The sequence below is a fragment of the Myotis nattereri genome, assembly GCF_964212035.1.
Source record: "Myotis nattereri genome assembly, chromosome: 18".
In the NCBI taxonomy this organism is placed as follows: Eukaryota; Metazoa; Chordata; class Mammalia; order Chiroptera; family Vespertilionidae; genus Myotis; species Myotis nattereri.
Genome location: NC_138093.1, coordinates 22,116,982 through 22,226,572, shown reverse-complemented (window position 1 = coordinate 22,226,572; position 109,591 = coordinate 22,116,982). Strand labels below are relative to the sequence as shown.

The 109,591-nt window shown below is 39.5% G+C and overlaps 1 protein-coding gene and 1 long non-coding RNA gene across 2 annotated transcripts; both read left to right on the top strand.

The window, feature by feature from the left end:
• The first annotated feature begins 22,441 nt into the window (after nt 1–22,441).
• LOC308533801 lies at nt 22,442–26,122 on the top strand. Its single transcript, XR_013997119.1, has 4 exons — nt 22,442–22,654; nt 24,255–24,304; nt 25,548–25,658; nt 25,876–26,122. It is a non-coding gene; the product is annotated as an uncharacterized lncRNA (long non-coding RNA).
• Nucleotides 26,123–28,407: 2,285 nt separating this feature from the next.
• ABL2 (ABL proto-oncogene 2, non-receptor tyrosine kinase) lies at nt 28,408–109,375 on the top strand (the record flags this gene model as incomplete). The annotated part of the gene is made up of 13 exons (XM_081113286.1): nt 28,408–28,564; nt 85,619–85,681; nt 86,829–86,999; nt 91,820–92,115; nt 96,019–96,291; nt 97,728–97,812; nt 99,665–99,842; nt 100,773–100,957; nt 102,195–102,347; nt 103,433–103,522; nt 106,828–107,001; nt 107,545–107,778; nt 108,088–109,375. 13 exons carry the CDS (start codon nt 28,408–28,410, stop codon nt 109,266–109,268), a joined length of 3,240 nt encoding a protein of 1,079 aa, XP_080969412.1. The 3' UTR covers nt 109,269–109,375.
• Nucleotides 109,376–109,591: the final 216 nt, after the last annotated feature.

Sequence of the window (109,591 nt, the reverse complement as noted above, 5' to 3'; positions counted from 1 at the left end):
TAATGAAATAGCCTGGACTTGAATACCGAGACTCTTGACTCTTAAGTGCTTTCTATAGTAAGATATTCTAGTTTGAAAAACCCAGGTTAAAAGGGTCTGAAAGGCTTCATGTTTTAATTGTATTAAGCATTTTTGTGCTTCATAATCTTGTACTTAATTGGTCAACTAATTTTGGCTAATTTCCATATATTTGTTTGTTTTTACTTTTTATCTGTCCTTTATTTTCTTTCTGTCTTCCTCCCTCACTTCCTCCCTCCCTCTCTCCCTTCTTTTATTTCTTCCTTTCTTGTTTACAAATCCTGTGTCAAGGGCTCCATTTTTTTTTTATAATGGGGTCCATTTTCATTTCAAGGAGACCCATGCAATTTATTATCTATAAGGCCCAACCTTATATAAATCCATTTATTTTCTGAACATATTCCAGGTATCACCAAGAGCCCTCCTTTTGATAAAACAATACAACTTACTCTCCAAGCCTGAAAGTAAGTTGGGTTTTCTTCTGAAATTCCTCCACTACTGTACACATACTTCATGTCTGGATTTGGATAGCCAGAGGCAGATGTGAAAAAAAGTTACGGCCAAATGAGATAAACCTGACCGACTTCACTCCACCTACCAGCCTAGCCTACTTGGCCTGACACACCTTCCAGCGTCTGGAAGGTAAATATTGAACAAATGAAAGGTAATACTCTTTTACCATGCAGGCTGTAAAGCAGTAACATCTATCACCAGAAGTGGCACAGACTACTTGTTACCTTCCTAGGCTCCATCTTCCCACTTATTAAAGAAAGCATTATGATCACAGACTCCAAGGCAAATGTTCACTCAACTCATTGCCATTTTCTAAAACACTTTGAATCTTATGCCTCCCTCAGTGCTACGCTAAGTAGGGGTGCCAAAAGGTCAAGGTCTTCAGTCGTTAGCCTTCCCCATTGCTGGCGATGGGAAAGAGCAAGAGAGCATTGTTTTAGAAGACAAGCTTTGTGGAACCCCAGAGATCACACTGGGTAGAGAACAGATTATTCTGACATTACAATTATAGTGTCATAGAAATCTTAAAAAGACTTGTCACTTCATGGAAGATTTGTCACTTGGTGTCTCTTACGAAGATTCATCACTTCTTGTCTCTCTTTGATTAGCTTCCTCCCTTTAATTAGCTTTTGGAGCGAGCTTATGGTTCTGAGGGCGCAATCCCCAGGAATCCCACGCTTCAGACACAGAACTCAAAACGAAGAAGTAAAATGCAGTGTTCTTGCCCATTTCTCGGTAAACTTCCAGTTTTGCTTTCCAGGTACAATGCTTAGGGGTATAGTTTACGCTGATTAAAGCAGTTAGATTTATAATAAAGCTTTTCTGGAATAATTTATGAGGGAAAAAAACAGAGATGCTAATCTCTAGAGATTATTTTCTCTTTCATTGATCAAATCCAAATGTAGCAAACTAATTTGCACTCCCCAACTGCAGTAGATGGTTATAATAATAGCTCCCAACATACCAGAGTCCCTGGTTTCATGGTTCTGTGCGAGATGTTGTTGCCTCTTCTTAAAAGGTGGAGTCTATTGTTCTATCCCCTAGAATCTGGATGGGCCTTATGACTTGCTTTGACCGACAGAGTGTGGTGGAAGTGATATAATGTGAGTTCTGGATCCGGTGCCTTAAGATGCTCGAAGCTTCTACCCTGACTCTTTTGGAGCAGAGCTGCCAAGTAAAGAAGCTTAAGCTGGTTACCAAATGATGAGAAACTACTGGGAGAGGAAGGTCCCAGCCTCCAGCTACCCCCACCAAGGTCAAGGGACAAATCTTACGAGCCATGATGATGATCTTTACATTTCATGCTTAATGTGGAATAAACATATTGTAGAATACAGCAGTCCCTCCTTATCCACAGTTTCGCTTTTCGTGGTTTTAGTGACTGCAAACCGAGGTCCGAAAATATTACATGAAAAATCCCAGGAATAAACAATTGATACATTTTAAATTGCACATTGTTCTGAGTGGTGTGATTTACTCCTCCCCACCCCGGGTATGAGTGATCCTTTCATCCAGCATCTCCATGTTGTAATCTCCTCTCCTGTTAGTCATTTAGTAGCCTTCTGGGTTATTAGCTTGACTGTGGTGGTATCACAGTGCTTGTGTTCAGGCAAACCTTATTTTACGTAATAATGGCCCCAGTTGCAGGAGTGGTGATGCTGGCCATGTGGATATACCAAAGAGAAGCCGTGAAGGTGAAAAGGTGAAAATTATCGACTTTAATAAGGAAAGAAAAGCCAGGCCTCCTACACTTCAGACACAGAACTCAAAGGAAACATCTACAGTAAAGAATGAATCTTCTAGCCATGAAATTGTGAAGAAGGAAACAGTTTTGCTGTCCCACCTCAAACAGCCACAGTGCATGATAAATGCTTACTTAACACGGAAAAGGCTTTCAATTTGTGGGTGGAAGACATGAACTGAAAATGACAGCAGTGTGTTGCACCAGAAAGCATGGAGCCTGTAGGAAGACTTCGGTAAGGGGTCCCTGAAACAAGTGACGCCAAGCCATTTACTGCAAGTCAGGGAAGCTTACACAGATTCTGAAATAGGTTTGGTCTTTTATCATCTCACATCATGACAAGAAGAAAGGCGAGTACAACACAGTAAGGTATTTTGAGAGAGACCACGTAACTTTTATTATAGTATGTTGCTGTAATTGTTGTATTTTATTGTTGTTGATCTCTTACGTGCCTAACTTATAAGTTAAATTATAGGCATGTATGTATAGGGAAAAAGGCATACTATATAGAGGGTTTGATACTATTTGCAGCTCCGGGCATCCACTGGGGTTCTTGGAACATATCCCCTGTGGATAAGGGGGACTACTATACTACATATATAAATAGAAAGGATGCTAGAAGAGAATGTCCATAGGATGTGAATAAGCCTGGGGGTTATACTGTAAAATGAACAGAGAGTGAAGGCCAATATTGTAGCCTTAAAATCCCTTAGTTTAATACAAATGAGGTATGGCCAGGCATTAAATAACTACTGATCTTTAACAATTCCCCCAAAAGACCAGAAAAGCCAGTTAGAAAGATGGGGTCACAATCGTGCATATAATGGATATAAAAAGGTGGTTTGGAAATAACTCCTCAGCCTAAGAATCCCAGTAAACAGATAAGATAGGAAATAATAATTTTTTAAGCTACAGTATTTGTTTTCTGGCTGGCTTTTCATTATCTTGTTTATCTGTTTATGAAACAGTTATGTGGCCAGTGGCTAGCATAACCTAAACACATAGTGAGAGATTGATAACTAATTAAGACTCTTGCCCTGATTTATTTTTTTAATGTATTTTTATTGATTTCAGAGAGGAAGGGAGAGGGAGAGAGAGATAGAAACATCAATGATGACAGAGAATCATTGATTGGCTGCCTCCTGCACGCCCCCTACTGGGGATCGAGCCCACAATCTGGGCATGTACCCTTGACCGGAATCAAACCTGGGACCCTTCAGTCCGCAGGCTGACACTCTATCCATTGAGCCAAACCAGCTAGGGCTCCTGCCCTGATTTAGAAAGATGACTTGAACATGGAGAAGAGGAGCTCTTTGAAAAGAAATATGATAGGAAACTGTAACGGTTGGGATTAGGACCTAAATCACTTTACACATAAAATCTTTGTATTTTTTTTGGCTTGAGGACCACAATGAAAGACTACCAGTCTCCAAAGCAAGGATGTCAAACTCGCGGCCGGCGGGCCGCATGCCTCGTGTAAGTGTCTCCTACGAATTGGAAGGCACATCCTGTGTTCAGTTTGCACTTTAAAAAAACCACATCCCGATGACCCTGGGAGGCAGATGGACTGCACTTCAGTGGTTAAGAGCATGATCTCTCTAGCTATAGCATCTGGGTGCAAATCCAGCCTCAACTACTGCTAGCTTTGGAGCTTGGGCAAATTCTTCTTCATGCCTAAAGTTCTTCACCTGAAAGTTCAGGCCAGTGATAGTAATTATTTCCTAGGGTTGTGGGGGGAAAGATTGTTACGAAAACATGATTGCCAAAACTTTTTGGCAATGGTTATTTGGCGGGGAAAAATTAAGAGAGAAAAATGTATTTCCCATTCACTCAAATTCCTTACAGACCAGGAAAAAAAATCAACCCATGTTTAAAATGCTGCTCATTGCAAGAAAGAATATTAATCATAGTAATTCTTAGTACACTTTACATAGAGCCCTCGTACTTCCTTCAGTAATGAAGCAGCCCAAAAACAGATTGTGAAGTAGATGTAATTTATCTTTACCGTCGCCCCCTTCGTCTTTCGATGCCTCCCCCTGATAAGAAAAAGCTTCCCCAAAAGCCCTTCATTTTCCTGCCCTGTCCTTTAGAGATATTTAATTGTCTTATAAATTGGCCCGACAAACTAATCACTGCTAATGCTTCAACAGGTATGAACTTATCAATGAGTTCCCACATAGAATTGCACTTTGGGAACTTTTTGAAATAGCATCTCATCCAAAGCCAGCATTCAACTGGGAGTGATTCCAAGGACATTGGTAGCTCTGTGATCAGAATATTTTGGAGCAGACAGTTTCTAAAGAAATCTTACCACATGGACACCGAGTTGGCAGCCCCGTCTCCAACACAAGCATAACTAGACTTGGCCCTATAAAAATTCTCCCCAAAATTATCCAGGTTAATGAGAAGTCCCCTTTCTAATAGCATATGTGAAACCTTTAAGTTGATCAAGGATGAAATAGTAACAAATGAATGCCTTTAATGTGAGAGCCACACAATAGTGTGTTAAAATCTATGCTTTATTTTTTTATGCTTTACTTTTTAAAATAACCAGCAAGTATCCCTGTAATACATTTTGTGTGCCAGAATATCTTCAAATATAATCATTTTATACATGAACGAATATTTACTGAGCACTTACTAGGTGTCAGATACTGTGCTATGTGGTTTCAAATGTGTATGAGCACTTTTTTTATTCTTACTATACTGGATTCTCCCTTTTTTAAAGTCAATTCAGTGTTTGCAGTATTTAGAATCAAACCTCTAGATTTCATATATGTATGAATGAATATAATGGATGTATGATAAATATCCATTAGACGTATTCTTGAGGTGAAAAACTACCCATTTACTTTTCTATCCTCTAAGTCTGAGCCTTGCCAATGCCTTAGTAAATAGACTCTCATTCATTAAATTTTTTTGAATAATTCTTGAAGAAATTATGGAATGGTTTGTGGGACACAGTATTGTGATTAGTACTTCATACCTGTGTCTACTGAGAGTATTAGTGTTTTGAGTTACTAGGGCAGAGGAGATTAATATATGAGCTTGACCTTCATAATACTGCTTTGTACATCATAGGCACTCAATAAAGATTCAATTGAATGAGAAATTAAAGAAAGCATTGTGAGGGGTGCAGAGCTATAAATGACAGCTACACTAATAAAAGAGAAACATACAAATTGGTGTCACTCTGCTACGCCCACCAGCCAATCAGGATGAGTATGCAAATTAACCCAACAAAGATGGTGGTTAATTTGCATATGCAGGCAAGGAGCGAAGACTGAAGACTGAAGAGGCTTGGCTTCTCCACTGCAGCAGAGCGAAGGACTGGGTCCCGGGTTCTGGAGGAAAACTAGTGTCGGCAGCCAGGGGAAGGAAGGCCTATTGCACGAATCTCTTCATGCAGCGGGCCTCTAGTGTTTTATAAAAGTATAATCAGACAGTTCCTTCTCTGGTCCCCAAGCTTGGGGTTTACTCATGCCCTAGTTTTTTCTGAATGTGGATACTGGAGCCCTGTCATCTAAGATTCTTGCAGTATCCAGGGTAACCAGTGCATAGAATTTCTTGCTGCTATCATGAGGTGGAATGCTGACAACAAAATGGCAGCTTGCCTGCACAGGGAGCTGGGCTGGCTCTGTTCCAGCTGCTGCCAAGGCACTGGCAGGATGCTCTTTCATACCATTCTCCTCCATTGCATGTACTACGGGCTTATGGACCATCAGCTGGCCTCGGACTCAGAATCAGGATGTGCTCAGGTATGTGCCACCTCATGGATCCAAAACTGTGGCTGATTTCTCCCTTTTCCTCTTTGGGAGCCTGGCAGGCTACTCTCAAAATGAGCTCCAAACAGAAAGATACTTGGATTTTCTGAAAACCCAGCCAAACCTTCTTCCTCCTCAGAGTTACGATCATCCCCTAAGTCTCTAGACCCCAAAGAGGGAAGAAACAGCTCCTTGTTTGTATTTATGGGCCACCCTTCCCATACTTTCCTTCATTCTTGCCATGGGATTCAAAGAATGGGCAGTAACTACCTTTTAGGAAGCCAAGTAGGAGAGGATCTAGCTTGGAGGTGGCCAGTCCCATACTGTCTGTTTTCTGTTATTTTGCTCCATCTTTAATCCTTTGCTACCTATGAAGGGAGAGCTGGTAGCAGCCTTGGGATCCTTCTTTCTCTGGGTTCACCCTTGTTTCCTGAAAATTCCAAAACGTTCCTTAGTGTCCATGGTTCTCCTTTGTAAATATCCATCTTCCTCAGAGCAAATGAAAGCATGGCCATAGCTGGACAGTTCCTTCTGGCCTTAAGTCTTTGATGATTACTCCCAGAGTTCTGAGCTGTAGCTAACCTATCCAATTGGCTGCTAAGACCCATGGTGGGTCTTGATGGCTCTTTCAAAAGGATTAAGTCTTCCTTTCCTCTTTTAGAATTAGTCTCTTTAATTCTAGAAATCTTAGAGGCAGTTTTCAAGCTTTAGCCTATATCTCTGCCCCTCATTAAGAGCAGTGTTTCTGATGACTTGGTTTTCCTATGGCATCCGTTGGGGATAAGTTTTTGGAGCAAAATCTCTGTATGTTGTCTTAATTTTTTTTTTTTTTGTTTGAAGATTCTCATTTCTCTGGAATTTAATCTTAACATTTTTTTATCAGAGAGGTCTGATGATTCTCTATATTCTAAAAAAGAAAAAAAAATTAACTTAAGGTCTGTCCCAAATCCTAATACATGCAACAACATGGATGAATCACAAAAGTATTATCATCAAGTGACATCAGTAGACTTAACAAAGTTACCTAGTATCTGATTTATATGACATTCTGGAAAAGGCAAAACTATAGGGATAGACAGCAGATTAGTGAATTCCAGGGACTGGGATGGGAGAGGGTTTGATTACAAAGGGACAGGACAATTTTTTGAGAAGATGAACCTGTACTTTTAGTGTAAAGTTTTAGTAAAGAGTGAGTTTCACTATATAAAATTATACTTTTTTACAATGTAGGAACTGTTTTGCCCCAATCCTCTTAAGGACCTACAAATACTTCATCACATTCATTAAAGGCTTTTTCTACCCAGAGATCATCAATAACTTTTAGGGCACCAGCACTGCAGTACTACATTGATATCTAGTTATCTCTTTCTAATAACTTTCTCTTTTGTGTAGGACTTCAGCAATTTGTTCTTACCAAAATTTTATTTTTTATTTCCTGGGGGTGGAAAGGTCATTCCAGATAATACCCTCAGATTCTGGAAATCATTATTTTCTTACAGGCTGCATGGCCTTTCCCACAGACTATTGCAACATAACCCGTTAGGCATGTGTTGGGTGACTTGTCCAGGCTTGGGGAAATTAGGGCTTTCTTGTACATTAAGACTTGCCACAGTCCATGCTTCAAAAAGGGTGCTGCTGTTTTTAGACATTTTATAGAGTCTGAGTTAGAAACTAGAAACTATCTTCTGTATATCTACCTTATAGAAATTTCTCCAGGGATGGGGATCACTAAAATAAATTAATATCGTCATGTCTTTTTTCCCCTGCATGTTCTGCCAACCACTCTATATCTGTCTGGTTTTAAAGCATCATGTAGCATCCTTTCAAGCTCAGGCTCAACACAGACCACAAGTCTCTATTCCCACATCAGCAGAGACTTATAAGTATCTACATCCACCCACGTGCTCTAGTTTGTCAGCAGCATCATAACCACTGTCTGAAAAATGTTGTCTACTCCCCACTTCAGTCCATGACACAAGGATGTGCTAGATGGGAATTCATAAATATCCTGGGATAAGGCCCCTGATAATGTAACTTATTGCCCCTATGAACCACGATACAAATATTGTCCCTTTATCTTCCAAATAAATTGCACTAGTCCCATTCTCACTTACCAGGAAGTCTAGAATCTTCCTCTTCAGGCTCCCTTCTCCCCTTGAATTTTCAAGTAACTCAAAGCCTTAAGCAGTTCAAAAGGGTCAGTCTGACATCCTTTCTGTGACAGAGACTGTTTGCTGATCACCAAACTAATTTGTGTAGCATTATATGCTAGATTTAGCATACAAAGCTACAGGATACCCAAATATTACCTGGGACATACTTATACTTAGAAAATTATTTGTTGTTTATCTGAAATTTAAATTTATTTGGATATCCTATATTTTATCTGGTAACCCTACACCAAACCCATTTCTTCCCTCTGGGCATAAAGCTCTATACTACATTTCCTGGCTTCTCTTTTACAGTTAGGTGGGGTTATGTAGCTGAGTTCCAGCCATAAGAACCTCTGGCGCACAATCCTCCTTGCAGTTTTTCTCTCCAGCTGGCTAAGGATAACATGGAAGGAACCTGGGTAACTAGATCACCACTTGAGTGGGAGCTGCCCAGGGGAGTCATGCAGGGGAGCCATGTACCATGAACACGGCATGAACTGTGAAATAATTTTTTATTGTGTTAACCCACTGAGATCAAGGGCTTATTTACTGCACAGATAGCTTTATCTTAACCAATACGGAACATTAGTATCTCGAAATGGAGTGTTGCTGTCTTAATCTGTTCGGCTGCTAGAACAGAATACCATAGACTCGGTGGCTTATAAACAACAGAGATTCATTTCTTACAGTTTGGAGGCTGGGAAGTCTAAGATCAAGGCGCTGGCAGATGCAGGGTCTGGTAAGAACCTGCTTCCTGGTTCTTAGATGGCCATCTTTTTGCCGTGGCCTCGCGTCGTAGAAGGGACAGGGATTTCTCTGGGGTTGTTGGGGGCCAGATGTAAGCTGGAAAGGTCCTTGCACCTGCAGGGGCTAGCAAGGCTGGGACCCTTACCCACACAGTTTTCCCAGACTTGTGTGGATGGCGATTATCAGTAGAATGGGAGTAACATTTGTAGAATGAGAACAGCCTTTCATAGCTTGCCAAGAAGTCTATAACTATTTACTGAGATATGCTGTACTGAGAACTTGTCCTTCTGCTGTATCTCTCCCTTAGAGATTAAGAGGATCAAAGAATACATTCCTCTCGACAGACCTCTGATTCAGTGTGTTGTGTATAAATAGGATTGTATAGCTAATAAACTCGCTTCAGTTCATCGAGAGAACTGGGGTCCTCCCGACCCCGCTTTCCTGTCTTTCTTTCTTTTCTCAATTCCCACCTCCCTGCCTCAGCCCGGCTCAACCCTGTCAGGCTGGCCCTGACAGATCTGGCGCCCGAACAGGGACTGAGGAACTGGGAAAAAGACGGTGAGGAACTCCGTCGGCCTGGAGAGACGACGTGAGGATCTCCTCCGGATAAAGAGTGCACTCGTTAAGGTAACGGAGGAGCAATTTTTTGATAATCGGGAGTAAAGCATGGGGCAATTAGAATCTAGAGAAAATGCCTTTTATGGGCAAATGTTAAAGTTTATGTTCAATAGTAGAAGAACTAAGGTTAATGACAAGCAAGTAGAAAATTTTTTAAAATTCATTCAGGAGGTCTGCATTTCCTTATCGAATTTAATACGGGATTGTTTAGATCCCAGGCATGACCATAATCAACCATCTCTTAAGCCAGAAGAAAAAAAGAAGCAGTGTGATAGCACAAAACAGGAGTCTAAAAGAGACAGTATATTAAAAAGAAATAATGTAACTTTTAAAGACAATTTAACTCCTCAAGATGAGGAGGATTTTGAGGAAGCTGCTGCTCTCTGTCATGATAATACAGGTATTGTTCAGGCAAAAGAGGAGGAAGAATGTTTTTCTGCTGGAACTGAAGAGGGTAGTGATATAGAAGATGTGTTGGAATGCTTTTTAGAAACATTAAAGCTTGTTGGCAAGAAAAAGAGAAGCCGCGGGGGCCGTTCCCGCCGCTCTCCGCTGCCTTGTGCAGCACCAGTTCCACTTTCCCCTCTTCAGATGGCCTTGCAGGAGGCACGAAAGTGTGGTGAGGAATTGGGCATTCATGCCTTCCCTGTTATGGAACGGGTGAATCCTCACATGGGCCAGCGTGAGCGTGCTTATGACCCGCTTCCTTTTAAAACCTTAAAAGAGTTAAAAACAGCCTGTGCTCAGTATGGGCCCACTTCCCCTTATACTTTAACCATCTTGGAAACGATGGCCTCAGAGGCTCTCCCACCTAATGATTGGAGAGCTATTGCCAAGGCTTGTTTATCAGGAGGGGATTATCTCTTGTGGAAATCAGAATATGATGAAAAGGCTAAGGAACAAGCTTCTCGTAATCGAGCGGCCCAGATTAATATTTCTTATGAAATGCTGGTAGGGGAAGGAGTCTATGCTGATACCCACAATCAAATCCAATACCCCCAGGAAGCTTATGGACAGATTAATGGAGCTGGGGTCAGAGCCTGGAAAAAGTGACCCACCTCTGGTCAGAAAACAGAGGAGCTCTCAAAAATTATTCAAGGGCCAGATGAAAAGTACCAGGATTTTGTCTCTCGGCTATTACAGGCTGTTGGCCGAGTCGTGGTGGATGGAGAGGCTGGCATGTTGATAGTTAAACAGTTGGCATATGAAAACGCCAACACTGCCTGCCAAGCTGCACTGCGGCCCTATCAAAGACAGGGGACTCTCTCAGATTATACCCGCATCTGCGCAGATATTGGTCCCTAATATACAAGGAGTTGCCATTGCGGCTGCATTAAAGGGAACCACCATTGAAGGAATTCTTCAGCAACAATTTAGCACAGGGAAAAGTCAAACACACAAGTGTTACACTTGTGGAGGAACAGGACACATGGCAAAACAGTGTCCTTCTAATAAAGGGGTTAATAAAGGAAATGGCAAAGGTCCCAAACAACCTGGACTATGCCCTAAATGTAAAAAAGGAAAACATTGGGCAAATGAGTGTAAATCTAAGACAGATATCCAGGGAAATTCTTTGCCTCAACACCAGTCGGGAAACTACCAAAAGGGGCCAGCCCAGCCACGGCAAATAACAGGGGCATTGTCTATTTACCCTCCTGTCCCTATGCTGTCTCAAGGCCAGCAGGCTACACAGCACCCAGTCTGCCCCAGAGAGCAAAATAGATACAAGAGCTATTCCGAGCAACCCCCGGGAGTGCTGGGCTGGACCTTGGATCCATAGGAATAAGACATTCTGTCTGCCCTGGGTGCTGCCCTTGCCTACTGAAATAAACAAAATATCATTAGATTTAAAACCTCCCACATAGAGAAGAAATGATGATTTCCTTGCATTTCTGATACAGCTACAGCAAATGCCACCAGATCTGAAATTTAAAAATACGTCTGGGATTTCTGTACACGTGTAAAGAGAAAACTGGCTTGGAACTAAGGCGCGCAACGTCCAATTTTGGACACTTAGATAGAGTTTCAAGCTAAAATCTCTTTACAAATATACAAAATAAAACCCAAGACTGATTATTTCCTAAGAAAGATGGCAAAATTTAACCCAAAGGAAAAAAAGATGCTGGCTAGATTCTAGCAGCAGGATTGGCATTTCCATAATAAAGAACAGTTTTTAAATACTAATAAAGAATATTAAAAGGTTAATTTCAAGGCCAAAAAGGAAAGTCAGTAAAATTGTCTCTGTTAAAAGAATTTGCTAAAGAATATGCCTTAAAATAATAAATTGAATTTAAATCTCAAGAATTATTAAAATATACTAATTATAAAAATCTAAGTAGCCCAGGTAAAAGATGGCTACGCCCTTTAATTAAGGCTGGCTTCCCAAAGCAATTTCTAATAGAGGAAGGGCTCTATTAGAAACAGAGCAGGTAGGCCAAAAATTTCCTGCCAGTGACAACTTTAAAAAAGAGGCTTGCTTCTCAGTTTCCCATCCTTAATAGAAAGAATGTAACTAATTTGCATTTTAATGGTTACCTGTTTTCAGTGACTGGCACCCCAAGGCTTAGGAGTTTACTAAATTAAATTAGATATTCTGAAATAACAAAATGCTAAAATATTAATCTAAATGTCCCTCATGAAAAATCTAGAGGACAGAATTAAATCTATTGATTATGTCATGTATTTTTGAAGTTTATTCTTAAAAATGTTACTGATTAAGAAATACTAAATATTTAACTTGCCAGCTAAGAGTATAAAGTTCTGGTTACATAAATTGGGAGAAATCATATAATTATAATAAAATTTCAACATTTATCTAATTGAAAAAAGAGGATAAATTCTATAATCCCAACCAAAATTTTTAAATACAAAGATCAGTTTTAATTTAATTGTTATCTCTTAATAATTATAAAAGGTATATAATCTTTAAATTATATATACACATATATATTTAATAGTTTTTTAAGTTAGATTTCAAAAATATAATCAAGGAATGACTTTAGGACATTTCATGGGCCCTGAAATGTTTTCAAAAGTTTATTCTCTTTTCTTAAATGATTTTTTAATAAAGCCAATTTAATATACTTGAAATCACATAGAAAGCTTTATCAGATAAATATTAATAAATATATATTTTAAGTTTTTGCCTCTAAGAAAGGGCAAAACAAGTTATCTTATTTAATATTTCTTAAAATACAGCAGAATTTTAAGATATAATTTAAAATAACAAAAGTTCATTAATAATTATTAATATTTTACAACAGCATATTAACATTTATTCCAAACAAGCTTACAAACTAATTGTTTGGCAGGAATTTAATGAAAACATAAAAGGCTTTTATCCCTTCCACTGTGTGGAAGGCCGCCTGGGAAGGCACTTAAGCATTCTATATTGACCTCTCTTGCCCTTTTTGCCAAGGGGGTCTCTCTTCCAATTGCCCACAGCTGTTACCTAAACTCTCTGTTCATACTGAGGTTGAAGCCTCATAGTGGCTAGTACCATAGATCTGTCTCTTGCCCAATGGCATAAGCTGGGCCCTCTCTAGAGAAGAAATCTGGGTTCCCCATGATCAATGCCGGGGCCCCGCCAGCAGGCGAGGGGATCCAAAGGCAGTTACTGGGCATGGAGGCCACAGGGGCATACGCTACCAAGGAGACAAAACTAAACCTCACATCACCCTGCTTGGCCCCGGAGGATGGCTGGTTAGTCAACGACGGGTAAGACCCCTCTGGGAGGGGCAACCTAAGACAGGCACAGTCGCAGGGGGCCTCAGGGGAGAACTTGGGGGTCAACAGAGGTGGGGCAGAGATCCTCACCACCCCAACTATGCAGGGGCTTGAACACTTGCCCCTTCTGAGGGAGGTTTCCTGCCCCCATGGCTGCTGCGCTTCCCATGCCCAGCTCAGATCGGGACCCAGATAACAGAAAGAGACTTAAACCAGCCGAAATCAGTACCCAGATAACAGAGACTTGGCTAACAGCAACTACCCTATATCTAAATCCAGCTTAACACCAGGAATGCTCAGGGCCTTCTCAAGGATGCAAAATAATCCTTTCCATTAATATTTACAGTATAAACTAAGATTGTTATTAAAGTATTAAATTTAACAGTAAAATAATAGTCAAGTTTTCAGATTAATTAAATTTTACTAACTAATATAAGTAATTATTCATAAAGTATTAGCCAAAATTTTCATTTCATGGACAAATTGCTTAACATACTATAAACCTAAAGCAGTCATATTTATATACAAAAATTAAAATTTAAAGTTATCTAGATTGCATTATATAATTTCCAAAAACCTCCTAATATTAAAAAATAAAAAAGGGGGGATAGTGGAATAATAACCTGTTAAGTAAATGATACCCTGTTAAGTAAATGCCTTAATTGCTTTAATATTTTTACTTGAAAATTAATTTTTTCATTTATAATGCTAATAGAGAGACACCCATGAAAATATACGTGGTGTCAAAATAAGCCAAAGGAAAATCGTTTGGACAAAAATTAAAAGAATCCCAAGTCTAAATTATAGATATGATTCCTTTATTAACCTTTGGTCGAGAATACATTTGTATATTTTCAGAAAACAACTCCAAGACCATGTGGATTCCTGCAACAGAGAGGAATTATCAGGACTGCTCCAGCCACAGAATAGCAGTGGCACCATGAGACAACAAGAAGAGAAGCAGTCCAAAAATGAAGACGGTGAAGACGCCTTATCATGCTAGCAGTCAGCAGCTGTGCATCGCTGCAAGTTGCCCAGGACCAAACCAGAGAGGGTCGGACCTGCATTGCCACCATTTGTCCACCATCCAGAACTGAAATATTACTGCTGACATGTACACATAAAAAACTGTCAGACACTGAAACATGAACTTCGCCTAAAAAACAAAGAAGGGGGATCTGTTGGGGGCCAGATGTAAGCTGGAAAGGTCCTTGCACCTGCAGGGGCTAGCAAGGCTGGGACCCTTACCCACACAGTTTTCCCAGACTTGTGTGGATGGCGATTATCAGTAGAATGGGAGTAACATTTGTAGAATGAGAACAGCCTTTCATAGCTTGCCAAGAAGTCTATAACTATTTACTGAGATATGCTGTACTGAGAACTTGTCCTTCTGCTGTATCTCTCCCTTAGAGATTAAGAGGATCAAAGAATACATTCCTCTCGACAGACCTCCGATTCAGTGTGTTGTATATAAATAGGATTGTATAGCTAATAAACTCGCTTCAGTTCATCGAGAGAACTGGGGTCCTCCCGACCCCGCTTTCCTGTCTTTCTTTCTTTTCTCAATTCCCACCTCCCTGCCTCAGCCCGGCTCAACCCTGTCAGGCTGGCCCTGACATGGGGTCCCTTTTATAAGGGCCCTAAGTCAGTTCACGATGGCTCCACTTTCATGACCTAATGATCACCTCTCAAAGGCCCCACCTCCAAACACCATAAAACACAAACATTCAGTCTATAGCAGCTGCCATAACAAAAACCCAAAATGTGTGACATCACCTCAGTGGATCAGCTGTGAGGAGTTAGGAAACAGATAGCCAAGCCTAGGAAAATGGAGATGCATATTGTGTACTGACAAAACATTTTGATAAATGTCACTTAAAATAACTTAGAAGGCCGAAACCGGTTTGGCTCAGTGGATAGACCGTCGGCCTGCGGACTGAGGGGTCCCAGGTTCGATTCCGGTCAAGGGCATGTACCTGGGTTGCGGGCACATCCCCAGTAGGAGATGTGCAGGAGGCGGCTGATCGATGTTTCTAACTATCTCTCTCTCTCTCCCCCTTCCTCTCTGTAAAAAAATCAATAAAATATATTAAAAAAAAATAACTTAGAAGGATGATGGTGTGCCTAAACGAACTTCCAGTAATAGGGCAGTTTCCTTCCTTCCTCCCTCCCTCCCTCCTTCCCTTCCTTCCTCCCTTCCTCCCTCTTTCCCTCCCTCTTTCCCTCCCTCCCTCTCTCCCTCCCTCCTTTCTTCCCTTCCTTCCTTCCTTCCTTCCTTCCTTCCTTCCTTCCTTCCTTCCTTCCTTCCTTCTTTCCACCCTCCTGTCTTTTTGGTGCCATGTACCCCTTTGGCAGTTTGGTGAAATTTATGGATCCCATTTCAGAATAATGTTCATAAATGTACAAAGTAAAATATATAAGACTACAGGGAAACCAATTGTATTGACAAATGCTTAGCAAAATACTTTTAAAAAGCAAATATGTTTTACATCTTTTTTAATGCATTATATAGCAAGATCTAGGAGCATGTGATGGCTAATTGTATTTATTAATTTAATTGGGCTGCCCAGATATTTGGTTAAACATGGTGTTTCTGGGGGTGTCTGTGAGGACTTTATTGGATGAGATTAGCATTTGATTCCATAGACTGAGTGAAGAGGATTGCGCTCCCCAGTATGGGTGGGCCTTGTTCAATCTGTTGAAGGGCGAATAGACAAAAATGCTGAGTAAGGGAGAATCTATTCACTCTTTGCCTGACTGTCTTCAAGCTGGGACATCAGTCTTCTCCTGACTTGGGACTCAGCCTCAGACTGAAACTTACATCATCAGCTCTCCTGGCGCTCAGGCCTTTAGACTCAGACTAGAACTATCCCACCAGCTAATTTGGGTCTCCAGTTTACTGACTGCTGATCTTGAGACTATCATGAGTTCATTGTAGTGATGAGTGTATAAGAGTAAACAATATCTTGAGATATGTTGCAACATGTGTGCCATAACTATAATATGATATGAAATACCTGCGACTTATAGTTCACAGGAGCCAATACCAGCACTATGGTTTGTTGCCTACATTCATAAGTGAATGAAGGAAATGCTAAATTTCAGGTGGAGGTTAGTGAAGATAAAAAATTTAATTTATTCCCCATGTTGGTGAACTCTGTTGGTTCTGTGCCTGATAACAGCTTCTATTATTATCTTTGCATTACCAGCTCTTACCTGAGCCTTATTTCAGAGTACTATTCCTGGGCTACTGCAGACCTTTGTCTACTGATGCAGAAAAGTAAAAATGCATGGGTGTTTAAGTCCTTCAAAGGCAGCCCATAGCCAATGACTGACTGGTGAGGATGTATGAAAAGTCAGCTTTTTTGCTCTGAGATGGCACAAAACTGAAGTGTAATTGATGTTCCAGAGTTCCCCTGTAGGATCAAGCTGAGGTTGGGCCTTTGCCTAAAATTTCATCATATTATTATTCTGCTTTTCCCTCAGTCCCAGTTACTCTTTAATAAATCACTTGCACATGAATCCTCATTTCAAGGTCTGCTTCCAGATAACTTGATTTAATATACTCACCATCCGATTTACAGAACCCCTGGGTCACAGATCCCTGCTCTAGGGGAAGTGGTGGAACGAGTTTGAATGCAATTGTATTTCAGGTTGAACTTGCTGCTCTCAGCAAGTTATTGTTATGAAGAGACAGGTGAACCTAGACTAGAACAGAGCTGGACTAAATTCAAGCAGGGATCAAAGAGAATGAAGAAAACCTAGAGATCATGAGATTTATAGAAACTCCCTCCACTTCCACACTCCATATATTTAGGGATAAGATAGAAAAAACAGTGAGTGACAAAGGCTTAGTAAGATTTCTAAGTAAACAAAACGACAGCTGTGTGTGGCAACTGGATTAGGATATTCTCTTCTCTGCCGAGCCCAAAGGTAAACCACCTTTTAGGTGAAAGAGCAAACCATGGAGGAAAGAAACAAAGAAGTCAGACAGTCTTGAGAACTGGATCTAGATATGGCTGACAAATTTAGCAAGTGAAAATACAGGACACCCAATATTTTTTTTCTGGCAACCTTAGGTCTAGAAAATGACTTTGGGAGTAGTCACTGACACCTGAGTCTTTCCAAAAGCAAATAGATCAGAAATATCTAAGTCGTAGAGGGAATTGTATTGATAAAGAAATGAGAAGCCTGGTCTAAGAAAACTTTGGCCTATCCAGAGAACTTAAAAACAACCCTCAAGTCTCCGAATTTGCATGGGCAGGAAGCCCATGATGCAAGCCCCAAAGATGCCAGGCTCTCCACTGCCTACTTCAGACGTGGCTGGGAAGTGTAATGTAAAAAGGAGAGCCTCTCAGGGACTACAGAGAAAAATGCTAACAAAAGATCTTCCCAAAAGGTAGGACTAGTCTAATCAAAGAACTCCTCCCACCCCGAGATAGAGGTCTTCACAGTGCCCGCCCAGCTCTTTTTCACCAGTTGCTAAGGGCTAGTAACTGTGTGTATCTCCTGAATGGGTGTGTGTATGTGTTCGTTTGTTATATTGTGGATTGTTTGCCCTCGCTCCACTATTGTATGCAGAGGAGGGGAAAAGAATAGTTTACAGAAAACTTGTTTTTCCAAAAGTTATTAGACCATGAGGAGCCATATCCAGACCTAATGGAGAAGACTGTGTCTCCCACAGATATTGGATTTTGAGCTTGGTTCAATGACTGTAAGACACTTTGGGTTGTTTTGGAGAAAGGTTTCTTTTCTTTTTTTTTTTTTTTAAATATATTTTATTGATTTTTTACAGAGAGGAAGGGAGAGGGAGAGAGATAGTTAGAAACATCGATGAGAGAGGAACATCGATTCAGCTGCCTCTTGCACACCCCCCAACTGGGGATGTGCCCGCAACCTGGGTACATGCCCTTGACTGGAATCGAACCTGGGACCTCCCAGTCCGCAGGCCGACGCTCTATCCACTGAGTCAAACCGGTTTCGGCATGACACTTTATTTATGGTCTTCAAACTCTCTAGCTCCCAACCTTGTTCATGTGTACCAAGTGTTTGAAGAGCCATATACCTTGAGCTTACTTGTGTTCTGTTTAGAATTTTGTACACTTATTAGATTCTTTGTTCTATGTTGATTAGAGAGAGAAAAAAGTCTCTCTTCAAATAATGACTGTTCTGGACAAGTCCTGGGAGCAGCTACAGATTTCCTCTATCCAAGGAGGACACCTAGAGGCTACTTGTGATGTGGTAGCCTATCCTGAAACCTTTTCCAAATCGTTTTCTTCACAGACCCAATTATCATTCATAAATCATAGATCCAATAAGTCCAACTAAAATAAATATTAATGTACAGTTAATCTTTAAGCGGAGGAAACACACCTAAGGAGGCTGCATTTATTTCCCAGGCCCAGTAGAAGTACATTGCAGGGTAGAGAAGAACTTGTGAATGTGAGAGGTGGACAATTGGGGAAATTTGAATGCGGACTGAATGTTGGTTGATGTCATTGAGTTAATGTTGATTTTCTTAAGCCTCGTTAGAGCAGTGGTTCTCAACGTTGGCTGCACATTAGAATCACCTGGGAATCTTTTTAAAATCCTGATTTCTGGGCCTCATCCTCCGGAAATTCGAAAAAAGATTCCCAGGTGATTCTAATGTGCAGCCAAGGTTGAGAACCACTGAGTTAGAGCATTATGCGTGTGCGGAGGAATGTTTTCTGTTCTTTGGAGATGCAGGCTGACATTTAAGGGTAAGGTTGGAAGATGTCTGAAACCTACTTTCAGATGTTTTGGCAAAAGGGAAGAGTGTGTTTACAAACAGAGAGAGCTGTAGCAAGATGTTGACAGTTGGTGAAGCTAGGTGGAAAGAATACATTCATTACGCTGTTCTTTTAACTTTTCTGCACAAATTCTTTTCAAAATAAACAAATTGGAATGTAAAAGCTTTGAGCTGCCACTTAAAATGTTAACTGAATTTGTGTCTCAGCAGTTGTGACAGCTCTTGTAATCACACACAGTTATCTGCTGGTTTTAGTGTCTTTCACAGGGAACACAGCAAACACCCACAACTATCAGCTGATTGCTTTAGAAGTGCTTGCTTTTCTCATCCTGGATTTGTGAGATCCTCAATGTCACTGCTTTCACTTCCCCTTCACTATGTTCAATCCCCAGTTCTCTTTTACAAATTGTGCAGTCTGGTTTGTTTTGGTTATTTACTTATCACCCTCTCATGAAAATAACACAGTTGTTTAGCTTTCTTTTTCAATGATATGTAGGTCATACTGGTGTAGGTATTGTAATTGTTCTTTTTCATTATCTGTATTCTTAGGAAATACGGTCACAATATTCACAATGTTAAAAATTAAACTAGCGCTATCTTGATGCAAAGCACAATAATTAACCCACAGACAAATCCAAAACACTGGTTGTTACAAGGCACCTAAATTGCTCACTTCAATGTGTGCAATGGACAATTCATTTCTGTGAACTGACAATCAAGGTTGTCAACATCAACCTCAGGGGGGAAAAACGGTAACCAAAAGGTGGATAATTTGTGTCCGCGCCATTTAAAACTAAAAAGAGTGTTGCTTTCAGCCGCTATTTTTGTGAGCTGCCACATGGCGTTTGCGCCTTTCCCCTGACCTATGGCACAGTGCAGAAACTGGGACTTCTCACGTTCAGGTGAGGGATTTCCCAGTGCCCAAACAGGAGCAGTCTCTGGCAAACTGGGAAGGCTGGTCACTCTAGCACTGGTGGTGACCCCTAAAATAACAGAGACATATGAGCAAAGAGACTGGCAATGATCCATTTTCAGAAATATGTCCCTTTGAGACTGCAAGATCAATCTCTAACCTAAAGCTAATTAGTAGATCACTTGTCAGCATATATCCAAAAAAGCAGTCACCACTTAAGACAGGCGACCAGTGTTAATTTAAAAAAAAATCATTCTAACCTGGACAGTGTGGCTCAGTTGGTTGAGCATCGTCCCATGCACCCCAGAGGTCCCTGGTTTGATTCCTGGGTTACAGTTTGATCCTCAGTAGGGGGTGTGTGGGAGGCAACCAATCAATGTTTCTATCTCTCCCTCTCCCTTTCCCCCTCTCTCTCTAAAAATCAATAAAAATGTATTTTTTTAAAAAAAATAAAAATAAGTCATTCTAAAGTAGCCTTGTTTCATTTCTTGATAGGATTATAAGATTATCAATGAGGGGAATATCATAGACCTGTTTACTTGACTTTTTTGGTGAGGTATTTGAACTATTTGAGAATAAGTTGCCAATATGATGCGCCATTATTCCTTAGTAAGTTAGTGTGCGTTCTCTATAAACATGCTCCTGTATAATCACAATACAATCATTACAATAAGAACCAGCACTCATACATTGGTGCCTTCTACTTCAGGCTCTGCTCAAGTTTTACAAAATGTCCAGGACCTGATTAAACAGATCTGTCCAGGACTCTATGTTGTCTTTGGTTGTCATAACTATTTAATCCCTTTCACTCTGAAATGGTTCCCAGTCTTTCCTTGACGTTAAGAGAACAAAATAGTTATTTTGTGGAATGTCTCTCATTTTGGGTTTCCAGTTCTTCCTAATGATTAGTTCCAGTTACTCCTTTTTTGGTAAGGAATCCATGTTTTTTTCATTGCAACCAATCAGCTAGAGCTCAATTTTGATTAGTCCCATGGTGATTTTGATCACTTGATTAAAATGGTATCTGTCAGTCTTCTCCATTGTACAGTACTGATTAATAAGTATTTAGGGGAGTACATTGTAATATGTGCACAACTCGTAACTTAACAAACCTTCAGATTATTTACATATTAATTTATATCAGTATGGACTCATGGTTTCCTATTTTATTAGATAATTTTCTCCTTTGCTGTATCTGTAACAGAAACCTGGATCATCTTGAATACACAGGGGTAAGTAAAAGTTTACAGTGATTTGTATGAAAAATAATGCAATAATAATAACATAAGAATAAGCTGTTTCATGTACTCACAACTGTAAACCTACTTTTATTTGCTTTTCTCATATTTGCTTATTTATTTTCTTATAGTTTTGGTTTTTTTTTTATAATCCTCATCCAAGGATATCTTCCCATTGATTTTCAGAGAGATTGGAAGGGAGAGGAAAGACAGAGAGAGAGAGAAACATCAATTTGAGAGAGACATCCATTGGTTGCCTCCTGCATGCACCCCTTCTTCTTCTAAGAATCTGTGCTTTTATGATTAGCCCAAGGCCGTATACTAGTTAATTCTTATAATAAAGGATCAGATCCTGTGGAAGATTGAAAACATGATCATAAAAAAATATTAAAAACACACACATATGATTATAATATTTTCCTGGTTCTTCTATTAAGAGGTGGAGTCTATTTCCTCACCCTTTATTTTTTATTTTTAAATAGATATTTTTATTGATTTCAGAGAGGAAGGGAGAGAGAGATAGAAACATCAATGATGAGAGAGAATCACTGATAGGCTGCCTCCTGCATACCCTCTACTGGGGGTCAAGCCTGCAACCCAGGCATGTGCCCTTGACTGGAATCAAACCTGGGACCTTTCAGTCTGCAGGCCAACACTCTATCCACTGAGCCAAACCAGGCAGAGCTATTTCTCTATCCTTTAAATCTGGGCTGGCCTTGTGACTTGCTTTGATTAATAGCATGTAATAGAAATGATGTTGTGAGAGTCTTGGATCTTAGGCCTGAATAGGTCTTGCAGCTTCTACTCTTGCTCTCTTAGAATCCTGAGACCTGCCAGTGTGTGGCTCAGTGGTTGAGCACCGGCCTGTGAACCAGGAAGTCACAGTTTGATTCCTGGTCAGGCCACATGCCTGGGTTGCAGACTCTATCCTCCAGTGCAAGGCGTGCAGGAGGCAGCTGATCCATGATTCTCTCTCATCATTGATATTTCTCTCTCTTCTCTTCCTTTCTGAAATAAATAAAAATTTATTATTTAAAAAAGAATACAGAGATCACCATGCCATAAGAAAGCTCAGTTTTATGGGCTGAATTTGTTTCCCCAAATTCGTATGTTGAAGTCTTAACTCCTAGTACTTCATAATATGACTTTGTTTAGCAACATGACCTTTACAGGGTAATTAGGTTAAAATCAGCTCATCAGGCAGACCCTAATCCAATATGACTGATGTCCTTATAAAAAGAGGAAATTTAGACAGAGTCACACACACACTGGGAGGACACCATGTGAAGATGAAGGCAGAGGTAGGAGTGATGCATCTACGCACCAGAGAACACCAAACATTATCAGCCAACACCAGAAGCTAGGAGAGGCAAAGGTCAGTTCCTTCCTCACAGCCCTCAGAAGGAATCAGTCCTGCTGACACCATGATCTTGGAGTTCTAGCCTCCAGAACTGTGAGTAAATACGTTTCTATTGTTTAAGTCTCCCTAACATACCAATCAACTAATATACCTGCTCATTCTGCAGTAGGTTAGATTGTTTGCATTAGTTTACTAGTGCTGCCATAACAAAGTACCACAGACTGGGTAAGTTAGACAACAGAGATTTATTTTCTCAGAGTTCTTGAGGTTGAACTCTGAGATCAAGGTGTTGGCAGGGTTAGTTTCTTCTGAGACCTCTCTTTGGTCTGTAGATGGCTTGCTTCTGTGTCTTCACGTGATCTTCCTTCTGTGTGTGTTGGTGTCCAAACTTCCTCTTCTTCTAAGGACACCGGTCACATTGGTTCAGGACTCATCCTCATTTTAATCTAATCACATCTTCAAATAGAGTCATATTGTGAGGTAGTAGGGGCTAGAGCTTTGACATAAGAATTGGAAGAGATGGAGTGCGCACAATTCAGCCCATAACAAGAGGCCACATGGAGGAGAGCCAAGATGCTAACTTACAGCAGCACCAACTGCCTGATAGGAGGCCATTGTGAACCTTCCATCCAGCTCAGCTGACCCTCCAGCTGACTGCTGTTACATGAGGGAGCTTAGGTGAGCTCAGCAGAATTGGCTGGCCAACCCATAGAATTGCAAGAAGTCATACATCACTGTTGTTTTAAGCCACTATGTTTTGGGGTACGTAGTTTGTTATGCAGCAATAGATAACAGAAACAACCCCATTTCACATAAATTCTAAACCAGGCCCATTTCCATTACACTGTAGTGATGGGCTACATGTTAAATGGGTTGTTTAATCGGTTGTTTCATTATTACCATAGGAAAGGGATGAGTACTAATTTATTAACTTAAAATGAATAGATGTTATTATCGCTACTAGTGACATTTATGTAGCACTTTGCCAATTTGAAGCAGTCTCTTAATAATTTATAAAGGTTTTAATCGAAGAAATATTGAATCATAGACCCATGGGAGGTAAGAGGAACAATAAGAGGTCATTTAATCCATCTCCTTATCTTCAAAGAGAATGACTTATTCTATCCCAGCCAGCTAAGAGTCATCTTCCTCCTCCTGATTGTCATCCAAAAAAACTTTTAAAGTGTGTTTCTGTAAAGGGAACTGTATTTAGCACTCTATAGGCCTTGAAATATTTAATGCAACAACAATGCAGAGACCAACCACACATAAACAAGATTCAAAGTACTGCACGCACAAACAGCTTAAAAGAATGAATAAAGAAGATGTGGTACATATATATATACCATGGAATATTATTCAGCCATGAGAAGGGAGGCAGTTCTGCCATTTGTGAGAAAATGATGGTTAGCAGGGGCTGGGGGTGAAAGAAATGGGGAGATATTGTTCAAGGATACAACCTTCCAGTTATAAGCTGAATAAGTTCCGGGGATCTGTTGTACAGCATGATGATAGAGCTAATAATATTATATTATATACTTGAGATTTGCTAAGAGTAGCTCTTAAATGCTCTCACCACAAAAAAGAAACAGGGGGTGGGGACAGGGGTCAATGAGAAAAACAAACAAACAAACAAAGGGGATATCTGTAATACTTTCAACGATAAAGATAAGTTAAAAAAATGTTTTTGTAGGGGCAGAAGAACCATGGTCCTGTAAAAAAACCTACTTTGGAATAAAAAATGTGAGTATTGTTTACTGTTAAAAAAATAGCAATTATGTGAGGTAATTGTAGATATTAGCTAAGGATATGGTGATAATCACTGTGTAATATATAAGTGTATCAAATCAACACCTTAAACAGTGCTGTATTTCAACTATAGCTCAATAAAGCTGGAAAAGGGAGGAAGAAAACTACATATACAATGACTGTTTTTAGTTTCAATTGTCGACATAAACATTTTAGCCCATGTAGATAATACAGACAGACATAAACATAATCATACAAAAACATGCATGTATGCAAGTAAAAGAAAAGGTTTAGGGAAATATGACAACTCTCAGATATTTGAAGGGCTGTTGTGTAGAAGAAAGGTTAGGTTTGCTTTGTGTAGCTACTGGGGACAACCAGGACCAGGGGTGAAACAGGTGGAAATTTCAGGGAGGCATGTGTCAGTGTATCTTTAGGAAGAACTTTTTAAGAATTAGAATGTTTTAAAATAAATGGGCTCCCTCACTGGAGTTATTATAGAGGGAATTCCAGGAGATTTGCCTAGATGACCTCTAAAATTCTTTCTAACCCTATGACTCTGAGCCACCTGTCAAAATTAAACACATTTGGGGGATGTAGAGGAAGGTAACTGAATTTTATAGGCAAAGAATTGTTATCAGCTGTGCTTGTTGTAGGTATGAACAGAATAGAGACCAGGGAAAATTGTTATATCTCTATGTATAAATCTGAGATTTTCTTATGAAGGAGGCAGGATCTGAGTAGAATCCTAAGTACCATTAAGGGGAATCACTCAGGAGCCATACTGGGGATAATGTGATTATTGTGAAAGTCATAGCTAAAAAAGAAGACATCCCAGAAAGAGGGGTATGGGTTTGAGGAACAGGAGATGATGAACACTAGGCAATTATAATCCAGGGTGTCCTGGAAAATAATTTTGAGACATTAGATGAAAAACTTAGACATTGTACATAATGGAGGGGAGGGGAGCATGGTCAAAGCAATGAGAGGAAGAAATATTTCTGTTTTAATACATTGCTGGTGCTAAAGGTTTGGAACCTGGGAGGAAAAGGCTAGTAGCAGGCGAATCCAGCAGAGAGATGACTTGAGTCCAAATGAACACTGTGTCCATACAGATGCAGGGAAAGAAGTAGATATGGGAGATAATGTAAGACTGTAGCAAGAGCCTGGAAATGCAGGCTGGTGAAGACAAGGATCAGTGAAGCATGGCTCACACTCTTCTTGCTTCTGGAAATAGTGGCATTGCTTCTGGAGAAGATCGAGATGATGAGCATCTGTGTCTTCAGTGTGCCTGTTAGTGTTGGTGCTGTGTCTGATCTTCCATGCCATTTCCCTGGCCATCATACAGGTGAGGCTGGCTGTCCCTGCACTACTGTGCACCATCCCTGCTACTCTCCCCACCACCCCCCCCCCCCACACACACACACGCTTTCTGCCCCCATGGAAGCTCACAGCTGCCCTCAATTAAGTTTATGTTTTGAATGTTAAAGTGTAATTCTCCGGCAATTCATTTTGGCTTGGTTATGTTGAGATGAAATAGTTTCCCTAACTTTGTTTCTCCCCAGCTCCCTTTCTGAAAGTTCCCATCTCGCGCTGAAAAGGAAAGAATGGAAAACATCTACAAGATAGTGCATGCATTCTAAGTCTCTGCTTACAAGATATTCTTGTTTTAGCCTAGATAGGATCTTAAGGATCAGTGACAGAGGAATTTTTCACATGAAAAACAAAGGTCTTATGTAATTGTTCACATGTGCAGGTAGCTGGTGATAACCAGGTAGGAATGACTAATAAAGTGACATATGATTCCACATGTTTTTATTGGTTGACGGGTGTTTTTGTTTTTAGTTAAATGCAAAGTGGTAGGTGGTGGTGGTGGTGGTGGTGGTGGTGGTGGTGGCTCACCTGAATAAATACTGTAGAATTTGTTCCATGATCGAAGTTTATATCACTTGAAGAAATTAGACTTGGAAAAGTTGATGGACTTCTGAAAACATTACATTTTTTTTTTTGGTATGAATAGTTAAGTGCTTGTATGACACATGCCCAATATTGTTTTAAGTGCTTTAAATATATTAACTAATTTAATTCTCACAAGAGCACTATAAGGTAAGTACTATTGTTAATATCATCACCTCAAAGATGAGGAACTGATAGCTAATAAGTTATTTGCCCAAGAACAAATAGCTAATAAGTATAAACACACTTTTGAACTCAAGCAGTCTAAGCGTCAGAGTTCCTACCCTAACCACTGTGCATACTATATGCATATTACATTGTATAACATTAGCAGAGAAGCCAGACTGATACCCCCAAATTGAATTTTCTAAGATAATACAAATGAAACAAAAACCCCAACATTTTGCTCTGTGACCACTTTTATTCCTCGTGAATGATTTTTTTTTTCCAGCGGTTGCAAACACTTTGAGGATTAAAAAGGGGCGTGTGTGTGGTATTTTAAACACAGGAAAACTTCGATCCAAATAGAAAATTCATATTCTATTCAGTGCTAAAGCATAGTGGTTTTGTTCCCGTTTTTTGGGGCAGTTTCTGTTATTTCTGGCCACAGCCTGGATGGCAATGGAATAATTTCATAGTGCTCTTATAATAGTATCAATGTCAGAGATGGTTCATCTAAGGTCAGGCTTTTAAGACATGTAAAGACATGTAAAGACACGTAAAGGAGACCAGCAGTTCCCTCTTTCTCCTAAACCTATCGTCCCAGTGATTGTTTTGTTGCTTCTTTACCATGGCATCCATCCTCTCTGCTTTCATTTTAAGCAAATTTTCAGTGGGATACCCTCAAAAACTGATACTTTTTATAAAGGAAATAGAAAAGCCAAAGGAAGATAATTATCCAATTCTTTGACAATTTAAAAAGCTGGATCAATATTAAGATGCAAGAATGTGTAGTGGGGGGATAAGTGAATATTTGCACACATAAATATGTATTGTGTGTGCGTATAAACACACTTTTCTGCTTGACTCACCCTCTTCAGATAATATAAATTAAGGGTGAGTAAGTCCTGACTCAGAAAACAGAGTTAAAGATAGATTTTTGTCCCCCTTTGTCATCAAAAGAAGACCTGACCACGTGCCAGGTTTATAAAGCACGCCAGTGGGAAGATTAGCTTGACTGCCAAGCATTGTGAGGGTAACAGAAACACACATGTGGTTAGGTGGTAAAGGAGTTCAAGAGGAATTCATGGTAACATCATACGAGGACTGGGGCCACAACTGCTTCTCCCCTGAGTCTGTAGAGTGCAGACAACCGAGCCTGCCGAGTGCAATTTACCATCATGAAATAATTTCCAAAAAAAAAAAAAAATCACAATGAAACAATAGTGTACCTCTTTACTATCTTCATGCACATTTTGGCTGATCTGGACCCTAGGCCTGCTGCTGACAAGCGTGTGTACAGAGATCCTCCCGAGCACTTTAGGGATCCTCACCTGGACGGCAACCACCTCCTGCCCTGTGCTTGTCTCTCCCAGCTGTGCCTGCTAAGGCGCGGTGCACCCGGGGCGCATCGCTGGGCGGATTCATGTGGCAGGTGGAGGTGGGACAGGGAGGGCTTGACACCCACCGACCACCAAAGGCGGTCGCGTGTGAAGCGGAACGTGGGAGTCCGAGATGCGGGGAAGGGACCGAAGGTCCGAAAGACCTTGACGGGGCAGCGGACGTGCTAGCGAGGTGGGCACTGGGGCTCCCACCGGGGGCGGGGCCTGCGCAGGGGGGTGGGGCCTGCGCAGGGGGCGGGGCCGGCGCGAAGTCGGCCCTCGGAGTAGCGGAGGTGACTGGTTGGGTGGGGGGGCGGGAGACGCTCTGCTCCATGCTTTCCCAGAGCTCGGTGGTTTAAAGATGGCGGCGGCGGCGGCGCTGGGGACGCGGAGCCGCGGGAGGAGGAGGGGGAAGAAGGGTCTGTGAGTCGCCGAGAGGCAGCGTGAGGAGTGCGGGTGCGGAGCCGCCGGCCACCCGGCTCCCCAGGGCCGGGGCCAGGACTGGCACGGAGGCCGAAGCAACCCCAGGAGTCCGAGGCCGGAGCCGAGGAGGAATGTGACCGGGGGTCGGCGGGGGCGCGGGAGTTGGCGAGCGCCGGGATGGGGCAGCAGGTGGGCCGCGTCGGGGAGGCTCCCGGGCTTCAGCAGACGCAGCCCCGCGGGAGCCGGGGCAGCAGTGCGGCCAGGCCCTCCGGCCGCCGGCGGGACCTGGCGGGGCGCACCACGGAGGCCGGCTTCAATATCTTCACCCAGCACGGTGAGTGCGCCCGGGGGCCGGCGCGAGGGCGCCGGGAGGCCGCGGGCGGGCTTGGGGCGGGGTGGGCGGCGGACGGGCAGCCTGAGGGGGTCGCGCGGTGGAAGGGTGCCCGGGCGTGGGGGCGGAATCGGCTGCCATCTGGGCCCGTCACGGGAGGCGAGGCACACCCCTCCCCCTCCCGTCTCCAGCCCGGCTGGCAGCGCCGGGGGCGGGGGCGAGAGCCGTGGTCTCGGGGACCGCGGTCGGGCTGCCCCTCCGTCCTGGGACCCGGCTGCGCGGCTCGGGGAGGAGGGCGCGGTGGGTAGTGCCGCCAGGGGAGGGGAGGCGTGAGCTCCATCCTGGGGGTGTTGGTATCAATCGATCGTTAGCGAAGAGAACGGGAGTTGTGTCTTAAAGGGATGGGGAAAGAGCCACGGAATCTCGGGAGCCAGTGGCGTCGAAAGTCTGTTCGTAAGTCAGGCGATGTGCAGTGCCAGGACAGTGGGCAGTGCCCGCCCATGGGAGAGATAAGGGGTGTATCTTAGCACTTTTTGATTACCGCCCCCCCCAAAAAAAACCCAAAAAACAAACTGGAAATGAAGGGTTTACCTCTCTTCTGCTGTTTTAAGTAGGATAGAGTCCTGAGATGGGGGGTAGGGGTTAGAGGAGGTTGGTGGGCATGGTTAGGATTTCGGATACGAACAAGTTTTTCTTTCTACCGGGTGTGCATGTATTCATACGTATTTCCTCTCTGTAATCTGGAACCTATTACTCTGGTTACCAAGGTATTTTTAGAATAGTTGTCTCCTGATCATACACTTTTATCAGTAAAAGAGCATAAACCTCAGGTATTAATGTATCTTTTAAATTTTATATTTGTCCGAACTGTGTTCATATGTATGCAACTTATAATGTACCCAGAAATAGAATTTAAGAAAGCATGAAATGAACAATAAGTATAATAAATTAAGTTCTAATATGTATCTTTTCCTGCAGCCCAGTGGATTCTTTGGCACTTCCTCTGAGCTGCTCCCACCCACCCCACTTTTGAGACTGATTTTTTAGAGGAAGGGAGAGTGGAGGAGGGAGGAAAAGAAAAAACAAAGTTGACCTTCATGAGGTTTAGATAACCTGAGACCTGAGAGAAGCTGAAGACACAGATATGACCTCTGTATAAAGGAGGGGATAGTTGAGGTTGGATGAGAGGTAGCAAACTGGACTCTTCCTGAAGAGGCCTGTAGAAAATAATAAAGGATAAAAGATGTTCTGTACTGCACAGAGTAGGGAATGGGGGTGGGGGCAGAAAAGGAAGTGTGAACTGTTCCTTAGAACTGGAGTTTTGGAGGAAGTAAAGCAAAGAAAAAGATGAACTCAGGAAGCTGTGGCTGCTAGGTGAGTTGTATTCAGAGAATTCTGGGTTTGGACTTTGTGAACAAGCTGAGTTGTTCCTTAGTGGAGGAGATATAAGGGATTTGGGGCCATTCAAGAATTACATGTCTACTATTAAAGACAGGGGTCCTCAAACTTTTTAAACAGGGGGCCAAGTTCACTGTCCCTCATACTGCTGGGGGGCCGGACTATAGTTTAAAGAAAACCTATGGCCCAAACCAGTTTGGCTCAGTGGATAGAGCGTCGGCCTGCGGACTGAAGGGTCCCGGGTTCGATTCCGGTCAAGAGCATGTGCCTGGGTTGCGGGCATATCCCCAGTAGGAGATGTGCAGGAGGCAGCTGATCGATGTTTCTCTCTCGTCGATGTTTCTAGTTCTCTATCTCTCTCCCTTCCTCTCTGTAAAAAATCAATAAAATATATTTAAAAAAAAACACACAAAAAAACTATGAACAAATTTCTGTGCACACTGCACATTTCTTATTTTGAAGTAAAAAAACAAAACGGGAACAAATACAATATTTGTATCTGCATGTGGCCCGCGGGCCGAAGTTTGAGGACCCCTGATTAAAGATGTGAGTTTTTCTTCCAGGGATGTGAGTGAACATGTTACGAAGGTGTTATATGGCTTATTCTTTATTGAAATCACTTCCTAAAACACAGGCAGCCCTAGCTGGTTTGGTCCAGTGGATAGAGTGTCGGCCTGCATACTGATGGGTCCTGAGTTCGATTCTGGTCTAGGGCACATGTCCAGGTTGTAGGCTGGATCCCTAGTTGGGGGCATGCAGGAGGCAACCGATCAATGATTCTCATCATTGGTGTTTCTGTCTCCCTCTCCCTGTCCTTTTCTCTCTGAAATCAATAATTATATATATATATATTTATATACAGTATATATATATTTATATACTATATATATATTTATATACTATATATATATAAAATAAAACACAGGAGGCAAGAGTGGGTGAATAGTCTTCAGGGAAGAAATCCACGTAGCTTTGCTTTGTGGAAAGTGTTAATGTGGGTTAAACTTGGCCCAGTAGGCAACAGTAATCCTCTGCCTCTAGCACAGAGGTTCTCAACCTGTGGGTCGCGACCCCTTTGGCGGTTGAACGACCCTTTCACAGGGGTCGCCTAAGACCATCCTTCGTATCAGATATTTACATTACGATTCATAACAGTAGCAACATTACTGTTATGAAGTAGCAATGAAAGTAATTTTATGGTTGGATCACAACATGAGGAACTGTATTTAAAGGGCCAGAAGGTTGAGAACCACTGCTCTAGCATCTTATTCAGGACGTAAGATTTTCAGAGAATGAGGAAGTCATGAAGAATGGAATAGAAGAGATTTTGAAGGATGGATGGGAGTTGGACTTACGGAGCAAGAAGATGAGGGCAGGCTGGTCAGGAGAAACAAATTAAGCTTGGACAATGGAAACAAACATAATTTGTTGATGGGATAGTGAGGACACAACTGTCAGGAGTTAAGCAAATACTCCAGGAGTGATAGTAGAGCAGAAATGGCAAGAATCAAGTCGTCGTCCTCGCTACACCTGGTTAGGTGATTTAGTCAATTACCGTCTTTGGTTTTTTAATCTTTAAAATGTTGGACCGGATGATTGCTAAGGTACCTTCTGACTCTTAAGATTTTATTATTTTAATTGAAAAGCAGTGGGAAGAAAACTTGGAATACGTTGGATGGGCTCTGGTTATGGAAAATGTGGGAAAGGAATTTATATCAGTTTACCTGATTGGCTGTTTTATAGGATACCGCAACAAACCCAAGTATGAAATGCTCAAAGACTGGCCTTGAGTGGAGGCAGAGGAAATAGGAGGGGTAAGGTCAAGGGATATTTCATTCATTTAACAAACAAAATTTTTTTGAGCATCTGTTATGTACTGGGCCCTGGGGATGTTGCTGTGAATATGAGTCCCTGTCCTTGTGGAACTTAAATAACTTAATGATTTGACATAGAGGGGGAAATAGGAGAGATCACTTTGGAATATTTATTAAGGGCATGAATTCTGGAGCCATGCTGCCTGGATTTGAAACTTGGCTCAGCTGCTTATTATCTGTGTGACCTTGGGCAAAGTATTTAACCTTTTGTGCCTTGGATTCTCCATTTGTAAAATGGGCCTAATAAGAGTACTTAGTACTTAAACCTAGATTTAATGAGTTAATATATATGAGGCACGTAGAATAGTGCCTTGCACACAGTGAAGAGCTCAGTATGTGTTAGCTGCTACCATTTCTACCATTATTAAAAATAGAGATGAGTCAAAGATGATAAGGTTTTGACATTGGCTGAGATGGTGATTTTTTGTTGACAGGTTTGGAAGTTAGACTCTGATTGAAAGGATGGGAATAGGGTAAGCTTGTTGCCAAAGACTAGTATGAAAATAAGGAAATTAGCAAATAATATAGTAAACAGAGGTGAAATGAGTATTATTCTTAGACAGATGGGTGTTTACAAACTTTTACATAGATGAGTTTCTCAACCTTGGCAGTATTGACATTTTGGGGTAGATAATTCTTTGTTGTGGGGGCTGGCCTGTGCTTTTTATAAGATGTTTAGCCACATCCCTGGCCTCTACTTAATAGATGTCTGTAGCATACCTTTCTGGCAACAACTTCCTCTCCCCTCCAATTGTGACAACCAGAAACATTTTCAGGCATTGCCAAATCCCCCCTGGGGGGCACAGTTGCCCCCAGTTGAGAACCACTGCTTAAAAATATGTAGTAGATTCGGTATTGAATGAATAAATGAATTAGATTTAAAAATTCCTCAGTGGATGTATCATTTGATATTTACACACAAAAATCTAGATCTAGAACTAGTATACAAATCACTGTCTTGAGTTTCAGTATTGAGGTATTTGCACACAATTTTATATATGAAAGTTAAGTCTGACAAGCTATCGAGTTTACGTATAGGTTTAAAGTGGATCAAATATTGTATGTAGTTAATCAGTAAACATGTACATGTTATAGAAATGTTTTATCAGAGTCCATGATTTTTCTTCTGTAGAAAGAAATGGTATTTTCTTATTGAAAATGAGAATGGTATTTTTTAAAAATATATTTTATTGATTTTTTACAGAGAGGAAGGGAGAGGGATAGAGAGAAACATCGATGAGAGAGAAACATCGATTCAGCTGCCTCTTGCACGCCCCCTACTGGGGATGTGCCGAACCTGGGACCCTTCAGTCCGCAGGCTGACGCTCCGCTGAGCCAAACCAGTTAGGGCGAGAATGGTATTTTTTATTGTTAATATATATAAGTTGTTAAAATAATTTGCCTTGCAATTTTTGTGAATTTTGTGAATGCAGTTTAGAAGGAATAAAAATAATAGGGCTGTTTTTGGTATGAAAGAGTTGAGTACTGTGTGGCTTTTCTGATCTCTGTTATTGAACCTTTTTGGTGAGCTGATGTTTTGTGACTAGTAAGTAATCTAGGGTTAAATACTTTTCTTTTTAATATCTGACATACCTTACAACAGTTGAATGGTTTCATTTAAACTTCTTCTCTCATTTACTGAAAATACTATTAAAAGTTAACCTTAAGTTGTGAAGTTTTGAATAATAGAAAATTTCCCTTAAATCAACTTACCATTTTGAGTGGTCTGGTTTATTTATTTTGGATCTATAGTTCATGTTTTAATCTTTGCGTCATGAAAGATATGGGCATCCCAGGTTCAACCTGATACTGTAGAAAAGAACAGGAAGGCTAAATTGCATGGGAATCTTAATTATGGTGACCTTGTATTGTGGTCACTTATTCTTATGAAAGTGACTTTATTTTTAAAAATGAAGTTAGCTGTTAGATTTTTATCAACCTCCAAATCTGTATAAATTGCAGGTATATAGATAGCTGTGTCTGTTTTTAGCAAAATGGCAATATAAATTGTGGTACAGATTTATTAAACCAATTGCCAGTAAGTTCCAGGAAAATTATGAAGTCTGAAGTTTCTCCTTCAGTATGCTTTAAAAAGAAAACAAAAGAAAAAACGGCATCTTTCCCATTCTATCCCCCATTCTATGTTGTTTTTCCTGTTCATTCTCTTTAACAAAATTGGGAATGATGATGATAAATTTTTATTTGTGTAGTTTTTTTAGAGTTTATGAAGACCTTTTATGGCTTTTACTTAATTTGATCTTTACTGTTACTCTGAAATAGGTGGGGACAGGTATTAATCTTCTCATTTTAATTAAAAAAAGTTAAGAGAACTGACTTTTCAAGGTCACCTAGCTGTTAAGTTATCGGACTGAAACTAAGCCCTTTTCTCCAAATCTTGCCATACTGTGGATATTTAGAGAACATAGATTCAAATCCTGCCTTGTATCTGACATTAGTAAATGGTTTACAACTCCAACCTCAGCAGATTGTTGAATTAAATAATAAAATTATGTAAGGCTCTTAACGGAAGTGCCAGGCACTAAGTACTCAATAAACAGTTTTGTTGTTGTCGTTACTTTCCTCAAGACGGTTGTGAAGATTGAGTCATATATGAAAATGTTTTGTATTCTATCTACGATACTGCTATTATCAACACGATGGTATGCTAAAGTGTAGAATTGTCTTAGCATTTACTTTTAAAGTATGTTTTCTATCTCTAAATCTTTTTCTCTCAAGTGACTCTTCGTTATTAAAGGACTTCCAGAAGCAAAAAGGTAGGGAAATTTTGGGAATCTGGAATCATAGGAGAATCTGAAATTACATTAGTACTACATTCCTCTGAAGGTAAATATTTTCCTCTTACCATGACTTGTCTTAGGGGTTTGGGTGTCAATTAGAGCAGCGGTTGCCAACCTTTTGGACCTCACGGACCGCTGAATTAGAGGATAGTCCGTAGTTCTTTTTCATTCACTCTTTTCATAGGATGTTTTTTCTTCATTCAGAGAAGTTGAATCAGAGACACAGGCCAATGCAAATATAAAGTTTAGAGATTTCATTCTAATCTGGCACATTTGTTTGCTAGTTAATATTTAATGACTTTGTATGTTGTTACCTCCTTCATCTGACATCCTTTAGACTTTTTGTGCCTCCCTGTATTATTTTTAACTCTGATTATAGTTTTTGTTAAAAGCATGTTTTAGTGGGACTTTTTATGCTCATGATTTTGTAAATCAAATGAGCTTTTTCTCATATTGTGGAAATGAGATTTCAAAATACTTAAGAATGTTAACCTCATCAATTTTAACATTTCTTCTGGAATAAGTAAATTTGGAGTTTTCACTGTAGATACTTCACCAAATCATGTAGAAGAACTGCTTTAAAACGTTAGCATAGAGAGCTTGTTAAGACAGATTGCTGGGTCTCACTCCCAGAGTTTGATTCGGGTTTCAGGGGATCAAAAATTTGCGTTTCTGACAAATTTCCAGAATAGCTGATGCAGCTGTTTGGGGGGGTCACACTTTGAGAACCATTGGTGATGTGCGATTAAGATGAGTAATGGGTCAAACGGATTCAGAGACTCTGTTGTCTGAAAACATTATGTATTAACTCTCTTCTACCTAAAACTGGTTGAAGTCCATGTGTCCCATGTCTAGTGTACACATATACTAGTGTCACTGTTTTACCTCATATTTTGGTGGTAGGAAGAGATGATGTGTCTTTGCTTTGGCCTCAACATTTCTTTTTATCTCTAAAGGTTCATATGTTGAAAGTCTATTGAGAGATGCACTTTTGAAAGAATCTTGAAATCAGGGAAAAGTGAGGTAGGGCACATAGGGTTCTGTTGACACACTTAGGGTGGGCCTCAGTTCGTGGAAGAAGTGGTGAAGAAAAAAATGGCACCTATTGGGTACTGTGTCAGGCATGTTCTAAGTCAGGGGTGGGCAAACTTTTTGACTCGAGGGCCACAATGGGTTCTTAAACTGGACCGGAGGGCCGGAACAAAAGCATGGATGGAGTGTTTGTGTGAACTAATATAAATTCAAAGTAAACATCATTACATAAAAGGGTACGGTCTTTTTTTTTTTTAGTTTTATTCATTTCAAACGGGCTGGATGCGGCCCGCGGGCTGTAGTTTGCCCACGGCTGTTCTAAGTACTTAATTTCTGTTTTGTTTTTGTTTTTTAAACCACATAAAACCCTACTTGCCCAAATTGATACAGATTTGATAGAGACCAAAAGAATTAGGGTACCTTCTTGTGATTCTATAGTTTTGGTGTATGATGGTGCCTAACCTTTTGGGGTGTGTGTGCAAAAATACTTAGGCTCCCCCCCCCCCCATCTCTCTTGAGACTGTATTGAAGTTTTCAAAATGGTAGGTCAGGGTTAGGTGTGTATATTCTGTGGCTACAGAGTCAGACTTAGATATTACTAGAAACCTGGTGCACGAAATTCATGCACAGGTACAGTCCCTAGGCCTGGCCCCACCCCCCGCTGCCACCACTCCTGGTTCCCCATTCGCGGGTGGTCGGTGTCTGACAGCCGGGGAAGGGACTGAGAGGTCAGCTGTTCCCACCCGCTCGCCGTCCCTGCCTCTGCCGCAGGTCACCCTCCATGTGGGGGCGAAGGAGGGGATGGGGGCCTTGACCTGGTGCCGCCCGCATACCCTGCCACCCAACCCTGGTTCCCTATTTGCTATCAAGTGATCGGAGCCTGCCAGCCAGGTAAAGGGACCGAAAGGTGGTCACTGCGCCTCATAGTGACTGGTCCAATGGTTGTTCTGATTATTCTGCCATTAGGGTCAATTTACATATTACCCTTTTATTATATAGGATGGTCTAATGAAGGGAGCAGTAGGCACTAACAAGGCTATTTGGAATCTCATGGTAACATTGAACTGCTGTCTTAATCTAGGTTTACTGTCACTAATATTTCTTATTTGAAGGCTTTTATATCCTCCCCCCTTTGTTGTAGATTACAACTTTTACTCTCTTTGCTTCTTAGAAATTAAGATTTAACAGATATTAGTGATAGTATATTGTGCTACTATGATAAAAAAATGAATATAATAAATCCATGTTTCTCTATGAATGTGTAAGAAAGTATAAAATATTATCTATATATATCCTCTAATGTTTGTAGTTGATTTATTAGACCATACTGGTAGAGGGTCTTTAGAAAATTACTAACTGATGATATTGTGTACCAATTGCACAAATATTTGTGTAAATGACTCTTGGATTCTAAGATACTAGGTTGTAAGAATTGATTTCTTTACCTTGTGTCCTTTAGACACGGTATATGCCACATAGTAAGTGTGAATAATTGTGGAACAATTTTTTTTATTCTATATGTTTTCATATATTTCTGAAATAGTCATTGATTAAAAACATCTTAAATGACGATATGTCTGATTGTTAACAGTTTTACTTGATAAAACTGTGTAGGTGACTATTTTTTCTCTATATCCAGATGTGCACACAGATCTATAAAATATCCATATATAGCAGCTTGCATGCTATGGTGTTTGAGACTAAACATAAATAATTTTAGGATGGCACTATTTTATAGAATGTTAGTGTTAAAAATGAAGTACTTCAGTGATCCTGTGTTGAAATCTATGTAGCTACTTAAAGTGGTATATTTAGTTTATTATTGTAATATGCAACTTAAAAGACTTTTTTTTTCCTCTTGAAGTAATATGGCAGAATTAAAAAAAATTTGCTTAACTCTCCGGAGTACTTTCTATGTTCTTTATTCATTTATTTTATAGTAATTGACTATGTAGATGTCTCTGAGAGAATTTTTAGGTATGATAGAACTGCTGTCCAAAAGAATGATGCTGCTTAGATGTTGATGAACATCCTCATGAGACAGTTAAAAAAACTAGTCTTGTTTTGTGTGTCTGTGAGTATGATATTTTGTACAATGACTCTTGGTTAATAATCTTTGCCCTTTTGGTTTGAGTGCATAATTTTAGTATGTAAATTGTGGTCATTATACTAATTATAATTAGAAAACTTCCTCAGTATTCCACTTAAATATAATACTATGCTAAATTTAATTTTGGTTGCTTAAAAAATAAGAACTATACTGAGCGTTTTTCCCCATTCTTCGCTTGGTGCAGTAAATGTGCTGACTCTGTGGTGGTGGTACTGCCGGCTCCTCCATAGTGAGCTCTGCCGGTGCTGGCTTTTGATCCAGCACAACACAAAGCTCCGCAGGCCCGGGCAATTTATATTCCCTGGTTTGCTTTCTAAGGAGAGGAGGGGGTAGAAACCTTTCACTTGATGCGGTCAATGTCAAAGAAATGTTCTGTGGCTTAATGTGATACGTAGTATGTACAATTTTGTTAACATGTTCCTCTGTCTATTCTGATTCCAGCGAATTAAAATAACAATACTTAGCACTGAAGATTGCCACTTAACTTAGCATTTTGTGGATCCAGATTATTACTAAGAAAACATTTTCCTAAAACTAGCAGCACCAACAGGCACAATTAGTATCATACATCTGTTTCTTACAGGAAAGAAAGGTTGATATATGAATGTTTTTGTTACAGTAACTTTTATTATTTTCAAAATTTGCATTTTTTAATTGTATAAAAATATCTGAAGGGGTATCTAAGTGTAAAAGAAAAATCAGTACAGAAGCATATGGAATAGACATGAACGTCCCCTTGGTATTCCTACCCTCATTCTATATTCCCTTATTAGAGGAAACTGTTCATGGCTTGATGTGCATTTCCTCAGAACTGTGTGTGTGTGTGTGTGTGTGTGTGTGTGTGTACACACACATTTAATACTTCTCTTTTTATTTCATAAATGGCATTATATTTATACATTTTTCCTCCCAAATTTGTTTTTTGTACTTATATGTCTGAAAGACCTTCCTGTGGTAGTATGTAATAGGTTTTTCATTCTTTCAACAGCTTTATAGTGTTTCATGCTCTAGATATATATTTTAACCATGTTGTTTAGATAGTAATCATTTTTTATTGATGAATATTTGCTTATAAGATTATTTTAAAAGTATTTTTTGTCTTGTATTTTCTATATTATCATCTTGAACCCATCTGAAGTTTTTATTTCAGATAAAATATATATAATTTGAGGTTGGAAGAAACTTAAATGCTTTTCCATTGCACTAATTAGTGAGTAGTTCATTAATTCCCACAGCTTTGAAGAATCATATTTTTCATATGTTAAATTCTCAAATTTTTACAGATCTTTAAAAAACTCTCTCCATGGGTACATTGATCTTTATTGCTTCCTGCACTTGGTTAACATATTATTTTAATTATATAGTAATTATAAGCTTAAAATGTATGTTTATCTAGTTAGCTCCCCATTATTGTGTTCTTGTTCAAAATTTATTTGGATGTTATTGCATATTATATCTTCTAAAAATTCTTAGGATTGGGTTGTTAAGATTTAGAAATATTTTATTTTAATTTATTTTATTGATTTTAGAGTGAGGAAGGTGGGGAGAGAGAGACATAGACACTGATACATTGTTCCACTTATTTATGCATTCATTGGTTGATATGTGCCCTGATGAGGGAATGAACCCACAATCTTGTCATGATGGTGCTCTAACCAACTGAGCTACTTGGCCAGGGCAAGATTTAGAAATGTTAATGGAATTTTCGTAGTGATTGTATTGAATTATAGGTTAATTTTGGGGGTGAATTAACACTGTTGCATTATTGTGTCCTTACATCCAAGATCATGGTGTCCCTTTGCCAATCTCAATAAATCTTTTATGTCCGTAAGTAAAAGATTTTTCATTTGCTTCATATTGTTTTTGGATAAATTTTTTTCTTTTTTGACATCTCTGGTTAAACTTATTTGTGGGCACTTTATAATTTTTGTAATAATTGTAAGTGTAATCTTACATTTCCCATCGATAGGAGTCATTGTACTGCTTGGCCTCATTGATGTTTCTGTCTCTAAAATCAATAAAGACATACTAAAAAAATCTGGTGTATATTCTTTTAAATCCTCTTTTATGCATATGATTTGTATTAACCAAAATGTAAACAAAGAAAACATACAATTTTTTGTTAATCTTTTTTTTTTTTTTACTTTATGTAGTTTGAATCTTGGTAATCTTAAAGGAGAAAGGTTTTTTTTTTTGGACCCTCTTTTTAGAACTATTTTTGCATTTACTCCTCCTCACACTACTTAATATCTATATACTTTAGTCTTACAATTTTTGTTATTCCTGTTTAAGTTCTTGAAGACTTCTGTATTCTTCATTCTGCTTAGCTCATACTAAATTTACTTAAGGGTAGGGCATACAGTAATGCAAGTAATTGTAGGGGAAAAGAAGACATTTCAGCAATTATTTCAGGGTACAGATCAATCACTAATTCACTTATAGTCCAGTATTGCTTAATTTGCTGATATAACAAAACTAAGAAAATACATATTTGTATAATTTATTTAAAGCCATCTTTTTTAAAAGTTAAACTAAAATATTCCTAGGATGTTAAATTTTTATGATCTTTTTTACACAGAACATACTCTGAGGCATTAACTCTTTTTTTTTAAAACATATTTTATTACAGAGAGGAAGGGAGAGGGAGAGTTAGAAACATCGATGAGAGAGAAACATTGATCAGCTGCCTCCTGCACACCCCCAACTGGGGATGTGCCTGCAACCAAGGTACATGCCCTTGACCGGAATCGAACCTGGGACCGTTCAGTCCGCAGACTGATGCTCTATCCACTAAGCCAAACTGGTTAGGGCTGAGGCATTAACTCTTGAAAATAAAAATGTGGAGGAGGACAGCAAGGTTATATTCTATTCCTTTTAAAATGTCATGAGTTGTTTAATTTCTTTCAAGAAGAAGGAAACGTGGGTTTACTGTCTAGTTTTTAGGTGGTGATGTATAAAAGAACTAGAAGCCCGGTGCACAAAAATTTGTGCACTCAGGGGGTCCCTCAGCTTGGCTTACTGTGCCTAAACTGTACAAACCATGTGGCTTATGCTGACCACCTGCTTTCTTCCTGGGAACCTGGTATATTGGTACATGGTAGGCAGAGGATGCCTCTATGACCAGCTCCTAAGAAAAACCTTGGGTACTGAATCTCTAATGAGCTTACTCTGTAAACAAAACATTTTACATGTCTTATAACTCATTGCTGGGGGAGTTAAGTGTCCTGTGCGACTCTCCTGGGAGAAGACACTTGGAAGCTTGCACCTGGTTTCCTCCAGACTTTGTCCCATCTGCATCTTCCCTTTGTTGATTTTGCTTTGTATCTTTTTGCTTTAATAAATCACTATGAGTATGACTATGTGCTGACTCCTCTGAGTACCCCTAGGGCAGTGATCGGAAAACTGCGGCTCGTGAGCCACATGCGGCTCTTTGGCCCCTTGAGTGTGGCTTTTCCACAAAATACCACGTGCGGGCGCGCATGTACAGTGCGATTGAAACTTCGTGGCCCATGTGCAGAAGTTGGTATTTTGTGGAAGAGCCACACTCGAGGGGCCAAAGAGCTGCATGTGGCTCATGAGCCACAGTTTGCCGACCACTGCCCTAGAGAATCATAGAATCTGGGAATGGTCTTGGGGGTCCCAACAAAACAGTGGATCAGATAAATTGATAAGTGGAATCCACCATGCTCATGTAAAGCCTCTACATGGAAACATTCAATGGGTTGGTGTTATTTTTTTGTTTAAGTTTGTCTTAATAGGGTAGTAGATAGAATAACTGAAATTAGAAGTTAGTTTGGGAGCTGTAGGAGAGAAGAAAAAAAAGCTCTTTATTTGTGATGAGAAACTTCTAAGGTCCTAATTTTATGAAATTAGATCTTACTGTCAGGCTATCTGGTAAGGTTCTGTACTTTAGAAAATATATTATTCTGAATGGTGAACCAAAAATGAGACAACAAATAATGACTTAAGAAAGCACTATGATGTAGGAAGTACAGGGTTTTTAGAGCCAGGCAGATTTGGGTTAGAATTCTGGTTAATTATGTGATTGAACTTACCTATATACTAGAGACCCAGTGCACGAATTCGTGCACTGGTGGGGTCCGGCCGGCCTACCCCAATGGGGGCCAATTGGGGCTGGGCCAGTGAGGGGGAGGGGCCACGGACGGTTGGCCGGCTGGCAATGACCCCAGTCGGGGGAGGGGGCAATTGGGGGCCTGGCCAGCCTGGGGGAGTAGCTGTGGGAGGCCCTATCAGGGCCCTGATCAGGCCAGTTGGCCACTGCAGTGTATGTAGTAGTGACCAGCGACTGAATCGTTTTGTCATTTCAGTTGCTTGGCATACACACACACACACACACACACACACATGATATAAATGCCAAGCGACTGGATACCTGGCTGGTAGCTATGACATGCACTGACCACCAGTGGGCAGATGCTCAACGCAGGAACTCCCTGCTGATGGTCAGTGTGCTCCCACAGTGGGAGTGCTGCTCAGCTGACAGGTGGGTGCCAGACACTGGGCTCAGGGCTGGCGAGTGCAGCTGTGGTGGCAGGAGTCTCTCCCGCCTCCGCAGCAGCGCTATCAAGAGCAGTGTCGGCAGGCGCAGTGTGGTGCCCGGCCCCGACTTGGGCTGCTCCCCGGCCGCCTGCCGCTTCACGCATTGCTACACCCCCCGGGGGATGTTGGACTGCTGGTTTCGGCCTGAAGGCCTGCGGGGATTGGGGTCCTGGATTGCTAGAGGGCTCAGGCCAGTCTGAGGGACCCCCCCACTGGTGCACGAATTCATGCACCGGGCCTCTAGTTTCTTTATAAAATGAGGATAATACCTACTTTACAGGGTGGCTTGAGAAATAAATAAGATACAGTGATATATATGAAGCTTCTACCATTATGTCTTGCACATAATGACTCAGAAATTGTTAGTATACTTTTTTTTTTTTGCCTTTGAAGATGTAGAGAGATTGGAGAAATTTAAAGGTGAAAAAGGTGAAGGTTGTGTTTCTCTTATTGATCTGATGTGAAGTTGCTTAGGAAGGTTAGTGAGGAGACAAGAAAACGGAATTTTAAATTTATCTTCAGAATCACCCAGTGGATGTTTTCATAGTTTATTTTAATGGAATTTTACCAAGCCAAGGAGGTCAGTGTTGATTTAGTTGAGAATTGAAGGATGGGTAGGAATTAAATAGTTCAGTGGCTAGGAGAGGGAAAGAGTGTTTCAAAAAGAGGGGACAGAAAATGCACAGACTGGATGGAGGAAGCCTGGTAGCATTACTTACAAAGTCTTTGTATTCTTTGTATTCTTCAGTAGATTTTGCTTGATTATTTGCAACAATATGAAATAGTCATTGTTTAGTTTTTATTTTGTGTAGGGTGTTGATGCCTTAAAAAATAGTTCTTAGTCATTCTTATTCCACAAAACCAGAAATTATATATGGTATATAAACAAATCATTTCTTTTGTTGTGTTTTTGTTAGTCCTCACCTGAAGATATTTTTCCCATTGCTTTTCAGAGTGGGAGGGAGGAGGGAGAGAGAAACATTGATGTGAGAGAGACACATCACTTCATCAACTGGTTGCCTCCCGCATGTGCCCCGATTGGGGAGGGCAGGGAGCGCGAACCTGAAACCCCAGGTACATGCCCTTTACCTGGAATCGAACCCTCAACCCTTTGGTATGTGGGTCAATTTTGTAACCACTGAACCACACCGGCCAGGGCCTAACCAAAGCATTTCTAAGCCTCTATCAGTTTATTGAATTATTTTAAATTCTTTTTTGGTAACCACAGGCTCTTTAGAAAGCACTCTGCTTAATCATAATTTGAATAATGATTGACATTTAGATCAGTGAGGTACTTTGAGTAATTTTTATAATAACTTTCTTTGATTTAAATTATATTATTAGGAAACTGTTAAATAAGATTGATTTTAAATTCACAATTATCCTATATAACAAAATTTTTGAAAGAGATTATATTAAGAAACTAACAATATTTATGAAGAAATGGATTTGTTTCTTGCAGGGCCCCCATTGAATTCAAAATTATGAAATTTATACTGTTAATAATACTTTGACCAAGGAAAAAAAGATACTCTTTGGGTAGTATTGTTATTGAATTTGTTATGATCAAAGACTTATAAGGTTCAATTTAATAAGCAAAAGAACTGTTCCTCACCAGTCCACTAGGGGATACTCCAGCACTTAGGAAGAAAATCCAGTTACTAGTATAGTTTAAAAATTATCTCCCATTTAATAAAGTTACTCCTTTCCTGTTTGCTTACATGAAAAAAAAATAAGTTTTAGATCTAATTTGGGCTATAAATTTGACAGTATTCACTTGTGGAAGAATTTGCAGCCTTTTTTCAGTTTTATTAAGTTATAATTAATAGATAAGAATTGTCTGTATTAAAACATCAAGTTGTATGTTTGATGTATTTTGATGTATGTTCATACAATATACGTGATGTTTTTGATATATGCATACATTAGGAAATGCACACCACAATCAAGCTAATTAACATATTCATCAACTCACATACTTACCATTTTCTTTTCTTTTTTCCTTATGGTGAGAACACTTAAAATGTACACTATTAGCAAATTTCAAGTATACAATACATTATTAACGATAATCACCATGTTGTATATTAGATCTCTAGAATTTATTCATCTTATAACTCAAACTTTGTACCCTTTCACCAACATCTCTTCATTCCCTCCATCTCCCTGGCATAACTGACATTCTACTGTCTGCTTCTGAGTTTGACTGTTTTAGACTTCACAATAAGTGAGATCCTGGAATTTTAAGGTGGAAATTCATAGTGTGATTCGTTGGTCACTTTTTCTGGTGGTTGCCTCAAAGTTCTTTGAATTCGGAAAAACTGTTGTTATTTTCCTTCTTGGCACATTTATTTTGTAAGTTGTGCTTTGTTGGAAGGTCAGAAAAACTGCTATTTGGTTTGCATTTGTTATAATTTTCTCCATTTTATCATTTATGTTATTCTTACCATTTACCTTAGGAAGTATGAAAGATTACCTTAGGTATACATAACAAAGATGGTAATTCATTCTGCTATTCAACAGAGTTTAATATTATCTAGACTTCTTTCTAATAATTTAAGTAGACACAGTTCGATTACTTGGTGCTCCAATGAAAAATGTGTAAAAAGTTGAGTTCCATTTAAAAAAATGTACATTTTATTGATTTTTTACAGAGAGGAAGGGAGAGGGATAGAGAGTTAGAAACATCGATGAGAGAGAAACATCGATCAGCTGCTTCCTGCACATCCCCTATTGGGGATGTGCCCACAACCAAAGTACATGCCCTTGACCAGAATCGAACCTGGGACCTTTCAGTCCGCAGGCCGATGCTCTATCCACTGAGCCAAACCGGTTACGGCTTGAGTTCTATTTTTAAAAGAGCAAAGTTTCAAGGAAAGAATTGAGGCTCTTGTATTAAGAAAAGATCAGACTTATTGTTTCAGAAAATACTTCGTTTAACAAAACATAATTTTTTTCTAACCTATTTTTTATTTTACTTATGATTTTGGTTTATATCAGGGGTGGGCAAACTTATGATTTTGGTTTATATCAGGGGTGGTTTATATCAGGGGAGGGCCACAATGGGTTCTTAAACTGGACCGGAGGGCCGGAACAAAAGCATGGATGGAGTGTTTGTGTGAACTAATATAAATTCATAGTAAACATCATTACATAAAAGGGTACGGTCTTTTTTTTTTTTTTAGTTTTATTCATTTCAAACGGGCTGGATCCGGCCTGCGGGCCATAGTTTGCCCACGGCTGGTTTATATTATAATGAATTTTCTGTGTATTTCATTCTTCTGTGCCTGGCACATAGGTACTTAAATATTAAGTGACTTGTCAGACTTAACTCATCAATTCACCTGATTTCTGTTGTTTATAAATACGACTGGGTGAAATCACATGCTACGTGATAACGTGATTTTGAAAATGGAAAATCAGGTAGTCTGGGTTGTGAAGAAGTATATTTGTCCATTGAAAATAAAGGTGGTAAGGAATTACTGAGTTTAAGTAGAGTTGGGTGATCATTTTGTAGGATGTTATAGAGGTAGCATCTCTATCTTGGTAGAAGGATTGCATTTGACATTCTCATATTGTATTTTTTTTTATCTCCCTCTCCCTAGCAAAATGGGGAAAGCGCTAGAGAGTGTTGGGATAATTAGGTCTTATGGTTGTGCATCTGCATAGGTTGACTAGCATGACCAAGACCAGCTGTCTGTACCTGTGGTAGAGTATTCCTGTGGACCATTTTTCATAACTAGTTCTATAATTATTGAGTATGGTTAAATTCCCTGCTGTATTCAATGGACTAATCAATGAATGAAATATGTCTGCTTCATGTTTTGTTATATTGTGTTTATAGAGGAAAGGTAAAATGTTATTGTCACAAGTTACCCTTTTGTTTTTATACTTTTTTTGTTTATTTGTAATAAAATGCATTTTTTTTTTTTACAAGAAAGGAAACACAAAAAAATGACTATATAATGCTTTTGCTTAGGTCCAGATTAATTTTATATGACAGATTCCAATTCATTGTCCCAGTTTTTCTCTAATTTCAGTTGAGGGAGTAATTGTTCCATTTTTCATATAAAGATGTTTTGCAGTACTTTTTGGGGGACAGCTCTTGTAATTTTTTTTCTGTCTTAGATTATTTAAATGATGGTGAATATGTGTATATAAAGTGATTTTATACAGAAAAAATAAACTTGCATACTATCATATGACACCCAACATTTTAATATGCAAGAGTTGGAAAAGTATACAGCATTATCTGAATTTGAAAGTTAAGAAGTACATGTCTGTTGCCTTATAGCTGCAGAACTCAGTGCTTATTCTTTTAAGTTATGCTTTTATAATTCTTATCCTATGTGATATAATACAAGTATAATGTACTGGGAAGACCCTTAGAACTAGAATGGGTTTGTAAAGGATTTCATTACTATCACCATGGGTTTCCTCTTCTGAAATGGACCTTCATGTGGCCTCATGTCAGTTGAGAAGAGCGCTATTTTCAAGAAAACTGGGAGTGACTTCCTGTCTAAATAAGGGAATAACTTTGATTAGAAGGGATAAAAAGAAGTGACTAAATAGCTGCTTCTATTTTTCTATCCCAATCCTCTTCCCACGCAGTGCCATTACCAGGTCTAGGGCTCAATTTCTGGATATACTAGAATATATCCTGGATGTTCTTTGTTACTGCTATCTTTGGTGATAGAGTTTCTGGTAAGTGTTCTTGGCATACAATCCCAAAATTAGTTAGTAAATGCATTATCATACCTGCTGTTTGATGGCTCTTTGAACTAGTGAATGCAGCTACCAACTTCCTCATGACAAGGTGATCGCTAGTTAATGTGAGAGTAAGGGAACATTTAAGAAGGGACCATATAACTTTTTGTGCTGAGAAATTTCTGCAGAATCTTATTGAAACATCCCAGAACAACATGAAGAATGGGGTAAGGGATAAAATTGAACTTATAATGAATATTTACATTTTTAAATGGTAATATTTTTGCCATTAGTGTTCCACATCTTGAAAATGCAAAATTGAACTGAAAAGTTTATGTAATTTGAGCATTGATATTATTATTAAACTAGAGGCCAGGTGCACAGATTCATGCACTGGTGGTGTCGCTTGGCTTGGCCTGTGCCCTCTGGCAATCTGGGACCCCTTGGGGGATGTTGGCGAGCCGGTTTCGACCTGATCCCCGCAGGCCAGGCCAAGGGACCCCACTGGTGCACGAATCTGTGTTCTGGGCCTCTAGTATGCATATGAGATCTTTGGTTAATCTTTTCCCGCCCTCCCTCCCCCTTTCCCTGTGAGATACATGAGTCTGTTCCATGTTTCCATGCCTGCGGTTTCTGCTCCTGTGTTGAGCGTCTGCCCCCTGGTGGTCAGTGTGCGTAATAGTGGCCGGTTGTTCAGTTGCTTTGGCTTTTATATATTAAAATTTAAAACTTTATTAAAATTAATAAATAGTTAACAATATTGTATTACATGTTAATGTAGTTTAAGATGTAAGAAGTATACCTTTAATTCCTCTATATCTCTCTCCCTTCAGCCACCGAGTTCTCTTCCCTAGAGGCAATCAATAGTCCCAGTTTAAATATACACTTAACATTTATTATTTAAAGGACTTCTTTGGTATGCATGAATGACTAAAGTGGACAGCATGGATTATAGAATCACTCATTTAAATTTTTTCATTTATTTAACAGTTTTTGGCACCTATCAGGCATTTTCTTGGCACTGGGAATATGGTAGTGAACAAATGAAACTGCCTTCATGGACATTGCATTGTAGTGGGTGGAGATGGGTGCTAAATATTTATTTATTTATTTACTATATCATGTGGTGATCAGTTCTAGGAGAAAAATAAGGCTGGGTAAAAGGACTGAGTGATAGAGGAGGGTGTTGTTTGGGATAGGATCGTCAGAGAAAGCCTCTGGGAGGGTGAGATTTAGCAGAGAATGAAATGATCTGAAGGAGTGAGACTTGAATGACTTTCAGGAGGAAAGCATTTCCAGGCCGAGGACAAAAGGGCAAAATTCTGAAGCATATTTTTACAGCAGAGGTATTTATTCTTCCAGAATGGTAGTGAAGGCTAGACTGGCTAGAGAGGACTGACCCTGGGGAAGGTTGCTAGGAGATAATAATATAGGAGAAAGAAAGTAAAAGTTGTGCGTGTGATGAAGGGGATTGCTGAGGGCCAGCTTATAGAAGGTTCGTATAACATCATAAGGAATTAGGATTTTATTTTGAATACGATGGGAATCTGCAATTGGGGGAGGCGAGTAGATTTAAAAGGTTGACTCTTGGGGGCAAGGGTGAAAGCAAAGAGATAAGTTATGAATCTAAAATAGCTATAAAATATACAGCTCTGGCCCTAACCAGTTTGGCTCAGTGGATAGAGCATCGGCCTGTGGACTGAAGGGTCCCAGGTTCGAGTCCGGTCAAGGGCATATACCTTGGTTGCGGGCACATCCCCAGTAGGAGATGTGCAGAAGGCAGCTGATCGATGTTTCTCTCTCATCGATGTTTCTAACTCTCTATCCCTCTCCCTTCCTCTCTGTAAAAAAAATCAATAAAGTATATTTTAAAAAAATAGACAGCTCTGTACTAGATACAGTCAGCTTTATCAAATTTATTTGGGTCTAATTTCTGTCTGGGATTTGACTTATATTGAAGAATGAGGTAAGAGATAAAATTGAACTCATAATGAATATTTACATTTTTAAATGGTAACTTTAGGAATTACAGTTAAACTCTGTAATGATTTAAGTTTGTATAGATCCCCAAGTATCACTGGCATTTTGAAGAAATATGGTAATAATTCCCAAAAGCATTCCAATTCCTTTTATAATTATATTATAGCATGCAATAAATATTTTCTTAGGCCTTCCTAAAGGCCTGTGTTACAAAGTTTTGACAAATTAAATATTGGGTGTTCTTTTTTCCTCTCCAGTTTAAGTAGGTGGCATTCTGAGTTTGAAACTGCTTCGGTTTCTCCAGCATATATCAGTATGCTAAAAAGTATTTAAAAATCAAAATTCCTAGAGAGACTTTAAGTAAGCAGGTCACTAGTGATAAAATAAATGGAATACAAAAATTTCAAAATGTGAAATTTAAACTTTCAAGTGACTGAATAATATGTTTGAACTTTCTAGAAAACCTTTTATATCAGATATTGTGGAAAGGAGTTACATCATGGGAAATAAATCTGAAATTGAGGATCTCAGAGCTCTTAATGTCTAACTATAAGTGAGTAAAAAATGAAATAATGGATAAGGGAAATAGAAAAGCAAAATGGACACTGAAGCATTCTAAAATATAGTGTTGGAAGGAGAAAAGGAATAGAAAATGAAAGTTAAAGGGAAAGCCTAGCATATTGAGAATTTAAGAAAACTTTTAAATAAGGAATTGCTGGATCCATTCAGGGTTAGGGAGTGCATTGAAATAACTAACATAGTTACACACACACACACTCACTCACTCACTCAAAAAGAACTCTGAAAATTAATTCCAAAACTATTATCTTACACATTATGTAATTCTAGCCTAGAAGAGCATTGTTAATTTTCATTACTCTTAATTTCTATTAATTTGATCTTGTCTGGTGTTCCTAAAATATGACTTACAAAGTAGTGATTAAGAGTTTCAAGCTGATAGTTTAGAAGATACTTTTCCTTTTAAAAAATATATTTATTGTTGATAGTATTACAGATATCTCCCATTCTCCTTCCTTAACCCTCCTCCTCCCAAAGAAGATACTTTTCAAAAAAATTTTTAAAGTGTTTGCAGAAAGAACTTTATCTATGGAAAGTAGTATGTTTTTATTAATACATTCTCATACCTTCATAGCAGCACAATTCACCATAGCTAAGATTTGGAAACAGCCTAAGTGCCCATCAGCAGATGAGTGGATTAGAAAACTGTGGGACATATACACAATGGAATACTATGCTGCAGTAAAAAAAAAAAAGGGAACTTTTGCCTTTTGCAACAGCATGGATGGAACTGGAGAGCATTATGCTAAGTGAAATAAGCCAGTCAGAGAAAGATAAATACCACATGATCTCGCTCATTTGTGGATTATAGAGAACAACATAGACTGATGAAAAGGGACGGACCCAAAGACTGAGAAACAGCGATCAGGCTATCAATCCCCAGAAGGAAAGTAGGGGAGGGCGGGGGTAAGGGGAAGAGATCAACCGAAGGACTTGTATACATGTATATAAGCCAAACCAATGGACATGGACAACAGGGGGATGGGAGCATGAGTTTGTGTGTGGGGGGGAGGTTGGGGGTTAATGGGGGGGATGAGGAAACATTTGTAATACCTTAACTAATAATAATAATAAAAAAAAGTGTTTGCAGAAAGAACTTTATCTATGGAAAGTAGTATGTTTTTATTAATACATTCTCATACCTTTTCATGGGTTTTTATTCTTGCCATAGTCTTTATCCTACAGCTGCTACCTTTTAATCAAAGTAGTAGTAATGTTACCTTTAACTCCAACTTATGTAATAATTATTTTTATTTCTATTTGAAATATAAAAGTAAAAGATGACATACCTTAGTTTCCTTCTCGGAATTATAAGATTTTTAAGCTGAAAATAACCTTAGAGGGGTCTGTCTCTTCCTCTGCTCCTTAATTTTACAGATGGGGAAATGGAACACGGCGGTGAATTCTCATACCTAGTTATGGAGATTAGAATTTAGGTTTCCTGACTTCCAGTTAAGTGCTCTTTTACATTATCTTATGTTTTGTAATATAATTCTTTGACTATTTCATTTGTACATTAGCAAAGGCAGGAGTTACCTTGTTGTTAACTTGCCACTTGTGATTATTCAGCTTGACTGCTTTGCGTATACATATAAAGATACTCTCTTTGTAATGAGAAGGTAACAGCCTTGTGGTTCTCTTCCCCCAAGTGAAAGTCAACCTGTAATTTCTAGGAATATATTTTCTAAACCTTTTACTCTTAAATGCCAGCTTCATGGTTGTGTTTATTGCTTTCCTATTTTGATTTGAATTAACATTTTGCATAAATTTACTTACAAGGGTCAAGTATGCAAAGTGTAAGTGGAAATATTTCTTTTAAAAGCTTGTAGAACCTTATTAATTTTAATAAGGACCACTTTAGCTTTGTAGGATATTTTATTTATGGGATATATTAATACATTAATTGGTATTTTTGAGGTACAAGTAACTGGAAGTATATTGTCTTTGTTTTGCTGGAAAGAATCAGCAGGACATCTGATTTAACAAGTAGCTAAGTATATTTTTAGTAGCATTTTAATTTGCTACTAAATGGAGAAAGTAGCTTTACAATTAATTTAAAAATTTTAAATAACTTTAACCCTAAAGCCTTGTTGACATCATTATTTAGCAAGCCGAATTTTTACAAACTTAAGAAACAAACTTTATTAATTCCTACAAAATATTGATGGTTTCAAAATTTTGAGGTAATAAAGCTGTTAAAATACCAGTAAGTGTTGAACTCTAAAGCAACCTGTTGGTATATAAATTGGCATACACAGTGATTCCAGCCAAAAGTGGAAGAAAAAAATGAAAGGTGTTTATAACCAAAGTGTGCTGTTTGTAGAAGAGTTGTGAAAGAAATTGCTTTTTTTGTTTGTTAATTTTCACCTGAAGATAGTTTTCCTTTTTTTTTTTTTTAAAAGAGAGAAAGTGGATGGGGGGTGCGGGGGGAGACAGAGTGAGAGAAACATCAATGTGAGAGAGATACATCGATTGGCTGCCTCCCACATGTGCCCCAACCAGGGCTGGGGATTGAGCCTGGAATTGAGGTGCATGCCCTTGACCCGAATCGAACTCAGGACCCTCAGTCCATAGGCTGATGCTCTCTCCACTGAGCCAAACTGGCTAGGGCAGAAATTGCTTTCTTTAGTGGTGTTTGATGCTAATCACAGGCAAACATAGCCAGCTATACTGACAATTAGTTATAAAATAAATAATTGGCAGGAAAGTCACAACTATCAATGGCAAAGGAAATAACAGCTCTTTCCTTAAATAACAAGCATCTGTGTCTTTAATGTGATGCACACATAGTGTGCCTCATGAATTTTAACCAATAGCATTTCATGTAATATATATTGTTTCTTGGTTAGTCCTATCCAATTTGAGTTTTGAGAACTTAGAACTTATTGTAGGAGAAACAGCTGTGCTCCCCTCAGTTTCTTGGGAGATTTTTAACTGGAAAGCAGTTTCCAGTAAAACTGAATATTTTCCAGTAAACATAACATCTAACAAATAAACAATCAAAAAAGCAATTCCTGGAACCGAGAAAGGATTGTTAGTTGTAATAGTAAATACATTTAATGCAAGAGTGGTCAGTACATACCCATTATTAGACTTAAGCCAGTAGTTTTAATGGTTCAATAATTTAGACATTCGACTATTTTCTTATTTTTGAGACATATTCCTGTTTCTTACTTAAAATTCTTGATGCAGTAATTTTCTTGTAATAGCATAATTAAGGAAATTATTAAATGTAATATATATCCTGTTTATCTTTTTAGTTTGTAAATTTTAATCTCAATTCTGAATATAGTATAGATGTTTTAAAAATACAATTTTTTGTAGATATGTTTTAAGTCCCAATCTAGCTAAGCTTCAGTTTCATTTTTTATGTTTTATAAATGAAAACCTGAAGCTGAGAGAGGTTGGACAGTTCAAGATCGCAAAGCTATCAAGTTGATTGCCTAGGACTCAGACTCTGTTACTCTGTCAGTACTTACTCCTCTACCATCCTATATTAATTTTTTGTAAGTTAGTGACTTACTGTCCTCTTTTTGAACTTAAATGGCTCAAGTCAGACTTTTGAGAAATATACACATTTCTCAAATAAAATTATTTTCCTTTTCAGGGATCCTCAGAGACCTCTTTGGGGTAAAGGTGGTATTAGAGAAGTTCATTGCTACTATTATTACCTAACTGATCATATTCAAAACACACACACACACATACACCATACTTACGTACATACATTAGAGGCTTAAATATGACAGTTTTGTTTAAATTCCCATTTGTAAGGGTGCTTAAAGTGTCTGGGGGACAGGACAAGTAGGGATGTACTATTCTTTCAGCAGCATGCCTGGGCAGACAGCTGTTAGAATGTGTCTGTCCAAATCTGTGTGTATTCTTTATGGTGGCAGTTTCCATCATTGAAAATCTCCAAGAAAGGATAGTTTGGCTATTGGATGATACCCACTTGGGATATGATTCTCTTCTCTTCCCCAATAAGATAGTAATTACCATGTTTTTTTTTGGTGTGTGTGTGGTCTTATACATTTAGTTTGTGGTTGGGGATAGACTTTGAAGATTTCTTTAAATGTGAAGGAAGAATGAGAGAATTATAATTAAATATAATATGAAGTAATAGTTATCATTTTAAATGTTTGCCAGAGTAGAAAAATAGTATGCTTAGATTTTATATATATATATATATGTATATATATATATATATATACACATATATATATATTTATTTATTTTAAATTGTTTTTAATTGTGGTAAAATACACATACTTAAAATTTAACATTCTATCAGATGTTTTAATGTACTTGTTTTATTTTGCTCATATAATAGTCTGTTTAAAAAATGAATAGTTCCTGGTGATGACCCTTAGGCACTTTGTCCAGAGGAACTCTTCTTTTCTATATGTTATCACTGTTCCATCTCTTACCTGCTACTGAAACTTTTTACCTCACTTAGAATGCATTCCAGCGACAGAACAGGAAAATAGAGAAGTGCTAGACCTGCTGTTCCCTCATCCCTTGTACAATACAGTGCGGCCTTGACTTACGAGTTTAATTCGTTCCGAGACTGAGCTCATTAGGACCGCCTTAAGGAGTTCCTTAACTCAAATTACTCTGTCAACTCAGTGCAAAAAATCAGCCGAGAGACAGCTGTTATCTCAAAAAACTCGTTAGTCGGAACACTCGTAAGTCAAGGCCCCACTGTATCTGTGAAGCCTGAGTCATGTCGGCTCTTTCCTTCCTTTTTCTCTGGAGCCTTCATGTCAGGTCCTCAGGGGGAATGTGTAGGAAAGCCAGAGGCTGAGTGTATTCAACTCTGATTCTGTTACTTCTCTAACAGCTTTCATTGATTTCTTAACCATCTTCAGGCCTAAACTGCTTTTAAGAACATCCAATGAAGGCTTTCATAATCTGGTGCCTGCTAGTTTCATACATGCTCTTTAGGCTCCAGCCATGGTAAAATACATGTAGTTCTCTAAACATGGACTGTAGTAGATGATCCAGAATTATTTCTTGAAGGAGTGAATATATATATTTCAGTTGTATTTTTTTTTACATACTAACACTAGCTTTTATTCCATCACCAACTTGTGACTTTCCTTTAAGACTCAGGCCAAGGATTCTCTTTCAACTGGCCTTTTCTGCTTTTGTCTATATTAGTAGTCACTTTTGCTCTATAATGCCAAAATATTCAGGCTACATTTCTGTTTATAATAGCTGACTTACTTTTTTGTTCTTTCATTAGTATGTGAGATTCTTTTATTTTTTTTAAATATATTTTTATTGATTTCAGAGAGGAAGGGAGAGAGAGAGAGATAGAAACATCAGTGATGAGACAGAATCATTGATCCGCTGCCTCCTGTACTCCCCACACTGGGGAGCGAGTCTGCAACCCAGGCATGTGTCCTGACTGGGAATTGAACCCTGACCTCCTAGTTCATAGGTTGACACTCAACCACTGAGCCATGCCAGCTGGGCAGTATGTGAGGTTTTTGAGGGCCAGGGGCCATGTCTTACTTACCTTAGTACCCCCTAGCCTTGACCTACTCTATAGGCACTTTGTATTACAGAAAGCCTTTAAGGTAGCTGTTGCTCTTGTTTCTTAATGTTACATAATGAAATATTTATATATTGAATATTCCTGGCTTTTAAAATTTCAATTCTTTTTCTCCCCTAGGTGAAAATTGCTCAGATGCTTGATTTGTGAAATAATCAGTATTTCAATGAGTATATATGTCATGATTAGTATATGATTGCTTATTATGGGATTGGGATATTGGGTAGGAAGATTAGAATTGCAGACTCCATCCCCATGTGGATGAGTCCCTTGAATAGTTGGACAAGATTATGTAAGCCTAATCCTTCTAGATAAATACATCTGAGCAGATTTTAAATTGATGACTCATTAAATTGTTCCTACTTAATATGTATGTGTTATTAATATATTAATAACACAAAAGTTCTGTCATCTTGGTATTCCCTAGAATTAATGACTTAGTGGGTGATACATTATTTGTTCCTATGAGAAGACTTTATTTTAGATGTTTTGACTCTTCCTAATTTTAGTTGTGAAATCTCTTAGGTGAAACAATAGTCAAGGAAATTGTAAGCATACTAAAAACGTCTTTTTTGTTATGAATCTAAGTACTGTAAAGATTTATTATATAAACAGCAATTGTGTGAAAACCAAAATTTATTTAAATACATTTTAAAAGTTAAAATTAGGGTGTGGTATCCAATATATTTCTGATCACTTTTTTTTTGAAGTGTAGGCCAGCTCTTCCATGTCAAAGCTTCCTGTGTACAGTAGATCAGCTTTTGTGGGATTTACTTGAAAAAAATTTTGCGTTGTTTTTTAAAAAAATAACAGAATTGGCATTTTAACTATTTTTAACTGTACAAATCAGTGGCATTAATTATGTTCACAGTGTAATGTCCCCAGTAAGCAATAACTCCTCTTTCCTCCCTCATGATCTCTGATAACCTCAATTCTACTTTCTGTTTCTATGAATTTGCCTATTCTAGATATTTCATGTAAGTGGAACTATACAATATTTGTCTTTTTATACCTGTTTTCTTTCATTTAGCATAATGTTTTCAAGGTTCATCATGTAGCCAGAACTTCATTCCTTTTTATGGCTGCATAATATTCTATCGTAGGTTTATACCACATTTGATCTGTTCATTTCTTGGTAGATTTTTGGGGTGTTTCTACCTAGGGGTTATTGGGAATAATACTGCAGTGAACATTGCATATAAGTATCTCTTTGAATCCTTGTTTTTCATTCTATTGAGTATATACTTGGGAGTAAAATTGCTGAGTTATATGATAATTTTATGTTTATATTTTTGAAGAACCACCAAATTATTTTATGCAGGGGCTGTACCATTTCACATCCCCCACCTAAAATATACTGGGATTCATTCATAGGAGACAATTCTACCTACAAGATCTTAAGTTAAACATATATTACCTTGGATGAGTCTCTTAACCTCTCTTTGTATTACAGTTATCTCATCCTTAAAAATGGAGCTTAAATTAGATAATAAAGTTTCTCCTGTCTCTAAAATTATATGACTGACATTACAATGAATTGCCATGATGTTTACATTTGCAGTTCTTTTGTCCTCCTCTTTTTTATAAGAGCAATTTGACTACACAGTGGGAGGCAGAACCCCTGTATGCCTGGTGATGTGAGAATATTCCAGTCTCCAAATACTTTCTAAATCATATTTGCTAGATATGAGCCACTTTACAAAAGTTAATTACAGAATTTTCAGGTACATCTACATTGAGATATTATGATCTTTTATTAATTTGTACTCTGTGGCTATAAAAATCATAACGGGGGAAGTTTTAAAATAAAAGTCTATTTAATTGACATATGAGCAAGAACTTAAGTTGGTATAAGCTTTAATACAGTTGTTACTTTCAGTAAAATTTTGATATGTTGGAACTTGAATGTTTTATTGCCAAAATTTGTTTATTACTTTCTATGTAATTATATCCCTGATGATACATACGTGTGTATGTACACACAAGTATAATGTATTATACGTGCAATGAGCAGGGAGGCCAGAAGTCTTGGATCTTGTGTTATGGACATTCTTTTTATTTTAAATATATTTTTACTGATTTCAGAGAGGAAGGGAGAGGAGAGAGAGAAACATCAATGAGAGAGAGAATCATTGATCGGCTGCCTCCTGCACAGCCCCCACTGGGGTTTGAGCACGCAACCCAGGCATGTGCTCTTGACCGGAATCGAACCCAGGACCCTTCAGTCCGCAGGTGGACGCTCGATTCACTGAGCCAAACCAGCTAGGGCGACATTCTTTTTTAAAAAATATATTTTATTGATTTTTTACAGAGAGGAAGGGAGAGGGATAGAGAGTTAGAAACATCGATGAGAGAGAAACATAGACCAGCTGCCTCCTGCACGCCCCCTACTGGGGATGTGCATGCAACCTAGGTACATGCCCTTGACCGGAATCAAACCTGGGACCGTTCAGTCCGCAGGCCAACGCTGTATCCACTGAGCTAAACCGGTTAGGGCACGACATTCTTTTTTAAAAACATATTTTTTTATTTCAGAGAGGAAGGGAGAGGAGAGAGAGAAACATCAATGATGAGAGAGAATCAGTGATCTGCTGCCTCATGCACGCCTCCAACTGGGGATTGAGCTCAAAACCCAGGCATGTGTCCTGACCAAGAATCGAACCTTGACTTCCTGGTTCATAGATTGACGCTCAACCACTGAGCCACGCCGGCTGGATGTGGACATTCTATTAGAAGGTCATGATACCCCAATAGGCCATAATGGGTTAAGGAAAAGAAGTTTTAGTAGGAATTCTTCCCTTGGCTACAGATGACTGAACAGAGAGAGCTGAGTAGTCCTTATTCCCTGACCAAAACCCACTTTTAAGCTGGTTATGTAACCAGCCCAACTTTGCAAGAAATGGGCCACCGTATATACTTAAGTATTTTAAAAGTTGATTTTAGCACCTACCTACTGTTTTCCTGAAAATAAGATTTATGAAAGAGGTAACAGTTTTGGCCTATTGTTACCAACCTCAATGAATTACATGATGCAAAAATTAAGTCAATTAATTGCTCTTAAATTCAGGGTTTCTTATTCTGTTTATTGGGTTTCAATGGATAAAGAAGTACAGTAGTAATAACTGATTGCCCTTTTGAATTATGTCTTTAGTCCCAGGGCAAGATACTCCCAAAGACCGACAGTCTCCTTGAGGATGACTGTAGTTGGAAGGGGATGGTATGTCATGACTATTCTTGGAACTTGACTTGGCTGTTTCTGTGCTGCTTTGGCAAGAGCCAGAGGGGTTGGGTTGGATCTGCGGGCATCTTTGGAATAATCAAGATGCTTAGTAGCAGTCCAGCTTGCAACTAGGGCTCATTCCTCTTACAGGTTTTGTTTTTTAATCTCTTACAGGGTTTTAATCTTACTTTTCTTGTCAGTAACAGAAACCTACTCTTCGTTAGTTTATCTCTTCCTCTAGCTTGGGTGTTAAAGCTTATTTTTTTTCTGTTGATATACTTACTAGTAACTTTGATCATCAAAGTCAGAGTATACTTCTAAAAAATACTCAACCGCTTATATTTTTCATAGCATAGGAAATTGTAGCAACACTAAAAACTAAAACTGACTGCTGTTAATAACAACAACCTTACTACTTTTGTTTCCTTGAATAGCACTTGTCGAATCAAGATATTTGCCTATATCTCCCAATGTGACATAGTCTTAGAATGTTAAGAACTCTTTTATGCATATAGTTTAAAAGGAGTGATAATTTATTTGAATCAATTTTTATAACCTCTTTTGATTGTAGAGACTGTGGTAAGAATTTGTCTAGCTTGTAATCTCCTTTATTAATTTGCTTCATCATTCCCTTTCATCAGCCTTTATGTTTTACTGCCTAGGGCATGAGCTCACATTCCCATTTATTAGCTGGTGGCATGCCAGACAGTAGTAAAACTTCCTAGGATATCTGTCTGCTAGGAGACTAAAATTAAGAGCTAGATGTTTATTCCTTAAGTACTTCCATTTAAGGAGAATAGTTCCCCTCTCCCATCCCACTCCTCAAATAGCTAATTTATTTTCTTTAGGTAATTTCAAACTTGTCTTTTCTAATATTCTGCATAAACTACCAGATATTTACTAAGCTTTTACTATTGTGAAACATTCTTGGCAGTGGAAGTTTGGTCTCTACAGCTCCAAGGAACTGGTGGTGGTTTTTCTTTTATGAGTTGACAAGGAACAGAAGACAAAATCAAGGGGTCCAGTGTAAGGAGCTAGTTGAACATCTGTTAGCCTGCTCTAACTTCCTCCTTACATTTTCTCTGTGCCAAAAACCAAAACAAAACAATCTCTCCCCCTCCTCCCAATAAAACACTGTCTCTTATTCTTGAAATAAAAAGTGCTCTAAAAAATTTCACAGGGTGTAACAAAAGGTAAAGGCACTAAGAAGAGATCAGGGATAATATCCCTTTTATATTTTTCCACCATCTCCTTTTTGCTTAAAACCAATAGAAAAATTGAGGGGTATAAAAGGACAGTTGTTAGAAGGTTTTAAGACCACACAGTGTGTCCTGGCTGGTGTTGCTCAGTTGTTGGAGCATTGGCCTGCTCACCAAAGGGTCTCTGGTTTGATTCCTGGTCAAGGGCACATACCTGGGTTGCAGGTTCTCAGGGTGCGTGGAGGAGGCAACCAAGTGATGTGTCTCTCGCACATCAATGCCCGTCCTCCCCTCCACCAATCCCTCCCGTCCACTGTCTTCAAAAATCAATGGAAAAAATATCCTTGGGTGAGGATGAAAAAAAAAAAAAAGACTATACTGTGGACTGAATGAAGTAAATATATGTAATATATTTATTTCAAAGTATTTCAAACTGATTCTCAGGTAAACATCAAGTGCAGGGAATTTCAGTGAGGAATATCAAAGAGGAACTAACTATCATACTGGAAAAGCTTTAGGTTCATCATGTGTAAGTGCAGGGGGTGGTAAGCTTATTTCTTGTGAGGAGGTAGGAATAGGGGAGTACTATGTTCCCAGAGTATGCAGGGAAAGGAAAGTCAAAGGGAGATAAAGGAAGTGAACCTGTTGGAAGTGGAGGGAGGTTCTGCATAGGTCAGTATGTAAAAAAACAGGGATTGTTTTCTTTTTCACATAGAATTTCACATGAACATACACATTAAAGGGAAACTGTAATTAAAATGCTGGTTTACCAATACATATGAAATTTTTCCCCCTTGCTTTAGTATTGTTTTTGTTTCAAAAAGAGCCTTAAGTGTCATTGTAATTTTTTTTGTAATTTATTTTGTCAAATAAAAAAAACAAGAACACACATTTATTTGTTTTGCTTTTATATAGTCACATATCCAGTTGGTGTTTAGATGTTATTCCTTTTCAGTTTGTTTGAATTAGTATCCAGATAAGACCTATTTGTCACAATGATAATCTAATAATTGATATACTATTTAATAATATGTAATATTTAGTAATATATCTATTGACATTGATATATACCTTAAATCTCTGTTGATCTGTAAGTTTTCTGCCTTCACATACTGTTTTGTGCAAAGGAAAGTGTTATTTCTAAAAAGCCTTTGGCCCTTTGTAGTTTAAAAAATTTTTTGCTATGCTATTCTAATTATATCAGCTATTTCTTAGAACATGCTTTCAAAATATTTGACCGTTTTGGAAGACTGCATATGGAAGTTATTTTTAATTGGAAAATTTCTTTATAACTTAAGATTTTTAATAGTTTTATAATGTCCAGATGGGGTTGTTATATCCATTATTATTACAATGCAAACTTCCCCATAATATTCTGGGTGGACATGTGTCTGACCCTGTTAATTCAGTATCTTCAGAAGAAATATGCTTGCTTTTTGGCCAAAGTTAAAATAGAGCTAGTCCAAATTTATATCTAATAGGGATAGATAGAATAGGCTTTATGGCTTGATTTCAGGAACACCAGCGGTGCCCCTCTGCCTACTAGCTAATGCCTAAAATTCCTTGGGGGAATTTTTTAACTGTGTAACCTGTTAAGATGTAAACATTATTCTGATGTTGGGGGTGGAATTATTTATACATTAGCTTTTCTACATTTACCTCTTTGTAGAAGTTACAAATCAGATTATCTTTAAATTTTATAGATTATATTTAAATCTAAAGCTCTAGATGATAATTGTGTTAGAGACCTTACCTGGAGAAGTAAACATCCTTAGGTCCTGTTTAGTTAAAATAAGTGGACTCTGTTCTCTTCCTCCTATTACTATCCTCTAATCCAGGGGTCCTCAAACTTTTTAAACAAGGGTCCAGTTCACTGTCCCTCAGACCGTTGGAGGGCCGGACTATAGTTTAAAAAAAAAACTATGAACAAATTCCTATGCACACTGCACATATCTTATTTTGAAGTAAAAAAACAAAACGGGAACAAATACAATATTTGTATTTGCATGTGGCCCGCGGGCCGTAGTTTGAGGACCCCTGCTCTAATCAAAGATAAAATTACTTCAGATAAGAAAATACTGACTTGGGATAGTCTGCATGTGCAGGTATGTGTGCATACAGAGTCATTGGAGTATCATAAGGGGTTAAAGTCCTTGAGATAGATGAGGACAGATTCACAAGAGAGGCCAGGAAGGAGGATGTACGAGTCCATCAAGGCCCACTTCCGGCCCACTTCTGTAGGACCAGACCTAATTAAGGAGATACCTTTCCTTGAATTGTAGCATGTACCAACTTTCAATTCTCTTTGTTTTTTGACAGTGCTGATAACCTATTTATTATTTCTAATAAATATGAATTAATTTGCTGTTCTACTTTGCTGTGAATTATTTTGGGCTCCAGCTCTATGAATAGCTTAGTGAGGAGAAAGGTATTTATTTGTGGTCTCTATCAGGATTCTTTTCTTTTCCTTGGAAATATAACAACTAGTAAGGAACATCTGTAACCAATGGTAGTTACATTTGATGATTTTATTGTTTTTGTTCAGAAAAGAGAAAATAAATTATGCAAGACTTTTCTGGGTACATGAAACATGAACATGAAAACTAATTCTTTCAAGTTGCATGGAGTTCCTTACAGTATTTTATTTTTATTTCTTTGTATTTAAGTGTAGCATAATTAAGTACCTGTTGTACTTTATGATAGTGTAAAATGAACTTATTCTAACCAAATCTATAATTTAGATACTAAGCTCCTAAGCAGTCTCTGTATCTTTTATCTTTTTGGGTTTTTTTTGTCCCCATAGTATCTAGCTAACAGTAAAATCATCCTTTTAGTACTGTCCAAAATGGGGTGTGGTATTAAAAGGTTAGTAAAATTGTCTGTGATTCTGCACAAATATTATAATATTTGTAATATTATAATATTGGCCATTAATTATAAAGCCATTCACTAATCATATCAGAACTATAATTCCTTAGATTCATAGGTACAGAAAACAGACTGACAGCTGTCAGAGGGGAGGGGATTTGGGGGGCTGAGTGAAAAAGATGAAGGGATTAAGAGAAGAAACATCATGGACACAGACAACAGTATGAAGATTACAAGAGGGAAAGGAAGCATGGGGTGGGGGAGAAGGTAGAAGAAGGTAACAGGCATAAATGGTGACGGAAAGATACCTGACTTTGGATGGTGAGCACAATACAATATACAGATGATATACGTATTATAGAATTGTATACTTGAAACCTAAGTACTTTTATTAACCAATGTTACCCCAATTCAATCATTTTTAAAAAATATATATTTTATTGATTTTTTTTACAGAGAGGAAGGGAAAGGGGTAGAGAGTTAGAAACATCGATGAGAGAGAAACATTGATCAGCTGCCTCCTGCACACCCCCCACTGGGGATGTGCCCGAATCCAAGGTACATGCCATTGACCGGAATTGAACCCAGGACCCTTCAGTCTGCAGGCTGACTCTGTATCCACTGAGCCACACCGGCCACGGCTTTAACAGATGTATAGTCCCTTAAACAGAGTAGTTGTTCAAAATTTTTGACTGATTGATGGTTTCTGTTTTTATTCATACTAATATAGATGATTTTAGTTCCCACTTTTTATTTCTTTGTTATTCTCAATAATAATTATGTTAAGAATTTGTATTGTGGTTTTTTGTTTTTTTAGAGAAAGGCATTATTTAATGTTTGGTCTTCATGACTAATGTTAAGTAAAAAATAATATTGACTAGGTGTTTTGTCACCTAAAAGGATTTGGGAAAAAGAAAGGGTTGCAACCCAGTGCGTGCAAATGTGGCAAGCCACATCCACACCCTGGCCTGCATGCCAAGATGGAGGGGTATTTATGAATGGGAAAATGAAGTTCAGGGAAGGAGAAGCTAGAACCATCGAGCTTTATGATAAACACTGGAGGCCCAGTGCACGAAATGTGTGCACGGGTACGGTCCCTAGGCCTGGCTGGCGATCAGGGCTGATCGGGGCCTCCCTTAGTTCCGCGCCGTCCCCTGGTGGTCAGCACATGTCATAGTGAGCGATCGAACTCTCGGTCTCCCGGTCAAACTCCCAAGGGGACACTTTGCATATTAGCCTATATATATATATATATATATATATATATATATATATATATATATATATATATATAGATAGAGTTCTTCCTGTAGGGTTCTTGGGTGTAGAGTTCTTAACACATTGTATGCGGGAAACGTATTTATATGTTTTACGTATTTATACGTTCTACCAGTGTAGTAGAGCGCGGGGCATGTATTAATATGTTTTTTATAGACTAGCGGTAGAATGCGGGTAACGTATAAATACGTAAACTAAAGTTATCGTAATTTTACTGAACGTTGCCATTTGCGCAAAAAATTAGCAAAAATGGCCCGCGTCACCTGTTAGCACGTGATAAAAACTACCCGCAAACAATGTGTTAACAGTTAAGCCCTGGCTCCTCTCATAGGAATGTTATCTTAAAAGTTCCACCAATCTTTATCACTAAAATCATCCACTTTTTTTTTTTACCAGGGTTTTCTATAGGGTTGGATAGGATTAAAACTGTGTTCTTGAATAATTCAATGAGAACCACTTTACGTTATTTTCTATATTTGACTTTCCTTCCCTATCTTTTTCATAACTTTATTTAAATCCCTTGTTTTTGACTTTTGATGCCTCTCCTAGTGGTGGTAAGCTTGGTGTTTTGAGAAAGACTGGTTAAAATCTTTTTGTGTGCAAAGGAGTTTATGCTTTTTGTATTATACTTTGATGATTTTCATTTGGAATTGCTCTTTAGAAGTGATATTTATCTAAGTCAACTTTCTGAATAATTAAGGCAAGCAGAATACGGGAGAAATTTTAACTCGGAGATTTTTTAATAGATTTGCCAGTATAACCAAGCAAATCTATTTAAAGACAGTTTTCAGATGAAATTAGCCTATATCATCCTCTATGAGTATTGTGGAGAAACAGAGTCTTGTCTGAAAGGACTCTGAGTCAATAAGTACATTAACCAACTCAGTGTTGATTGACTTGAGTATATTACTTGGCCCACAATAGATTTTACCATTGCTTATTGGGTATTTTTGGCACTATTCATATTATTGAATGAACTAAAATTTGGCTGAACATTTGAAGCCTCAACTGAAATAGTAAGTCATGATAGTTAATGTAATATAACAGTGTTTTTCCAACTTCTTTGTTCACATATTTTTTAAAAGAACTTCTAAAAGACCTAGGTGAGACGAAAATGGAGGATGTTACTATAAAGAGGATAGCATGAGGGAGATTTATCATTTTTGTATCTTTTACAAACAGGTGATGATTATATGCATCTATACATGTATTAAAATTCATAGAACTTATACACTAAGAGAAAACGGCTGTCTATTCTCTTGCATATGTTTTGGGTGATATCTGAAAACTTTCTCATCACAAGTTTAAATCATTGTGAATTATATATTTTTGGTATGTTAATAATGACATTTCTAAGTTAAAGTGTTATATCATTTAACAAAATGTGTCCAGGAATTTAAATACCACAGTGATTTATCACCCCATTATCCATTTTAAAATTACATGAACAGGCTCTTTGTTAACAGCTGGAAGTTGTAAATTATTCTTATTTTTCTTTGGATTTATATTTCTATTTTACTTCCCTCATAGAATTTATCCTAATATTGTATTTTATTGATTACTCAAATGCCATAAGAAGCATGAGAAACAAACACACACAAAGCCTGTTAACTCTCCAATTCAAAATTGGCATATTGTCCACACTGTTAGACAGAGAAAGTCACATGGCCAAGAGCAACATCAATGGGGCAGGAAAATATACTTGCCCAATCTAGGGGTAAGTAACTCCAGAGTCTTTTGGTCAAGCATGTGGATCTATAAGCTATAACAGGGAGGAACTAAAAAATTGGGAACAATAATTCAACCTATCCTGTCCATCTTTTAATGAGACATTTAATGATATATAATATAAATGATATGTAGTAGAATGAGACAGCAAAATAGAGATCTGAGGCAGTAGGAGTTAGCCAGGCAAAGTGGGGGTGGGGACAGTGGGCAGAAAATACTTGGGGCTGGGAGAATAATGTTTGTGAAAATAAAAGGGTTTGGGGAACTATAGGGTTGAGAATGTCCAAAGTATAGGGTGAGAGGTCAGGTGTTTACTAAAAGAGAATTGGAAGGAGATTATGCCAAGTTCACTGCAAAAGAACCTTTTATGCCATGTGAGGGATATGAGATTTTAACTTCAGTGCACTGGGAAAATAATTGGAATGTTTTAACCAGAATAGGGATATAGTTAGGTTTTCTTGTGCTCTAGAAAAAAAATAAATTTTGGCTTTTGTTTAATATTAGATTGATGTTAGGTAAGACCAGATAAGAGACCAATGTGGTGACCATTGTAAAAGCCCAGTTGAAGAATGAAAGTGGCCTAAACTCGGATAGTAGACTTAGGGCAGAAAAGAGATTGTTGAACCACAGAGAAGTAGTTTGAACTGTTCTCAACCGTTGAGTACATTGGTCACATTTTCTCAATTATATATAATTTGAATGTTAGAAAAGGGGCAGGTTTTTTTTTTTATTAATATACTAGAGGCCAGGTGCACGAAATTCGTGCCCTGGGGGAGGGGGTTCCCTTAGCCTGGCCTGCTCCCTCTCGAAGTCTGGGACCCCTTGGGGGATATAGCAATGCACCAAGCGGCAAGTGGCTAGGGCGGAGCCAGAATTGGGGCCTGGTGCCACGCTGCTCACACTCATCCCAGCCTGCTGCGCCTGCTGACGAGGAATTGGGAGAGGCTTCTGCTGTGGCAGTTGTGCTCACCAGCTGTGAGCCTGGCTTCTGGCTGAGTGGCGCTCTCCCTATGGGAGTGCAGTAACCACCAGGGGCAGCTCTTGCATTGAGCGTCTGCCCTCTGGTGGTCAGTGTGCATAATAGCAACCAGTTGTTCAGGTCGTTCCCGTATAATTGTCGTTTAGGCTTTTATTATATAGACTAGAGGCCCGGTGCACGAAATTTGTGCACGGGCAGGGTCCCTAGGCCTGGCCAGTGATCAGAGCTGATCTGTGTGGCAACTGGTGGGGCAATTGGGGGTCCCACACTGGCACCCGCCTTGGCCAGCTTGGCATCGCCCACCTGATGGCAACGCCCCCCACCACTGCCGCTGGTCGCCTCCCTCTGCAGGGTGACCAGCGGGACAATCGGGGCCACCGCTGGCATCTGCCTTGGCTGGCCTGGGGACTTCGGGTTGGGGGCAGCTCCTGCATTGAGCATCTGCCCCCTGGTGGTCAGTGTGCTTCATAGCGACCAGTCATTCCACTGGTTGTTCAGTCATTTGGTCAATTTGCATATTAGGCTTTTATTATATAGGATGTCCTCAATCTTTAATTTTATAGAACAGTGTGAATGTTAGCTGTGTATATTAAAATGATTTGTAAATAGTAAAGTTTAATACAAATGCCAATTATTAATATTATGCAGGAAGTTCACTGAATTCCTTAGGAAAAGAGTTGATAAGTGAATATATTGTTTTATTGCAACTAGAGAAGCTCTATTTAACTATTATCTCCGTGACCTAGTGTGTATTGTAATATTTTCCATTTACTTAATTTAACTATTGGTTCCCTTCCCTATAAACCGGAAAATTCAAAATACGTACATATTTGGAAGAAAACCTCTTGAAATTGTTACTGTTCTTTAATGCCTTCTGATTGCCAACAAGATAAATCTGAATTTCTTGGTGTGGCATTCAAGTTTCTCCAAGATCTGGTCCTTGCTTATGTCTCCTACTTTAACTTTTTTAGCACTTCATTTCATGCACACACCCTCTCCACACAAAAAACAAACCCTGGCGCCATACTAATTCTTTTTTTCAGTTTCCAGAATATACTATGTAGTTTGCTATCATTAATCACCTATCACTTTTACCTACTTCAGATGGTTGATATAAAAATGACTTGTGTGTCTAAACTGGAGGTGATACATGAGGGTCAGATTTCATATGTTCAGTTTACTGATATACTCCTGGTGCTTGTTACATAGTGCTTGACACAAAGTGGGTGTTCAATAAAGATTTTGAATAGTTAATACATTGATGAATTATTATTAAAGGTAGGCATTTTAGAATTTTCTGTAGATTGAGATATTTTGTTTATGTGCATACACATTCACATACATTCCATGCCCAGAAACATGTGTATGTGTGCAGTTGTTGCATGCTTCCATAGAGTCAGTGAAACAGCTGACTGCTTGGATTACAGAGGATTGTATTGTAGATCTTTAGGAATGATCGAGGTTTTTTTTTGTGAGTCCCTCTGTAGGAATGTCAGTTCTGAACTTATATTGAAGTCATTGTACCAGGTGTTAAGTCTCATTGACTTTGGGCATTCCCTTAGGAAAAGAGGACTGGCACATTCCTTTCATCCCTTAGATATTTTATTATGTTTTGCCTGAACAACATAGGCAATGATGTGTTTCTGCTAAGATGCAAAGATCTTGGAATGCTGAATTCCACAAATGTTATCTGTTTAGGAAAGTTCTTAGTTTCTTCTAAACTTCTGTCACAATTCCGAAGAGAACAGTGTTTATATATAAAATAAATGTAGAAATGTTAGGTTCTGAAGTTAAGCTGCAAATTCTCATTTGTAGGTGTTACTAAAATTTAGTGTTCTGTGATGATATACTTATGGCATGACTTTTTAAAATTAAATTTATTGGGGTGACATTGGTTAATAAAATTATATAGGCTTCAAGTGTACATTGCTATGATACATCATCTGTATACTGCATTGTATGCCTGCTACCCAAAGTCAAATCATCTTCTGTCACCATATATTTAGTCCCCTTAAATTTACCCCACCCGTCTTCCTTCTGGTAACCACCATATTGTTGTCTGTGTCTATGTGTTTCATACTAGCAAATAGAATATAACGATATGTGAAAAAAGAATACATCACAATCAAGTGGGTTCATTCCAGGGGCATTCCCTGGAATACTAGTTTATCGATGCTCAGTGGAAAGAGACTTGGAGAAAAGAAATCTGAGATATGCTCGTGCTATACCTACCTTTTGGAGGGCTACTCTGAACATGACTATATCAATGACTCTAATAAGTTAGGCATTCTTTGTTGTAGGGCTTTTATTCAGCATTTTCCCATTTTATTTAACTATGGAGTACTTGCCTGTGACATCTATTTCATGGAATACACTTCGGGAAATACTGGCTTAACTTGTTACCCAAAATAGTGTGGCACATGATAAGTCTTTATAAGCATTTAAAAATATATTAACTCTTATCTTGAGTTGGGATATATAGCTGATCATATTCTTCTCTTTAAAAAATGTTCTCTTTTTGCAACTCCTTATTCCCATTCCTAAGGACGTTCTAGGCAGTGGTTTGAAAGTTTGATTACTACGTAGACCAGTATCACCTCTGAGTGAGATGAGAAATACAATTCTTGGTTACCACCCGAGGTCAACTGAATGAAAAATCTGGAGTGAGGCCCTATAATGTGTCTTTTAACAGGTGATTCGTGTGCATACTAGTGCTGGAGAACCCACTCTAGGGAACCATTCAGTTTGGGGTTTTATTAGCAGAGCACCAAAATCTGAGAAGGTTTGGATCATCTAGGTGTGACTAGTATTAATCAGAACACTTTTCTGTTGATGATTCCCAAATTTATGTCTCTGGTCGAAACTTCTCTGAATTCAGACTCTTAAATTCAGCTGCTAATGCCACATTTTCCTTTGGATGTATAATAGGTTTCTTAAGTTTAATATATCCAAAATGGAGCTAACTAACTAAATGGGGTTGCTGTACACTCTTTAAACTTCTCCTCTGGTGTCTCCACCTAGTTGTTTGTTTTTTTTCTGTCCTGTGATTTTTACCCCACATCATAAATTAGGCCAGTGCTAATGGCGAACTTTACTATGAGACATAATACACATAGTCATGTGAATACATATTACTTATAGTCTGTGTATTCACAGTTTGATACCGACAGATATAATAAAAATAACTTTAATACAGAGTTTTATTTACTAAGATATATTGTTAAAATTTTTCAGTAATTTTGCAATTTCAGTGATAGTTTTAAGCTGGAGAGAAATAGAGGATTCAGCAATAAAGTAATGGATTGATGCTGAGTGTTTTTATATGTTATTTGAATTAAAAAATGTGTATTAATATGAACCTTAACCAAAAGAATTCTGTAATTTGAAGTATGGTTTTTTTCTTATTACCTCTAACACTTATGCTGTAGGGAGAATTCTGTTGCTTTGGATAGCCAGCAGTCTCTGAAATAAGGGTAATGAATAAAGTCTTTGTTTCCCTTAGTTAAGTCAATTGGAAATATGTGAGTTCAGCCAGCAGGAAATAGCTTGTAGCCAGGACACAAGTATAGGGAGTGTAGTATCTATAGACATGGACGTGTCACTTCATAGATACCGTAAAACGAGCTCCATGGGTCTGAAACAGGAAAAACCAGCCTTTTGATTTTTAGCATCACATGAAAGGATTGTTATGTTGCTAAGTTATTTGCAGGACAGTGACATGTGTCCTGAAGGGTAAGGTTAGAGAACCTTTAGAACTATAAGAAGTATCTCCTACTGCATACCCACATATACATTACTTTTTGTGTGTGAGATGTTTGTGAGGTGAGTCATATACTAAGGAAAGACTTTTGTCTGCTCAACCTTTGAGGAGAAATCAAAAGGAAAGACAGTCTGTTTTGATCTAAATAAGATTGTTCAAAGAAGAGATGAAAGTTGTACAGTTAATTTAGAGAAAAAGTTATTTGTTAAGATGTATTCCAAACTCTGGCATGACCTATACAAATTTTTAAAACTCTGTGAGTCATTGTGCATTAACTCTATTGCTCAGCTGCTGGGAGTAAAGGATGAAATTTCCAGTCCTGTGATTGGTAAGCATGTATTTAACATTCTGATTAGTTTCTTAAGTTTGACTCTTCTGTGTTATCCTATGTATGAACAGATGGACCAAGGTCATTCCACTTGGGGAGTCTGGCTGTCTTCAGATTCTTTTCCAGAAGGTAAAAAAGGGACTTTTGTCAGTGTTTTTGTACTACTTTCTTGAATAAGGGAGGCAGCCTGAACTAGTGAAAGGAGCATAGGTGTTGGTGTGAGACAAGACCTAGGGTTTTGAATCCTGGCTTTACCAACTTGTCAAGTTATTTAATTTCTGAGCATTTGTCTGTTAGTGCTTCGGGGCTGTAGATACTCATATCTAATAAAGAGGAAATATGCTAATTGACCCTCAGGCCATCACAAAGATGGCGGTGCCCACAGCCAATAAGGAGGGGATATGCTAATAGACTGCCCACCCTCAAAGATGGCGGCACCCATAGCTACAAAATGGCAGCGCCCAGTCTCCTCAGCCCTGCCGGGGCAGCAGGCATGCGGCAAGGCTGGGCCCATGCTCCACGTGCCTGCTTCCACAGCCCCCCCCCCAGTCCCCTCAGCCCCCCCAGCCACCCAGGGCCAGCCCGAGGTGCGGGAAAGCCTCAGGTGTTGGCTGCCCAGCCGCCCAGGGCTGCCCGAGGCTTGCGCTGCGGGCAGAGGCAGAGGTGTGATGGGGCATCACCTTCCCCTGATCGCCAGGTCGCCTTCCACCCCTGAGGGCTCCTGGACTGTGAGAGAGGGCAGGCCAGGCTGAGCAACCCCGCTTCCAGTGCATGAATTTTCATGCACTGGGCCTCTAGTGATATTATAAATGATAATATATCAATAGGAAGACTTTGAGTCCAAAGTATGTTGATGTCTGTGGTTTTGTAATTAGAGAAAGCTCCCACTCTAACAGGAGCAAATGAGTCCTTTAAGTGTTTGGAGGTTTTGGAGAGGTATGGAGCACACTCTCAGCCAGAGTGACAACTTATTTATAGTGGTTTGTGACCCTCCAAAGCTCAGTGCTACTCTACAAAATCTCATCCTTTTGGATTTAATTTATTTTGTTAGGGAAAATTTGAATTAAATTAAAATCAGTAATTAAATTTATTTAGATTAGTTTAAGTTAAATTTAATTCTCAGTAGTGTTATGATCCCTAAAATTAGTATGCTTTTCTTAAATTCCAATAAATCTTTATTTTAAGCAGCTTTGGACTCTGCCATCAAAAAGTGTGCTGTCATTGGTTAAGTTAAATATCTGAGTGGACAGTTTTCATTTGTAAAACAGGGAAAAATGGTTAAGTGCATTATGGAGTCCTTAAATGAGATTATATGCATGCAGAGTGCTTAGTGGAGACCTTGACATTATAACTGAAAACTTTAGTTCTTTCTGTTTAATCTAAAAGGGGTGCTAAATCCATTAAAAGGTAAGGATAAATTTATTGGGCTCAAGTTGAAAATGTGTATGGCTAAAATAACTCAGAGGTATAGAATCTTTATAAAAGCCTAATATGCAAATTGTCCCCATGGGAATTCGACCAGGAGATCAACCGCTTGCTATGGCATGCGCTGACCACCAGGGGGAAGTGCAGAACGAAGGAAGGCCCTGGCCAGCAGCCGGGGAAGGGAGGCCCAGCCAATAGCTGGCAGCCAGCAGCTGGGTCAGGGAGGCCCTGGCTGGCAGCCAGGGAAGGAAGGCCCCAACAGCAGACAGCAGCTGGGGAAGGGAGGCCATAGCTGGTAGCCGACAGTCAGTGAAGGGAGGCCCCAGCCGGCAGCTGGAAGGCCCCAATAGGCCCTAATTGCCAGCCAGGCCTAGGGACTCTACCTGTTCACGAATTTCATGCACCAGGCCTCTAATTAAAAATAAACAACTGAAGAGGCTCTAAAATATTGCAAGATTAATTCTCTTTAGGTCAGTTAGTGATAGTAGTTAATGGCCTTTCTTTTTAGCTTGGATACACTCTCAATTTGAGTGTATCACCCAACAATCAAAATGGCATTTTAATCACTACTATGCTTGGTATCTCCCTTTATCTATTTAATTCCTGTATTATCTTATAAATGGTAGTTCAAGTTCTTAGAGTATCCTTGGATCTGACCTCTCTGACCATTTCTGATTAAGTAATCTCTTCCTTTGCCTAAAACAGCTATTGTTGTACTAAACTAAGACACTTTCTATAGTATATTTACTATAATTATTACTTCCTTTTTTGTCTTTTTTCCCTCTAATAAGATGAAGTTTCTACAAGTACAGAATCATTATGCGTCTCTGTCCAATAAAACCCAGCAGAGTGCTTTGCTAATAAATAATGATTAGTAAAAAGGATTGCTAATTTAAAAAATTCAGTGACTCTGAGACTTCCTGTCACAAACTAAAAAAACTGGCCTGGCCAGCATGGCTCAGTGGTTGAGTGTCGACCTATGAACCAGGAGGTCACCGTTTGATTCCCAGTCAGGGCACATGCCCAGGTTGCAGGCTCGATCCCCAGTAGGGGGCATGAAAGAGACACCCGATAAATGATTCTCATCATTGATGTTTCTCTCTCTTCCTCTTTGAAATCAATAAATAAAAAAAAATACTTAAAGAAATTAAAAAGCTGTAATGACATCTCTTCTATTTCTCTACACCAGTGTTTCTCTTGGATTTAAAAAAGCTTATTAGCTTTAGGGATCTTTTTGTAATGAGGGGCCAGTATTTGTTCTGAAAGCCTTGATTTCACAAAAGGAAAGATAAAGTGGTGAATGCTGAGAGTAAAGTATCATAATGATGCTCTCCTTTCTTAGGATTCTAGCCAGCTGCCATGTTGGGAGGGTGAGGAATAAGGGTTAGTAACAGGCAGGGACATGGCAGCTGCCATCTTAGAGATCATCTGGTTCTGACACCAGGTTTGTTTCTTCATCTCAGTAATAATGGAGCTGAATATATTTTAAGATCTCTCATTAGATCCTGAAGTACTTTGTGCCCAGCTCTCTCCAGTGCTCTTTTTAATGCTGATATGAAAAAGGGATAGGTGGTCTGTTGTGGGTTAGTTTACCTGTTATAAAAGTGACAGCTCCATTTGTGAGGTATTTAAAATTTAGGGCCTACAATAGGAAGAATCAAATTTTTTTCTTGATTATATCTAGTGATAGGATAAACATGAAGTTGTATTTTGTAATTTCCCATTTGTTGATTTTTATTTACTGCCCATGCTTCTGACAGCTTGCAAAATGGGAAATAGAAACAACAAAAGAAATGGGAAAGTGTTTTACCTTACTAGAAATAAATTGAAATATAGTTAGCAAAATAAATGGGAAGTGTTCTACTATACTAGCAGTGAGTTGCAAATTTAAACAAGTTACTGCTGTTTGTCTTTAAAATTAAATATATAAGCACCATTGTGAAATGAGTATTCTTGCAGAGTTGATGAGTATAAAGAGATAAAATTTTTTGGAAAGTGATTTGGAGCCCTAACTGGTTTGGCTCAGTGGATGGAGCATCGGCCTGCAGACTGAAAGGTCCCAGGTTCGATTCCGGCTAAGGGCATGTACCTTGGTTGTGGGCACCTCCCCAGTAGGGGGTGTGCAGGAGGCAGCTGATCGATGTTTCCAACTCTCTATCCCTCTCCCTTCCTCTCTGTGAAAAATCAATAAAATATATTAAAAAAAAGAAAAAAAAGAAAGTTATTTGGAAATATGTATCATGAGTCTTAAAAATGTCTTTGATTTGAAAATTTGCACTAATGAAGTAATGTTAAATAGAGAAAAATTGGGGTATATAATGTACATGTAAGTGTTATTTGGTGATAGGATCAAATTAAAAATGATGATACCTCTGAAAGATGGAATATATAGAACCATTAAAAAGAAAGCTTTTGAAGATTTATAAGACTATGGAGAAATTTTCATTATATAGCTTATAAAAGCAGTGAATATTTTTTTGTATTCATTTATTAACACCTTAATAGCAGATAACTATAGTGATCATTCCTTCCTTCCTCAGTCACCCTTCTCAACCTTGGGTAGTTTTTCTTCCTTGCTGGCTCTTTTATTTGTCTCCTTTGCTGCCGCCTCTTCTTTCTGTTTAATCTCTAAATGTGGGAGTACTTCAATGCTTGTCCTGGGTCCTGCCTCTTGAGTGTGTCACTTGTGGACGTGTAGTGTTATAATCTGGTATGGTCTGAAGCTATCCACCAGATGCACTGGCTCTGGGGCCTCCAGGGAGATGCAAAGTCAGCCACTGCCTGGGACCACCTGGTAGGAGTTACCCAGCTATCTGCAGATGGCTATTATTTGAATTGGGCTTGGAAATGCCCAGGTGAGGCCAAGTTGTGAAGTAAGACAGACTGGTGCTAGTGTTGGGTCTTTGGTCTCATATTGATAGGTATGGGGTACGCTGATGCCAGCTGCTTCTTGTTTAAGTGATTTTAGGAAAGTCTGAAGCCTGAGCCAGGACAGGCTATTCATATGGAAAAGCCATTGCAAAAGCTTGGTGAGGCTGCAAGTTGGATGGGGCGGGGTTTCAGGGAATCACCAGGGTGGAGCAAAAAGTGTGAGCCATGCTGATGGAAACTCAGAAATGCCTGCCAGTCAGCTCTGCAAGGGGGTGAGGTTCCAGTACAGAAACAATGGCCCCTGCGAGCATCTCCATTTGGGAGAAAGCCACCTTGAGTTCCTGCCCCGATGCCAGACAATCCAGTTCCTTTCTGTATGTGTCTGGTTTCCCCAGTGATGCTGTCCAATGCTGGAGATCAGAGGGAGGGGGACTGTATAAGTCTGTGTGCTGGCCCTTTAAGAGGGACTGCTTGTCTCCAGCAGCCTCTGTTTCACTCAGCCACAATCCCCACTGGTTTCTACAGCCTGAAGTTAAGGGACTTCTCTTCCCAGCTCAGAGGTCTGGTGTTAGGCTGGGACCCCTTGCTTCCTTCTCATGGGAGGCCTCTGCTACGGAGGTATCCCTCTGGATTAAAAACACACACTACACGTGGGTGTCTGACCAGCCTGTTTTGTGCCTCCGCCCCTCCTACCATTCTCAGTGTGCTTTCTGCTTTACATCTCTAGTTGTAGGACTTCCATTCAGCCAGCTTTTCAGGCCGCCCTGAATGATGGTGGTTCTATATTTTAGTTGTAATTATTTTATTTTATCTTTCTTTTTTTATTGATTTCAGAGAGGAAGGGAGAGGGAGAGAGATAGAAACATCAGTGATGAGAGAGAATCATTGATCAGCTGCCTCCTGCATGCCCCACTCTGGAGATCTAGCCCACAAGTCAGGCATGTGCCCTTGACTGGAATCGAACCAAGGACCCTTCAGTCCACAGGCTAATGCTCTATCCACTGAGCCAAACCAGCTAGGACTATTTTAGTTGTAATTTTGATGTGGTTGTGGGATGGTGCAGGTACTGGCATTTACCTACACCACCATCGTGGTTCTCCTAGCATAATGTTTTCAAGGCCCCTCTATGTTGCAGCTTATATAAAAAATTTATTTCTTTTTATGGTTTAGTAACATTTAATTGTATCTATATACCACATTTTGTTTATCTAATCACCTATTTACTTCCGGTTATAAAGCGTTTGAAAATGTAACTATTAATTATTGGTAATTTACATAGCAGATTTACTGATTAAATAATAAATCATATGCTCTAGAATCCATACAATCTATATAGATATGAATAAAGCACAGATTATGGAGTTCCTTTTCCTTATATATATTTTTATAATCTAAGGAAGGAAAAGTTCAACATGGTATTTGAAATTCTGAATAATTAAATGAGATAACCGTTGTCATTTATGTTAACAGAACTGGTTCCATAAAGATTAATTTTATTAAAAGTGTAAGCTTTGTTTAAACTAATAATTACTGCCATCAAAGTCATTCTTCTTCTAAGGTTACATTATAATTTTGTTTCAGCTTTATTGAAGTCTATTTAAATCCTGCTATCCTATCATTTTACCTTGTTACCTTTATTGACCTGGAACTGGCTCATGGTACATAGTAGGTGCTTAATAAATACATATTGAAACCATGAGTGTTTTTAGCTGTATAGTTACAAACATTCTTTTTTTTTAAAATATATTTTATTGATTTTTTACAGAGAGGAAGGGAGAGAGAGAGATAGAGAGTTAGAAACATCGATGAGAGAGAAACATTGATCAGCTGCCTTCTGCACATCTGTACTGGGGATGTGCCCGCAAGCCTGGTACATGTCCTTGACCGGAATCGAACCTGGGACCTTTCAGTCCGCAGGCCGACACTCTATCCACTGAGCCAAACCAGTTTCAGCTATAAACATTCTTGTATTATTTTTGTAGATTATAGCAGTAAATTAATTTGTTATTTGTAGGTGTTGCTAAATTCTCATAAGATACTCTTATTTTCATATTCTTAAATTTTATTTAACTTTGTTCCTGTATATTAAAAAAGCTTAGGCTTTGGCTTTTAAAACTTCAGCACTGCAAAGTTTTCAACACTATTATGTCATGTTTTTAAACCTTAATTAAGCTACTAGAGCTCGGTGCATGAAATTTATGCACTGAGGGTGGGGTCCCTCAGCCTGGTCTGCACCCTCTCGCAGTCTGGGACCCCTCAGGGGATGTCTGCCTGCTGGCTTCAGGCCTAAGCTGGCAGTCAAACATCCCTCTCACAGTCCCGGGCTCTCTCAGTCTGGGACCCCCTTGCTCCTTAACGCCTGCCTGCAGCGGAGGCAGGAGAGGCTCCCACCACCACCATTGCGCTCGACAGCCATGAGCCCAGCTTCTGGCTGAGCAGAGCTCCCCCTGTGGGAGTGCACTGATCACCAGCAGGCAGCTCCTGCATTTAGTGTCTTCCACCTGGTGGTCAGTGTGCATCATAGCAACCAGTCATTCCGCCTTTTGGTCGATTTATATATTAGGGTTTTATTATATAGATAGAGTCAAAATGTTAGTGAAAGCAGTCATTTCCGGGCTTCTGTGCTTATGAATCAGATTGTAACTATTTCGTTGGCTTTGGATTTGTGGTTTCTTGAACTAATTTAAGTGATGCAAAAGATGAGTCTCCTTAGGCGTTTCCTTTTTTTAAAAAGTGTAGTTGGTGTTTTATTGTAAACAGATTTTCTCTAAGGAAAACTTGTGTTCATTATCCATTATGAATGAAATCCCATCTGTATATATCAGTCCCTATATATTTTATTATTTGCTACCCATATGTGTGGGTTTTTACTTATTTGGTTTTTGTTGTGTTTTGTTTTGTTTTTTCCCCAAAAGAGTTCCTGCGGTTTTGAAGTAACTATTCTGACTCATTATTTTGCTAATTGCTAAATATTTTCCTTTAGGTTACTCCCAATCTACTTTGGCATTTGTAAATTCTTACACTTCTATTGGTTCCCTCTGGCCACTGGGTGTATGACTCAGTGTCACATGCATGTGCTATTACTTGTCAGAGTGGAATTCTAAGACTTCCTCATGACATAGAACAGTTTAACTTCTGTGCTTTCTGGGCAGAGAAATGGTCCTGGGGACAGTTCTGCTTCCACCTGATAGTTATGGAAGAGATCAGGACACATTGCTTTGCTGCCTGTGCAGTGAGGCCTCAGAAACTGCTCTACCTACCTTATCAGGTATGATTCAGAGAGGTGATAGTTTGGGGGAGGGTAGTTAATCACAGTAATCAAGTGTGAATGGAGATCTCAAAAAATCAATCGTATCTATTACTATCTTTTTTCTTAGCCAGTGATATTTCGTGCGCGCACGTGCGTGTATGTATGTATGTGTGTGTGTGTGCACTCTGGTATTTTACAGTAGGACCTCAATAAGTACTTACTGAAAAGAAGAATAAATGAGTAATATGTAGTATTTTGTGGTCTTAAGATACATGTGGCTTGATATTAAGAACTTAAACTATATTTTGAGAATTGTTGAATAATTTATCCAACCACTTTAAATAGTTTTTAAAGAGGTATTATAAACTATTAGCTTTTAGGAGAATATGCAGTTTGGTAAAGTAGAATTCTGGCATTACAAGTGTTTATAAAATACTTGGAAATACCTAAGTTGAAAATTTGTATATTAATTTTTCTAATTTCTACCTGACAGATTTCTAATTAAATTGATAAAAGCTACTGAATGACTAATTGGTGAAAAGTGTTTGTAATACAATTTAATATTAAATTTATCTCTGAATTTCAGTTTTAATCTGGATTTTAACTTGTTTAATCCTGATAATTTACTTTATAAGCTGCTATTTTATGTTTAGCCTTATTTTTATTGTATCCTGCAAGTGTATCAGTAGAAAAAGGTAATAAAACTACCTTCTCTTAATACTCAAAATGTATTTCTGCTACCTGTGTCTTGTATTCTATATATGAAAATTAGTCTTCTGTTGCCTCATCTAAGTGTGATCTTCCCTATAACAGTGATTAATAAAAGATCTATCTTCTTATCTAAGGTACCTAATGTATAGTAGTCACTCCACATTGTTCAAAATTAAACATTTCCAGACTACACACTTGAACTCGGGTGGGTGCAGGACGTCTGAATCATGTGTATGTTTTTCTGTTTTAAACTGTTGAGCAAAGTGGTATAGACTAGACGCCCTGGATGGCACTGTAGCATTTACTACTTGCTTTTCCTGTGGGATATTTTTTGTCTTTTTTTGCCTTTATTTTTTAGCTTGTTCTCCTCATTTAGTTCTTTAAGTCTTTATCATTTACTATATGCTCATTCTTGGCCTCAGGGAAATGTGAGGATGTGTTGTCTTTGGAAAATTTCCCCTTGGTTTGTGCTGCTGGTAGGATGGCGTTTCCGTGGGTGTCCTGTGCAGACAGACTGTTCGGGAACTGACCCTTAGTTTCCTGAGAACAAAAGACGGAGTGGGGAAAAGAAGGAAGGAAGGAAGGAAGATCTCTTGACTTGATCATAAAGGTTATAAATCCAGAGATGGGGAGAAGGGGAGTGGGGGATAAAAAGGATTGTTTCCCATTATGGTTCTTTGGTACTTTGGCTTCAAAAATTACTTTTATCCTGTTTTTATTATTTTGTATGCTTGAGAAATGTACAGTACTGTTTGGTCTGAATATGGGATGAACAAAAGTAGGTTTATAGTTGTTCGTATGGAAAATAATAGAATAATTAATAAATAATACAAGAATAAACTGTTTTGCATACTCCTATCTGTACTTACTTTTGCCTAACCCTTTCTATCTTTTAAGTTTATATAAGATTGTGTCGTAGGTCTCATTCTTTTTTCTCCTTTTGTCAAATAACATGGTTTTTAATAAGCTGACTTGCCTTTAACAATCCTCCTTTGAGCTTGTTGGAGTTCCTCTTCAGTACATGTGAACTACACGTCACAGACATGTCTTGCACATTGACAGTCTGTCACTCTACTGTCTTCTGTGCAGAATTTCTGCTCATCCAATTTTAATGCTTTCTCTTTTTTGAAACCTTTATTGACTTCAGAGCTTTGTGTTCTATTTTGTCCCCTGAGAGCATCCTTTGAGTACATGATTCATTTATTCAACATCTTTTTTGAGAGCCCCGTATATACATGCATTATTCTGGGTGCTTGTAATTTATCAGTGACCAAAGCAGACAGAAATTGCTGTCCTCATAAAACTGGTATTTTGGTTGGGGGAGTTAGTTAATACACATGAATATAAAAAAAAGTAAATTATATATTTTGTGGTATTAAGAGCTATGGAGAGAAATAAATTGGGAAGGGAGACATGGGGAATGTGGGAGTGTTGTCAGGAATAGATGTATTTTAAAATAAGACAGTAAAAAAAATACTGGACCGAGGGGGTAACATTTGAGTAAAGTGCCATGTGGATATCTTGGGGAAGAATGGTTTCAGCAGTTCTCAACCTGTGGGTCACGACTCCTTTGGTGGTCAAACGACTCTTTCACAGGGGTCACCTAATACGTTCTGCCTATCAGATATTTACTTTACGATTTATAACAGTAGCAAAATTACAGTTATGAAGTAGCAACGAAAATAATTTTATGGTTGGGGGTCACCACAAATGAGGAACTGTATTAAAGGGTCGCGGCATTAGGAAGGTTGAGACCACTGGTTTAGGTAGAAGGTAAAGCCAGTACAAAGGTCCCAAGGCCTGCCTTGTCCAGGGAAGGCCAGTGGTCAGAATGGTGTATATTAGGGGAGTAGGAGTTGGAAGATGAATTGGGTAAGACAAGTTGTAAAAGGCCTTGTAGGCCCGTGTTAGGACTTTGGTTTTTACTATAAGATATAGGGAGCCATCTAAGATTTTGAGCAGAGGAGTAATACAGTCTGATTTATGCTTTAAAAACTGGGTGGTGTGCCCTAGCCTGTTTAGCTCAGTGGATTGAGCATAGTGCACGCCCCCTGCGCTCCCCCTCCAGCCCTCAGACTGAAGGGCCCCAGATTTGATTCAGTCAAGGGCATGTACCTTGGTTGCAGGCTTGATCCCTGGCCCTGGTTGGGGTGCGTGCAGGAGGCAACTAATTGATGTGTCTCACATTGATGTTTCTCTCTCTGTGTCTTTCCCTCTCAATGGGAAAAATATTCTGGTGAGGATTAACAACAACAACAACCTGGCTGGTGTGTTGAGAACAGACAGTAGAAAACAAGGATAGAAGCAATGGAGATCAGTTAGGATAGTGAAATAATCTAGGTAAGAGATGATGGTTATGACAGGGTGGTAGAAGTGGAAGGGGTGAGAAAGGAATAGATTCTGAATATTGAAAGCAGTGCCAATAAAATTTCCTGATGGGTTAGTTGTGATATGTGAGTGCAAAAAAGGAATCATAAATGATTCCAAGGTTTTTTGTTTGTTTAAAAATTTTTTTCTTTATTGATTAAGGTATTACATATGTGTCCTTATCGCCCCCATTGACTCCTCACCCCCACAATCATGCCCTCACCCCCTGCTGTCTGTGTCCATTGGATTTGCTTATATGCATGCATACAAGTCCTTTGGTTGATCTCTTCCTCTTCCTCCCACTCTCCCCTACCTTGCCTCTGAAGTTTGATGGTCTGATTGATGCTTGTCTGTCTCTGGATTTTTTTTGTTCATCAGTTTATGTTATTCATTATATTCCATAAATGAGTGAGATCATGTGATATTTATCGTTCTCTGACTGGCTTATTTTGATTAGCATAATGCTCTCCAGTTGCAAATGGTAAGAATTCCTTCTTTTTTATAGCAGCGTAGTATTCCATTGTGTAGATGTACCACAGTTTTTTAATCCACTCATCTGCTGATGGGCACTTAGGCTGTTTCCAAATTTTACCTATGGTAAATTGTGCTGCTATGAACATAGGGGTGCACGTATCCTTTCTGATTGGTGTTTCTGGTTTCTTGGGATATATTCCTAGAAGTGGTATCACTGGGTCAAATGGGAGTTCCATTTTTAACTTTTTGAGGAAACTCCTTACTGTTCTCCACAGTGGCTGCACCAGTCTGCATTCCCACCAGCAGTGCACAAGGGTTCCTTTTTCTCCGTATCCTTGCAAGCACTTGTCGTTTGTTGATTTGTTGATGATAGCCATTCCGACAGGTGTGAGATGGTACTGCATTTTTGTTTTGATTTGCATCTCTCGGATGATTAGTGACTTTGAGCATGTTTTCATATGCCTCTTGGCCTTCCTTATGCCCTCTTTCGAAAAGTATCTATTTAGGTCCGTTGCCCATTTTTTATTGGGTTGTTTATCTTCCTTTTGTTAAGGTGTAGGAGAGAGTCCAAGGTTTTTGTCATCCCCCTCTCACCACCCAGCTTTATTGATATAGTTGACATACAAGAATATGTAATTGTAAGGTTTATGATGTGTTGATTTGATACACTTGTGTATTGCAAAATGATTACCACAAGAGCCTTAGCTAATACACACATTACATCACATAATTACCATTTCCTTTTTGGGGTGAAAACATTTAAGATCTACTCTCAGTAACTTTCAAGTATATAGTACAGTATTATTAACTGTAATCACTATGCTGTACATTAGACCCCCAGAACTTGCTCATCTTATAGCTAGAAGTTTGTACTCAAGCTTTCAAGGTTTTTGGTCTGAGCAACTAAAAAGTTGAAATTGCCATAAACTGTGATGGGGAATTCTGTGGAGAAGCAGATTGGGGGGAGGGAATGGAGAGTAGTTTTTTTATAGTCCAAATAGTGGTCTATAATCTTTATATTCTGAAGCTCAGCGTAAGGCTATTGAATAGTAGGTGTTCATTAACAAATAGATGTTCACTATAATTATTAATTTTGTAAACTTTATAATATACTGTGTTTCACAAAGTAAGATATAAATGTATGGTTTTTGCTGTTTTGGGGTTGGTTTAAGAGTTGGTTTTAGTGTCTACTTGATTACTGTTTCTAACTTGGTCATCCTATATAATAAAAGGGTAATATGCAAATTGACTGAATGGTGGAATGACCAGTTGCTATGACGTGCCTGATCACCAGGGGACAGACACTCAATTCAGGAACTGCCCCCTAGTCTACACTAATAAAAGAGAAAAATGGTAATTGGCGTACGACGATACCCTTTTCATTGGCTAATCAGGGCTATATGCAAATTAACTGCCAACTATGATTGGCAGTTAACTGCCAACTAAGATTGGCAGTTAACTGCCAACAAGATGGTGGCTAATTTGCATATGTAGGCACAATGCAGGGAGGCGAAAGGGAAAGCAGGAAGAAGCCCCCTGCCACTGACAGTGATCGGAAACCCAGGGGGGAGCTAAGAGCTGGGGGGCAGGGCAAAGGCGGCCCTGGGGCCGCCTTTGCCCTGCCCCCCAGCCATGATCGGAGAATCAGGCGCCTTTGCCGCCCTGGCCAGTGATAGCAGGAAGTAGGGGTGGAGCCAGCGATGGGAGCTGGACACGGTCGAAGCTGGCAGTCCCGGGAGCCAGGGGTCCCTTGCCTGGGCCTAAAGCGGAGCCCATGATCACGGGGCCGCTGCAGCTGCGGGTCCCCGCTGCCCGAGCCGGACGCCTCAGCCAGAGGCGTTAGGCCTGGGCAGGGGCGGAGCCTGCAACCGCGGGGAGCTGGTGGTCCCCTGCCCAGGCCTAACACCTCTGCTAGAGGCCTCAGGCCTGGTCAAGGGGCCGATCCGGTGATTGGTGATTGGAGGGTGATGAGGGTCAACTCCTCTGGCCGAGGCATCAGGCCTGGGCGGGGGGCTGAGCCGGGGATTGGGGGGATATGATGGTCCCCTTGCCCAGGCCTGAAGCCTGGGTCAGAGGCGTCAGGCTTGGGCGGGGGGTGGAGCAAGCGATCAGAGGGAGATGGGGGTCCCCTGCCCAGGCATGATTCCTGGGCCAGAGGCCTCAGGCCTGGGCGGGGCCAGAGCCAGTGATCGGGGGGAGATGGGGGTCCCCTGTCCAAGCCTGACACCTCTGGCAGAGGCGTCATGCCTGGGCAAGGGGCCGATCAGGTTATCAGAGGGTCCTGGGGGTCTACGCCTCTGGCTGAGGCATCAGGCCTGGGCAAGGGGCAGAGTCAGCAATCGGAGGGGTCTGGGGGTCCCCTGCCCAGGCCTGATGCCTGGGCCAGAGGCATCAGGCCTGGGCTGGGGGCAGAACCAGTGATGGGGGGAAATGAGGGTCCCCTGCCCAGGCCTGACACCTCTGTCAGAGGCGTCAGGCCTGGGCAAGGGGCCGATCCTGCGATTGGAGGGTGATGGGGGTCAACGCCTGAGGGCTCCCAGTATGTGAGAGGGGGCAGGCTGGGCTGAGGGACACTCCCCCCCCCCCCCACACACACACCCAGTGCACGAATTTCCTGCACCGGGCCCCTAGTCTATAATAATAAAAGTGTAATATTCAAATCAATCGAACGGCCAAACAGCAGAACTACTGTCCAGACGACCTTCCAGATGACCTTTTGAACAAAGCCAGGGCCACGAGGGCCTACCCTTGCACAAGTTTTGGGCATCGGACCTTTAGTGGATAATACAGAAGTTAAGCTACCCTTGATTTTTGTTCCTCTTATAATTTCAAACAAGGGTCTTATACTTAAAAAGAAGGAAATGTACTTGAATTGTTCGATAAACATTAAACAGAGTAAAAATCATGTTACTGCCATCACTGGCAAGAAACATCAGTGTGGGTCATGTTATGTTTAGTATGGAACCTCATAAATATTGTGAATATTCTTTGTACTTCTTTTTATGTTAATAAAGGGTTGTCATTTCATAACCCAATGGAAATTCTGCTAAAGTAGATAATTTTTCATTAGAATAAATAATAACATAGAACATGTGGCCAGTTTAAAGGATGTTTCATATAATACAGTGTTTTGTTCATTTTATAATTCTAATTCCCAGTCACTATAACTCTGCCTTTAAACAAAGAGCAACACATTTGTTTCAAATTAACTGTCTGGACATCTGGACATATCTTTAGTTTGTCATAGTTATTCTAAATTTAAAATGAAATTTAATTAGCTGTGGAATTTTAAATACATATTTCTTTTAAGAGAAGAAGGAATGTGATGAAGTGAAATAAACTCTAAAACTGTTAAGAATTACAGATCAACCTACAACAGGGATTTCTGTCTATTTCATGTATAGACAGTGATGCAGCCATTTTTAAAACCTTGGTTAATGCTATTTTAATATTAAAATACATGCCATTGTTTTCTGTCACTTATGTTTTTGTGTAATTTGGTCATTCATTCAATCAACAGTTATTGAACACATATAACTCCTTGCTAGAAAGAAAAAGTGCCATTCTTATGCCAAAGAATACTTTGTAAGGTTTGGGAGACAAACATGAATTGAGGATATAGTAAAGATAAAGATATAAGGTATTAATACAGCAAATGCAATGTTTTTTTGAGAGCATTAGGAGGAGGACTCTATGAGGCTTCTTAGGGGAGGTTATTGGAGCTGAGTGTTATGAAATGAGTCAGCCAGTCAAGAAAAGTGTGGAATGAGACCACATTCCAGATAGACAGGACAGTGTGAACAAAGGCAAAAAGATAGGAAGCATCACAGTGTATGTTAACATTTAAAATTTGAGATGTGGAGTGGGTGGAGGTAAAGCTAGAGAAATAAGAGACCTGATCTTAAAGCCCTTGAAGACCATATTAAAGAGATTTTAGCTTGATGGTAAACTATTGAAGAAAAATCTTAAGAAGAGTGACATGGTCAAATTTTTGTTTTGAATAGATCACTTTGCCAGCTGTGTGGAGGATGGATTTGAGGGAGACAAGACTGGAGGCAGTAGTCCAGGTGAGAGACGATGGGGATTTGAACTAAGGCATTGGCTATAGAGATGGAGAGGAGGGAATGGATTTGAAAAGAAATAAAACCACAGATTAAAGGCTTATTCTCCTGTAAATATGATAAAAACCAGTTTTAAATTAAAAATGATTGGAGGAGAAAGAGAGACATAATAGAAAAGTTAATGGCACATAGCTGCTAAAAATAATTCCAGTTCTTAAGAAAATTGCTACTAGAAGAACAGAGTATTTTTTGTATAATTGACCTGGGCTGTAAAAGATGTTATAGTATGAGTAAACCTAAGAACCATAAAGCCTTGAGGAAGAAACCAGGTCTTAATAAGGCTTTCACCATGACACATGACAGAAACTCAGTAAATGTACATTGTTGGTGATATTTTCTAGAGCATTCATTTAAGTTCCTATTTTACAAAAATGTATCACCAAGGAAAAGAAAATAGGGTAGAATTTTTTTCATTAAAACAACAATTGTAAACTATTATAGACAGCGTTGCATGGTAACACAAAATTATTTTGGAATGGTGAGAATATTGTTTGAAACCAAAACATTTTTCTGTTGTTTAACAGGTAATTTTAGGATTGTTTTTTCTAGAAGCACTATTTTTACATGTAAATGGAGGATCTGGATTTACACAATATGTACATATTTCTTAAAATCTGTTATCTTTTTCACAATTTGTTTTATATGGACAGAGTAAGGGAAAGAGGGGAGTTTGGGAGGATTTATAAAACATAACTATTCCTTCTTAAAACCACCACTCCACCATAACAAGATATTGTATTTTTATAAAACAAATTGCCAGTTCTTTTTGAGATTTCTTCTTTCCATTTTGAGAAAACTGCTTTTCCTGTTAATTTCTGATTTAGGTGACTGCATATAAATCACAGTTAACTGTGTTCTTTTCATTTTGTCTTTTCTCTATCTTGTTACATTTTCAACAAGTAGATTTCTCTTGGGTTTAGGGGACATTTGCTCATTCTTCATTACTCTACAACTATATAGTTATGTCCTTCCCTGGAGCCGTCCATCTATGCCAGCAGCTAAAATACTGCTACTTACTGAATTCAAATGAATTTCCAGCTGTGAATTTTAGATGAACTTACTGTGAATTTCTTTTTCCTCTTATGTCTTTCAGAAGCCTTGCACCGCCCCTATGGTTGTGATGTTGAACCCCAAGCACTGAACGAGGCCATCAGGTGGAGCTCCAAGGAGAACCTGCTGGGAGCCACTGAGAGTGACCCTAACCTCTTTGTTGCACTTTATGATTTTGTAGCAAGTGGTGATAACACACTCAGCATCACTAAAGGTGAGCTTCTGAGCAATACCCCTCACTTTTCAGTTTTCATTAGTGGATAGGAGATAAAGGGGTCTGTTCTGGATTCTGCCTCTAAAATTAGCTAGGTGATCTGGGCCCAGATGCTTTTGGTTCATAATTGTCTGTTTTTAAAAAGTGAGAATATATTTTTCATTGATTCTAGAGAGAAGAGGAGAGAGAGGGAGTGGGTGAGGTAGAGGGAGAGAGAGAAAAAAAAGAAAGAAACATTGATCAGTTGCCTTATGTGCATGCACCCTTCCAGGGCTCGAACCTGAAACCCAGGTATGTGACCTAACTGGGAATCGAACCCCAGACCCTTCAGTGCACAGGGTGGAACTCAAACCACCTGGCAACACCGGCCAGGGTGTAATTTTTTTTTTAAACTTGTATATGGGGTAATGCCACTTTGTCTACTTTATAGGCTTATTAAGGATAAAATGAGATAAAGTATTTTAGAAAAAACACCATACAATATACACATAAACTTTCCTTATTCTCAGAATTTATGTTATATGTAATATGCCAGCATTCATCTGCTGCGGAGGTAGGGTTCACAGTACATCTCTTCTCATTGATTGAATCATGTTGTCCGTGACTGGCTGCCTGTCTGAGAACTGTTTGTTATCAGTTTGCAATGAGATTAAAAATTGTACCCAAAATGCAAACCAACTACATCACCAAGTACACTATTATTTAGTTCAGCTGACATTTCTTTCTTTCTTTTTTTTTTTTTGAGCAAGACTTTTGGCATGAAGAAAGTAGTCTAGTGATTCACAGTCTGGCATAAGCCTCTTATCTTGTTGTGGACTTGCCGTGAGCAGCACTGGCCTAGGCCAGTGGTCGGCAAACCGCAGCTCGCGAGCTACATGCGGCTCTTTGGCCCCTTGAGTGTGGCTCTTCCACAAAATACCACGTGCAGGTGCGCACGTACAGTGCAATTGAAACTTCTTGGCCCACCCTAACTAGTTTGGCTCAGTGGATAGAGCATTGGCCTGCGGACTGAAGGGTCCCAGGTTCGATCCCGGTCAAGGGCATGTACCCTGGTTGCGGGCATATCCCCAGTAGATGTGCAGGAGGCAGCTGATCGATGATTCTCTCTCATCGATGTTTCTAACTCTCTATACCTCTTCCTTCCCTTCTGTAAAAAAATCAATGAAATATATTTTTTAAAAAAAGAAAGAAACTTTGTGGCCCGTTGGCAGAAGTAGGTTTTCGGCCTGGGTGAGTCTATTTTGAAGAAGTGGCATTAGAAGAAGTGGGGGTACGTTTGCTGAGGTTGACCCATCAGATTGAGGACGTTTTTAGCAAAGGCCAGTTTAGGAGTGCTGTTGATATTTGGCTCTGTTGACTAATGAGTTTGCCGACCACTGGCCTAGGAAATTTATCTCTCATTTGTGTTTATATGGATCAGTTTATAAGGAACAGTACGAAGTGTTTATTGTAGTAATATTCTCAGATTAGTTTATTTCGGTAGTAAATTCTTATAAAAGGGAACACTAAGAACATGACCAAATAAAATCATCCATTATTGGTTTTTTGAACAAGGATAGAAAATATGAAACTTTTATGAGAAAAAATAGAAGAATGGGAAGTTGTCATTGTGTACCTGAATTGGATTGCTAATTTGCCTAAGTTCTTATCTTTTGAACTTACTGGGAAAAAATATATTTCAGGAGAATTTTTCACTCCAAAAAACTGTCATGTTAAGTAATTATTTGTCAAACATATGCCTTTTAAAAAATATATATTTTTATTGATTTCAGAGAGGAAGGGAGAGGGAGAGCGATAGAAGCATCAATGATGAGTGAGAATCATTGATTGGCTGCCTCCTGGGGATCCTCCTGAGAGTCGAGCCTGCAACCCAGGCATGTGCTCTGACCAGAAATTGAACTGTGACCTCCTGGTGCATAGGTTGACTCTCAAACACTGAGCCACACCAGCTGGGCCAAATATATTCCTTTTATTTGTTACATTCAGAATGAAGTAGATATTAATTGGGAGTGGACATACCAAATTAAGGACATAAGCCTCCATTCAAGGAATATTACCTTTACATAAAATTTTTATATATGTATCAGTTTTTGAAATTTGGCCAGATTCATCAAAAGCAGAAATGCTAAAAACTGAGTTTCTCACCTTAGCTGATTTGACTTAGTGGATAGAGCATTGGTCTACAGACTGAATGAAGGGTCCCAGTTTTGATTCTGGTCAAGGGCACATGCCCGGGTTGCGGGCTTGATCCCCAATACGGGGCGTGCACAAGGCAGCCGATCAGTGATTCTCTCTCATCATTGATGTTTGTATCTCCCCCTTCTCCCTTCCTCTCTGAAATAAATAAAAATATTTTTAAATAAAACAAACAAAAAAACCCTGAGTTTCTCAAACTGGGGTATTAATATGTCCCAGAGTGAGTGTGATGGCATGTGTGCATGAGCTGGAGGTTCCAAAGGCACAAGAAAAGTAAAGTGCATTATTCCTCGTGTCAATTTACTTCAAGGTTTTGGGTAGTTTTGGGGGTGGGATGGATGTGTGAGATATGTGTGTTTCTGCATTGGGATGAAAGTTTTAGGATAAAACAAAGGACTTCATAGAAATTTATTCTTGTGGTTGTCTTTTTGAGTTACAATAGATCCTGATACCTTTACTGATACGTCAGTGGAGAAGTTTGTGAAGCTGTGACTCAGAACATTCTTTCCTAGATATAATTTGCATGTCAGTATTTTCCAAGATAGCTCAGTCACTGAGGAAACATTGATAAAGTTTATTGAGTCTTCAGTTACCAATTGTGGCAACCACTAGTGTGCAGCTCAAGGAATAGGCCTCCCTTTACCTTACGGCCAGCAGGGATTTCTCATAAAACCAATGAAATGCCAGATTTTTATATCAAGTCCTTATTAATATAAAGTTATGCTAAAGCTTTTTAATTATTTTAAATATAAGAAAATGTATTTTAAAAATAAAATTATTATTATTTTACGTCCCTTTGTTTGAAGATAGTAATTTGCTTGAAGTAAGAAACAAAGTTCTACCAGGATTGCTCTATCAATAGGGTAATGTTTTGTATCCCTACCAGCTCATACCCCTGTCAGTTTCCTTCCAGAGTAGAAAATTCTTCTCCTAACTGCCAAAAAGAGGGGAAATCAGACAAAAACCTAGGGTGTTTCACTGTAGCCTAATTTGATTACCGATCATTACCAGTTCTTTATAAGGAAGCAATAATAATATGCTTAGTAAGATACTTAGTGTTTTATCTTTTCTAGTTCTCAGGGAGTAAAAGAGAAAAGCTAAGCGCAAGTTTTATTTTGTTTCTCTAGCAGTACTAAGATTTTTCCCCTGTGCGTTTCCATCACCACACTCGTATTTATACATATGTATATTTTATATATACAAAATGCATATGAATCCATACTCCTGTGTTTTTTCTCACTGAATGTCTCATATCCAAGTCTCTTGGGTGAGAGATAGAAAGAGCCAATAGGAAGTTATCCTGTGGTAGACATTTCTGTAAACCACTGAGAAAAGTTAGATAACTGTCATAATAATGATTCTGAGTTTTTCCTCAATCGCCTTTGCCTGATGACTGGACCATATGCTCTTGATTGATTTGGCGTTTTTCTGCTTTCTGGAACTGAGAAGTGGGTGTGAATTCTATAGGAAGGCTGCATCTCTCGAGTGAGGGGCCTAAATTGGAAGGATTGTTTAGGTGGCCAGTTATTACTAATGATATCTCATTTGCTTTTCTGTCTTGTCCATGCTGCGAGTATAGGGGCAAGGTATATGTTGCTGGAGTCTGAAGTTGATGTTTACAACTTTAATGGAGCAATCAAGTACACGGAAGTCATTAGCAAAAGATACTTTGAGTAACTTGAATCTTGGGTTCCAACATCAGACTCAGCTTCCTTTCCCACACACTAATTTTAGAGGAATGGATAGGAGTGACTCATTCTTCATGGGGAATGGGAGGGAAACTGGGAAACTATATCTATTTAAAACTTGAGTCTTGGAAAAGATTGTGCTTTGAGAGTCCTCACTACTCACTTCCCATCCCCCAAACAATTTTCTTTCTGAAAACATTGCTGAAAGCTCGGTGGTCGGTGCTTTTTTTTTTTTTTTTACATCGTTGGTTTTGTTGCCTTGGTGCCATGTGAAATTTAGAAGTAATGTTGTGTTTCCCATAGCTTATTCTTAATCCTTGACTGCTTATTAACATTGAACCATATAAGATACATTCCTTGACTAACTGTTTTGGGAAGAAAAAGTGAACAAAAAAATGTTTTTGAAGGGTGAGACTATGTCGTTCCCAGCCATTTGAGTAATCTTTTTATCTTTGTATACATGGAGTTTTCTAAAGACATTTTTAGTGGGTATAAAAACCTTTGAAAACCTGTAGTAAATGCCAAAATGCCACGTTTAACTATGCTTCTTTTGTTTAAGCTACAAGTTAAAGAGATCAGTGGAGGATATGATGAACAGCCAAGTTTGTTTTCATTATTATTTTTAAAATATTTTTATGGATTTCAGAGAGAGGAAGGGAGAGAGAGATAGAAACATCAGTGATGAGACAGAATCACTGATTGGCTGCCTCCTGTGCATGTGCCCTTTCCTAACTGGAATCGAATCTGGGACCCTGAAGTCTACAGGCCGGCGCTTTATCCACTGAGCCAAACCAGCTAGGGCTGTTTTCATTATTTAAAAACACATTTGTTGGCATAAAAGTTCCTGATTTATTTTTCAATGAGTTTAAAGTTTGTTAATAGATTGCTTTTGAGACAAAGTGTTAACATCTCATTCTGTGATAACCTTATGACTAGGTGAAAAGCTACGAGTCCTTGGTTACAATCAGAATGGTGAGTGGAGTGAAGTTCGCTCTAAGAATGGCCAAGGTTGGGTGCCAAGCAACTACATCACCCCAGTAAACAGTCTGGAAAAACATTCCTGGTACCACGGACCTGTATCACGCAGTGCAGCTGAGTATCTACTCAGCAGTTTAATCAATGGCAGTTTCCTGGTGCGAGAAAGTGAGAGCAGCCCCGGGCAGCTGTCCATTTCGCTCAGGTACGAGGGGCGCGTGTATCACTACAGGATCAATACCACCACAGATGGCAAGGTAAGACTGGCGACCACCTTTAGGTGTGGATGGGCTGCTCCTTAGAAATTATATTCAGAATGACTGAAGAATATAGTTTTTATGTCTGATGAAAGAAAATAATCACTGATGTGAGTTTGGGCTGTTTGGCATGTTAAAGAGAGCTTACTTTTTTCAAAAGAATATGATAATGGAAATTTAAAACAGTATTATAATAGAAGTTTAATGATGAACTAAATGTGAAGAATGAAGGAAATTGCTGGATAAGTTAGCTGTTCTAATGATTGTTAATATGTAAATAGACATACATCTAATGCATGGTATAGAATTTATTTTTTAAATATATTTTTATTGATTTCAGAGAGGAAGGGAGAGATAGAAACATCAATGATGAGAGGGAATCATTGATTGGCTGCCTCCTTCATGTTGGATGGAGCCTGCAACCCAGGCATGTGCCCCTGACTGGAATCGAACCTGGGACCCTTCAGTCCACAGGCCAATGCTCTATCCACTGCGCCAAACTGGCGAGGGCTGTATAGAATTTATAAGTTAAATCTTACATCCAAAAATTATGATAAACTCTACAAAAAAGTTAACAGAGTAAGAATTTAGGCTTCTAAGACTGGTGTTGATCATTAATATATCTCTCTATATATGTGTATGTGTGTATGTATATATAAAAGGCTAAGTGACCGACTGTCCATCTGACCATCTGATCTACTGTCTGACCGACTGACCATTCGGCCGGTACATATGACATGCATTGGCAATGTAAAAATAAATGTTGCCGAAACCGGTTTGACTCAGTGGATAGAGCGTCGGCCTGCGGACTGGAAGGTCCCGGGTTCGATTCCGGTCAAGGGCATGTGCATGGGTTGCGGGCATATCCCCAGTAGGAGATGTGCAGGAGGCAGCTGATCGATGTTTCTCTCTCATCGATGTTTCTGGCTCTCTATCTCTCCCTTCCTCTCTGTAAAAAATCAATAAGATATATTTAAAAATAAAATAAAATAAAAATAAATGTTGACTCACGCATGCGCTATACATATAAAGTTCTCGCTGGCACCAATCGCACGGGTGTTTTAATTTTATATTATATACACTATTTTGACATATAATTTTTTGCAGTAATGTAATTACTGCATGAATCTTTCTAATTAATTTCCTTTCAATGTGCACATATCCATGCACCAGGCCACTAGTGTTAATACAAGTAGATGAATCACTTAGCAGTTTACATGTTGGAGAGACCAGTTTAGAATGGTTGTTTTAGAATGTAACGGTTTCACTTTATAAACTGTAAAGCATAGGCTTATGTTAGTTCCTCTATTGAACAGTAAATGTAAATTGAATCATTTCTTCCATTCTTTTCCTCTCGGGGATATGCATACTAGGGAAAAGCACAGGCTCTGGAACAAGCAGGTCCTGGTTTGCTGTGTAACTCCACCATTTATTTATAACTTTGTGATCTTACATAAGCCTCAATTTCCCATCTCACTTTATTGCGTTCTTGTGAGTATTAAATGAAATAATTCCCATAAAGCATAATGGCTGGTATAAAGTAGGAAATAAGAAAATTAGGAATTCTCTTTCACACTGTCTTATATTATCTCTTGATGAAACCAAATAGAAGCAGATAAGTAATAATATACAAGAGACAGCTCTTCTTCTGGTTATATACCCAACAGAAATGAGTGCATATATGTACAGAAGGCATGCACAGGAATGTTCATAGCAGCGTCAGTTGTAATAGTCCTAAACTAGACTCTCCTAACTGTGTAACAATAGTGAAATGAACTAATAAATTGTAAAATGCAATCTCATATAACAACAAAGATGACCATAGTACTGATATGCAAACTTCAGGAAAACTATGGCCCGCCAGCTCCCTGTTTTTAAAATAAAATTTTATTGGAATATAGCCACACCCATTTGTTTATGTACTGTCCATGGCTGCTTTCTCATTATTACAGCAAATTTGAGTAGTTTCAACAGAGGTGCTATACCTACAAGCCTAAAATATTTTCTGTCTGTCCCTTCACAGAAAAGTTTGCTGATCCCTGCCATAGAGGAACCTCACAAATAAAATGGAGCAAAAGGGATCAGTGGTTGTCTGGGAAAGGAATAGGGCAGAGGGAATGACTACTAGGGGGTATGGGTTTCTTTGTGGGGTGAGAAAAAGTTCTAGAGTTAGATAGTGGTGATGGTTGGACAGCCTTGTTGAATATACTAAAACCACTGAATTGTACACTTGAAAATGGTAAATCGTAAATTTTATGGTATGTGAATTATATCACAATAAAAAAGTTGAGCAATCTAGACATTTTATAAACAGAATCTTGGATAAATAGACAATATTTTTGACTATACTAACATTTTAACACTATAAAAATACTATGTAAATCTCTTAAAATTCTGACATTCTACAGTCTGTATTAGACATGCTGGTCTTACAATGTTTTCTGCCTTAAGATTTAAGTTTCTTCAATGTATTTTTGCCTGAATTAAGTGTTAACTTGATGAAAACTTTTAAAATCATCACTTAGTGGGTTCTAATAAATTAAAAATTAAACTTGAAAAAAATTGAGTGAAAGAAAACAGTACGTATTGGATGATTCCATTTGTACAGAGTTAAGAGACAGGTAAAGGTAATCTAAGGTGCTAAATAGAAGTCAGCAAAATGTTCATCTTTACAGGGGTATATAGATGGGAGGGCACAGGAGAAGCTGCTGGGGTGCTGGTGATGTTATAATTCTTGGTGTGGGAGATGTGAGTTCATTTTATAAAAATCAGTAGTTCTCCATTTATTGTACACTTTTCTGTATATAGTAAGGCCCAAAGACTGCTATATTACTTTACACTTACTGCCTATCACAGATTAACTACTGTTTTGTTAATAGACCCTCTGAAATAAAATTGTGACTCTTTTTTAAATGGTCTACCTGTGGTCGGCAAACTGCGGCTCGTGAGCCACATGCGGCTCTTTGGCCCCTTGAGTGTGGCTCTTCCTAAGTCTTAGGAGTACCCTAATTAAGTTAATAACAATGTACCTACCTATATAGTTTAAGTTTAAAAAATTTGACTCTCAAAAGAAATTTCAATCATCGTACTATTGATATTTGACTCTGTTGACTAATGAGTTTGCCGACCGACCACTGGTCTAGACACTCAAAAGCACACCCTAATTAAATAAAAATTATAACATTTGATATCCTTGCTCTACCAGAAAAGTCGAAACAGTGGTTTTCAAATTATGTTCTGTGCAAGATTCTGAGGGGGAATTTGATAAACTCACAGGAGGTCGAGTTCCCTCTTGCTTACTTTAATCAGAGAATCTCTTCCTTTATTTGTATAATATAAACTTTTAAAATCATCACTTAGTGGGTTCTAATAAATTAAAAATTGAATTGCATGCTTAAAAAGTATTTGAGGACCAATGATATCGATGATCCAGAAAGCTATCATTGAAGTTTTTCCCCCAAGACTAGAGCTAATTTAGTAAGCATAGGAAGAGTTGGTTAAAAGTAAGATGAAACTGAAATTCTGTGTTATCCCTTACCATCATCATTTAATTCTTTGATTTACCTCAATAAGATAACCTCCTAGCTCTATACCTTCAGATCAATGAAAAAATGGGCTTTAAAAAAAATTTCTGGCCCTGGCTGGGTGGCTCAGTTAATTGGAGCATTGTCCTGTACACCAAAGGTTGGGGGTTCAATTCTTGGACAGGGCACATACCTAGGTTGCAGTTTCAATCTCCGGTTGGGGCGCATGTAGGAGGCAACCGATTGATGTTTCTCTCTCCTTCTCCCTTCGACTCTCTCTAAAAAAAGTGAATAAACATTTCCTTGGGTGAGGACTTAAAAAAATTTTTTTTGATCTTTTTTCAAGTTGACTTAGCTTTTCTCCTGCCTTTCTCACCAGGTATATGTGACCGCTGAGAGCCGCTTCAGCACCTTAGCAGAGCTTGTCCACCATCACTCCACAGTGGCTGATGGGCTGGTGACAACATTGCACTACCCCGCACCCAAGTGTAACAAGCCTACAGTTTACGGTGTGTCCCCCATCCATGACAAATGGGAAATGGAACGAACAGATATTACCATGAAGCACAAGCTTGGGGGTGGTCAGTATGGAGAGGTTTACGTTGGCGTCTGGAAGAAATACAGCCTGACGGTTGCTGTGAAAACATTGAAGGTGGGTTGCTGAGAATTACAGTGCTCGGGCATCTTCTTTTGTGCTGAATTACTTGGAAATACCAGCGTGCCCCGCCCCTCTTTAACTGGGGAACACTTTCCACCCACTGTTGCCACCCTGATCAGCACATGGTGATGATCAGCCCTAGTGCCATTGCTGACAGTGCAGAGGAAGATTATTCATTGCAGTGCAGTGAAACCCATATGTGGGGAATGTTTGTCTCTGGAGGCTGTTGATGGAGATCTTAGTGGGAGATTAGAAGCAAATTACTAGTTATAAAGCGAAACAGCTTGTTTTGCTTCCTCAGCACGACCCCTGCTGGACAGAATTCTTCATGCATTGTCTGAGGATCATGGGTACTCTCTCTGGTTTGCTCTTCCCTCCCCCCCTCCCTCTCTTTCCCCCTCTCTTCCCCTCTCTCCTTCTCTCTCCTTCTCTCTCCTTCTCTCTCCCCCTCTCCCCCAAGAGAATAGACTACTTCTTGTTCTTAATATTCACAGAAGTCTTTTTCCCTGCGCCAGCTCTCCTCTTTAAGCATCCTATCAGATTGCAGGGTTCTCGCTCTCATCGAAGATTCTCCCGTGTGCCTCAGTGGCTCTGCCGCATCACTCGTAAGGGCTGCTCTTCAGCTCTGAGTCGTGGTCAGTTCTTTTCAGCAAGCGTTTATTAAGCATATTTTGAGTATGAAACAATATTTAAGGCCTTGGAAGCATGCATTGCTCCTTAAAGAATTTGTCAGGAAAACAAACACGTAAACCGCTAACTATTGTCTCCTCTTTGAAAGCTGAGTTTTCTTGGGACATAAACTGTCAGAAAACTGAGTTATCTAGGTCTCCTGTGTGTGCTTCCGCTGTGATAGGATGTGCTTGATGAATTTTGCTCACCCTGCTAATTTTTACTCATTTTAAATACTGGATAAATTTAACAATATATTTCTTTCTTAATTGGACTTCTGTAGAGCATCTTAGGTTATGATAAGATTTTCGATGTATATGTTAAAATACTCAAAAGATACCATTTTTTAAAGCTGAAGTTTTTCACCCTGGCCAGTGGGTTCAGTGGTTAGAGTATCAGTCTTTGTACTGAAGGGTCATAGGTTTGATTCCCAGTCAAGGGCATGTACCTGGGTTGAGGGTTCTATCCGAGGCCCCAGTTGTGTGATGTAGGAGGCAGCCAATTTATGTGTCTCTCACATCAGTGTTTTTCTCTTACACCCTTTCCCTCCCTCACCCTCCCTCCCTCCCACTCTCTCTAAAAATCAGTGGCAAAAAATATCCTCAGTGAGGATTAACAACAACAAAAACACCTCCCCCCCTCCCCCAAAAAGCTGAAGTTTTAGGATTGTGAGTTGATTCAAATAGTTAAGATGGGGGTTCACTCTGAAATAAATAAATATTGCTCTTCTCTCTTTCTTTTTATTGTTCCCCCTTTTCCAGGAAGATACCATGGAGGTGGAGGAGTTCCTGAAAGAAGCTGCAGTGATGAAGGAAATCAAACATCCCAATCTGGTACAGTTATTAGGTGAGGAAGCTTGCCTGAACCATAGGTTTCCTCAAAGCTGCTTGTCCCCCAACACCCCATTATCTCCAAATCCTCCCTTAAATCACCATGGTGGAAGCTCCAAGTATGAATCTACTTCAATAAATGGTTGTTATTTTAATCAACGGGCTCTGTGTTTAAAAATTGCCTAAAAAACAGTGGCCTAGATTGATTGCAATGTGTAAAACTACCCTGTTTGTGGTGATTGCCCCAGATTCAAAGTTCAGAATCATTTAAAATAATTCCAAATAAAAAAACTATCATAAGCCCTGGCCGTTTTTTCTCAATGGTTAGAGCATTGGCCCTCGGACTGAAGGGTTAAGGGTTTGATTCCGGTCAAGGGCATGTACCTGGGTTATAGGCTCAATCCCCACCCTAGTTGGGGCATGTGTGGGAGGCAACCAATTGATGTGTCTCTCTCACTTCTATGTTTTTCTCTCTCTGTCTCTCCCCCTCCCTTCCACTCTCTTTAAAAATCAATGGGAAAAAGTATCCTTGGGTGAGGATTAACCAAAAAAAAATCACAAAATAATTTCACAAAGTAGACACTAAACAAAGGACTGTTGAAAAGAAGCAGATTAAAAATTGTGACCACACTCATCAATTTACCTTCATCAACTGAAAATTCTATGCTCTGGTAGATTGATTTCTCACCTGTTCAGGTCACAAAGAAGTCTGTGTCTGAACCCTTTGCCCTTTTCAAAATTGGGCCACATTCTTTGGGTGTTCAAATTGAACCCAGCTATCCCAAAGGAAATAGTTTCTTGTTGATTCTTTACAAGGAATCTGCCATGTATTTGACTATGGAAACAATTATAATCTTTTTACAAAGTATTACTACAGGCTGAGCTCACATAGTCTTCAACATATGCACAGTTGTGGTTATTTTAGACTAGTGACCTGGTGCACGAAATTCGTGCACATTAAAAGCGAGTTAATTAGAGGAAATATTTTAATATTGCTATTTGCCCTTTCTCTATAATAGAAGTGTCAGAGATGAAAGAAAATTAGTAAACTGTATATGAAAATCTTCCTTCTGTCAGAGTCTGGGGTGCGCCACGGGAACCAGAGTCACGGGGGGTGTGGCCTCAGGTCCTCTGGCCCAGCACCAGAGCAGGGGGCATGGCCTGAGGTCCCCCATCAAGCCCCGCTGGGCGGGGGAGCGAGCTTCAGGTCCCCTGTCAAGCCCCACCAGGCGGGGGGCACAGCCTCAGGTCACCTGCCCTGGCCCAGCGCCACGCAGCCTCAGGTCCCTGCTGATTGCTCATTAAGTCTCATTATGGGGACTCGGCCTCCCCTGTGGGTGGAGCCATCTTGTGTCACGGAATCCCTGCCTCCGATGTGGGCACAGCCATCTTGTGTCATGGAATCCCTGCCTCCGATGTGGGCGCAGCCATCTTGTGTTACGGAATCCCTGCCTCCGATATGGGCGCAGCCATCTTGACTATTATGGCATGATGGTCAATTTGCATATTCCCTCTTTATTAGATAAGATTAGATCATTAGCACCTAGTGGAGAATGGGAGTCATGGGCATATACAGAACTCTAGAAATTTTGGTCTTCTGACCCCTTATGGAATTAATATAAGTAACTCTGCTTTTGCCCTCAGCAAATACTCAAGTGCATATGAATTTCCAGAATTATATAATGGAAGTAGAGACTCCCTTATCAACCATCTCATTAACTTGGCTATATTATTGTCAGAGAATTTGATGGCAAGAAGGGAAAAGATTACTGACAAACAAGATTCTTTAAAATTGTTGATTAATTTTATCAAAGTTTGGAATGTTTGAATATAGATTAATAAAACAAACTTTATTCTTGAATTCTAAGGTGTGTGTACTTTGGAGCCACCATTTTACATTGTGACTGAATACATGCCATATGGGAATCTCCTTGATTATCTCCGAGAATGCAACCGAGAAGAGGTGACTGCAGTTGTACTGCTTTACATGGCCACTCAGATCTCTTCGGCAATGGAGTATTTAGAGAAGAAGAATTTCATCCATAGGTGTGTAAACCTGAATATTGTGTGTGATTAACCAGGAAGCTACCTTGCTTGTCATGCAAATAAAGGGAAGAAGGCAAGAACCTCTCCAGAAATTTCCAGATGACTCAGAAAAGGAATTTCCCATTCACAGGGCCCATTATGATGTCATTTCCAACTTATAAACTTATGTGCTCTGATTAAAGTGTTAATGAGAGGCCTTTGCTGTTCTCAAAACAGGTCTTTATTTTGCCCAGGACTATATTTAATAGCCTTTTGCTCCATCTAGTAGCTTATTTAAAAAATAGCTTTCTGTCTTAGTAAAGAACTTCAACACTTGTAGACAAGTATCTGTTGCACACCTCTAAAACTTATCCCAATGTGCACCTCTAAAACCTATCTCAATGAGCAGTTGACTCTGGAACAACATGAGTTTGAACTGTGAGGGTCCACTTATACACAGATTTTTTTTCAATAACTACATATAGTACTGTAAATGTATTTTTTCTTATGATTTTCTTCTCTCTAGCTTACTTTATTGTAAGAATCCAGTTTATAATACATACATAGCTAACAGTGGTTAGCTACTTTTAGTAGCTGAATTTTTGGGGAGTCAAAAATATACATGGATTTTTGGCTATGTGGGGGTGTAGTGGGGGTAGGGTGGGTACCTCTAACCCCTGCATTAAGTGTCAACTGTACTTATGAATAGGAACCCGTTTTCTAAAGCCTGCTTTATTCCAGCATCATGTAATTGCCTCTTGATAAGTACTCTACAAGTGATACATAATTAGTGATTTTCTACCATGTTAGCCATTATCATAAAAACCTACCATATCTGTTAAGCACTTATAAACTCTGCTTGAGGCACAAAGAACCGAGAATAGAGCATTCATGGTCACTTTCCACCTTATCTGAATAGAATTACATTAGGGTTGGTTCTCTTTCCCGCAGAGATCTTGCAGCTCGGAACTGCCTAGTGGGAGAAAACCATGTGGTAAAAGTGGCTGACTTCGGCTTAAGTAGATTGATGACTGGAGACACCTACACTGCTCATGCTGGAGCCAAGTTTCCTATTAAATGGACAGCACCAGAGAGTCTTGCCTACAATACCTTCTCAATTAAATCTGATGTCTGGGGTAAGGTTGGAAGGGGCTTTTTTCTGTATGTTATTTTCTTTATATAAACGCTCTTCATTCTCTAGAGCTTCTCTTTTACATAATCAGTCTCCTCTCTCTTTACCCCCACCTCTTCAATCGTTCAGCAAGCATTTATTAAATACCTATTATCAGGCATTGTGCTAGGTGCTTGGCATAGAAAGAAGTATAAAGAAGAAAATAAAAAGAAGTCCTGCTTTAGAGAGCTCACAGTCTAGACCAGAGGTCCTCAAACTTTTTAAAACAGGGGGTCAGTTCACTGTCCCTCAGACATTCCACACATGCGCACTGCGGGCCCGGGACGAGTCGGCTGCTAAGCAGGACAGGCCGCGGTGGCAAAAACACCCGGCGGGCCGGATAAATGTTTTCGCGGGCTGCATGTGGCCCGTGGGCCGTAGTTTGAGGACACCTGGTCTAGACTCTCATGTTGCATTGGAGTTCTGAAGATCCTTTAAAGCTCCCTGTTTTCCACATTAGATATTAGCTTGTTTCCAGAGCGCTGGGACACACAGAATAGCATCCTCTTTTCAAGGAAGGCATGCTGAAGTTTCAGCTAGGTTTATCCTGGTAACTACTGCCATGAATTGGTACAAGCCCAGTGGACTGAACCAGTCTGGAAATTTGGATTGTGGGCCAATTGAAATAATTGCAGGATTCTAAGTCACTCTGGGGATGTGCCCGCAACCCAGGTACATGCCCTTGACTGGAATCGAACCTGGGACCCTTCAGTCCGCAGGCCGACACTCCATCCACTGAGCCAAACCGTTTCAGCTCTAAGTCACTCTTTACCAGAAATCTCAAACTCAGAAATAACCTGTGACAAGATCAAGCAAATTCTTTTTTCTACTGTGAATTTTATCTGATTTCAATTTTATATTTACTCCTCTAATATTAGCTGACATAAAAACTGTGAAACTCATTAATTAGGTAATAGATTATTCTAAGAATAGTTTGATTATGCCCCAGACTTCTTGTATGGTCATAGTTTATTTTCCTTCATTGTAGTAAAGGAAGTCTATATTAAAGGTGGGAAATATAAAGAAAGCCGTCTTTATACCTGGTATTTCAGGTCATACCTCAAATGTTCCCATGACAGATATCATAGGAGGAATACTTTTGGTAATTGAATATTATCCAAAATTTGAAAGATAATTACCTAGCGGTGTAAAATAATAATCAGAGAAGAAACATTAAGCTCTTTTTTTTGTCCCTTATGCAGCTTTTGGGGTACTGTTGTGGGAAATTGCTACCTATGGAATGTCACCATATCCAGGTATTGACCTGTCTCAGGTCTATGATCTACTGGAAAAGGGATATCGAATGGAACAGCCTGAAGGATGCCCCCCTAAGGTTTATGAACTTATGAGAGCATGTGAGTATTTTTGCATATTTTAAGTTTAAGGGTCTGATTCAGCATTTTGGGGATGATTAGCAAAATTAGGAACATTTTTCCTCGTAATGTTGTTAGATTGATTCTAACCACATGGCATATAAAGAGTTGGTCATTGATTAGCCAGTTGGCATGTCATATGCTATACCATTGAGTCTTACTGGAATCCTAAGAATCATTGTCCATGGCTGAAATGTTGAGTCAGTTTCCCAGAAACACTTGCACATTTAATAGAATAATATAATAAGAGCCCTGGCCCGTGTGGCTCAGTTGGTTAGAACATCGTCCTGTATACCAGAGGTGGCAGACTTGATTCCCAGTCAGGGCACATATTCAGGTTGTGGGTTTGATCCCCAGTCAGGGCACATGTGGGAGGCAGCCAGTTGATGTTTCTCTCGCCCCCCTCTCTCCCTTCCTCTCTCTAAAAGTCAATTAAAATATTTTTAAAAATAGAATAATAAGAAATTGGGTTTGGAGTTAGGTAGGGGAGGACTGCTTTCAACTAGATGGAAATGATTGCTAAAGACTAGATGCACGTAACCTCAGTGATGAATAAACAAAGCACCTTATCCCTTGAAGATGGAAGGTGGTAGTAAAGTGCAGTTGTGTTTGAGCATAAATCTTATTTTCTCATTGAGCATTGGCATTGCCTGCTGCCCTGTCTTCATCAAATATGAACTGCAAGCTCCTCCTTTCGGATAGTCCGTTATATTTCTGAATATGTACAGCTCATGGTTTCTAAGGTTAGAGTGAGTTTGGAGACAGGTTTAACTTGTATTTTTCCAGTGAAAAAAACTTGCCATTTTCTAAATTACCTTCCCATCCCTCCTCACCCCTGTGTAGAGGGAATGGAATAGGAGCGGAGGCTGCATAGAGGGACTTGCTCGAGGAAGTGGGTTCATTATCCTCTGAGCGGAACTGAGCGGCAGCGGCCTCACTACCGTTGTGAACATGCTGCAGCTCTGCTTTAAGAGGCACACGTCCTGATGCAGGGGACTCGCTGTCAGGCGTGGCACGGGGTGTCCATTCCTTCGGGCGCTTTAGCATTTCCTCCTTTTGTTACATAGGCTGGAAGTGGAGCCCTGCTGACAGGCCCTCTTTTGCTGAAACACATCAAGCTTTTGAAACCATGTTCCATGACTCCAGCATTTCCGAAGGTAGGAATCTGGTAGTTTATTGGTGGCTAGTTCTGGATAGTGATAATATTTAAAAAATGATGGACTTTTGTAGCTTGGAACTCCATTTCAGGATATTGAATTAATTCTTGGCCTTCATTCTTCTTGTTTTGCTTTTTTTTATTTTTTGCCTTTTTTAATGTCTTGTGTTTCTATCATTTTTAATATTGAAAGTATACTTTAATTGCAAATTAATTCAGTCTCTTCATAAAGAGAGTAAGTTCAGTAGTTCTTTAAGCGTTAACATTTATGTAGGGAAGAGAAGGGGGGAAAAATCAGTCTGAAAAATATTCCAGCTCCTTGAACCATACCAGCAAATGCAGAACCAAGTCATAAGAGCAATATCCAGAAATTTTATTTCTAAAAATAGATCCCAAGGAAATAATTAAGGGTGTAAACAAAGATTTAGCTACAAGAATATTCCATCAGAGTATAGTTTATAATACTGAAAAATTAAGAACAATTTAAATATCTAGTGGGCTGTTATCATATTCATATAATTAAATATTTAAAATGATATTCTTGAATTGAAATGGAAAAGAGTTTAGAATGAGCATGCTAAGTTAAGCTGTGAACAGTGTGATCCCTTATCTAAAAACAACAGTATGGACACACATAGGCAGTTTTCTGCTTTTTTGTATACTGCTTCTAAAATTGTCAGCAAAAATCAAACAATAAACTTGTTATAAAGAGAGACTTTCCTAAAGAGCTAAAACCACAACATTCTTAGTCAGACTTGCCTGTGACACTTTGATATAGTTCCAGAATGTTATACATATTTCTCACATTTTTCCTTTCCTTCATAATTGAACATAGAACCTACTGCTTAAGTTCAAGTTTTAAAATATTAGAAGAAGAAATCAGGCAAGTTGATTTTTGTCTGCTTTCCTCAGTGATTTATCATGTCTAGGTGAGAAGAAAGGGAAAAGTATAGCATCAAATTTAATAGTTAGTATTTACATTCTAGTTCTTTGATGTATGGAATTTCTTCAGGTTGGGGAGGGCACAGCTGCTCTTGGGCAGCTGCCTACCACAGAACTCTTCTCTGTGTGCTTTTTCCTATGGTGTCAAAGTGGTAGAAGTCATGAATATCTTTGGTACTTTTGTGCCATCTTTTAACCTCTGTTGAATCCTGAGTTAAATATTTCTGCTTCTTTTGAAAATGTTATGTCTTTTTAGAAAATCAGCCCTTATCCCTTTTAAGGCTAATTTCAATTCACTACTGCTAAATAAGAAACTTAACGTTATTCAACCCATAATTATTAAGCATTTAATCCAGGGGTCCTCAAACTACGGCCCGCAGGCCACATGCAAATACAAATACTGTATTTGTTCCCGTTTTGTTTTTTTTACTTCAAAATAAGATATGTGCAATGTGTGTAGGAATTTGTTCATAGCTTTTTTTAAACTATAGTCCGGCCGTCCAACAGTCTGAGGGACAGTGAACTGGCCCCCTGTTTAAAAAGTTTGAGGACCCCTGCTTTAATCTGTGGCAAGGACTAAACTAGATCTGAGGACACAGAGATAAGACACAGCGCCTACCTTTAAAGGATGTTCTTATTAGTTGTAAGTGAAGGAAACCTAACTCAAACTTCAAGTAATAAGAGGAGGATTTATTGGCTTATAACCAAACCATGGAAAAATGGGGATGGTGCTAATCTCAGAGTCAGTTGAAGCCTTGGACTCAAGTAGCTTCAGGTCTTCCTCCTTACCCCTTCCTCTTTCCCAAAGCCACTCGCACCCAACATTTCTTTACTTTTGCTTCTATGTTGATCTCTTCCTCAAAATCCTCTAAGTGGCGTTGGACATAGTTGACAGCATCCTTGAGGTAATGTCTGTCTCCTAGCTGTTTGTATAGGGGTGTAAGAACAAAATCTCATTGTATTGGCTGGTATTATGTGCCATTTACCCCCTCTTGTGGGATGCTAATTTTTAAAAATAATTACCAGCCTGGCCAGTGTGGCTCAGCAGCTGAGCATTGACCCAGAAATCAAGAGGTCACTGGTTTGATTCCCCATCAAGGCACATGCCAGGGTTGTGGGTTCAGTCACCAATAGGATCAGTGATATTGCTTTCTCGTTGATGTTTCTATCTCTCTATCCCTCTCCCTCTCTCTCTAAAACTCAATAAAAACAGCCCTAGCTGGTTTGGCTTAGTGGATAGTGTGTCGGCCTGCAGACTGAAGGGTCCTGGTTTTGATTCTGGTCAAGGGCACGCACATGCCTGGGTTGCGGGCTCGATCTCCAATAGGGGGCGTGCAGGAGGCAGCTGATCAATGACTCTAATCATTGATGTTTCTATCTCTCTCCTCCCTTCCTCTCTGAAATCAATAAAAATATGTTAAAAAAACTCAAAAACATATTTAAAAATAATAATTACCAAAAGATGTTATAAAATAATTACAGAATTTCACAATTTAATTGATCCTTCGGCCTTCATTTTTGTTTAGAAATGAATAGCAAATTATGTATTTGCCTCAGCAAAAGCCACAGAAGCCATGGCCAGGTTTAGTCAGCAAAGGCCACTAATGGCTCAACCTTTTTTCAAGACTCATTTTCATGAAATGGAATGTATCTATCCTCCTTTTTAGTACAAGGTGCAACCGAAAAATAAAGGCATCTGTAGACATCTGTCTGCTTTTTCAGCTTCTGAATAGGAACTAGTAAGCGAGGATAGCTAAATGACCAGTAAGCATATGAAGCCATGCTCAATATCATTCCTCATCAGAGAAGTACAAAATAAAACAATGAAATCCCTTTACATACCTACCCCAGAATGGCTAAAAGTAAAATCAAACAAAAAACCTCATAACATAAAATGGGCAAGTATGCAGAGTAACCAGAATTTTATACGTTGCTAGTGGGAGTGTAGATTGGTACAGGCATTTGGAGAGAGAGTTTCGCAGGAAAAAGCTGAATTTATATGTACCCCATGACCACACATCCTGCTTATGCAATTGTGAAGCAAAAGATGTAGCAGAATGGTCCCTAGCAACGTATTCATAATAGCCAAACACTGGAAACAAATAGGTGAATTTTGGTATATTCATTCTCACATTTGAACAGTACACAGGACTGAGGAAAACCCTGCCACACAATAATATTGATGAATCTGTAGATGTAATGTTGAGCAAAAGAAGCCAGGCAGAAATAGAGCGCATCTCTGTGATCCATTTACACATCTTAGCACTCTCCAGTTCTTCCGCAGCTGTACGCCTTTTCTGAAAAGAACTCCTTCGCTCTGTCATGAAGTTGTTCTTTTTATCAGTCTCCTTGTCTTCCTCACAGAGGTAGCTGAGGAGCTTGGGAGGGCCGCCGCCGCCTCATCTGTCGTCCCCTACCTGCCCCGATTACCTATTCTTCCTTCCAAGACCCGGACACTGAAGAAACAGGTGGAGAACAAGGAGAATATCGAAGGGTCCCTAGATGCCACAGACAATTCTGCTTCCAGTTCAGCACCAGGTATGGGTCCCAAGGCAGGCAGAGTCATTCTGCCTTGTTTAAAGAACCAAGGGTTATGGTGCTTCTGTTCTCTCTTCCCTGCCCGTCTTCCCGAGGAAAGTGTGACTGGCATCCATTTTACCTACCACTCTAGTCCTCGGCTCTGCGTCAGTGTTAGGAGTCCTGATCTATCCACTTGCATGCAGCTGTGCCTCCACTCCATTCCCTTAGCCCCGGATTCCCAAATGCTTAGCTTCTTTGCAGTTCTGACAAACACTTCTTTAGTGAACCTGATATTGAGGGCAGTTTGTATGGTAGCTTTTGGAGAAAAGATGAAGGCCGAGGCAAACACCAGCAGGGTTTTTCTCTCCATTTACATCCCATATCACATTTGGAATACTGATTAATGTGAAAGGGTAATGTATGTATTGGTTTCCTCTGGGTCTGGCTATCACCTGGCATTTAATAGATGCTGACAAAACTCATGCAGTTCAGCCTTAGTAACTCAAGTGTAACGGAGTGCCTGCTTGTCTTTCCCATTACTGATTGGCCGTTTCTCATCAGGGTTCATTAGAAGTGCACAGGTCCCCAGCGGGTCCCCAGCACTGCCTCGAAAACAAAGAGACAAGTCACCCAGCAGCCTCTTGGAAGATGCTAAAGAGACGTGCTTCACCAGGGATAGGAAGGGAGGCTTCTTCAGCTCCTTCATGAAAAAGAGAAATGCTCCCACTCCCCCCAAACGCAGCAGCTCCTTCCGAGAAATGGAGAATCAGCCCCACAAGAAATATGAACTCACGGGTAACTTCTCATCTGTTGCTTCTCTACAACATGCTGATGGGTTCTCTTTCACTCCTGCCCAGCAAGAGGCGAATCTGGTGCCCCCCAAGTGCTATGGGGGGAGCTTTGCACAGAGGAACCTCTGTAATGACGACGGTGGCGGGGGTGGGGGCAGTGGCACTGCGGGGGGTGGGTGGTCTGGCATCACAGGCTTCTTTACACCACGTTTAATCAAAAAGACACTGGGCTTACGAGCAGGTAAACCCACAGCCAGTGATGACACTTCCAAGCCTTTTCCAAGGTCAAACTCTACATCTTCCATGTCCTCAGGGCTTCCAGAGCAGGATAGGATGGCAATGACCCTTCCCAGGAACTGCCAGAGGTCCAAAATCCAGCTGGAAAGGACAGTGTCCACCTCTTCTCAGCCAGAAGAGAGTGTGGACAGGGCCAATGACACACCTCCCAAAAAGTCAGAGGAAGGTACTGCTCCAACCAGGGAGAGACCAAAAGCCAAACTTTTGCCCAGAGGAACCACAGCTCTTCCCCTAAGAACCCCCTCTGGGGATCCAGCCATTACAGAGAAGGACTGTCCAGGGGTGGGGGCAGCTGGAGTGGCAGCTGCCCCAAAGAGCAAGGAGAGGAATGGTGGGGCACGCCTTGGCATGGCTGGAGTCCCAGAGGATGGCGAGCAGACAGGCTGGGCTTCTCCAGCCAAGGTTGCGGCCATCCTCCCCACCACTCACAACCACAAAGTGCCCGTCCTCATCTCCCCCACTCTGAAGCACACTCCAGCCGACGTGCAGCTCATTGGCACAGACTCTCAGGGGAACAAATTCAAGCTCTTATCTGAGCATCAGGTCACATCCTCTGGAGACAAAGACCGACCCCGACGGGTAAAACCAAAGTGTGCCCCACCCCCACCACCAGTGATGAGACTACTGCAGCATCCGTCCGTGTGCTCAGACCCCACGGAAGAGCCGGCGGCCCCGGCTGCCGGACAGCCCACGTCAGAAACACAGGAAGGAGGGAAAAAGGCAGCTCCAGGGGCAGTGCCCACCAGTGGGAAAGCTGGGAGGCCTGTGGTGCCTCCACCTCAAGTGCCTCTGCCCACATCTTCCATCTCGCCAGCCAAAATGGCCAACGGCACAGCAGGTACTAAAGTGGCTCTGAGGAAAACCAAACAGGCAGCTGAGAAAATCTCCGCAGACAAAATCAGCAAAGAGGCCCTGCTGGAATGTGCTGATCTGCTGTCCAGTGCCATCTCAGAACCAGTGCCCAACAGCCAGCTGGTGGACACTGGGCACCAGCTGCTTGACTACTGCTCAGGCTATGTGGACTGCATCCCTCAAACTCGCAACAAGTTTGCCTTCAGAGAGGCCGTGAGCAAACTGGAACTCAGCCTGCAGGAGCTGCAGGTGTCTTCAGCCACTGCGGGCGTGCCTGGGGCAAATCCTGTCCTTAATAACTTACTATCGTGTGTACAGGAAATCAGCGATGTGGTGCAGAGGTAGCCACTGTTAACCTGCTCCTCCTGGAAGAGGCACGCGTTTCTGAGGGGACGGGAAGGGACTTGTTTTCCTGTGTTCTTGTTTTCAAAAAATGAAAGACTGATACTTGAGTGTGTTTATGTGAAGTACCTCAGCTCTCTGAGATCTCACGTTTACAGGTTCATCTCAAAAATAACAAAAAGCAAAGCTCATAGGAGAGGGAAATTGGAAGGGGCTGGGCGGGGGTGGGCAGGATTGGAAGCTGCACTGGATTATCAGGGAATGTGTGTACGTGGTGCCGTGAAGAACCAAACCCAGCCGTTCTGACCTGGGTGCCAGGTGGCAGA